Source organism: Caretta caretta, chromosome 1 (assembly GCF_965140235.1).
Source record: "Caretta caretta isolate rCarCar2 chromosome 1, rCarCar1.hap1, whole genome shotgun sequence".
NCBI classification, from domain to species: Eukaryota; Metazoa; Chordata; order Testudines; family Cheloniidae; genus Caretta; species Caretta caretta.
Genome location: NC_134206.1, coordinates 89,296,697 through 89,440,875, shown reverse-complemented (window position 1 = coordinate 89,440,875; position 144,179 = coordinate 89,296,697). Strand labels below are relative to the sequence as shown.

Genomic DNA, 144,179 nt, shown 5'->3' with positions numbered 1-144,179 from the left:
ACTGTAGCAAAGAAGAAGCCATTACAGTTTGGGGCTATGTATCTGGAATTATTATGCTATGGGACGAGGAAGGAACAGTGTCTCTTTATGGCTTGTCTACACTGCAGCTTGGGGTGTGATTGCACCACAGGTTGGCATTCCCATGCTAGCTTTAATCTAACTTGCATGGATAAAAATAGCAGTGAAGATGCAGTGGAATGGGCTTTGGCTTGGGCTCACAATGTGAGTATATATCCAGGGTCCCCAGCATGCTCATATAGCCCATGTCACCATGTTTTTGCTGCTATTTTTAGTCTTCATAGCTAGAGTAAAGCTAGTGCAGGCACGCCAGACTGGACTGTTAATCACATTTCTGATTGCAGTATAGACATACTTGCAATATTGTGTTCAGTTCTGGGCACCATGTTATCAGGAAGATAAAAGTTCAGATTTGAATGAATATTTGAAAAGAATAGAAGACCAGATAATTTGGAGGCTAGAGAAAATGCTTTATTAGGAAATATTAAAAGAACCAAATATGTTCATTTTGGATGAGTGACAACTAATAAAGGACATCATCAAATATTTGAAGAGTGTGAACACCAAGGAAAGCGAGTGATCTATTAGCAAAGTAATGAGAGATATAACTAGGTGTAATAGGCTGAAACTGAATAGTAACTTCTTTAGGAGGAGTAGCAGGACAGCTTCATGACGGGGGATAGATAAGTCTGTGGCATGGTCTTCCAATGGAAACTGACAGAAGCACCATCACCTTTAGAATTTAAAATTAGACTGGACAAAACAGTAGTATATAATCAGTAGGCAGCAACTCTGCATTACCAAGGAGATAAACTAGCTGATTTAGTAGGACTTTTCCATTGCGAGTGATATGATTCTTTTGAACTGTACAATATTTCATAAACTTCTCTAAGTGAAAATTGGTTTGAGAAAAGGTCAGAAAAGGGTTTGTATGTGCTTGTAAGGGGTAAATTAACAATAACATCTCAGAGTAAGATGAGCTAAGTATTGTTGTTAGTTATGAACATTTTGGACCAGTTGCTCTATTCTCTTACTCTGTAGTTATGTATCATTTTTTTAAAAGATGAAGGCACCTAGACAGAATCATTAAACTTTAGCCTCTGTTTTTTAAAAAAATGTTATGCTATGTGTTAATGGTTGAGATTATGTCAACAATATTCTGCTAGATTCACATCTATTGTTGCAATATTATTTCTATGCCAAAGGTAAAGTGAGATAGTTCCATTAAAATGTTAATCCCAGAAGGCTGTTCTGTTACAAATTGTCTTGCCAATTGTTGTTGTATATTTTTTATTCTATTACTGCAGATACAGTCATGAAGGGCCAGATCCTTGGCTGTTGTAAATTGACATAACTCTGGTGACTTTAGTCTGTTGACTGTGTGATTTACACCAGTTGAGGATCTGGCTCAGTCCTAAAATTTCTTCTTTCTCACAGGAAGTTAGTGACTTTCCCATGCAAACAAATGTTATTCAGTGGAGCTCAGCTTGCAGGGCAGGAGTGCCGCTTTGGGACAGGAAAAATACTAAGACTTCAGGTCTGTATACATGTTTGAAAATTTGGTTTTTCCCACTACAGCCACCTTTTTAGCCTGCATATCAGATACGGGCCCTATTATCCCCTTCTTCTGAAGAGCCAAAGTGGATGAAATCCAGTCAGATGTCAGTGGGAAGATCAGGAAGGGTGAAGTGGCATTCTTTTCACTCAATTCCACCAACTCCAAAGAAGCTCCTCTATGGGTGTCCTGTGGGATTTTGGCTTCCATATGTACAGAAGGGTTGGACCAGCAAAAGATTGGAGATATGGCTTGTTCTTTATCTCTTTTGCATCATCCCACTCCCCTCCAAACAAATCTCCTGAGGTCCCTTCCAATCTTGATATTCTATGATTATCTAAAATGAGACTCCTTTGCCATAGACTCCTCCACAGAGTGGACTCTCCCTATGAGGGAGATTTTGGAGCCAGCAGCCTGGGAGTTAGAGGACAATTCACAGACAGCATGATTCCTGCTGGAACCACAGGGACCAAGAGCCCGGATGAAAGACAGTGTGAATTTCAGGGGCTCCCTTGGGTTTGGAGAATTAACCTATTATTTCTTTTGTAACGGGGCAAACCTCCCCTCTATCCAATGGCAAAAATTATAAAGAAACTGTAATTTGTGGAGTTTCCATTCCCTGGGAGTATCCTGTTTCAAGGACAGTAGGGCCCATAGTTTGGGGTTTACAACTTCACAACTGTTACAATCAAAACAATTGGAAAATGACTGAATGCTGACAGTAGACTAAATTCTGCCTTCATTTATGCAGGTAAAATTCCTAAGGATATGTGAGAGTTCCACCTGTGTAAGTTAGAGCAGATGTAGCCTTTTCAGTATTCTGTAAGATCAAGCAGAAAGAGCAGGTAGGTTATGAAAGAGGAAATGCTTGATTATCCAGCAAATATAGGTAATGATTACAAAAGTGACAAGGGAATATCATCATCGGTTCATGAATACCAGAAATAAGAATTCAAATGAAAAGTGCAGGGAAAATAGGCTTTAAAGAAACAAAAACATTGAAATGGGAATGTCCTCTTTAAATGCTTTGACATGTCTTCCTTTTATTTGTTTATACTACATTTTATCCAACAACAAAGACTTAGCTTATGTTAGTGCTCACTGAACAGGAACATATAATTTACATGGCATGATGCCTTACCAGAATCTGCTTATGCTGACTATTAAAGTTTCCCTGAAAGCTGTTTCCTTCACATCCTCTGTTGACAGTGACAGGGAGTCCTTCTTGGGAAATGGGGTCTAGGGTTTATTATGACTTGTCAAAATAAATAATACTTATTTTGATCTTCTGAACAAGGAAATAAGCCAAAAATACATAACTATGTTTTCAGAGCAGTGCTTCCCAAACTTCTTCCGCGGCTTGTGCAGGGAAAGCCCCTGCCACTCCCATTGGCCTGTAGCAACGAACCGCGGCCACTGGGAGCCGCGACTGGCTGAACTTGCGGACACGGCAAGGAAACAAATTGCCCAGCCCGCCGGAGGCTTTCCCTGCCCAAGCGTCAGAACGAGTTTGGGAACCACTGTTTTAGAGAAAACTAGAGATCTACAAGAGGGAATGCAGGGAGAAAAAAAGCCTTGGAAAGAGACTGTGACCCAGATCCACAAACAGAGCATGGAAATGACTTGATAGCCTGCTGTTTAGGACACCCACATTGGAGTCTGGAGACCCAGCATATACTCTCCATGCTCCAAAGAGTCTTTAGTTATTTATACACTGTGGACCAGCTTCCTGAAGAGAGCTTGACGGAGACCCAAATTAGAACATCTGATAGGTTAGAGAACTTCCTTGAGAGTTGGGATTTAAACAGGAGAATTGAACCCAGCTCTGCCACCTCCCAGGTTAGCGTGCTAACCATAGACTACAAGGCAGGTGTTGCTGGTACCAAATTTTGATCCAATAGACAGTATCTCAATGCACCTATCTGATTAGGCCCTACAGATGAGATAGGCTGAGGAACTGCTATCTTCTCCTGGTTCACAGATTGCCCTGGGACTTAGGAGGGATTTAGGCATCTGGGCCTAACTCTGTGGTTTAGGTGCCTAACTACTTTTATGGATTTGGGCCTCTGTAGTCTCATATGCTGTAGGAAATATGGGAATTCAAATACAAAACAGTAAAACTCTCTCTTGTCTCCACAACCACTTCAAATATGCTTGCAAGAAATCAGATGAACAAGAAATGACCGATAGTTTGGGGTTCATATTAACATTATAAAACAGGGCTGCCCATAGACAGAGCTAGCTGCTAAGGCAAAATTAGCCCATAATTAGGGCAAACAGCTGTGACAGATTTCTTGTGCCCCGGAGAGTTAACCCTGTCCCGCAACATACTACCAAAGAGGTAAAAAACCAAACAATTTACAATTAGTCGCTGCGCCTATAAACTGCCACTGAGGATACAATGAGAAAAGGATCTAGGAAGAGTAATTATACTGGAGGAATTGCATTTGATTTTTTAAAAAAAAAAAGATGACAGACTTAATTTGTAGTACGATAAGAGAAATTTCTTAAAGATTGTGATCTCAACGCTATTTCATGCCAACACATTTTTAAACTATATGGACACATTTGGTAGATATAGATGTCGGAGAAATTGTGGGGAAAGAGGATGGTTGACATTTCCAATTATTAATGAGTATTAGGGTGCAGTTCATGTCCCAGTTTTCCCCACTTTTGGACCTTGATCACCAAATGATCTGTTGGTAAACCTTTGGGGGCTTCCTAGTGGAAATAGCCTCACTCTGAGAAATAAAGAATTTATTTTCTTATCTGATATTAGTTACCAGGCTTGTGGTAACTTTAAATTGGGAAAGAAGAAAATTTCTCCAAATTGGAGGAATGTTACCAAAATTATTGGGAAGTCATTGTTGAGGCAAAATGAATGACTGTATACCAGTTATGTGCACAGTGAAATAGGCAAAGGACCAAGTGTAATGTAAGTAGCAATGAATAAGTTCTCAGTGCTACAATTGTCTACACATGGCTGGAGCTTTTTCCTTGTGTTGAACCCCACTCTGACTTTAATGAATCTGTAGTTCCTATACCAGGAATGCAAGACAGCAGTACCACAAAGACAGATAGATAGATAGATTTAATTAGATATACATACACAATATGGATCATGTTGATTTAAATTGCTTGCATTATTTTATAAAAAGACACATAAGTGGCTGAATATCTCTGATTTTGCCTTATTAGCTTAAAAGAAATCATGTTTTCTGATGTGATTTCTCATGAAAGTACTGTACAAAACAACTTTATAGGTTGAGAAACGGACAATAAAAGTTACTTGTCACATAATATGACATTTAATACCAAGCAATAAAACAGATTCATTTCAAGATTCAGCACCTGCTAAAAGCAATCTATAATTTTATATAATCTTGGTCCAGTCATCAGTCATTGCACATTTCCTGTTGCTGCAGTGCTCCTCTCAGAAAGATCCTGAGCATCCAGATTTCGACATATACAATACCTGCTTCCTAATATATAGTGCAGCAGTCAGAACTTAATGGTCCAAGAACTAAAAAAAAAGATCTGTGTGCCATCAGTTTATGGAAAATAAAATGACACTGGATTAAAAATATGATTTGCATTTGCTGCTTCTGCAAACCTTTTTTGCTTTTTTCTCAGTTAAGTAAACTCGAAAACTCTGAGTCTTGAGAAACTTGAAATGCTTTTCGCCAGTGAGCTCTGTGCTGCTTCTAGAAATCAGAGGAAACACAGATGATTTTTAAGCTGGAAGTGTATTTCACTAGTCTTTAACAGAAGAAATGGGTGATAAGTATTTTCATACCTGCAAAACTAGAGATTATATTGTGGAGGTGCTGTGTCATAACTTTGTTCATTTGCCATTAAACTTTTATTTCAGAAACTTGCTGAAGTACAGGCTACTGTATTTTTAGTTTGGATGATATAAAAATGGCCTTGTAGGCTTCTTTATGAACTGTCACTCTTGAGGTACAAGATTTCACTTGGAAAGAGTCTGTTAGTTAAAAAGAAAGTGCCACAGCTAATTTTTCATATCAAGTGAGATGAAAGTGTTTTTTTTTCCCCTCTGGGGACATTTTCCTCTGCCTATTTCACATATGGTGGATGGATACTGGCTCATCTCACAATGAGTGTGTCTCTAAAAATTAGCTATGCACCCTCTCAACATACTGCATTATCTGCCCATACATATTAGAGCTTAACAAGCTATCCTGTAACACAAATTATGTATTGTACCTTGAATGCCTGAAACAGAATTCAGGATTTTGAGTACATTTGGGATTTTGAGGGTTTTCTTTAATGCCTTGACACAAAACCCACTGAAGTTGATGGAACGACTCCTCTTTACTTCAATAGATTTTGGCTCATGCCCTAAACTGTGATTTTTGAGAAGGGTGGGGATCCCTTAAATGAGACTGAAGATGCAGCTGCTCAGAACCAATCAGGATCACACCGTATATTTAAAAAGTTCATGGTGTTTCCATATCCATCATTCCCAAATCCCTATGACAAGTTTATGCAAACTAACTATATAACTGGAGACAAATTACATTGACGCAAATGGAAGTTAGACCACAAAAGGCTTACAGGACTGAGCTAGCACTTACAAGAAAAGACAAAAAACAATAAATTTTGAGCTTCACTGACTGTCAGTCTGTCGCCACAAGAAGTGAGACAATAAGGAATAAATGAACAATAATAAACCTAGTCATTAGTGTCACCTCTGTATTTCCCAGTAATGCTGCATCTATATCGTTGTCTTTTAGTCTGGATCTTTTAAGCTTCAGGGCAATGACTGTTTGCACGACTTGTAATCTGATTGTTGTATTCCTATGAGACTGTAAGTCTAAGTTTGGTTGAGTTTAAGAGCTGACAGCCTTGAGTATACACAGAGATCACAAACTAGTTTGGATGATGGAAAAGAAGCTGTGTGATGAGATAAGGCTGTGGAAAAGGCTCATAGTTACAGAAAATGTGTTTCCTGTGGTGCTGCTGGAAGTTATGCTAAACTTGCTCTTGACCACTGAGGATCTGAGTATTTTGTCCGGATTTCGGATACATTTTTGAAACCTCTCATTTTCCTCAATCTAGTCTACCAGTTTGACTCTTTACTGGATTGACTGAACTAGTGAATTGTTACTAAACTCTGACCTGTATTTTGGATATCTTCTAATGTCTGATGTCTTTTCCCCAAGTGATAATTTGGGGGTGGAGAGAGCCATGTTGGCTGAGAAGACCAATTTATAATGTTGAGTTTATTAAACCATATTTCTTAATTCCTTTTCTGCTCTTCACAGCAATCGAATGGGTCCCAGTTGCCGATCATTAAAGGTCACAGTAAGGACATGATCCTGCATAGTCACTTGACAATATTTTTACAGTATGTATCTGCAAGTATCTTTACAGTAAGTACTTTTACTGATTAAATTGTCCCACTAACTTCAGTCCATTTCAGATCTCTGGGGTGATATGACTCTGCTATGTCAAATGAGGGCCAGATTGTAGATTAGACATTTCACCCTAAATACCTTGCTCAAGGCCACATATAGTGTCAGATACGTGGGCCGGTTAGAAATTGACAAATTCCTAGCTGTGCTCTAGCCACTTTTTCATTATTCTCTCTCTTTTGTTAGCTAGATAAAAAAAAGTTGTTGGCTTTTTTTTATTGTTTATTTGTTTTCTTTTAAATAGAGATACATATTCAGAACTTCAAAGCTTAGGAACAAGAATTTCAAATGCAGTCAGTGATTTCAGGTGCCTCATTTTTGGGCATCCAAGCTAAGACAACTTACAGGGGGCCTGGATCTCATACTGTGGGTTTTCAAAACTTACTGAAAACAGGGCTCCTCTAAGGTGTCTCAAGTTGGACCCCAAAAATTTGATCACCCAAATCATGGGTCACTTCTGAAAGTTGTTGGCCTAAATCAGTAATCGAAGAAATTTTCAAAGAAGAAAGAAATGGAAAAAAAAATCCTATATGAAAAAAGTTTACATTTTTATACAATTTTGAAACCTTCTTTCCTATGTTATTATATTATAATAAATGAAAACAAGTTGGAGTAAGTGGGTTATTCTAGTGTTTTTTTTTCTATTATATTGTCATAATCTTTTAGAGTTTATTTTTCCTACACTGTATTCCCTCTGAAAACCTGTCTATATGCATATTTTGCTGCATTCTGGTAGCTGCACATTGAACTAGTCTTCTAAAACTAAAAAAAAGAGATGCAGTTTATCTGGATTTATCACAGATTAGGATTTCCTGTCCATTTTCACTCCTTGGACTAAAAATGAGACAAATAGCGGATAAAGGAAGAAATCAAAATAATGGAGAGTGCTTGGGTATTAGAGGTCAAATGATTAGGGAAATAAGCAATGCAAAGAGAAACTGAATTCATTACTGATTAATGAAAATGATTTTTTTTCTAATTGAATAAATACATATATTATGAAAATGGCAAATAAGTGATTCAGATTCTATAATTTCCATTTAGAAGCGGGGGCAGATCCAGCAACATTTAATTGGGACTTCAGTGCCAAATCAAGGAAAAATTTCTCACCAATGATTTGTTATGATACTCAAGCAAAAATCTTTACTGCTGGTGGAGTTCTGATAAATTGTTAAATGTGAATGTGTTGTGAATTTATTCTCTAATGGCATTGCTGATTGCTTAGGACAGGACTATACCACAAACTTTTTTCCAGCATAGCTTTGTTGGTTGGGAGTATGATGAGGTGTTATCAATATTCAAGGAACTGGCACATGAAATTGCAAGCCCAGTAGCATGGATCTTTAATGAATCTATAAACTCAGGGGATATACCCTCTGACTGGAGAATTGCTAATATTGTACCTATGTAAGTTTAGTGCCCTCGTGGCCAAGATGGAGTCTGCTCTGCAGACAGCTCTGGCCAAGAGACGGTGCGCGCAGGAATGCAGCAGGAAAATTTCCCTCCATCCCACGGGCACCTGTTCCAAACCCCTCAGAGTGAACACACCCACCCACAGGACAAGTACAATGGATATAACAAAGGGAGATATTTATTTACAGAGGGACAAGAGGAGAAAAACAACAAGGGGAAGTATAGGGGAAGCAGTAGAACGGGGTTGCATCCAAACCAAGGCCCCACAGGCCCAGTGGTACCACAGTCTGAAAGGGCAGACACTGAGCAGTGTGTCTGCACACAGAGTTCAGGAGTCCTGAGCAGAGTTCCAGTTCAATGGTGAGTCTTGGGTACTCCTGGTCATCTTCGGCACCAGTGAACTTTCCCCAACAAACTCCTCCGGTGACCTCTTCTGCCGCTCTCTGCAAAGCCACACAGAGTGACCACCTCCCCACTTAACTAGCTACAGCCTCCCTCCTTATTCCCAATGCAGAGTCACAAGCCCCAGTACTCACAACCCCATGCAGCTCTTTGCAGCAGTGATACTGGGTCCAGCTCCAGCCTGTTCTTCTCCGGTGATTCCTTCCTGGTAAAGTGCTCCTCCTGGCTCCTGTCCTGGGTTGTCCCCGATCAGCTGCCCTGTCCTTTCCAGGCTTCAGGCAGGTTCTCTCTCCTTCATTTTTTGTCCAGTGCCTCCTGACTGCAGCCTTTCTCTCCCCGGGTCTCCAGAGCCACACCCCCAAGTTTCCTTCCTTTCTCTCACTGCTCCCCCTCCTCCTAGGAAAAAGATTTAAAGTGGCCATGCTCTCCAAACCCCAAGGGGTTACACCTATTTTTAAGGAAGCAAAAAAAAAAGTGATCTAGGAAACTACAGGCCTGTTACTTTGTACTCAATTGTATTCAAGGTCTTGGAACAAATTTTGAAAGAGAAAGTAATTAAGGACATAGAGGAACATGATAATTGGAAACAAATACAACATGGTTACACAAAAGGTAAATCATGCCAGACCAACCTGATCTCCTTCTTTGAGAAGGTAACTGATTTTTTAGAGAAAAGAAATGGAGTCAGTCTAATCCTGCTGGATTTCAGTAAGGCATTTGATATAGTTCCACATGGGAAATTGGAGAATCTGGCGATTCCTATGAAAATTGAAATGTGGATAAGGAGTTGGTTAAAGAGGAGACTACAGTGGGTCATATTGAAAGGTGATCTGTAAGGCTAGAGGAAGGTTACTCGTGGAGTCCCTCAGGGATTGGTCTTGGGACCAATCTTATTTACCATTTTCATTCATAACCTTGGCATATAAAGTGGGAGTGTACAAATAAAATTTGTGGATGACACAAATTTGGGAGGTATTGCGAATACAGAGGAGGACCAGAATATCAGAGGAGGACCAGAATACAAGAAGATCTGGATGACCTTGAAAACTGAAGTAATAGAAATAGGATGAAACTTAATAGTGCAAAGTGCAAGGTCATGCACTTAGGGACTGACAACAAAAATGTTTGCTATAATGTGGAGACTTATCAGTTGGAGGAGATAGAGGAGGAGAAAGACTTTGGTGTATTGGTTGATCACAGAATGACAGTGAACTGTCAATGTGATGTGGCTGTGAAAAAGGCTAATGCAATTCAAGGATGCGTCAGGCGAGGTATTTCCAGTAGAGTTAGGTAAGTGTTAGTACCGTTCTACAAAGCACTGGTGAGACCTCATCTGGAATACTGTATGCAGTTCTGGTCTCCCATGTTTAAGAAAGATTAATTTGAACTGAAACAGGTACCAGAGAAGGGCTACAAGGATGATTAGAGGAATGGAAAACCTAGCTTGTGAGAGGAGACTCAAAGAGCTTGGCTTGTTTAGCCTACGCAAAAGAAGGCTGAGGGGAGATATGATTGCTCTTTATAAATACATCAGAGGGATAAATACCTGGACACAAGAAAAAATGGATATAAACTGGCCATCAACCAGTTTAGGCTTCAATATAGATGGAGGTTTCTAACCATCAAAGGAGTATAGTTCTGGAACAGCCTTCCAAAGAGAGCAGTGGGGGCAAAAAAAAAAAAAAAAGACTTCATGACTGCCAGTATATTGATACTGCTATACTGCTGGCAAAGCACTCCCACTATGGATCCCACTTATAATGAAAGACCTGAAATCTTCCATGGGGAGGGTAGAACCTTTTTTCTGACCAGCTTTATTAAATAAAAAGTAGAACAGGTCAGTTATATTGAGTGTACTGGAATGGTTGGCAAACTGGGTGGAGTCAAACACATGCACATTAATACACAAGGCAAGGTCACACATTAGCAACAAACAATGTAGGCTCTATTTACAGGGTAAAATAAAGTGACACTGGAAAGCATGGCTCTGAAGAGGACTTAGTGGCATGTTTCATTGTGGATAATGAAACAAACTCCCAATGTGCAATAGTTGACATTATTTCTGTAAAGAACATTGATGAGACTCCTACAGAAATACTGTGTTAGTTCAGAGTCCACACTTTGAACAGAATGTTGAAAAATTGGAGATGGCTCAGAGAAGACATAGGTGAATGATTTGCGGTCTGGAAAACATGCCTTACCATGGGAGAATAAAGCAGTCCAACCTATTTAATTAGCAAAGAGAAGTTTAGCAGGCAACTTAATCACAGTCTGTGATTACCTATCCAGAAAGAAGACCATCAGAGATTAGAGAAGTCTTTAATCTAGAAGACAAAGGTGTAACAAGATCCAATAGCTAGAAGTAGAAGTCAGCAAAGTTCAAACTGAAATTTGTGTCGAATTTTTCTTAGGGGTGAAAGCATTAACCATTGGAACAGATAACCGAAGGAAGTGAAAAATTCTCCAACGCTTGGTGGTTTTATGTGAAGATTATATATCTTTCTAAAAATGTGTTCTAGTGCAATACAAGTTGTTGGGCTGCATGCAGGAATAACTGTGTAAACTTCAGTGGAATGTGTCATATAGGAGATAGGAACAGAAGATCATGGTCCCTTCAGGTGTTAACATCCATCAGTAAAATCTGGGAGTTTTGCCATTATTTTGATTGGGTCCAGGATTTCACCCTATGAGTCAGTGAAAATGGCTTTCCTCTTAGGCTATATCTACAGTAAAAAGAAAAGGAGTACTTGTGGCACCTTAGAGACTAACCAATTTATTTGAGCATGAGCTTTCGTGAGCTACAGCTCACTTCATCGGATGCATACTGTGGAAACTGAAGAAGACATTATATACACAGAGACCATGAAACAATACCTCTTCCCACCCCGCTCTCCTGCTGGTAATAGATTATCTAAAGTGATTACTCTCCTTACAATGTGCATGATAATCAAAATGGGCCATTTCCAGCACAAATCCAGGTTTTCTCACCCCCCACCCCCATACACACACAAACTCACTCTCCTGCTGGTAATAGTTCATCCAAAGTGACCACTCTCCCTACAATGTGTATGATAATCAAGGTGGGCCATTTCCAGCACAAATCCAGGTTTTCTCACCCCCCAACCCCCCGCCTTTTTTCCAAAAACCACACACACAAACTCACTCTCTTGCTGGTAATAGCTTATCCAAAGTGACCACTCTCCCTACAATGTGCATGATAATCAAGGTGGGCCATTTCCAGCACAAATCCAGGTTTTCTCACCCCACCCCCACCCCACAAGCTCACTCTACTGCTGGCAATAGCTCATACAAACTGACCACTCTTCTTACAATGTGTATGATAATCAAGGTTGGCCATTTCCAGCATAAATCCAAGTTTAACCAGAACGTCGGGGGAGGGGGGAGGAAAAAACAAGGGGATATAGGCTACCTTGCATAATGACTTAGCCACTCCCAGTCTCTGTTTAAGCCTAAATTAATAGTATCCAATTTGCAAATGAATTCCAATTCAGCAGTTTCTCGCTGGAGTCTGGATTTGTAGTTTTTTTTGTTTTAAGATAGCGACCTTCATGTCTGTAATTGCGTGACCAGAGCGATTGAAGTGTTCTCCGAGTGGTTTATGAATGTTATAATTCTTGACATCTGATTTGTGTCCATTTATTCTTTTACGTAGAGACTGTCCAGTTTGACCAATGTACATGGCAGATGGGCATTGCTGGCACATGATGGCATATATCACATTGGTGGCTGTGCAGGTGAACGAGCCTCTGATAGTGTGGCTGATGTTATTAGGCCCTGTGATGGTGTCCCCTGAATAGATATGTGGGCACAGTTGGCAACGAGCTTTGTTGCAAGGATAGGTTCCTGAGTTAATGGTTCTGTTGTGTGGTATGTGGTTGTTGGTGAGTATTTGCTTCAGGTTGGGGGGCTGTCTGTAGGCAAGGACTGGCCTGTCTCCCAAGATTTGTGAGAGTGTTGGGTCATCCTTTAGGATAGGTTGTAGATCCTTAATAATGCGTTGGAGGTGTTTTAGTTGGGACCTGAAGGTGATGGCTAGTGGCGTTCTGTTATTTTCTTTGTTAGGCCTGTCCTGTGGTAGGTGACTTCTGGGAACTCTTCTGGCTCTATCAATCTGTTTCTTCACTTCCGCAGGTGGGTATTGTAGTTGGAAGAATGCTTGATAGAGATCTTGTAGGTGTTTGTCTCTGTCTGAGGGGTTGGAGCAAATGCGGTTGTATCGCAGAGCTTGGCTGTAGACGATGGATCGTGTGGTGTGGTCAGGGTGAAAGCTGGAGGCATGTAGGTAGGAATAGCGGTCAGTAGGTTTCCGGTATAGGGTGGTGTTTATGTGACCATTGTTTATTAGCACTGTAGTGTCCAGGAAGTGGATCTCTTGTGTGGACTGGACCAGGCTGAGGTTGATGGTGGGATGGAAATTGTTGAAATCATGGTGGAATTCCTCAAGTGCTTCTTTTCCATTGGTCCAGATGATGAAGATGTCATCAATATAGTGCAAGTAGAGTAGGGGCGTTAGGGGACGAGAGCTGAAGAAGCGTTGTTCTAAATCAGCCATAAAAATGTTGGCATACTGTGGGGCCATGCGCGTACCCATAGCAGTGCCGCTGATCTGAAGGTATACATTGTCCCCAAATGTAAAATAGTTATGGGTAAGGACAAAGTCACAAAGTTCAGCCACCAGGTTAGCCGTGACATTATCGGGGATAGTGTTCTTGATGGCTTGTAGTCCATCTTTGTGTGGAATGTTGGTGTATAGGTCGGAATATGAACAAGAGGCTGCTCGGCAGCTCTCCAACACCACTTTCTACAAGCCATTACCCTATGATTCCACTGAGAGTTACCAAAAGCAACTACAGCATTTGCTCAAGAAACTTCCTGAAAAAGCACAAGATCAAATCCGCACAGACACACCCCTGGAATCCCGACCTGGGATATTCTATCTACTACCTGAGATCCATAAACCTGGAAATCCTGGGCACCCCATCATCTCAGGCATTGGCACCCTGACAGCAGGATTGTCTGGCTATGTAGACTCCCTCCTCAGAACCTACGCTACCAGTACTCCCAGCTACCTTCGAGACACCACTGACTTCCTGAGGAAACTACAATCCATAGGTGATCTTCCTGATAACACCATCCTGGCCACTATGGATGTAGAAGCCCTCTACACCAACACGTACGTAAAAGAATAAATGGACACAAATCCGATGTCAAGAATTATAACATTCATAAACCAGTCGGAGAACACTTCCATCTCTCTGGTCACGCAATTACAGACATGAAGGTCGCTATCTTAAAACAAAAAAACTTCAAATCCAGACTCCAGTGAGAAACTGCTGAATTGGAATTCATTTGCAAATTGGATACTATTAATTTAGGCTTAAATAGAGACTGGGAGTGGCTAAGTCATTATGCAAGGTAGCCTATTTCCCCTTGTTTTTTCCTCCCCCCCTCCCCCCGATGTTCTGGTTAAACTTGGATTTATGCTGGAAATGGCCCACCATGATTATCATACACATTGTAAGGAGAGTGGTCAGTTTGGATGAGCTATTGCCAGCAGGAGAGTGAGTTTGTGGAGGGGGGGGAGGAGAAAACCTGGATTTATGCTGGAAATGGCCCACCTTGATTATCATGCACATTGTAGGGAGAGTGGTCACTTTGGATGAACTATTACCAGCAGGAGAGTGAGTTTGTGTGTTTGTGGGGGGGCGGGGGTGAGAAAACCTGGATTTGTGCTGGAAATGACCCACCTTGATTTTCATACACATTGTAAGGAGAGTGGTCACTTTGGATAAGCTGTTACCAGCAGGAGAGTGAGTTTGTGTGTGTGGTTTTTTGGAAAAAAGGCGGGGGGTTGGGGGGTGAGAAAACCTGGATTTGTGCTTGAAATGCCCCACCTTGATTATCATACACATTGTAAAGAGAGTGGTCACTTTGGATGGGCTATTACCAGCAGGAGAGTGAGTTTGTGCGGGGGGCGGGGGTGTGGAGGGTGAGAAAACCTGGATTTGTGCTGGAAATGGCCCAACTTGATTATCATACACATTGTAAGGAGAGTGATCACTTTAGATAATCTATTACCAGCAGGAGAGTGGGGTGGGAGGAGGTATTGTTTCATGGTCTCTGTGTATATAATATCTTCTGCAGTTTCCACAGTATGCATCCGATGAAGTGAGCTGTAGCTCACGAAAGCTTACACTCAACTAAATTGGTTAGTCTCTAAGGTTCCACAAGTACTCCTTTTCTTTTTGCGAATACAGACTAACACGGCTGTTACTCTGAAACCTATATCTACAGTGGCGCACATACCCAAATACTGGATCATATTCATGCTCATGCATGTTCCCCATGCCCACACTCTACAGTGCACCTATGCTGAGCTGGACACAGGTATGATGCTGTGTACACATGTATGCCCTCATCCACACTGCCACATTTGCATTGTGACATTAGTGCTACCTTTCAGGTGTAGTATTCCAGGGGTTTGTGCATCACAGAGAGACACTCTAGGAATCACTTTGGTTTGTGTTGCTGGTACTGTCCCACATATTCACACATTTGCTGATGGTAGTTTTGGATTATGTCTCCTCTCACTTTTATTCTCTGAAAAACTGGGTTGAAGAAATGGAGAAACGAGTTGATTAATTGGTTTAGCTCTTGCTCCCTATTGTGGGACCTGTGTATCTGAGTTTGGTGCTGGAAGGAATTTGGACAGCATTTTCTGACACATCAAAGATGTCTGGCCTTGAGGGTCATTGACAACTCATTCATGTCACACTGGACAGATTATTGTGAATGTTGGTGTAGCCATGGTATTGTCTCAAGCAGAGAGAACCCATTACAGAGTGAGAGAGCACAGCTGACCGCAGCTGCCAAGGTAATGAGAGTTTGGCTGCAATGAGAGTTGCAGGTAGCGGTGTCTGAGGGATATAACAAGTAGAAAAGTATCAATTCCCCAAGAAAAGTAACTGACAGAATAACCAAATCCCAATACACCTAACAAAATACTCTAAACTGAGGTAATGGGGGGAAAAGGAGTAAAAGGGCAAGCTGCAGACTAGCAGCATGAGGAGGGGGGTTGCTCAGTTTATTGTCCTGACTGCAACATATATAATGACCTGCCTCATGGGCAGGTGGCATATGTGTGGATTTGGTGCAAGCAACTTGCTGTTGTCAGACAAAGTATAGGCTCTTGAGGCCAGGATGACTGAACTGGAAGAGCAAAGAAAGACAGAGGTACATAGATGAGACTTTCAGGGACATAGCAGAGCAGTCCCATTTCTGTTTGGCAGCATCTGTGATGTTAAGGTGGCTGAAAGTCTCAAAACAGGAGATCATCAAGCTGGATCAGAGAGGAAAGATCCCATAGTTGGGACCCATCTTCCAGCTGATGTCATGATATCCTCTTGCACTCACCTGTTGGGGAGGGAACCCCAGTTAATAGGAAGAGACAGGCAATGGTCATGGGATATTCAATTATTAGAAATACAGATTGCTGTGTTTGTCATTACCTGGAGAACCACATGATGAATTGCCTGCTGGGTGCAAAGGTTGTTAATCTCACGAGACATCCAGACAAACTTATGGGAAGTGCTGAGGAAGAGCTGGTGGTCATGGTACAAGTAGGTACCAGTGACATAGAGAAAGGTAGGACAGAGGTTTAGGCTCTTAGATAAGAGAATAAAGTCCAGGACCTCCATGGTACAATTCTCTGAAATCCTCCAGTTCTTCTGGCAGAGCCACTAAGACTAGCAGAACTACAAGGTGTCAATGTGTGGATGAGGTGATGAAATAGAGAGCAGAGTTTTATGTTTACTAGGAACTGGGGTTGCTTTTGGGAAAGGAGTGGCCTATACAGGAGAGATGGCTTCCATCTGCACTAAAGTGGAACCAGACTTCTGACACATAAAATTAAAAAGGTTGTAGAAGATTTTTTTAAATTAAGGGCTGGGGGAAAGCCAACAGGTGTGAAAGAGCACACAGTTTGAGCAGAGACAAACCTTAGGTATGAAATTGCTAAGTGGGAAACTATATCTTAGTAAAGAGGATAGGAATGAAGTTGGCAAAGTACAGGTGATAAATAGTCAAATGAAATAGTCAATTTAACCATAACACATGGAGGTAAGCAACTGCATATTGACAAAATGTACAAGTGCTTATATACAAATTGTAGAAGTCCAAAATATTAAGACGGGTGAATTAGAGTGCCTGGCATTACAGAGAATATTGATATAATAGGTATCACAGAAACTTGGTGGAATAAAGATAATCAATGGGACACCATAAAACCAGGGTATAAAATATATAGGACTGTCAGAGTTGGTTGCGCTGGTGGGGGAGTGGCATTATATGTTAAACAAAGAATAGAGTCTAACAAGGTAAAATCTTTCAAGAGACAAACTGTACCATGCAAAATCTATGAATAGAAAATCCATGCTTGAATAAAAAGAGTATATACTGACCAGCATGGTGACAGTGATTGAGTATTCCTAAAGGAGTTTAGAGAGGCTTCAAAAGCAGAAAGCAAATAATAGTGGGTGAGTTCAACTATTCTCAGGGCATGATGCAGACATAAAATTTCTAAACACCATAAGTAAGTGCCTCTTGAAGTAGCTAGTCCTGGAACCCATAAGGGGAAGGGAAAATCTTGATTTAGTCCTAAATTGAGCACAGATTTGGATCCAAGAGATAACTATTGCTGAACCACTGGATAATATTGATAAGAATGTAAGTAAATTTCACATTCTTTTAGGAGGAAACATACAAAAAAAAATAATAAAATCCATCACAGTAACATTTTACTTTAAAAAGGGGAAATACACAAGAATGAGAATGCCTATTACATGGTAATTAAAAGGAGCTATCATAAAGATTAAATGCCTGAAAACAGCAAGGGGACTATTTAAAACTCCATGATAGAGCCTCAAACTAAATGTGTACCCCAAATCAGAGAAGACAATAAGAGGACCTAAAGAATGCCACCCTGGCTAAACAGAAGAGACACAGGAAAAAACACTTCCTCCAAATTTGGAAGGCAAATCCTATGAAGGATAGTATAAAGGGGCCCAAACTCTTGAAGGATAACTATAATAAGGCAGGCCAAGAAAGGTTTTATGTCTTGAGTAACTTTTCTCTCATATATATATTTTCTCTCATATATATATTTTAAAGTGCATTAGAAGAAGGAAGCCTGCCAAACAGTCAGTAGAGCTGCTAAGCAACCAAGGTGTTAAAGGAGCACTCAAGAAAGGCCAGGACCTTGCAGAAAAGCTAAATGATTTTTTTGCATTGGTCTTCACAGCAAAGGATGTAGGGGAGATACCCACATCATAACTATCCATTTTGGACAACAAACCTGAAGTATTATCCCACACAGATGTGTTAATAGAACAAGTTTTAGAACAAATTGATAAATTAAACAATAAGTCACTAGAATTAGATGGTATTCACCCAAGAGTTCTGAAGGAACTCATATATGAAGTTGCAGAACTAACTGTAGTATGTAACTTCTCACTGAAACAAGCCTCTGTATCAGGTGACTGGAAGGTAGAGAATGTAACACTGATTTTTTAAAAATGGCTCCAGAGGTGATATTGGCAATTACAGTCTCATGAGCCTAACTTCAATATCAGGAAAATTGGTAGAAACTAATAAAGAATAGAATTGTCAGACATATGGGAAGAATCAACACGGCTATTGTAAAAGGAAGTCATGCCTCACCAATCTGTTAGAATTCTTTCCAGGTTTTAACAAGCATGTGGATAAGGATGATCCAGTCAATATGGTGTACTTGGATTTTCAAAAATTCTTTAACAAGATCATTCATCCAAGGCTCTTGGATGAAGGACTAAGTAGTGCTGGGATAATAGGGAAGGTTCTCCCCTGGTTCAGTTACCGGCTGAAAGATATAAAACAAAGGGTAGAGTAAATGATCAGTTTTCACAATGGAGAGGTAAACAGTGGCATCCTCCAAGGATATGTACTGGTGTTCTATCGGGTTCTATCAGATACTAAGGTGCTCAACATATGCATTAATGATCTGGAAAAGGGAGCAATCAGTGAAGTGGCAAAGTTTGCAGATGATACACAATCATTCAAGATAGTTAAGTGCAAAACTGAAAGTGAAGAGTTATAATGGGATCTCAAAAAACTGGATGACTGGGCAACAAAATTCAGTGTTGACAAATGCAAAGTAATGCATGTTGGAAAAAATAGTACCCCGATAATGTCACAGCAAACCTGGTGGCTGAACTTTGTGACTTTGTCCTCACCAACAACTATTTCACTTTTGGAGACAATGTATACCATCAAGTCAGCAGCACTGCTATGGGTACCCGCATGGCCCCACAGTATGCCAACATCTTTATGGCTGACTTAGAACAACGCTTCCTCAGCTCTCGTCCCCTAATGCCCCTACTCTACTTGCTCTACATTGATGACATCTTCATCATCTGGACCCATGGAAAAGAACCCCTTGAGAAATTCCACCATGATTTCAACAATTTCCATCCCACCATCAACCTCAGCCTGGACTAGTCCACGCAAGAGATCCACTTCCTGGACACTACAGTGCTAATAAACGATGGTCACATAAACACCACCCTATACTGGAAACCTACTGACCGCTATACTTACTTACATGCCTCCACCTTTCATCCAGACCACACCACACAATCCATTGTCTACAGCCAAGCTCTAAGATACAGCCATACTTGCTCCAACCCCTCAGAGACAAACACCTACAAGATCTCTATCAAGCATTCTTACAACTACAATTCTCACCTGCGGAAGTGAAGAAACAGATTGACAGAGCCAGAAGAGTACCCAGAAGTCACCTACTACAGGACAGGCCCAACAAAGAAAGTAACAGAACGCCACTAGCCATCACCTTCAGCCCCCAACTAAAACCTCTCCAGCGCATCATCAAGGATCTACAACCTATCCTGAAGGACGATCCCTCACTCTCACAGATCTTGGGAGACAGACCAGTCCTCACTTACAGACAGCCTCCCAACCTGGAGCAAATACTGACCAGCAACCACACACCACACAACAAAAACACTAACTCAGGAACCTATCCTTGCAACAAAGCCAATTGCCAACTCTGTCCTCCTATCTATTCAAGAGACACCATCATAGGACCTTATCACATCAGCCACACTATCAAAGTCTCGTTCACCTGCACATCCATCAATGTGATATATGCCATCATGTGCCAGCAATGCCTCTCTGGCATGTACATTGGCCAAACCAGACAGTCTCTATGAAAAAGAATAAATGGACACAAATCAGACGTCAAGAATTATAACATTCATAAACCAGTTGGAGAACACTTCATCCTCCCTGGACACTCAGTTACACACCTAAAAGTAGCAATTATTCAACAAAAAAACTTCAAAAACAGACTCCAACGAGAAACAGCAGAACTGGAATTAATCTGCAAACTGGACACCATTAAATTGGGCTTGAATAAAGACTGGGAGTGGATGACTCATTACACTAACTAAAAACTATTTTCCCATGCTAATGTTCCCCCTACTGTTACTCACACCTTCTTGTCACCTGTTTGAAATGGGCCATCCTGATTATCACTACAAAAGTTGTTTTGTTTGTTTGTTTTCCGTCCTGCTGATAAAAGCCCACCTTAATCAATTGGTCTTGTTAGAGCTGGTATGGCAACCCCCATTTTTTCATGTTCTCTGTGTATATATATCTATATCTATCTTCCTACTGTATTTTCCACTTCATGCATCTGATGAAGTAGGCTTTAGCCCATGAAAGCATATGCTCAAATAAATTTGTTAGTCTCTAAGGTGCCACAAGTACTCGTCATTCTTTCTGATTACATGGAGAGATTTCTTAGGATCCTTCAAAGGAGAAATGAAACATAATGTTAGCCTTGTATTTGACTTGCTAGGACATTCCAGTGCCAACAGGGAACTTGTTCTGACAGGAAGGCAGGAGCAGCACTGCAGAGGTAGCAAAGGAAGACACTGAAGGATTCAGGAGGACTGACTGTTGGCTTAGGTAGAAGGAGTCAGGAGCAGATGGACTTTCTTAAGGCAAGGGAGGATTGGATTCTTGGGCAGGATGAGAAATTCCTGCTAATGGAGAGGCAACACAGGGAATGGGGGCATGCCCACAGGAAATGGGAGCATGCACAGAAGGAATGGGATCACACACTCATGCAGTACCTAGCCCAACAAGTGACAGAACAGTTTGGGGGTCTGCCTGCTGCCATGTCCTCTACTTTTGTTCAGGAATAGGCAACACCTCCTTTTCCTTTACCTGACCTCCCAGGCTGCTGCTGAGGCAGTGAATCCCAGCTCCTACCTCGTGGGGAGAAGCATGCTAACCACCTGGCACCACATCCTCCTTAGTCATCCGAAACCCCTGTCCGGGAATCCACCAGAGCTTTCAGGAGGGTAATGCTAAGCCTGATCCACTCCCTGTAGCCTAGCAGGTGTTTGGTCTCCAGCCCTCATGCAGGACACATCCACATTTGTTCCTCCCACCCCAAAATATTCTGTAGCCGTTCCCTCCCCCACCTTGTAACAAACTGTTTAATTCTTTTCAATGTATGCTTGTAAATAAAAGCTACTGTACCCTTTACCCTTCACTTGGGTATGCACATTGTTTTCTGACTATGATCAGTGTGATAATTCCCAGAGGTTTAGGATGAGGAACCAGGATCCACAGCACATGACTGTAATTTCTTTAAAAGTCTCATGCCATGGAAATGCAAACAATGCTATGCCTCCCCAAACCCTTGCCCCTAGCCATGAATTTGCTATTTTTTTTTTTAAATAAAGTGGGGTTGCTGACATGAACAAATCTGTGAAATAACAGTTGCTAACTAAAAGACCACAATGAAAAACAAGAACATTGTACTAGAATTCCTCCGTTAATAATGTAAGTGACAATACAGGCAAATAAAACCACTAAACTTACAATAAAGGTATCTGACATGAAACGGTGGTTTTACTACCACTTGTCCTCCGCCATGGCCCAACTGCTACCACTGGCAATGATGGGAGTACTCATGCATAGAACCTGTTAAGCACTATGAGCACCAGTATTAGAAAACATCATGAAGAAAGAATGTGTTAAGTCCCTTCCAAAACCTTATAGAACTTTTAAAAAGTACTTTAATGAACTTAAGTGCTCCCCATAAATCAACCCAAACCAATTCAGTTAACATGACAAAACATTGGTCAATGGTGGCATTCACAATGCATTATCACTTGCCCTAGAAATAAACCTCAGCCAAGGGTGTTAACCTTGAGGGCCCATCCCTATTTTCTGCTTTCAGTTAGCATATTAATGTTGGCTGCAGGGGACTGAAATCCACTGGGTATCTCACAACAGAACTATGTGTCAATGCTTTATTGAGCTTTTCCAGCAACACAGTTGCATCACAATAGTATCCTATAGCACAGTCCCAAGTCACCTAATGTCCTCCGGCTGTTCTTCAATGTATGAACATTCAGCATCACGAATTTCCCTCTCCAGTCAAGAACCAGGAGCTGTGTGCACATGGGTGGGATCTGTATGGCTTTGAAAAACAGAGCTATCCTGTGCTCATTCACTGTGGCAGTATACTTCTTTAGCCTCACATACACTGTACAAGGCACAGCAAGTCATGATAATCTGAACCATGATGGCCACATTGGTGTCCAGACAGGAATTGTCAGTGGGCTTTCAGCCACCCAAAGGGACACTCCACCATAATTCTGCTGCTACTCATTCCCTTTTTCTCGAGTTGTGGTATGTTAAGGTATGGCTTAATAAGCCAATTAAGAGGCAGGTATGCAGGGTCCCCCAAAATAAATGTCATAAAACCACTTTACATAACCACATAGTTTCTGGGAAATAAGATCTATTCCTGCCCCCTGTGGTACAACCTCGATCTCTTGAACACTCTGGTGTCATGGACCTTTCCCATGTTTCCAACATTCATGTTCATGAACCTACATCTGTGGTCCACTAAGCCTTGTAGAATGAGTGATTTTTTTTTCCATTCACATATTCACTGGCCGCTTTTGTTGGGCAAAATATTGGGATGCGTGTTCCATCTGCAGCCCCACCACACTTTGGAAAACCTATCCTCTGAAATCCCACTATAATTGCAGGAAATTGGATAATGACAACTACCTGTGGGTAGATCACAGTATTGATAGCCTGGTAGACGTGTACAACCAACAGTCCCAACCTATCAGTAGCTGTCAGATGTTGCGAGCTTGCAAAGTGTGATCGCTTCTGCACTGGTGTGGGTTTCCGAAATTGAGTGGTCTGGTGCTGGATGGTTGATGCAAGCTGTCATAAATATAAAGGGAAGGGTAAACCCCTTTAAAATCCCTCCTGGCCAGAGGAAAACTCCTCTTACCTGTAAAGGGTTAAGAAGCTAAAGGTAACCTCACTGGCACCTGACCAAAATGACCAATGAGGAGACAAGATACTTTCAAAAGCTGGGAGGAAGGAGAGAAACAAAGGGTCTGTGGGTCTGTCTTTATGCTGCCTTTGCCGGGGATAGACCAGGAATGGAGTCTTAGAACTTTTAGTAAGTAATCTAGCTAGGTACGTGTTAGATTATGATTTCTTTAAATGGCTGACAAAAGAATTGTGCTGAATAGAATAAATATTTCTGTCTGTGTATCTTTTTTGTAAGTTAAGTTTTTGCCTAGAGGGATTCTCTATGTTTTGAATCTAATTACCCTGTAAGGTATCTACCATCCTGATTTTACAGAGGTGATTTTTTTTACTTCTATTTACTTCTATTTCTATTAAAAAAGTCTTCTTGTAAGAAAACTGAATGCTTTTTCATTGTTCTCAGATCCAAAGGTTTGGGTCTGTGGTCACCTATGCAAATTGGTGAGGCTTTTTATCCAACATTTCCCAGGAAGGGGGGGGGGGTGCAAGTGTTGGGAGGATTGTTCATTGTTCTTAAGATCCAAGGGTCTGGGTCTGTAGTCACCTAGGCAAATTGGTGAGGCTTTTTACCAAACCTTGTCCAGGAAGTGGGGTGCAAGGTTTTGGGAAGTATTTGGGGGGAAAGATGTTTCCAAACAGCTCTTCCCCAGTAACCAGTATTTGTTTGGTGGTGGTAGCGGCCAATCCAAGGACAAAGGGTGGAATATTTTGTACCTTGGGGAAGTTTTGACCTAAGCTGGTAAAGATAAGCTTAGGAGGTTTTCATGCAGGTCCCCACATCTGTACCCTAGCGTTCAGAGTGGGGGAGGAACCTTGACACAAACTCCTCTCACAACTTGCTGGAGTTCTGCTTCCTCATTCTAAAGTTCTACAGCCACTGGTCATCATCCCAGATTTCCAAGACGATGTGGTCCCACCACACTGTGCTGGTCTATGACCTGAAGTGGACTTCCAGTCATGGGCATACTGTTGCAATCCTGGCATTCAACACCTGTTCCATGGGACCCAGGTATACTTTCATTCCCCCTTTGGGTCAGCCATCTTCACTGTTTGAAATCTCTCTGGACTGATGCCATCCAGTAGCTGGTACTGTACTTTGTGAGTAGTAGCTGGAGCAGAACTATATCATTATAGACTTGCTCAATGTCTCCAATGCAATTTGACTGAAGGGAAAGATTATGGGAAACTGCTATTGTCACATGCATGAAGGCGACATACAGTTCTGGAAACATGAAGCAAGGTGATTTGTAGAGTGTCTCCTGAGATGCAGAGGTCTCTGGGATGCCACCCCTGAAATGGTTGTGCTAACACTGTTTACCAAAAAAGAGCAGTATGGATGAGGGTATAAGCCTGTGCCCAGCATATACCTGTGTCCACTACAAAATACGTGGACACTTGGCGAGGATACAGGATACACACTCTAGCAGTACATGGGCAAGTAACTGTGTACACTTGCAAGTGTAGACGTAGACTCAGTGAAAACTTGGACCGTCTCCAGTGAGAGGTTTCAGGGCCTAGTACATGGTGCTATTCCAGGACTCCTGCAGGCTCGGTGTTCTTCTCATGGGTAGTCAAGGGTAGAGTAATTGCAAAAGGATCCACAGACTGAACAGCACCTGGGGCGCAGCTGGAGGAGGCAGAGGCAGCAAAAGCCCTGGCTGTGGACCTTGGCAGCACGCAGATGCTGCGCTCTTTCAGCCACCAGTTCGATTAGTCCCTCTGTGATAAATGAAAGAGGATGTTAGGGAGATTCCCAAACCTGAGCCATCATTTGTAGGTGACAAATCTGAGGAATTGTCAGAAACTGAAGTGTCACTAGAAGAGGTTTTGGAATTAATTGATAAACTTAACAATAACAAGTCACCGAGACCAGATTGCATTCACCCAAGAGTTCTGAAAGAACTCAAATGTGAACTTGCAGAACTATTAACTATGGTTGTAAACTGTCCTTTAAATCAGCTTCTGTACCTAATGACTGGAAGATAGCTAATGTAACGCCAATATTTAAAAAGGGCTCTAGAGGTGATCCCAGTAATTACAGAACGGTAAGTCTAATGTCAGTGCCGGGTAAATTAGTTGAAACAATAGTTAAGAATAAAATTGTCAGACACATAAAAGAACATAAATTGTTGCACAAAAGTGAACATGGTTTCTGTAAAGGAAATCATGTGTTACTAATCTATTAGAGTTTTTTGAAGGGGTCAACAAACATGTGGACAAGGGGAAATCAAGTGGACATAATGTACTTAAATTTCCAGAAAGTCTTTGACAAGGTCGTCAAAGGCTCTTACATAAATTAAGTTGTCATGGGATAAGAGGGAAGATCTTTTCATGTATTGAGAACTGGTTAAAAGATAGGGAACAAAGGGTAGGAATAAATGGTAAGTTATTATGGTAATTATGGTAAAATGGTAATTTTCAGAATGGGGAGGGGTAACTTGTGATGTTCCCCAAGGGTCAGTCCTAGGACCAATCCTATTCAACTTTTTCATAAATGATCTGGAGAAAGGGGTAAACAGTGAGGTGGCAAAGTTTGCAGAGGATACTAAACTGCTCAAGATAGTTAAGACAAAAGCAGACTGTGAAGAACTTCAAAAAGATCTGACAAAACTAAGTGATTGGGCAACAAAATGGCAAATTAAATTTAATGTGGATAAATGTAAAGTAATTCACATTGGAAAAAATAACCCCAACTATACATACAATACGATGGGGGCTAATTTAGCTACAACTAATCAGGAAAGAGATCTTGGAGTCAACGTGGATAGTTCTCTGAAGATGTGTTCAGCGGCAGTCAAAAAAGCAAACAGGATGTTAGGAATTATTAAAAAAGGTATAGAGAATAAGATGGATAATATCTTATTGCTGTTATATAAATCCATGGTATGCCCACATCCTGAATATTGCATATAGATGTGGTCTCTTCATCTCAAAAAAGATGTACTGGCATTAGAAAAGGTTCAGAGAAGGGCAACTAAAATGAGTAGGGGTTTGGAACGGGTCCCACATGAGGAGAGATTAAAGAGGCTAGGATTTTTCAGCTTGGAAAAGAGGAGACTAAGGGGGGGATATGATAGAGGTATATAAAATCATGAGTGGTGTGGAGAAAGTGAATAAGGAAAAGTTATTTACTTGTTTCCATAATATAAGAACTAGGGGCCACCAAAAGAAATTAGTGGGCAGCAGGTTTAAAACAAATAAAAGGAAGTTCTTCACACAGTGCACAGTCAACCTGTGGAACTCCTTGCCTGAGGAGGTTGTGAAGGCTAGGACTTTAACAGGTTTTTAAAGAGAACTAGATAAATTCATGGAGGTTAAGTCCATTAATGGCTATTAGCCAGATGGGTAAGGAATGATGTCCCTAGCCTTTGTTTGTCAGAGGGTGGAGATGGATGGCAGGAAAGAGATCACTTGATCATTACCTTTTAGGTTCACTCTCTCTGGGGCACCTGGCATTGGATCCTATCGGTAGACAGGATAATGGGGAGGATGGACCTTTGGTCTGACCTGGTATGGCCATTCTTATGTTCTTATGAGTAGCTCCCTTTTATAGACACTCAGCCAGCCAGTTAGCTACAAAATCCCTTTTAGTAGCTGTTCTCTACATGATTTACCTGAAAGGGTTAAAAAGTCTGACTGAATGCTTAGGAAAAAGGAAGTGAGTGGGCATCCAGCCAAAAGAGTCAATGGGAAGGCTAGAACTTTTGAAAATTGAAAGAAGACCTCCCTTTTCTGTCTGTCTGTGGTTGTTCTCTCCAGAGAGGAGACACAGAGCAGCAATGCTGTAAGAAGCTTGTGCCAGGTATGAAAAATCATCAAATCATACTTCAAAACTACTCATTTGAAACCCCAGACATGTAAGTAGTTCAGGAAATGTCTAGGAAGATGCAATTAGGTTTATCTCTTTTATTTCTGTAAGGCTTTTGGACTCCTCTGTGCTAACCCCAGGTGCTTTTGTTTTGCTTGTAACCTTTAAGCTGGACCTCAAGACAGTTATTTTTATGCTTAATCCTTATAAGTGGTTCTTTTTAAAATCTAGCAATAGTGTGGGGTTTTAGATGTATTTTCTTTCTTTTTGTTTTTAATAAAATTTACCGTTTTTAAGAACAGGATTGGATTTTTGTGTCCTAAAAGTATTGTACACATGTTGTTTAATTAACTGGTGGCAACTACTGATTTTCTTTGTTTTCTTTCTCAGCTTGTCCTTGGGGGGTGGAGTGGGGGTGGTGAAGGGGCTGGAGGGTACTTCCTGGGTTCTCAAAGGGGGATATTTTGCATTTGGGTGGTGACAACATCTACCCATCCAAGGTCAGTGAAAACTGTATCCTTGGAAATTTAATACAAGCCTGGAGTGGCCACTATTAATTTTTAGAATCCTTGTGGGCCCCCACCTTCTGCACTCAAAGTGCCCGGGGAGGGAGGGATAGCTCAGTGGTTTGAACATTGGCCTGCTAAATCCAGGGTTGTGATTTCAATCTTTTAGGGGGGCATTTAGGGATCTGGGGCAAAAATTGGGGATTGGTCCTACTTTGAGCAGGGGGTTAGACTAGATGACCTCCTGGAGGTCCCTTCCAACCCTGATATTTTATGATTCTTTGAATCAGCATTGGCACCCTCCATTGTGGAATGCTCCCGTTCCCTGTGCATAGTCTCCACCTTCAGCAATGGGTTCATAAGTGTTGCTTCTCCCGTGCACTGAGGAATTCCACTTCTCCTGGACAGGGATGGACAGGTTTATCCTGTCCACCCCTATGAACAGGTCCTCCTCCACCTCCCTTGACTTCTCTGGATGCTGCTCCTGCCATCCTAGTAACATGGTTTCTGTCTTGGGAGATGAAGATCCTGCCAACAAAAAGAGAAGGATAGAAGTATAATTTTGGTCTTTGAAAAAAGCTGAGAAATCCTCCCACATATAACAATAGAAGACCACAATTTAGTTACTTTTCAGCATTCCAGAAATGTAACTACCTCACTATTCTTGGTTCTTAGAAAAAAATTGCAGCCCATGAAGAAGGATAAGTAAGAAAACAATACTAGTGTTTTTAACAATTTAAAATGTTCATACCGTCTCATTGGAGTGGGGGTAATTCCTTCAAGGACAATTTACTAGTTAATTTTTTTTTTTCCTTTAAGGCTGGCCAACATTTGGAGAATACAGAGGTTTTCAAAGTATCAGAATGGAAAAAGAGAAGAGGCTTTTCCATCCTGTGCAGGACATCCAGCAATCTATGCCAGAGAGTGATATTTATCTAATGATCACCCATCCACATATTGCTGAATGGAGGGGTTTGGTCAGCTGTAAGCCTATTTTCACTGCTAGTGAATCTGAAGAATCAGCTGGAGTGCCTGCTGAAACAGAAATGTGCTGAAATATGCTTACACGATAAAGAGGCAAGTATTATGATAATATTATGAGCTAGGATATAGAGATTTTATGCAAAAGGAGATCTCTTCCCCACCCACCCACTCCAAAGGCTTTACCAAAAATGGTAACTGAATAACAATGGTGAAATGGACAGGCAAAGAAAGAGACACACCAAAGCTTTATTAGCTTTCTTGAAGATTGATCTTAACACTGCAACCCTCTGCCTCAGACAACTAGAAAGGGCCAGTGCACTGTTTTCTTCTGAATGGGAGACTGGAACCTTCTCCCACCCCTGTTCCCCTTGTCTTGTGCACCGTGACTTGGTGCAGGGAGAGGGCACACACCAGTAACAGTGACTGTACAGACTTTGTAATCTTCCAAGGGAGACAAGACCACAGGAACTAACTTTTCCTTAGACAACCAACTGTAAGTATTCTACAACTGCATTCAGTTACCTATCCCAAGAGGCACCCTCCCTCCCCTTCATCTCTCTTCCACATGGCTCTGATTTGTATGGGAAAGGGAAGATTAGGGGGTTGGGAGAAGCATTGAAAGTATGTAAACTTCCAAGGGAGAAAAGAATGCTCTCAGTAACTGTTCCTTAGGTAACCAACTGTAAGTTTTCTAGAGCTGTGTTCCCATCTCCAACTGTTACCTTTCCACCATGCCTCCTGGACACATGTAGTTGCTAGTGTTGACATACCCTCACTCAGTCTACATGCCTAGGTTTTCATATATATATATATATATATATATATATATATATATATATATATATATATATATATATAATGAAATCTAGGTCAGAGGAGAGGGACAATTAGGGCTCTGTGATCATTATATATAATGATCATTATATATAATGATCACAGAGCTCTAAATGTCCCTCTCCTCTGACCTAGATTTCATTATGCCTTCTTTTAATTCCTTTAGAATTTTAGATCCCCTTCTGAGTTCTGTCTGAGTCAGAATTTTCTGAGTGATGCATTCAAAGGAAGAGGGAAAACCACAGGGCAGATATTACCTCACTATTTGCTCCTGGTGTTGGCAGGATATTTAATGGCTCCCAGTGGAGCAGATTAGTCACACCAGTGAAAAAGGTCCACAGTAATTAACTTGCATACACTGCAGTTTATTTGAGAAGGAATTACACAAACAGTAAAGGGTTACATTAAACACATAACTCCTATGTTAGACATTAAAGAATGATACAATTTAATTGGGGATTGGTCCTGCTTTGAGCAGGGGGTTGGACTAGATGACCTCCTGAGGTCCCTTCCAACCTTGATATTCTATGATTCTATGATACATTAAAAGCTATACATTCCTCTTAGTGAGCCTCTCTTTCACAAACAAGACAAACAGGCCCTGTGCTAGCCTCACACAGTTCCTGTTTGGCAAATAGAGAAGGTGGTTACCAAATTCTATGAACGACTTCTTCTCTCCAGGTCTGGTCCCCTCAGCCCTCTGGTCTGCCTCGGATTCCTTTGAGGCAAGGCCTTGGCTGCTTGGAAACCCCTCTGGCTCACAGTCCTACTCGAACCCATGGAGTAGAGTTTTGGCTGCTCTGTCTAGCCATGTCTTCAAGTGTCAATTAAGGAATTCCCCAACAGTAATTTAATTTGCTTGATTTTTATACTCTTTTTCCTCAAAGGAGTCACATGTCTTAAAAGCATGCCCAATGGGCATGTGGCTACTAATTTTTACCTATTTAATACTTTAGGAGGAGACTGCAGAGTGGTACCAACTGAACGTTATCCCACATTCACTCCCTTATCAATCATTCACTTCAGCCCCCTCTGTGATGTCCTTCAGCAGTGTCGAGATGCCTGGTCACCCCATACTCCACTCAGGATGTTCTATATATGTTGTTTGCTTTCAAGTGGACATATTTGCTGACTCAAAGATCGGTACTGATCATACACGCAGCATGGAGGCAGTCAGTTTCACCTCTGGCATCTGCCTGATGCTAACAGAAGGATTCTGCTCCCACGTCAGTCATATCAAGCCATGTTCTCACCATTCATTCAGTATGGCCAAACCAATTTGGCACAATCCCAACACCTGGTAGGTGACATTCTCAGCTGATATAAAGCAGTGTAACTCTGTTGGCATAAACGGATATATTGATTTATGGTAGCTGAGGGTCTTGTCCTTTATCCCTATTTTGAAAACATTTAATTGGAATTCATTTTTATAGCTTGCTGTAGTTCCTGAAGCTGTCTAAACTCTTTACTTAGAAGCTTTTAGAAGTATCCAAATTTATGCTAATGAAACTTTCTACCATTAGTTTCCAAACACTTTTGTGGAGGGGTGGTGCCCCACCCCCAGGCCAGATTGGGCTACAGCAGGCCAGAGTGGCTGCGCAGACAGGCAGCCAATCAGAGAGGAACTGCAGGGAATCAATCAGGGCTGAGCAAGAGGCAGCCAATCAGGGCCAGGCTAGGCCCTAAATAAAGGCTACCCAGGCTAGAGGCAGGCAGTCTTTTCCAGGCCTTCAGAGCATGAAGGTCTGTCTCCTGCATGAGGAGACTAGCACCAGGGACAGTGCAGTACTGGGCAGGCAGCGGGAGCAGAAGGGAACTTCAGCCTGGTACCTGCTAGGCTGCGGGCCCTGAAAAAAGTGCCTAGCCGGTGCAAAGGAGCCGAAGGGGAAACAGCCCAGGGAGAGAAACAGAGAAGGGGAGAGAAGAAGGGCAGGCAGGAAGGCTGCTGCCAAAGGGTCCCTGGGTTGGGACCCAGAGTAGACAGCAGGCCTGGGTCCCCCACTTTGCTGACAGATGGCAAGAGACGGATGGGCCACTACTGGGAGAGGGTGCTCTGCAATGGACAGAGCTAATTCCCAGATGTGCCAGTGGGAGGCACAGCGGTGGTGAATCCCAACCCCATCACAACTTTATTTAGTCTTTCACTGGATTAATTCTGTTTACATGAACAGGCTGTTTGTACCCTCAAAGTTCTTAAATGGTTTCCTTTATGAAAGGGCATTAATTTTATTGACCTTTTTTCATTGTACACTTCCTAGATTGATGATTTTTCATTATGCATCTTTTAGCAACCATTTCTAATTTATTAAAATTCAGATATATACACACACCTATAATCAAAGTACAAACACTATCTGGGCAATTTATTTCAAATAGATTTTGCAATTAATGCCTGTTGGGCATCTTTAAGCCCTGCTTAATACTGAAACCACCAGATATGTTTATGCCGACTATGTCTCATGTAAGCTTTCAGTGCAAAAGCAGTTAGATAAATAACAGTATGAATAAAAAGGTTCCTGTCTATTAAAATGCCATCAGACTCACCAAAGATGCTTAGACTGTTCATACTCATTTTTCAGGATGTAGATAAACTAAAGGCAATATTTACATAACATGAATACTGGAAATGAAGGTATATGCCTTATAAACAGCTTAAATGATTATTTTGGTTGGGAGTATGTTCATAGCTTCTGAAAGCTTTATTTTAGAGTATGAGGCCTCTGGAGCAGACATTATCTTTATATTGTTTGTACAGAGTCTGCCACAATGAGTCCCTGATCCCTCATTAGGTTCCTGAGACACTACCTCAATAGAAATAAAGGATAATTTATAAGTCTGAAGCACTAGGAATGTTCTTGATAGAGAAATTAGTTGACTTGAACTTAGGCTACTCTATTCTACTCTTATTCACAATACATACACTTATGAAGAGAAGCACTAAATGTCAAATACCAAGTGAAACTTATACATCATTTGGTTTATTGGATTTGTATTCTCTTTCTGGTTATTTTCTGGTTTTCAGGAGCAGAATTATTGCTGGTTTAAAATTTTTTGTTCATGATTTTATTTTGATGGCAGGGCAAAAGTACTTACAACCTAACATAGATGGGTATTTTTACAAATCTACTATCAAAATAAAGAAGTAAATACCAACTATACCACTATATATAGCACTTGAACCAACTCTGAATTGAAGTCAATAGAAAGACTAATTGATTTCAATGGGAATTCAGTGTGGTCCTTGTCATAAATATAAAGGGAAGGGTAACCATCTTTCTATACACAGAACTATAAAACCCCTCCTGGCCAGAGGCAAAACCCTTTCACCTGTAAAGGGTTAAGAAGCTAAGATGACCTTGCTGGCACCTAACCAAAATGACCAATGAGGAGACAAGTTACTTTCCAAGCTGGGGGGGAACAAAGGCTCTGTCTGAGTGATGCTTTTGCCAGGAACAGATCAGGAATGCTCTTCAGAACTCCTGTAAAAAGTTAGTAAATCTAGCTAGAAATGCATTAGATTTCCGTTTGTTAAATGCCTGGTAAAGTAGGTTGTGCTGAATGAAATGTATATTCCTGTTTTTGTGTCTTTTTGTAACTTAAGGTTTTGCCTAGAGGGATTCTCTGTTTTGAATCTGATTACCCTGTAAGGTATTTACCATCCTGATTTTACAGAGGTGATTCTTTTACTTTTTCTTTGATTAAAATTCTCCTTTTAAGGTCCTGACTGCTTTTTCATTGTTCTTAAGATCCAAGGGTTTGGTCTGTGTTCACCTATGCAGATTGAGGATTTTTATCAAGCCTTCCCCAGGAAAGGGGGTGTAAGGCTTGGGGGGATATTTTGAGGGGGTAAGACGTCTCCAAGTGGTCTCTTTCCCTGTTCTTTGTTTAACACTCTTGGTGGTGGCAGCATAGGGTTCAAGGACAAGGCAAAGTCTGTACCCTGGGGAAGTTTTTAATCTAAACTGGTAAGAATAAGCTTAGAGGGTCTTTCATGCAGGTCCCCACATCTGTACCCTAGACTTCAAAGTGGGGAAGGAACCTTGACAACCCTTATAAAACTAAAGAAATTGAGTTATTTGTTCAAACCCCCAGGCAGTCTGAGATCCACAGCTTTTTCTCATGTGACATGAGTAACAACTGTGACAAGAAAGAGTTGGTTAGCATCAGCCAGGACTGTCAGCTATATCCAGTATAGTTCTTGTAATCCATCAATACATAACGGGAGGATCAGCTACCTGGCAAGACCCCCTAACTTCCTGTGAGAAGGGGTTACTTGGCCCTGACATACCAGGAACTGGAGAGAAGTAGAGGCTGTTGGCCGCCAAGGCCCCTGTACAGTCCTGAAGATTCCAAGGATGAGGGTCATTCTAGAGCCTAAAGTGAGATAAAGTGGCAGCTGTTGAGAGGGATAGGAGGTTAGTGGAAAGTAAGGGGAAGGGAAAGTGAAGGGACAGAGGTTGAAGTGAACTTGCAATGGTTAAGACACTATGTGAATACAGCCTGTAGTTTTAGAGTCACATAACCCATTTTGACATGAAATGTAGAGTTTTTGTACAGCTCTGATATTAACCCATCACAGACACTTTCCTGACCATAACACTTTAAAGAAGCTTACCTGTTCATCACTAGAAATTAAGATGATGATTATTTAATACTACTTCAGCTGTTTTTGTTGGGCTGTTTCCACTTGTTGGCTACAGTGAGCTCATAATGATAAACAACAAATTAGTATAGAATTCCTCTTCATATCTCCTCTATATGGAAACAAATATAAAATACAGATCTGTGTAGTCTGTTTCTCTTCTCTAAACAATTATAAAATGAAGAATATAGAATTAAATATACTCAGCCACGATGTCCCCCAAAATAACAAAAAATATTTGATGCTTTGCAAAACATAAAGGCATGGTCCCATCTCAGACAGCTTAGTCTAATGCTAAACAAAATACTGTAAAAAGGGGAATAACTAACAGTGGGAAGATAGTTGGGAGATGGAGTATGAAGGTTACAGCAATAAGAGATGATGGATACTCAGTCTGGCATGTCAGTTTAATGTGGTTCAATTACAAGATTTTTATTATTCATATATATTATTGGCTATTATTATCTCATGTATTGTGGAAGTCAGAAAATAAATGTGTCTGAAGGAAGGAATTGGAAAAACTGGGATCTGAGACCCACAAACCTTTCTTTGGTCAATAAAGCTTTTGTAGGACTCTGAAATCAAAGTGTCTTTTAGAAAGAAGTCTGAAGACGTTCTAGGGTGGTCTAAAATGTCAAAAAACTTACTTTTTCCCCCAGCAGGACACTCTTATGTGCTGCTAAGATATATCCCTACTTCAAAGACAATGTCAGCTACAAAAAAATAAGGAATTAATTGCTTTAGAATACAACCGAGGCAAATATATTATCATTCTGAACAGCACACTATGCCAACATAAAAATAAAAAGAAAAGACCATTTTACAATATATATGCATTTTCAGTGAACTATCAGTTAGCAACATGATTGTAACCCAGTATACTAAAGAATTGGCTTTGACAACCAACAGTTGAAGGAAATGTGGAAATGGGCAGCAAATGCCTTTATAATTTTAGCACCATTGCAAGAGATTTGGTAGAAACAGCTAGAGTTTTTTGTTATTTGGTTTATTTCTCCTCAAGACAAAATCTGATAACCATTAGACATGCAAATACTGTAATTTATCAGTCCTTCCAATCCTTTGTGCTGTCTTTTCACTGTGTGCGTAGACAAGTGTGCTTGAAGCAATTTTGTTCCAAACAGCATAGTTTCAGAAACAAAGTTTGCTTCTGCAAGCTGTTACAGAGGTACAGGTTAAATGTTCTATATGCAATTGAAATGGTGTATAATAGTGTTTGTTGATAGCAGTAAAAATGACTAATGGCTTTTGAATGTTTAGACCATTATAAGTATCTTGATTATGGTCCGAAGTGTTACATACTAGTAACTTTAACTTTATGAAAGTGATTTGTAGTAAGTGCAATGAAATATTCTTGATTTTCAACATATGGCAACCATAGTTTTTTAATTAGAATAAGCATTTTTATTTTATAAAGCAGCATTTGTATTTATTCCTTTAACAAATTACAAGTTTGGTTGGGAAAATTCTGCATGGCATTACTTCCAAAGAGCAAAGAATCAAGCAGTATTATCAGGTACAAGAGTGCTTGATAACATAATCAAGAATCTCCATAATTCATGCTGATCTCTTTATCCAGGAAGATGTAATGATAGCATGCAGTAGGGAGATAAATTATAGAAAATTGTCTGCTTAAAACTTCATACATATTTAAAAGATACAGATTATTTTGCTGATAAACCAAGCTCTGCATCACTAAATCGTCTTTGCCTGGTGTCATGATGCTCCTGCTGTTTCTGGTCAACTTAACTTTTCTTTTTTCTTAATTCCCTTACGAGCAAGTAACTTTATGAATGACTTTATTTCCAATGCAGGTACCACATGTATGCAAAAGACCATATATAATTAGCGAGATCCAAGGCAATGTGGGCTTAGTCCTGTAACTTCAGTGGGAATTGAGAGCTCTCAACCGCACTTTGCAGGAGAACCTCAATCTTGCAGGAACAGGCTCTACATTAGTGACTGTTACTGTAGGCACAGTACTGAGATGTTAGAAGTTTTTTAGAATGTTTTAGCTTCCTTGTGGCTTTTTTTGAATCACTGTTGACATCATTAACAATAAGTTCCTTTTTAATAAGTTCCAAGGACAAGCATCACATAAATCCACATCTTGGATCTTTTATATTTATTCTGAAATAAAGTTTTATTTTATTACTGTTCTAATATGTCAGTCTTTCCTTTCTCTTAGGGCTATTCCTTTAAAACCTCTCCAGCATGCCCAAACATATCACACTGTCAGTGGGACTTTGCAAAACTTTTGCCAATACCAACACTGTCTGTTCAGAGATAGCTGTGAGCTAGCTGGTTATTATCTTGATGACTCAGTTCTAATGTGAGGTATACACATGCTTTACATCAAAAACTCTACCTATGTTCGGTATAAAGTGATTAACATGAGCATACGACCAAAACCATAGCACAATGTGGGATAATGTTCTTTCTCCCCCTTTCACTCCAATAGACACATCAGGGCACATGCAGACATCTAAGGAATCTTGGCTTGAAGGTCAAAAGAAAAGGATACATATGGCTTTGTTTAAAATGAGAGATTTAGCCTTGTATGGCACTTATTTACATAACCATATTTGAAATTATAACATCGACCATATTAGAATATGTTCCTGTATTTTCTGGAAAAATCAATGCACATAAGAGACAATGCTGTCAAGTAGATTAAGAATGGGATTGAGAACTGAGTTCCAAAGAGTTCTAATCATTGATGCTGAGTAAAGTTTTCAAAAGTGCCTAAAAGTCAGATTTTTAAAGGTATTTAGGCACCTCAACTTTAACTCCCATTGGAGTTGTGTATGCATACACTTTTGAAAATCCCCCTTTAGGTGCTTAAATACCTTTTGTAAATCTGGCTCTGGGTGTCTAAATCACTAGATAGATTGTATGTTACAGTGAAAAGAAATGATACTTTGGTTCCTAAATAACCTTTGTCTTGTTGAATGACAGCTTTCAGAGTAACAGCCGTGTTAGTCTGTATTCGCAAAAAGAAAAGGAGTACTTGTGGCACCTTAGAGACTAAAATTTATTTGAGCTCAAATAAACTTGTTAGTCTCTAAGGTGCCACGAGTACTCCTTTTCTTTTTGTCTTGTTGATTCACCAAGGGAAAATCACTTAGTCTTTTTGTGGAACAACTTCAGCAGTGACATAAGCAGGAACAATCCCCCATAAGTCAATGGAAGTCGTACCTACAAATGCTATGACTGAATTTGTCCTGGGGTTCATTTTCTCCATATCTGAAATATGGATAATGCTTACGATCACAGAGGAATGCAGTGAGAACCAATCAATGACTATGAAGCACTTTGTAGATACTAAGAGCTTTAACAGCTTAAGGCATATTTATTTGGACTGTATGTGCTTCTATCAGAGGACTATGTGAGTGCCCAGTGCAACCTGAGTATTATAAAAGCAGTGAAAAACAATGTACTCGTTCATACTCAGCATGATCCACTCTTCCCCTTGCAACTCTTGTAGAATGGGGATTAGATACCTTTCTAAGGAGGTATGCCAAATCTAATGAAGTTTGATGTGGAGCACATATCACTGAGATGTATCAGACTGAACTCTACCACCACAACTACTCTCCTTCAGGCAGAACCCTTCCAGACAAAAGCATGGGAACAATGAGGAACTGTGGAAGATCAGGGAAGCCAAAGTATGGTGTTCCAAGCTATGTAGCAATGGAAAGAGATGTACCATGAGACAATACATGTTATTTTGATGAATAGAATGTATTGATATAGGGGAGACCAGTACATAGAAACTTATTTCCTGTGCTTCACAGAAGCGTTTACAGAACCAATGTTTCTTAGTCAGTTGCTCTAAAAACCAATCTAAATATCACCTTACAACTGAAGATTAACTCAGATTAATTTCCGCTTTGGGAATTTATGAGCAACCAGCTGGACCAATGCTAGGATAAGAATGGTGATATGGTCCCAAAATTGAAAATCTCCTTTACTTAAGCTATTGATTATTGGTCACTGCTGTCAAACTCCAATGAGTCCTATTTTCTTTTTAGCCTTTCTCGTTTAAAGGGAATTTTGTTTCTTTTATTTTTAGCTAAAGCATTTGATTACAGGTCTCAGATGGGAAAACTAAAGATGGTAGGCCAGATTCTGCTACCCTTACTCATAACAAATACTACCATATATGCAAGAAGCTCAATTAAAATAATTAAGTCCGTGTCTGTATGCATATGCCCACATAGTGTAAGGATGGAAGTTATATAAGAACACAGGTAAATATTTTTGGGACTCCATGAAATAGTTTACAATTCAAATCACTTGATGGACACACATAGATTATGGGTTTTCCAAGCCGTGCATTTGCCTAAACAGAAAACTTCTGAGTGGATTAAGTGAAGTGAACCTGTGGCTCCAGAGCACATGCAGCACAATAGTTTCTTGAAAATTGCTGTTATCTCTATGTGGTTTAATCAGTGTGATTAAGAGTCATAGAATCATTAAATGTCAGGATTAGAAGGGACCTCAGGAGGTCATCAAGTCCAACCCCCCTGCTCAAAGCAGGACCAGTCCCCAATTTTTACCCAAGATCCCTAAATGGCCCCCTCAAGGACTGAACTCACAACCCTGGGTTTAGCAAGCCAATGCTCAAACCACTGAGCTATCCCTCCATCCCTCCCTTGAAAGACTGAGGCCCATATATGATCAGTCCCTTAAATTAAGGGAAAAAAAAAGATGTTTCTCATGTCCATAATAAATTTTGTAACTATGGCCACTTCTTCCTATACATACAGCACCATGGGCTCATATTTCTAAGTTGTCTTAGAGTCAGAGTTTAAAAGCAGAAGGGACCACCAGATCATCTAGGCCTGATCTACACCAGATGGTTGGGTCAACATAACCTGCCTTGTTTCAACCGAGCTGTGAAAGTGTCTTCACTTAAATTTGGCTCCTGCCGATGTAATTGCCTCTTTATGCCGATTTAGTAATACCACTTCCCTGAGCGGCATAGAGTCGTGGTCAATGTCATAAGGTCAACGCAGTGTCAGTGTAGACACCGTGTTGCTTACATTGACTGTTATTGGCCTTTAGGAGCCATCCCACAATGCCCCATACTGACAATACAACTGATACAAGTGTTCTCACTGAGGACACATACCACCAACATAAGGAGCCACGTGTGCACCCACCCAAGTGATTTAATAATTGTGATGGCTGTATGCTGATGTAAATTACATTGACATAATTTTGTAGTGTAGACATGACCCTAGTCTGACCTCCTGTCTATCACAGGCCATGAACATCACCCAGAATACACACACTAAATCCAACAACCATTAAATATTCGTATATGGGCATCACTAGAGACGTGCATGGATACAAAAATGTGGACCTGCATCCGATCTGCATGGATACAAAAATGTGGACCTGCATCCGATCTGCATCCACAAGAAGCAACTTGTATCCAACCCGCAATCCACACTGTCTTTTATCTCAAGCCGCATCCACACTGCACCCTCAGCAGCACGCTATCTCACAGTGCTTCTTGGGAGGAGGGTCTGTGTGCATGCATTTGTACTGTATATAGAATCTCAAAGGCAGAGAAGTAGCTATCTGCATCTCATAACCTATGAGGATGCTTCCGTGCCTTTGAGATCCTTTATTCCCTCTCCCGCAGTATACATAAAAAGGGGAGGTGATAGATCAAGACAAGCAACAAAATCTCGCATGATCCTATCACCACAGTTTAAGCAGCCAAGCAATTTAGGAAACCTTTCTTGACTTTATTATTGCCATATCAGGATAGTTGGAGAGGGAGACAGCTGCTTCTGCAGGGTAAGTCAGTCTGGCTTCCTGACTTACTTTACAGAAGCAGTTGCCTCCCTCTCCAGCTGACCTGATACAGCAATGAAGTCAGGAGAGGTTTCTGAAATTGCTTGACCGCTTAAACTGCAGCAATAGGACCATGGGGGATTTTGCTGCCTGTCTTGATTTATCACCTCCCCTTTCTTTCTATGGGGGAAGAAATATAGGGTTGGGGGAAGGGAATATAAGGTCTTGAAGGTGGGGAAGCAGCCTCATAGGCTATGAGCTGCCTTTGAGGTCTTACATTTAGAGCCCTGCACTGATACAAAATTTTTATCCACATCCAATCCACAATCTGCAAAAATTGTCTGCAGATATCCACAGATATAAAGCAGATATCCAAGGATTTGCAGGTTTCTAGGCATCACATCAAGGTTTGGGAGAAACTTAACAATGACTGTCTTTTTTTTTCTTTTTTCTAAAAGTTGTTCCATTTGTTTGTTCCATTCCATTATTAACACACCCAAAAATTCTAATGAATTTGTCAGGCAGCTCTTAATTCATTGTATGTGCAAATTTATTTTTATGTATCAAACAATAAAAATAAATGAACCACCAGCCAAACACCAAATCCACCACTCTAATCATGAGTCAAGCATCTGACATGACAGATCAGGTTAATTGTCAGTTGCACATCAGGAGAATCAAATGGTTAACTAAGAATTATAATAAAAGCCTTTCCTAACAATATTGTTAAAATTAAGTCAGGGTGACAGACTGTAACTCTGAAAGGATAGAAAAGGGATCTGGAAATTGGTAACTGTGAAATATTAAAATGGACAGCGAATGAGTTTATTTCAATCACCTCATGAAAAACTTGGAAATCTTTGCCAGAAAAGGAGAGATTAAAATATATATTTGATTTTTAATCAAACTTCAGTAGGGTATCATTGTAATATAGTTTACTTTAATAAGTATTAATAATTTCTTTAAATTACTAAATACTTATACTTCCTCCATTAATTTAGACAATCTTTACCTTGCATCCAAATTTCATTGTATCTATAAAAGCACAGTTTGTTACTTAATTTATCAAGTAAGGAATGAGTTTTTTTGTATTTACCATATTTCTATTTTTTTTTTACTAACCCCTCCCCACCCCGAACACATAATTTGCTCTTTCAGAACAATGAGGCATTTTAATGACTGTTGGTTTAAGAGAGAAACACAATGCTTTAAAATTATATTAGTCATTTTTAGTTACAAGGAAAGGTTTAACTTCTTAATGTGTATGTAATGAATGACTTCTTACTTATTTCTAAAAGCTCAATTAAATACAGAGGGCTTGATTCCACACTTCCTTGCACTTTGCATACTCATTTCCTCCTGTGCACACTAAGTACTTTCTGCTTTAGTACCATTTTTACACCCACTTTTCACTTCCTTCCTTGGTATAAATGATAGCACATGGTGCAAAAGAGTGAAACAGCAGGCCAAGGAAGAGGGAAAAAAACATTAAAAAAACCAACAACACCACAATTCTTCTTTGCCGGATGATTTACAGCAACATTTGAGGTCCAGTGTTATTTCTTTCTGATTTAATGGTACAGTTAATTGCTGTTGATTCCTAGTAACTGCATATGAATATCCAAAGGCTGATTTGTGGAACATTAGCCACATTATGCCAATTAATACTAATAGGCTTTATGCGCTTGATTAATATACGGTGCCACTAGCATTAATATTATCACAAATCAGAAATGTACAAATTTTCAGAATGTATCCATTTAGGAGCAAATTCTCTGTCTAACACTTGGCTGAGGCAGCTGAACTGAGTGCTTGGAAAAGCACAGAAGTGGTAGGGGATAAAATGTTACATGATTTTGACACAAATAAAATTTAGCTCAAAAACTTCATGAAAATGTTTACGAACTTTATCAGACTACATTAACACATATAACGAAACCAGAAGATTTGCTTTTGTTTGTGGGGGGTTGTTGGAAATTAGGGGACAAGTTATTATTAAGACATCTCATTATTTGTATTACACTTGTGCTCAGAGGATCCAGATCATAAGGATTGGGGCCCCATAGTACTATCTACTGTATGAAAAAGCAGTAAACAGCGGTCCCTGCCCTGATGAACATACAATCTAATTTAAGATGGAATGCAACAAGTGGGTGTAACAAACAATGAGGACGAAAAAGAGAGGAAGAAAGATACAGTGAAGGAAACATAATTACACAGAATAGCTGTGCATACAGCTAGATAGTTTCATGTCTATTAAAGAGTGGGATTTTCAATAACACTCAACCTTAGCCTAACTCTGGTTCTAGTGAAGTCAGTGGGAGCTTTACCATTGACATCACTGGGAGAGCAGAGTTAGACCTGCCTTATTCAGTGTACTTCCAAATTCTGCAACAATTGATCCAGCAAAGCACTCATGCATGTGCTAAATTTTTAGCATATGAGCATTCCCAATGACTTCCTGGGACTACTCGGTGCTTTAAGTTAAACATGTGCATAAGTGTTTTGATGGATCAGGACCCAAATGAGACAACCGTACTACTGACCACATTAATGTGTTAATTCAATACAAACCATAATTCATCCTCTGAGCACCATCTATCTAGTGAACTGAATGAGGCAGGGATCCTGTGGTAATAAATAGTATGTGATCATGTAATTAATATCAATTACCATAATATATATGCACTAGGGGGCTATGTTACGATTGTCCAGGAAACCCTAATTATGACATTTCCTAATTGTTGAGTGCTTGACTTTACAAACATTTTTATTTTATTGTATTTTGGGGGGAGGGCATTGTATGTAATATGATGTTATACTGTTTAAACTGAGAAATAGTATGTGATCATCATGCAAGTAAAGACTTTTGGGAATCATGTGTACAAGGAGTCAGACTTAAGCTTGCAAGAGTAGTCTTAATGTCAGCATTTCCTATGTTGTAAGAGCTTAAATGAAAAACCTTAATGTTCCCTAATATTGTTTTTGATGGAATTATTCATTTTCAAGATTAAATTTATGTGAAGTACTAAAGTACTTTTTAAATGTAATTGTATAGCATTTTATAACAAGGAAATGAAGCAAATTTTATTAATTACTAGTTATTAAATGTATTTTAAAACCTTATCTGAAAATATTACCATTTTAAAAGGAAGTACTATTCATAAAGTTATATATTATAAAAAGCCTTTAATGAGTTAATAACATTGTCAGTTCTATCCAGAAGAAATTTTTCTTAAAATAATATATTCAGCAGAAGATAACATTTAGAGTCTTACTGCAATGAAACCTTGTCAGATATAGCTGCATAGACATACAGTTTATTTCAGTCTCTTGTTTACACATTGGAACAGTTTGGTTTTCATGACATCCGAAGAGAAAACTACATATTAAATAGCTTTTCTAAAGTTCTAATTATAGAAGAAATCATACAGCATAAAAAAATCAAGACCACTCTTTAAAAAACAAGACAGTGGGGATTTAACGTTCTCTGTACACTTCATTTCTTGTAGAAAGAAGTTCAGAGTACTAATAATGTCATGGAGTTTAAAAAAAAATCTTTAAAAGAATAATATCAAATTATTTTCCATAACATGCTTAACAAAACATACTGGGCCTGATTTTTCCACTGCTTTACACTTGATGTAGACATGCGGACAGTGACTGATACCAAATCAGGATACTCATTAAAGGGATGCAGTGAAAGATATCCCATCAAAATACTAAAAGAGAAGGGGGAGGTTCATAGTACTAATTTCCTGTATGTTATTTATCCAGGCACATTCAGGATTCTTCTGTGGTGTGTTTTCAATACTCCTTGGAAGAACATTAGCTAATTCTTTTTAATGTCCTTATTTAAAGAGCAAAGATATTGGTCTATAGCATGTTCTGTAACTCTGTCTCATCAAGCACAGTTATGCATGTCTCCGTCATAAAAAGGAGAAGTAATGTTGCACAAAATCCATGGAGGGGATTTAGACATTGCACGGCTCAACATTGCAATATCTAACTCCTACATACCCTACTGCCCAGAGGAATTCACAGCCCCAAGTTAGGTGCCCAGGCTACCCATGCATTGAATCTCTTTCCTATGATAGAACAGAGAATCCTCCCCACACACACACACTATAGACAGTAGCCCAATTGTTAGGGCATCCACCATGGATGTGGGAGACCTGCTTTCAAGTTCCCACTATGCCTAGATTGGAGGAAGGAGTTGACCTTAAACCTCCCACATTCCAGGTGAGTGCCCTAACCACCAGGCTTGTGGTATTATGGGATGGTATTATCTCTCCTGTTTAAGCTGTTGCATTTTCTATACTATAAATAATTAAATATTCATTGGGGCAGAGAGAGATTAACCCTACAGCCCAGTGGGGATTTGAACCTGAATCATTGCCAGTCACTGCTCTAACTATTGAGATGGGGGAAAGGCATCATCTCTTCTTCTTTCTGTTTGTGTGGGCCTGATCCATTGGGTAGACTGAAAACAGCTACTGGATCTGGTCATATAGGTGAGATAGGCAGGGGGATGCCTTGTTTCAAGATCCTCTTGGGACTCAGGTGCTGAGGAGATTGGCAGAAGTGTCAGAACTTAGCTGTGCACACACCTATCAACACAGGTTCTTTGCTGGCAGAAACTTTTAAGGAGAGGGAATCTAGGGGCCCTACAGAGTTAGATGGGAGGTGAGCAGAGGTTTTGAGGATCTGAATGACTCCTAAATGTTGGATTTAGGTGCCTAAAATAGCAGGTAGGTGCCTAAAATCCCCTTGTGGATCTAGTCCTTCACCATCAAGAACTTACTATACAAATGAGCCAATAGGGGGTTAATATTAATGAAACAATTTTATAGAAGTTCTGTGGTGTAACTGTTTGAGTCCCAGGACTGGTTTGCTTGAAGATCCTTATAGGTATTAACAAAGAAAATACTTGGGTTGAGGGACAGTCAGGGATAATTGATATTAATTTATATTGTGACAGGTTTGGTCACCAAAACTCCCTCAAGACTGGAGTGTGCTGGGATACCACTGAGAACAACCCCCCTGCCATAGATGGCTTCCCTACACTCCCATCTTGCTGAGCTAGACGCACCAGTCGGCTACAGCACAGACCAAGAGGTTGGGCCACGCACCCCTGCAGTTCACAGAAACTAAGATTCACTTAACCCAGGGGCTTCTCACTTAACAGGGACTTTCCCAGCACCCAGTATTCAGTCTTTCGGGGAGCCTAAACCCCAAATGAATCTGTTTTACTCTGTATAAAGCTTATACAGGGTAAACTCATAAATTATCTTCCCTCTATAACACCAATAGCGAGATATGCACAGCTCTTTGCTCCCCCTGGTATTAGTTACTTACTCTGGGTTAATTAATAAGCAAAAGTGGTTTTATTAAGTATAAAGGTAGGATTTAAGTGGTTCCAAGTAGTAACAGACAGAACAAAGTAAGTTATCAAGCAAAATAAAACAAATCACACAAGTCGAAGACTAATACAATCAGAAATTGAATAAAGGTAAATCTCACCCTCAGAGATGTTCCAATAAGCTTCTTTCACAGACTATACTCCTTTCTAGTCTGGGCCCAATCCTTTTCAGACCAACATTGTGGTTTATGGCCTGAGTCCAGCAATCACTTACACCTCGTAGTTACAGTCCTTTGTTCCAGTTTCTTTCAGGCATCTCTTTGGGGTGGGGAGGCCATCTCTTGAGAAAGATGAAGACAAAATGGAGAGGCTTCCAGGGTCTTTTATATTCTCTCTCTTGTGGCAGAAACCCCTTTGTTTTTCTGTGCAAAATCACAGCAACAAGATGGAGTTTGTAACCACCGGGGCAAGTCACACATCCATGAATGATTCAGCTTTTCACAGGCCCATGCTATTGTTTACTTGTTAGTTTGAACATCTCCCAAAGTCCATTGTCAGCTAAGTGTTTCTTGATTGGGCACTTAGTCAGAATAGTCCTCTCTCAGGAAGCTGACCAAATGCTTCACTGATGCTACTTAGAATCAAACACATTGAGATACAAGTACATGGCCAATATTCATAACTTCAAATACAAAAATGATACACACATACAGACAGCATAATCATAAATAGCAAATTGCAACCTTTCCATAGGCTACTTACCTGACCTCCTTTGTACAAGATTTGGTGCAACTATAGGACCTACCTTCGTTGCAACAATGATCTATAAAGTCACAGTTCATGTCAATAAGATCACATATAGAGATATTAAAATCCAGTTAAATATATTTTAAATAAGATATATTTAACTGTAACATTGTCATTGCACTTTTTTTTTCCTTAGACTATGAGCTTCTCAGGGCAGGAACTATATCTTACTATGGGCTCGTTCAAACTCTAGAACAATGGGGCTAATTTGGAACATAATTATAAGTTACTTTAAAGTAAAGATTGCTGCCACTGTATGTACGTATACATGAAAACATCAAAAAATATTTACAAATATTTACAAATTTAAATATTTGTAATTTAAAATATTTTAAATTTTAAAATTAATTTACATGAAAACATCAAAAAAATATTTACAAATATTTACAAATTTAAATATTTGTAATTTAAAATTTAAAATATTTACAAATATTTACAAATATATCTCGTGATTAGAGAAAGGAAGGAAGTAGATATTCAAATATACTTATTGGGCTAGATCCTCCACCACTGGTGTAAATCAATAGCTCCATTGATTCTCTACATCATGTACACTACCAGAATGGGGTACAAACCCTCACTCAGACTCGGTTGCAGACCACCCTGCATGGCCTGGATTTAAGAAAGCATGCCTATACATGAAGGGCACTTAAGCATGTGCTTATCTTTAAGCAAGGGTTTAAGTGCCATTGAAGTTAATGGGATTTCAAGTCAATCACACGCATAAGTGCTTTCCTGAATTGTGCTCAATATGTGGAATATGTAATTTTCAAAATAAAGCATTTATAACATTTGGAAAATATATTCCAATTTGTATATCGATGGTGATGATGACGTTATTTGTCATCTGCCAGACACAAGCAGAAATCTGTGTGGGACTTTGAGCAAATCAATTTGTTAAAAAATATTTGGTGTAGTCTTAAAGATTATCTGGAACAATTATTTTAAAAGCATAAACACAGAGGCAGCTGGTGAATGTGAGCTCTCATATGCATAGTTTTCAAGAAAGCAAAAGTAAAAAACTGCCATTTTATCCTGGGGAGATTAAAAGTATCATGTGCCACTGAAAAAAAGAAAGACAGAATGTGGTTGGGGAGGAAGAAGTGAAGAAAAGATTCAGTGAGTTATCCAGGGCATATATGAGAATAATTGCTGATCCAAACATGTGAGAAGAGAATATGACAGTTTAAAAGGTTAGAAAGAGCAAGAAATTATCTTTTTTAATCTAATAAAAAGAATCAGGGGAGTATAAGGTTAATGTAGTATAGGGTGCTTGAAATTGCAGTAGGGAAGATCTGGATGGAGGTTGTAAGGATGCCTGAGGAGCTAAATAACCTTCTCTGAGGTATTCCCATTGGAATTGGATTTTGTTCAAATAAACACTTACTGGGAAGCTCTGCATATGACACATCATCTCTCAAAATTAATTTTTCAATTTTATCCGTAGCTTTTCTACACTGTTAGCTGTGCCATTACTGCTAGCCCTGATGCTGCTGACAGGTAAGGGTTCTTTTAAGATGCCAGACTTTGGCATCAGATGTGGTCATGTCCACATCACTCAAATGATGGCAGTTCCTACTGTGCTGCCATACACAGAGGAAATACTTGTCTTTTGACCAGAGCTATGTCACTATTTTTTTTTTCTTCTCCTCTCCAAAGCTACCCTCCGCTTCCACAATCAGTGAGTAGCAGAACCTAGGGGATGAATGGGGGACTGCAAAAGTGGTGAGTAACAGCTATGTGACATGATCCCTTTTTGAATGTTCTGTGAGGTCCTTCTCCACACTTTGGAGGGGGAAGATGATAGTTGGAAGATACAACAGTGGTGGGGATGGGTGGTGGGGAGGAAGATGTGCTTTCAGCTACACTGGGAGACAGGACTTTCACTGAAGCTGCCACTGTATGTACGTATACATGAAAACATCAAAAAATATTTACAAATATGGACGTGATTAGAGAAAGGAAGGAAGTAGATATTCAAATATACTTATTGGGCTAGATCCTCCACTGGTGTAAATCAATAGCTCCACTGATTCTCTACATCATGTACACTACCAGAATGGGGTACAAACCCTCACTCAGACTCGGTTGCAGACCACCCTGCATGGCCTGGATTTAAGAAAGCATGCCTATACATGCCTATGAAAATCAGTCCCTTGGCATACAGTCCCTGATATGCCACTGACATGCTGAGTAGTCTGTGGCAAGTCATTTAACTTCTCTTTCCCTCAGTGTCCCTGTCTATACAATGGAATAAAACACATTATGTTTACCTGCAAATCTATCCACAATGATGCTGAGAGAACTCGTTAATTCTTGTAAATCATTTTGCACATGTACAGCTCTAGGTGCAAAATATAATTATTACTGTTCCCTCCTAAACTCCCGCTCAGAAAATCCCAGTGAGAGTTAGTACTGACAGTGTGGTAACTTGTGCATGCTCTCTCACCACAGATAAGCCCAAAAGGGTGACTATGGGGGTGGGGAGAACGGCACATACTGGTTGCAGAACCTCTAGAACCACTCAGGATTACTGTTGCCTGTGGGCTGAATCCCCTGCAATGTTAGCCAGGGAAGGGGGAAGGGGCACAGGATGAAAAAGAATAGATTCCCAACAAAAGAATTCCTTCAAAATCAACAATTCCAAATCTAAGAGTTTCCTTGGCCAGTGGTGGGATTAGCCTATGTACAAAAGCACTAGTCCTAACTTCAGTGAGAGATGACATCAGGACCCTAGGGAATTATATAGGATTTGCTACTAAAATTGTGTTTCATTGATTGCATTTAATTCCTTCAACCCTATGGGAAACCCCTTTATCCTCTCTTACCTGCCCCCACTCACCCTCAAAAAACAAACAAACAAAAAAAAAACCCCACAATACAAAATTCTATAGCAATAGTCCAAAACATTCAAGAATGTAGGGGAGAATAAGGACTATCCTGGAATGACTTTGCATGTGCTTTTGCTGTTCTTCAGAAATGGCTTGTGCCTATTACGCCCTTCTAACTCTCTTCTCTTCACAGGCGAGTTAAGGGTATGTCTACGCTGGAACTGGAGGTGTCATTCCAGCTGGGGTAGACATATCTGTGTTAACTCTGATTGAGTTAGTTGCAACTGCAGGGGCGGCCGGCGAGGCCAGCTGCCCTGAGTACAATATACCCTCTGAAGCCACTGGTACAGAGCTGGGGCAGTAGTGGGTCCTACTGCCCGTGCAGCTGTGGTTAAACTGCTGTTTTTAGCATGCTAGCTAGACAAACGGGAGGATTGGGCCAGAAGAAATCGAATGAGCTTCAACAAAACCCTGGCTAGGATGATTTAGTTGGTGTTGGTCCTGCTTTGAGCAGGGGTTGGACTTCACTAGATGACCTCCGGAGGTCTCTTCCAATCCTAATCTTCTATTATTCTATCATTCTATTATGACAGTTAGCATGGGTATGTCTACTTGAGAAATGACACCTCCAGCTCCAGTGTGGACATATATTATGTCTCATTGGATCCTGCACTGTTGGCTCAATCTGGCCACTGACCTGGTTTAAGGAGGATAACCTCACTATGAGTGTGATCCTCCAGTGCCAATGAGTTTTCACAGGGGTCCTAACATCCCCCATTCAGAATGCTGCCGACATAAAAGGAAAGGGGATGTGGCTAGAGCAAAGTTGATATCCAGTATGCCACTCTGCCAATTATCTGTGGCAGTTATGCCCTTTGGAACTGTTTGAAGTCAGCTAAAATTAGAAGAGCCTGCAAGTTCAGGGAAATGGTCATACAGCAGCCCCAGGATGAGAGAAATGCAAAGGTAAGCTTTACACCTCCTTTGCACCCACTTTGTATTTCCTTGACTTGCACTATGTGCAGTTAGTCTGCAATCCAGGACCTCACCCCTTGATTTTTGTCTAGTAATCACGCAAACTAATTAATCTTCCTCCCTCAACTAGCCTGAATTGTAGTCCCATGAAATACACCTTTTATTGGAGCCAGGGAAAAAAAATTCTTTTTAATTTGTCAAGAATCTCTTTTGTGCAAACACGAGCTGTTATAGGGTGGGTTTTTTTTTAAATGTGTTTAAATTCAGTTATTAAATAAAGGTGGGATTATTAACATCAGCTATTCCAGTCTTGAGACTGTTGAGTAGAAATAGCAATTATGAGTGCCAAATTCTGTGGTGTATTGGAGATGTTGACAAATGTCCCATAGAGAGAGACAAACATTAGGGTGCATTTATGGATTTACTTTAAAACTAGAGAGACTTAAAATGAATTGTGTGCTTGCTGTTAAATCTTTTGCTTGGTTAGCAGCCATGTCCTGTAGGCTATGTTTTGGAGTTTTTTTTTTAATGCACCAGGAAATGAAACATATTTTTCATGCAAAAGAATTGACGTGGAGGAGTTGTACTGGAAACGGTGTGTGTACTACAGTTAGCAGATTCTCTAAAAGAAACCCTTTAAAATTTAATAAATGGGCTTATAGCTTGATGAATGTTGTATCCAATTAAACACTTCACTTCAGACATTACTGCAGTCTTCTGAGAAACTAAAGCATATACGTCAATACTAAGGTATTACTGTAGTTTCAGCAGTCTGTATAAGTAATTCCTTGATATTCCCAAAGCAAGATTGCATGTTTCACATATATATGATAAATAATGGAATATTTCTGGATGCTTTGTTCCCATTAGCATTAATGTGCTTTTGCGACTGCAATGGTTACATTTAATTGGTATGAAAAAATAAGCGTTTCCCAAAACAGACTGTTGTGGGTTGTAGCCCCTGGAATATAAGGGATAGAAAGGGGAACCTTATTTGATAGCTTTGGCTATGAACCAAGAGCTACTGCAGTGTAATCAGTTGTGTTAGTGCATTATAATAACCTGAATGGTACATAAGCAATTGCCACTATTAATATTAATAATAAAGTAGCAAATAGTAAAATACATTGAGAATGCTATTGATCAGTTATGATTAAAGAAAAGCAAAGGGTCACATGCCATTCAGCTTCTAGCAAACTGCATAAATTGCTAGCATGTGTTCTGAGATTATAGAGAGATTATATCATGGACCAACTGCCCTCCCATGGGTAACTGAATAAGATCCCAGTGGCAACTGTGGCAATAACACAGGTTATAGAACTTCCCCAAAATAATTCCTAAAGCATGTCTTTTAGGGAAAAAAACCATACAATTCTGATTTAAAAATTGCCAGCCATGCAGAATCTATCCCATCTCTATTCTTGCTTGAGATGACCCTGTTTATGTAGCCAACAATTGCATTAGCCTTTGTAGCCACAGTGTCACGCTGTGAGCTCATGTTCAGCTGATTATGTACCATGACCCCAAATCTTTTTCAGAGTCACTGCTTCCCAGGATAGAGTCCCCCATCCTGTAAGCATGGCTACATTTTTTTGTTTCTAAATGTATACATTTAGCCATATTAAAATGCATATTATTTGGTTGCACTCAGCTTACCCAACAATCCTACTCTGTATTAGTAATCTTTCCTCTTTATTATTTATCACTCCTCCAATGTATGTGTCATCTGCAAACTTTATCGATAATGATTTTATATTTTCTTCCACCTCATTGATAAGTGTTAAATGGCATATGGCCAAAAACAGATGCCTGAAGGACCCCACTAGAAACAAATCATTTGGGTGATGATTTCCTGTTTACAGTGAAATTTTGAGACCTATCAGTTAGCGGCTAGCTTCTAATCTATTTAATGTGTGCCATGTTAATTTGATATCATTCTACCTTTTTAATCAAGATGCTGTGTGGTACCTAGTCAAGGTAGGTACCTTTCAGAAGTCTAAGTATATTACTTTAACATCATTACCTCTATCAACCAAACTTGTCATCTCATAAAAAAAGTTAGTCTGACTGGGTCTGTGTTCCATAAACCCATATTGATTGGCAATATTCCTCTGATTGTTTATTAATCAAGTCCTATATCAGCAACCCCAGTATCTTGCCTGGCATCAATGTCAGGCTGACAGGCCTATAATTACCTGAGCCATCCCATTTATCCTTTCTAATTATTGGCACATTAGTTTTCCTCCATCAGGTGGAACTTCCGAAGTGTCCCAAGAGTTACTGAAAATCAACATTAATGGTCCAGTGAGCTACACAATCATGACTTTTAAAACTATCTGGACTTGCTGATTTAAAAATGTAGTAGCTATTGTTTAATATCTTCCCCTGATACTAGTGGAATGGAGTGTTATCATCATAGGATATGACTACATCATCTGTTTTTCTCCCAGATACAGAACAGTAATATTTATTGAACAGTTCTGCCTTTTACCAAGTGATTTCGACATAAAGATCATAACATCTAGTTAAGATAGTATATATATTTTAAAAGCTGGTAGATTTAGTTGACAGGCTTCAGCTGTTGGCAAATCACACCATCTCTAGTCTAATTTGTTCCAATAGTTAATTGCCCTCCCTGTGTGTTTACAAAAAAAAGTGTGCCTTATTTCTAGTCTGATATTGTATTTTAGCTTCTACCCAATGGAAATCATTATGTCTTTCTCTACTAGACTAAAAAGCCCTTTGCTATCAGAAATCCTCCTTCTTTGGAGATACTTATAAACTGACCAAATCTTATTTTAACCTTCTCATTTTATACTTTTTAGACAGAGCTTCTTTAATCTTTCTCTGTAAAGCACAAAGGTCCCATAATGCTCACTCTACCACCATGTTGCCCAAGGATTAGACCCTCCCCTCCCAGAGCCTGGACTCCAACCTGAGCCTCAGTGTCTACATCACAATTAAACAGACCCATAACCTGAGCCCCATGATCCTGAGTAAGTTGACACAGGTGAGCCATGGGTGTTTAATTACAGTGTAGACATCTCCTAAGTAAGAATCCTTAGGCTACCAGATTACAACTGTGACCTGAAATGAGGTTGATCTATTATACAAATGCTCAGATCTGTGTAATCCATAGACAGTTTTATGACTATATGAGGACAAGCAGGAGGGGCAAGGCAGTGCCAGATTTTGCAGGATTGCCTGCTGTCCATCCTATTTTGCAGGTCCCCTCAGTCTCTGGATTTCTAGATTCTCTGCATATTGCCCATCTCTTATTGTGTAGTGTAGGATGTGGCCTCACTCATAGTCACCGACTCCATGGATGCTCCGGGGCTGGAGCACCCACAGGGAAAAAATGGTGGGTGCTGAGCACCCACTGGCAGCCCCCCATCAGCACCTCTCCCTCCCCGACATTGGGCTCCACCTATCAGTGCCACCCCTTCCCTCCCACCCACCACAATCAGCTGTTTCACGGCATGCAGGATGCTGGGGCAGGAGGGAGGAAGAAGCAAGGATGTGGCACACCCGGGGGAGGTGGCAGAACTAGGGGGAAGAGGCGGGGTGGGGGTGAAGTAGGGGCAGGAAGAGGTGGGGGCGAAGGTGGAGCCATGGGGGAAGGGGTGGAGTGGGTGGGTATGTGTAGCACTTTGGAAAATCGGTGCCTGTGGCCTCTCTGCAGTGAATTAGAATTACATCAAAGGCTCCCTTGGAGACAATTGGGCTAATGGCCATTTGAACTGTAGACTAGGCCAGTTTAAAAGTGTACCCTCGATATGTTGATTTATTGGGCCCTTCTCTGAAGCAATCATTGGAACAGAATTCCTTATGGGCTGCTTAGCTTTCTTATTCTTGACAAGCACTAGCTGATACAGGGGACACACAAAATCTGGCACTGTCTTGCCCCTTTTCTAGTCATAATATTGTCTTCAGATTACACAGATCTGAGCTTTTGTATAATAGAGCAACCTCATTTGAGGCATACTTGCCAAAGTGATTGAGGTGAGCATGACCACATGAACTCAATCACTTTGGAAAGTATGCCAGTCTCCTCATTACTGTATTGTTATGCTGAGTGGTATCGGTCGCTGCATGAATCACAAACGTCTTTGAGATGGATTGTGAATGCACCTTTCAGTTAACATATCTCAGAGGATGAGTTATTCAGAAGCCCGCTCCCAAGACAAAAGGAGTTTGTGAATTGCCATGGAGTTTGGACTCTGTGGGCAGAGGGGGCTTTTTTGCTGAGGGGTGGGAGTGGGTGTGTGTAGAGTACACACAGAAACTGCGGAAAGACAAAAACAGAGAGAGAGGCAGAGGGAAAAAGAAAGAAAACCAGTAGCTGGTGAACACAGTTTGACCCTGGGAAAAGCTAGAGAGTTTTTAGGTCTGTTGGATATTTAAGCTATTTAAGAGGCTTGGGTCTGTAAACTGAGAAACTGCTCCATTTGTTCTTGGTTCCTCATGCATTCAGAAAGCAGGATTTTCTATATTCCTTGTAAATAAACAAGACTGTATCAACACCAGACTCCATCAGTTTCTACACCCAACTGGAAAATCCCTAGGGCCCCAAACGTTGACTAGCCATGTGGGTCAAAAAAATTAGTTTACATAAACATGCTTAAGGTCAGAATGTCCTTCTGCAGTTTTATTTGGCTCACTTTTATGATGATGAAAATATTACAGTGATGATTAGTACGTGCTGGTGTAGCAAAGTGTTTGAAGATATAATAAATGGTCATTTATCATAGTGTCTGCTGTTCTGTAAGTGCATTCACTTTTGTTTCAGTTCTGTCTTCTGTAACAGCTTTCCCTTTGTCTTTAAGGCCTTAGTTTAAATTCCTAAACAGTGTGGTTTGCCTCGCAACAGAATTACATTTAAACACAGATAACTGCAAAAATTAATAGAAATTTCACAGCAGATAAAAAGAAGAGATGGTAAAATACAAAAAACAATTACTAGTTTGTAGAATAGGTTTCAGTTTGTTGAAATGTAGCTCATACTTCAAAAACATTCATGAATGTCACAGTGCTACATATATATTTTTCCCCACAGCAATTTCATGAAGAATTTTAGCCAGATTTTAGGTCCAGAACCAAGGCCTATTGAAAAAACAATGAAAAGTCTCTTATCAATGTCAATGGATTTTGGATAAGTTCTAATTGTCACAGTCATGCAGAGAAGAAATCAAAATAGCCTTTATGCTTTGGCATTTGTGATATTGTGACCCTAGACTTCCTAGAGGATAAAGTGGAAAGGTAAAATTAAAAGTCAAGAGCTAAAAGACTCTGAATAAAAATGAGTGCTTATGACTCCAAAATACAATCAATGGTGAATCATACACTCTTAGAAAGAAATTCATTGGATACTTATAGTTTTTGTTTATGCAGTCTTTGTGCCAAGGAAACCAGTGAGAAGCCATTGTGCTAGCAGTGACTAAATGGAAAAGACAACATGGTCCATGACCTGTAGCAGTTGCTATCTAATTTAAGACAACATGTAACAAGAAAGTATATCAAACAACAGAGAGAAGGAGGACAAAGGTAATAATAACAACAATGCATATGTATATAGTAATTGCTGAGATTTATCTAATCTCTATTAGCCCTCTACATTGCCATTAATAAATTTCCTGCAGTTGTCACAGTTGAAATGAGTCTCAAGAAAGGATTTGAAGGAAGAGATGGCAGTGACCATAGAGGAATAGTTTAGACAGCACATTTTCTATTCAAGTGGCAGTGTGGAAGGAAGTGTGAAGATTCTTGCAGGAGAAACGGATTAAGTAGTTGACCAAGGCTGGTACTGTCAGGAGAGTGAGTTTGTGTGTGTATGGGGGTGGGGGGGATGTGAGAAAACCTGGATTTGTGCAGAAAATAGCCCAACTTGATTGTCATGCACATTTTGTAAAGAGTTGTCATCTTTGGATGGGCTATCACCAGCAGGAGAGTGAATTTGTGTGGGGGGGTGGAGGGTGAGAAAACCTGGATTTGTGCTGGAAATGGCCCACCTGATGATCACTTTAGATAAGCTATTACCAGCAGGACAGTGGGGTGGGAGGAGGTATTGTTTCATATTCTCTGTGTATATATAAAGTCTGCTGCAGTTTCCACGGTATGCATCTGATGAAGTGAGCTGTAGCTCACGAAAGCTTATGTTCAAATAAATTGGTTAGTCTCTAAGGTGCCACAAGTACTCCTTTTCTTTTTGAGGGTGACACAGTAACCCATAAGCTGGTAATAGGGTGACCAGATAGTAAGTATGAAAAATCAGGACAAGGGGTAGAGGGCTAATAGGCACCTATATAAGACAAAGCCCCTAATATTGGGATTGTGCTTATAAAATTGGGACATCTGGTAACCCTAGCTGGTAAGCAGGGATGGGCAGAACAGTTGAAGGTCTTAAAGGTGAAGAAAAGAATCAATTTGATGTGGTTCAGCAGAAAAGCTAGTGGAAGGATTAAAAGAAGGGGATAACTGAGAGAATGATAGGAAAAGCAGATGTTCTTAGCAGCTGCACTTCATAGGAAAGGAGCTGATGTGAGTATCACAGAGGCTATTGAAGAAGATATCATGTAAAGTTGCATGGTTGCCTATTCTTACCAATACTGTAGGTATCAGTGGGGCTGAATCCAGATGTTCAACACATCTGATGTCAGTACTGTCCAGAGCTGAGAAGGTGTCCCTACTCAATTGCCTCCTTTTTCATGCAACAGTCAGTCTCCAATCCACATAAACAGCTCATACTATCCAGAACTTCAGCCATCATCAGGGCTGGTGATGATGATGATAATGAAAGGGGGAGGTTGCTCGGAAAACATGACCCTTAAGTCCTGTCTCTGCACCATAAAGGCTCAGCTAGTGCTAAGATACCTGCAGTTGCAACTGATGAGTTTACACCTGTGATTTATAGAGATCATTAAGGATTTTCTGTAGTTTCTGTCTAGGGAACCCTAGAAACTGATATTCGACTATTTCAGTGACAGAGGGATATAGCAAACTTATTGGAGAGGAGCTCCTGAGTTAAAGGGAAGTTATAAATAATAGAAAAGGAGTTTGTTGGCTGATTCCTGAAGAAGCTAGAACTCAATACTGTATATACGTTGGTAACCAGAGAGGGAAGGTAGACCTCCCAAAACAGCCTGGAGGAGTGCAGATGCTGTTCTGCATACCACAGTGAATAATGATGAAACCTGACCTGAGGAAAGAGTGCAAGGAATCCACTAATCATCTATCCTCTACCATATCTTGTCAATTGTTAACCATCTGTCACTAACCTAAGCTTAATATTCAGATACTTATCACCAGAAACAAGATAAAAGCAGCTGCAAATTGACAGTGTCCCCAGTAATCCTTTGAAAAAAGAATGGAAGACCAAGCCCTTGGCTGAAGTCTCCCAAAACATTGTAGCAGTGTCAATGGCTGTTTGGGAGAGGGACTTGCAGGGAGATAATCATTAGAAATGATTGCTTAAATCTTTGAGTCCAAATTTACTTATCGATCATCAGAGATTCCTACTTAGTATTATTTACCGATAGATGTTTATCTTGCTGTTTATATCGTATCTTACAGCTACAGTATTTTTGAGACAACTAAATTCTCTCCTGAATTCTTAAAGATCTCCATACTATAACTTGATATCTAGATAGTAAAATATCGTTAAGTATCAATTTACATATTATACTATGTAGCTGCAATTTATATTCATCCATATTTAGGAAGCTGTACATCTTTATAGTTTTCTTGGAAGTGTGAGTTGGCTATAACATTGACTGAATATATGCTGTACTGCAAAGGCTAACAAATCTATTTTTCTTTCAAGGCTGAACTGTGCTATTGATTACTCTATTAATTGTCTGATGGTTTATTCAATCTGTTCATTAAATCCAGAACCATTAACCAGAATCACACAGTCCGAGATTTCTATTTCTTCATAAAGACCAGTAGCAATTTGAGTTTTTCCCTATCACAAGTCTTCTGATGTTTTTAAATGATTTTAACTCAAATTATGGTTATGTCAATTAACCCATTACATTGGAAATCAGGATTTAATAAGTCCTGAACTTCATAACCAGTGTCCATGGAAAAATTGAAAATTATATTTATATATACATAGCTTCAGTGGCATTCTAGGTGCAATAGACAATGTATCTGTCTGAAAAAGCTTACCATTTTATTACAATACAAATTTCTATCAGCCTTTGCAGATATTACTCATGAAAATGGAAAGAGGAATATTAAACTGTCATTAACTGAAACAAATTATATTAAAAGAAATGATCTGACACAATATAATGATATTTGCCTATGCTTTTCATTTTCAAAGTACAGTGCAAACATTCGCTAATTAATTCTTACCCCACCCCTGTTTAGTATGGGTATTTTCTTCCATATTTAAAGATTGGAAAACTGAGGTTCAGAGAAGTTAAATGACATTTTCAAGGCTGAATCTAAATTAGAAGATGCAGGACTTTCTGGCTTCTATACCAAACTTTATGCTACAACACTAAACAGTTTTCCTAGAATAGAAACAGATTTCTAAAAAGAAATCAGAAATTGAATTGGAAATAATACAATTGGCCCACCGTAACACACACACACAAAGTGTAAGAAGTAGCATTAAAAATAGAGAGCCACTTAAAGAGATACTGTTGTGCTATGGCTTATGGGCACAAGCTCTTCCTGACTGCTCTATAAATGATGACAGGCAGGATACTGAAATTTAGGAGTCGCTTGCTCTCCAAGATCAAGTCTTCTAGCTGTCAATACCCTGCTTGCTCACAAGTATGGAACTGAGAAGTACTGCAGAGCACATCATAGAATAACAGAGTGCATGTTCATAAAGGGTCTATGGCAGGGGCGGGCAAACGTTTTGGCCTGAGGGCCACATTGGATTTCCAAAATTGTATGGAGGGCCGTTTATGGGAGGCTGTGCCTCCCCAAACAGCCAGGCATGGCCCGGCCCCCAACCCCTATCCGACCCCCCCCTACTTCTCACCCCCTGACAGCCCCCAGGACTCCTGCCCCATCCAGCACCCCCTGCTCCCTGTCCCCTGACCGCCCCCAGACCCCCCACCCCGACTGCCCCCCACCACCCCATCCAACCCCTCCTCTTATTCCTGACTGCCCCCTGGGGACCCCTGCCCCATCCAACCACCCCTTCTCCCTGTCCCCTGACCGCCCTCGGAACCCCTGCACCTAACTGCCCCCTGCTGCCCCATCCAACCCCTCCTCTCCTTTCTGACTCCCCCCGGGGACCCCTGCCCCCATTCAACCCCCTCTTTCCCGCCTTCTGACCGCCCTGACCCCTATCCACACCCCAGGCCCCTGACCACCACCCCAAACTCCCCTGCCCTCTATTCAAACCACGCCCTTCCCCCCGCTCCCTGCCCCTTACCACACTGCCTGGAGCACCAGTGGCTGGCGGTGCTATAGCCGCCCTGCTGTGCCCCTCAGAGCATTGGGTCAGGACAGGCTCTGCAGCTGCACTACCCCAGGAGCTCACAGCCCCCCTGCCCAGAGCATTGCGCTGGTGGTGCAATGAGCTGAGGCTACACAGGAAGGGGAACAGTGGGGGAGAGGTTGGGGGCTAGCCTCCAGGGGCCAGGAGCTCAGGGGCTGGGCAAAACGGTCCTGCGGGCCAGATGAGACCCACGGGCCGTAGTTTGCCCACCTCTGGTCTATGGAAGTCTTACCATTGAATTTAATGGGAGTTGCATCATGCCCTAAAGCAGGGGGTTTTCAACCTTTTGCGCTCCCCTCCCCTTCCAACATGCTATAAAAACTCCACAGCTCACCTGTGCCACAACTGTTTTTCTGCATATCCAGTAGACTAAAAGCTGTTTTAAAGTGATAGTCATACAGTTAAGCACACATGCATATATATTATAAAAAAGAAAAGAATGGTATAGGTACAAAAATATCTGAATATTATTTTGTTTAACAACAGTGGGAAACTTGTTGCCGGTGCTGATCAACAATTCGGTCAAGACATTGGGGTATCGTTGGCAAGCACACACCCGTATCAGGGTCAATGTTCATCCTGGTTTGGTACTTTGTTTTCATGGATATCATGGCTGAAAATTTGGCTTCACATAAGTAGGGGATACTAAACAGGATCAGCATTGCAGAAGAAGCAGTGATGTATTCGTCAGAACACTCACACCAAAATGTCTCCAGTGGCATTTCATTAAACCTGGTTCTAAGGGAGCTATCTGATGAAATGTCAATGAGTGCTTCTAACAGTTTCAATGGGACAGCGGATGGAAGTTTAGCTTCAGTGTTCTCACTTAAGCAGACCAGACAGATGTGCTGCTAGCTGAGGTTTAATTATGTCAAAGTCAATGTTTCGTTCCTGAATGAAAGAATGTAAGAGCTCAAACATATCAGTAGTGCCCCCACAGACAACAACTTTCCGGTATTGTAGTTTTCTTTTGAATGCTGCAACTCTTTCATGCTGGGTAACAAAATTAGTGCTCCCACCCTGCATAGTTTTATTCAGCTTATTCATTTCACTGATTATGTCTGTGAGGTAACCCAGTTTTGCCAGTCACACATCATCTTTAAGCACTTCAAGTGTGGGTTTCTTATTGGCTAAGTATGTATATAACTATTCCTTGAGATTAAATATACGGTTAAGCATGAGCAAGGAATGATGCTCTTTACCCACTTCCTCACAAAGTGCAGCAAAACACCTAGAGAGTGCTGCTCTGCATTTAATAAAATTAACGACTGTTACCACTGTGTTCAATATATTTCACAGCAAGCACCTCTCGGTGTAAAAAGCAGTGTGTCCAAATAACTCAAGGTGCAATAACTTTTACTTTTTGCACAACACCAGAATACTGCGGCTCCAACAGTGCAGACCCTGATGCAATTAGTCCAGGTGATTTCTGCTGAAATCATAAAATCATCTAACAGTGGTTCTCAGACTTATTTGTTCGCACCCCCCTTCTTTGTGTCTTTAGTAGTTTACGCCCCCACCTTGGGCACCCAGCCAAATAGCCACTGATCTCCGGCCACCCAGCTCCGAAGCAGAGCAGAGAGTGGGGACTGCTGGATGGCTGCTCAGCTCAGAAGACAGTGTGCCACCACCAGCAGCAGTGGAGTCTGGAGAAGTAAGGGTGCCATGGCTTGGTATTGCCACCCTTACTTCTCCTCTGCTGCTGGCAGCAGCGCTGCCTTCAGAGCTGGGTGGCCAGCCAGCAGCCACCTCTTTCCAGTCGCACAGGTCTGAATATGCATATTAGGGTCCCGTCCCGTCCCCGCCCAAGTTTGAGAATCTCTGATCTAACAGTTTAAAAACATCATCTGACTTTGATGTTGTCTTGAGGTCTTTGCAAAGCAAAGTCTTCCTTTATTTCCTTATTCCGCATACCTCACATAGGCAAGTACATGGGATATTTTCAAAATGTCTCTGGATTCATCTAGTTGCATAGCAAAATCATTGTCACACAGCCAATCAATATACTGTGAAATTATATCTTCTGACATAGAAGTGACCCATCATTTGACAATGGTATTTTTCCCGTACCTTGGCCTTCTCCTCTCCAAACATTTCCTTTGCAATTTCAATAGCATGTGGCATTATTAAAGTCTCAGCAACTGTATGCATTTTTTTTGGCTTTAGGAGTTTTCTCTGGCACTACGTAGGATGACCTTACCAGCTTTTTCTCCTCAGTAGTTGTGGATTTCATGACTACTTTAATACGAAGCAGTTCCTTGTCCTTTCTCTCAACAAATGAACATTGCTTGTCCTTATGGATTTCATGTTTTGTAATTAAATGTCTCTGTAATTTGGAGGCTTTCAAACAGTCATTGGACAGTACTTGTGCACAAATTATACACAGTGGTTGAGGTCTATCTCCTCTTCCAGAACAAATAAAACAGAAATTCAAGTAACTGTCTTTGTATTTCCTAAATTTTGCGAGGTTAATAATGGCTTTATGTATCTTACTCATACTACCTCCTCAGTGTTCTTCAGTTTGTTGAAGGAAGTTTGATATCATTACTCTCTGGGTTTTGTTGTTTTGAAGCTCATCATCAAATTAAAAATGTATCCATATCTAATATCTATTGTTTGTGTTTACAATTATTTTCCCTGTGCCATGAAACTTGTGTTCCTCTTGCTGAAATAGCTCCTTTACACCTTACATAAATAGAGAACATGCTATGCAACATGAGGGCTGGCATTAGACTCGTTAGGGCCCAGGGCAGAAACTAAGGTGTGGCTGCCGGTTTGTGTGACGATCTTTGTGGGTGGAGCCAGCGCGGGCACAAAGACATTAACACTGACCACAGGTTGGGTGGTCCACTGAGGTGAGTCAGGGGGTGGAGGTGGTGCTCACTCCCTGATCCCTACTGCCTAGAGCTGCAACCTAAGCCCTGCCACCGCGGCTGAAGCCTGAGACACAGTGCCCAGGGCTGACATCTGAGCCTGAGCCTCACCACGCAGGGCTGATGCCTGGTTTATTTTGGAAGACCCCATGAAACCTATTTGCAGCCCTCAGGGGGCCATGGACCTCCAGTTGAGAACCAGTGCCCTAAAACCAACTAAGTCCCTAGTTGCTACTTAGGAGTCTGGAATCAGAATATCCTGCATTTTTATATTTTTTGACTTTGTTTGATGAGAATTAGATGATTCTCCAAGGTCTTGTAAAATTGTGTCACGAAAATGTAATGCCTATAATATATATTTTGGGTCTTTTAGTCTTCATAGTATCCTTTTAAGGTACACTGGGAAAATGAATAGTGTGAATGAAATGGAATTTTAAATGACGAAGTTTTAATGCACTGGCAGACTGGAATTTGGCTTAATTCACAAATGAGCACTACGGTTTCAGTTTTGATTTGAAATGTTTTTCTAAATTACAAAACATTTATAGAGTTTGGCAGCTTCTCAGGAGCAGTCATTTAAAAGTGGTGGAAGCTCAGAATTTAAGGCTGCTTTATAATACTTCAGGTGACTTTTGGGCCACACTACAAGTTTGAGAAGAAATCGCGTGACTTCATGTGTTGTTGCAAAGATTTCACACAGCTTCTTTCATGACCTCTTTTGTCTCATCTGAAAGCAAGCATTTCCAGAACACCTAATCCTTTATTATGTAATAAGCAGTTCAATACTGATTCAGAGAGGACCAAATCAAATACCCCTCCTTGATACATCCGTAAAAATCCTTGCAAGTAGTGACCTGGCTTGCTCTTGCCTAATTTATGAAATCTGATGAGATGACAGCTTGAGGAACTTTGACTGCAAACACTAAAATAGTGCTTTTAAGAAAAAAGCTATTTGGAGTTAAAACATGCAGTTGAAGACTCATAAATAGAAGGTCCTTCAACCAGACCAAGCCGGATTAAGGAACCAAATTAATAACCATTAAATTAAGGAAACCGGCTGAAGACGCAAGATAAGGAACCAAAAATGTCCAGAAGCAGGACACAGCGAAAAAGACAAATAAATAAAAATATATCTCACAATGGCATGGAAATTACAGAACATAATTTATGATTTTAGGAGTGATCTTTTTTTTCTGCTTGACTAAAATTATAAATAACAGCTGCAGAAACATAAGGGTATCTACTCTAGTGTGCTGCATCATGACAAGGGGACTAAAATTGCAGGAAACCTACATAAAGCCAGTTAAGGAAGGAATAGGTCTCTATGGGGTAGTATTCTCACATATTGCATATAAGTGTTATGTGTTAACTCAACTGGGGATGGGAGAGAGTGTCTGCAGTTTTGACACTGCTGGATATTCTCACCCCTGTGCTGATTGGCGATTTGCTCCAACGCCCTCATAGCCTTTTCACCTCAGTCTCACTCCACCTGTCGCCCTTTCTCTCATTTTCCCTTCTATCCTCTCCTTCCAACATCCAATGTCCCTTTGTTTTTCTATTTAGCCAATCCCTTCCTTATGAAAAAAAAGTGGGGGGAGGGGAGAAGAAGAAGAATCATGGCATACCATGTTGTTTGCTGCCATCACATTTTTCACTCCCCTTGTATTTGTAACCCTTTCCCGTACCCCTAGCCCCAGCCCCCTTGTCTATATTCAAGCTTGGCTGAATTTGATTTTCATTTTCTTTTTAATTGCAACTTTAATATTGATGTTTATTTTTAAGGGTTTTTTTCTCAATTTTTAACCATTTTTATTGTTACTGTTTCTGGAAATTAAGGGGGAGGAAGGGCAGTAGAATTGTGATAAGGGAAAAGTCAATGCTGACAGCAGGGCTGCAGGGTTTTCCCAGAACTCACAGTGGGGATACACCGGGCTCCCTGCATGGCTGAGGGGACCAAGACACCAGGGCACTAGCTGCAGGGAAGACTGCAGTCCTTGCACTGCAGAGCAAAGCTTCCCTAGCCAAGAGTGCAAGGAGGAGTATGAGTCCCTGGTCTTGTGGTGCTGCTAAACAGTTCCTGCCCAGGGATGCCTCCCACATTTCTTGATGGTGAGTGAATGAATGGGGCCATGATTGTGGAACTGTACAGGGCTCCCTGCATGGTTGTGAGGCCAGTAACACCTGAACTTTGCAGACACAAGGTATGGAGAAGGCTGCAGTCCTGTCAGGGAAGAGCAGAGACCATTGGCCCAGGTTGCAAGGAAGAGGACTCTGTTCCTAGCCATGCAGGAGACCATTCTGCTGCTGAATGACTCCTGCCCAGGGACTGAGCCATTCAGCAATGCGGTGTCCTCCCCTGAAGACAGGGGCTTATCCTACTCCTCACCGTCCTGGCTGGGGGTCTCTGCTCTGGTGGGCCAAGACTGCAGCCTTCTCCACCTCTGGTGTCTGTAGGGGTCAGTTGTTACAAGCCCTGGGATCATGCAGGAAGCCCTCTTCCACCCCATTTTATTGAGCATGCATGGGTGAGTAGATTGCATTGGGTTGGCAACTACAAGGACGGCAGGGGATGTAATGGTAGCCATGTTTCCTTTGCTGCCGGCAGATTGTGGGACACAGTTGATATCCACAGGATTTGGGATTAATATTCCTGTGCTTTCAATAAGATGTTGCTTTCTGCTCTGCCAACAGCTCCTACCCCAACAGACCATCATGTAATGGAATTCTAGCCCATAGGCCACCCATCACTTATAGTCGCTCCTCTTGTTCTATGTCTTTGAATGTGAAAAAGTGTCAATATGGGTCATAAAGCAAAATTCTGATCTCATTTTCTCCAGTGTCTCATCCAAGAACCAAATCTGGCCCATAGTGTATTAACACTGTGTAAAATGGGAACACACGTAAGTTAATAAATAGTACATTGTTTAGAGCAGCAGAAAACTGGTTTTCCTAAAAGCTACTTGAGAATTAAAAGATGCCTATCAAATTAATTATGCTTCAGGCAAGCAGAAAATGAAATGAATTATAAATAAAGGAGATAATACCAAAGCATCTTCTCACTTTTTAATTTTAAAGTACTAATTGCAAAATATTCTGGAGATGCGGAAGCAAAACAATTGATACTCTGCTGTTCCTCTGCATCAGGTTCTTAAAGCATTTACTTACAGAATAGAAAATGCCCCTTTCCAAAAGTGTCATGGGGCCTAAATAAATTAACTTATATTACTTGCTTTTGATTGGTTTCATATATCTGTACAATGTTTATGGTTGGCTAGAACTGCTTTCATTTGCATTTATTACATCCATTAGTTGTTTGTTTTTTTAAAAAGCCATTGCCTCACTCATTTTGACTTTTGATGAAAATCCAAGGGGGTGGTGGACAGAATACTAGATTATGTGTAGAACTGAGGAATAGCAAAAAAAAAAAAAAAAAAAAAGACATTTTTACAACAGCTTACCAACTGAGTGTCAGAGTTTCCAATTCACTGTGGTCGCACAAAGCTGCCATAAATGCATGTAACTGACCAGTTACACTTGGAACACTGAGTCAGAGACAGGAAGATGGCAGACAGCTGAGTACAGCTCAACAGCACACCCGACTCTAGTCCGCAGTTTAAGTATCATCAGTTTTATAGGCAATGAGATGGCACTCTACCTTGCACTCAAGAAAGTTGAAGTGAGTGCAAAGATTGTGATGTTGCTTGGGATTTTGCTTGGGAAAAGGAAAAGCAACCCACACAAGATTGAGCACAAGCCCTTGGCCTTCTCTTTTCTTGATTTCCCACAATTATGTTGCTATTTCACATAGGTTGCTGCATATGTTACGAATTCTTCACATACCCTTCTTCCTCTGAGCTAAATAGTGAGTCAATTCTCTGATAAACTCCCCTTCAAACAATCTTTTTGTCCTGCAGTTTATGACCACTTACACCTCTATGTATGACGTCTTCGTGATTCACATGCCTATGGAATTCACAGGCCATATCATGCCATTGATTTTTAAGCTAAGCTTTTTAGAGAAATCAATAGGTGCTATTGCTTTAAAATAGATGGCGTGATATGGCCTCATGGTATAAATTGCCTAGAAAATAGTTTCCAGTTGTTGCTTCTCTAAAACTTGTCTCATGCCAGCCAAATTTCTTCAGAGAAAACAATCTGCTACCCCTGCACAGGCAACAAATGCCAGCTAGATTCATTTCAACATTCTGCACTGTATCCTATCCGCAAGGAAAGAAAAGACAGTGAAAGATTATTTTATGAAGCAAATGAGAACCATCATGCTTTAACCCTTATTAAAATCAGAAGAAAAAAATTCAGAGGAATAGAATTCCATCAACTAGTGCCATTTAAGCACTATGGGCAATATGTACTGCCTCCACCGTTCTTGTAAAAAAGGGCTAAAAGTATTAAAAGCTGCAAACAGCTATTGCAAGAATGAGCAATATAAGTTCATACATGGTGTGCAAAGAAAATGTTAGTAGTAATTGGAGATTCTGTAGATACAATAGGTCTGATTCTCTATTACATTGACCCTTCAGACGTCATTAATGCCCGTGCAAAATGTCACTATTTTGATTTGAGTGCACTATGAAAGGACAGCAAAAGAGGGAAGAAGTGGAGAATAAGGCACTGTTCTTGGGAAGATGGGAGCACTGCCACATACATAGCAGAATTTGGAATAGGAAGCTATCATTTCTGGAAATGTGCAACCCCCTTTTTGAACATTTTACAGTCTGAGGAGAAAGCTACCTGTCTTGTCCCCAAACACTGTTTGCATCCAGCCCTGTCCTGGACATCCAGTGAATCATTTATATTTTGTGACATTGGAATGCATGTTTGTGTGGACAGCAGACTGATGTTATTGAGATCAGGAGAAATTTATCCATTTTCTGTCATAAAATTATGTTGTTTTCCTGGGGTAACATATGTAGCATGGTATTTTGGTCTTGCCCTAAGTCCTGTAATGTTTAAATAATTAACACATCCCCAATTTTGGAGTTTACAGATCTTTTGGATATCTTTTGTCTGGGACTGTAGAAGGTGAACAACTGCCAACAGTGTCCGGCAGGGGTTGTCAGGTCATCTCCCCATTGGAAACATAGTCCTGTCTGTCAGCACTTCCTCTCCAGCTGTTTCCAGTCCTCCCCTTTAGCACAGGGGCTTTGTGGTCTTGGCCCTGGAACAGTCGAGGTCTTTTCCAGCAGGATTCTCACCCAAGGTGAAGGCTCCTGTGTAGTAATGTCCTCTCAGAGTAAGCAGTGGAGAGTGGGCCCACCTTCTCCACCAGCTCTAGGCCAGGCCCCAATGGCTGCATCTTGGCACAATAAGCAGACACCTCCCCCCCCCCCCCCCCAACCACTTCCTACCCCAGTGTCCTTTAACTTCACAGAGTAAATCACAGAATCTTCAGTCTAGTCTTTGACCTGCAAATTCAGGCACCTGCCTCACCATTGTGCACAAGTCTGCATTTTCAGGTCTTAGGCAATGAGCTCTTGGCCAGAACAGCCATCTGCTTCCTTCCACTGCCTGCCTCTCTCTGACCTGTCTGTTTCCCTTTTTAAGCTGTGCATCTAGCTTGTGAAGGCTTTGCCGATGTGGTGGGGACACCTGGACACAGAGCTGTCCTTGAACAACCTTACTCTCCAGGGTGGGGATCACTGATGATGACGTATATCCCACCAGAGGGACCATTTTTTGTGGCTGCTATGGAAGTATACCACATAGCAGGTTTTTGGTTAAGCACAGAATTTTGGGGCACGTTTTGTAGTAAGTTGCTAATGGTTTCAGTTCACAAAGATTATCCCTAATGCGGCAAAAGTATCTGCCTGAATGTGCCCTTGAATCTACCCAAGAGTATGGCAGCTACAAGGCCCAGCACCCTATTGCCATATTTTAATAACATAATTATTTGTATTGTGATAGCATCTAGGAACCCCAGTCATTGACCAGGCCTCCATTGTGCTAGGTGCTGTACAAACACAGAACAAAAAGATGATTCCTGCCCCAAAGAACTTACCACCTAAGTTTAGGACAGAAGACAATAGGTAGATAAACAGATAGGGGAAAACAAGAGAATAATGAGACAATACTAGTAAACATGATAGGCTTTATGAACAGGGGATGTTTTATGAATGTATCCAGGGAGTTTCCCCATGTGTGAGGGGCATCATGGGAAAAAGCACAAAGAAGCTTGCTTGAAAATACAAGAATCTTTTTAAAGCCCTGAATATTAGCTATACTCACCATTCAGGCTTAAAGTTTTCCAGATGACACAAATTCATACAAAGATTTAAAAAAATACTGAATGCATTTCTCAGACCAATTGTCTCATGACTTCTTCTTTTTGTTTTCACAGACAGGTATTTTTGAGTTTCAGAACAAAGCTATGAGCAATAATTTAATTTTCATAGCATCTTTCATCCTTGATCCCCACAATTAATTATTAAATCCTCCTTTTTCCCCTTTAAAAGGCATACAAGGGAAGGACAGTCACAAGCCTCTCTGCTGCATTACCCCTTCTGAATCTGGGAAGGTGAGTGGCTTGCAACAGTTCTGGGGGTTGGGCTACACAGAGAACAACCTCATAGAACTTTGGATTTCTGTTTGCCCAAACCCTTGCTCCATGACTCTCCTATACTCCCCACCTCAAGTCACACAAATGACTCATGCTTCTCTTGGCTCTTCTCAGCTTTAACTGCTTCTAGGGTAGATATAGGAGATGTAGGGATAGTTTTTGTTTCCTCAAATGTCAGTCACTTATAATGCTAACTGCATTTTACTGGCGGTCAAGGGGACCATTCATGTTTTGTAGTAAGTTGCTAAAGGATCTTCCTCAAACTATTTGATTTATTTAGATTTATAAATGCACAAAAAAGTACCTATCCTGGACTCCTAATATTTGACATACATACCTATATACATAGTCACAGGAAAAGACCGAGCCAGAAAATATTAATCATTCTTAAATCAGAAATTAACCAACCATTTTGGCAGAGAAATTGTGTTATTTTATGCTGTAAAATATGTGCACACAAAAATGCACTGTTAGTTTTCCTTTTCAAACAATAACAAATGAGATATGAATTTTACTGAATGCTTAAAGATGCAGAGCCAGATTCTGAGCTCATATCAACTCATGCAGCTCTGTTGAAGTCAATTAGAGATACAATTATTTCTGCGAGCTGGGGATCTTGTGTTCTGATTTTTTATACCAGTGGATATTCCCTCTCTCTCTCACAACCCCACACCCACCCCCCCCCTTGACTATAAAGTTATTTAGAAACAACAAATGATAAAGGTGTTTCTTAATTGTGCTTTATGTTGGTTTGTGTTAGAGATAGGCTAGGGAATATTTTCTGTTTTCAATGACAAACAACTAAATACTTTAATGGTCAGGTTGACAAGTTTTGATAGGTGAGTGCATACATTTTTAGTTGCTACAATACCTTGTTTAGTTAGGGTGTAGCCTCTGTGGCATTATTTTGTTTTTCAGTTGCTATCAGTCCTAAGAACGTTAGCTCTGTGTAGCCACTGCATGAGTAATTAAAATGAAAGGCCCCACACTGCAAGTAGTTTACCACTGACACAAAAGTGCTAAAGAAAAAAAGTGGCACTGCCATCAATCAAAAGGTGTGTTGGGACATGCCTAAATCAAACCTGGGCCTGCCTTTTGTTTATTAATAATCATGTCTTACATTTTAATAGCTAATTTCACCAAGTAGCTTGGGAAAGAACAGTTATGCAGAGAAGTAAAAACTAAGCACACGGATAAAGAGTGAGGAAAATTGGTGCTATCGCTCTTTCATCGTGGTCTTCTTATTTAATAGCATTTCACAGTCTTTTATGTTTTTGACATTTATGGTACAACCACAGTTACCCCAACGTCACTTATCCAAAGCTTCCTTTGATCTGAAAATGCACCAGTTGTCATCTGACTTGTCCTTGGGGTCTAACCTTGTTTCAGACAACACAACGGTTCAGACATAAGTGATGGGGAGATAGACTGATCAGACAAAAACTATGGATCTACTAGATATATGCTGAACATCACTGCTCATTTAGTCACATGCTTTGTGCCCTTCCATTCCTCATTATTTGTCTATTTTGTTTTGTATTTTAAATTTCTCAAGATAGGGACTCTGACTCCTTTGGTGAGGAATCTAGCACATTTTGAGTACTATATAACTGCAAGATTAATAATGGAAAGATAATCTGGTAGAATAAATTATTTAAACTTTTTTAAAAGTGGTGGGATATGCTGGGCTATAATAAAATATGGAAAATAAAGTAACTTTCAAACAATATCTCTGCTCTGTAGTTATACTTTGTGGATTCAAGACAAAATGATACAACACCCCATTACAAGAGATTTATAAATCGTATGGCAAAGTTTCAAAACTGGTCTCTTTATTATAAATACATACCTTTCCCCTCTTACCAAACTAACTGGAGTCAGAAGGACACACACTCAACTGTAGAGAGATGCATTTGCTTCCATCACCTGTTGCATTTTAATCATAATGGAAGCAGTAGACCAGATCACCACCAAAGTCAATATAAATGGATTGATATGCTAATCTACCACGACTTGTTGCATTTGATTGAATTTACAATGGAAAAATGCTAATATGCATTACCTCGGTATATCATCAGTGGAAACATACAACTGACTATAGTATTGAACTGAAGGACATTTCTTTCTAAGTATTATATGGAAAATTTAGTGTCATGGTAGTGACTTGAGCTATGTTAGAAAAAGAATTAGCAATACAATCTATATGGGATATGACTGCATGATGAGAATGTAGTGTTACCCTGACAATCAAGATGTTACCCAGACAACCTAAATATTGGAAATGTATTGTTTTCAGAGAAAATCAATAAGATCTGCTATGATTTCCCCCACAATTCATGATTGTCCCCCTTCTCCTTCAAAATCCCTCTCCACTGGATCTTCTATTAAGTTTCCTCCCCACTCTTCTGTTCTGAACCCTCCACTTGCCTCAGTGACCCCTATTCTCTCCCAGCTTCTCCTAACACTCATTAGGCATTCCATCTGCCTGTCCTTTGGCTTCTTCCCTTCTAAATATATTTGTGCTTTAGTCCCCTAACCTGATTCTCAGAAAAGGTCCCTTGATGCCACTTGCTTCTCCAATACCCTCACCTCCCTTCACCTCCTTCATACCTTAGCCATAGTGAATGTCAAGTTTACAATTGTTGCTTCCAGTTACTCTCCTCCAACACCATCTGGATCCCCTCCAATAACGGTTTCTTCACTCAATCCATCAAGATCTCTAATAACTTTTCCTAGCCAAATCTCAGGGCCCCGGCTCTATCCATCCTTATCTTCCTTGGCTTTTGATATTGTTTAATCACACCCATCTTAATATCTTGGCCACCTGGACAAGTTTGTGCTTATTTTGTCTGCATCATTAATACAATGGCATGCACAAGTTGGAGATTTAACTACGCAAATAGTCAGATACCTTATTGGCCATTTGTGCATAGAAACCCATGCACAGTTGCCATAATTACATGTACAAAATAGGCACACAGTTACACATGCACTTTTGCATGAACTCTTGGATTTTTGAAAATTTGGGGTATACATTTAAGTTGAGCCTCTATTATGGTATCTTTAAAAAGTTTCCATGCAGTTTGCAGGGATTTCACTTTTTGCGTTGTACCTTTTAATTTCTGTTTCACTAACTTCCTCATTTTTGTGTTGTCCCCCTTTCTGAAATTAAATGCTACAGTGTTTGGCTGCTGTGGTGATTTCCCCACCACAGGGATGTTAAATTTAATTATACTATGGTCACTATTGCCAAGCGCTCCAGCTATATTCACCTCTTGGACCAGATCCTGTGCTCCACTTAGGACTAAATCAAGAATTTCCTCTCCTCTTTTTGTGGGTTCCAGGACTAGCTGCTCCAAGAAGCAGTCATTGAAGTTGTCAAGAAACATTATCCCTGCATCCTGTCCTGAGGTTACATGTACTCAGTCAATATGGGGATAGTTGAAATCCCCCATTATTATTGAGTATTTTTTATTTTAATAACCTCTCTAATCTCTCTGAGCATTTCACAGTCACTATCACCATCCTGGTCAGGTGGTCAGTAATATATCCCTGCTGCTATATTCTTCTTATTAGAGCATGGAATTACTATCCCTAGAGATTTTATGGTACTGTTTGGTTCATTTAAGATTATTACTTCATTTGATTCTACAATTTCTTTCACATATAGTGCCACTCCCACACCAGCACGACCTGTTCTGTCCTCCTGATATATTTTATACCATGGTATTACTGTGTCCTGTTGATTATGCTCATTCCACCAAGTTTCTGTGATACGTATTATGTCAATATCCTCATTTAATAGGAGGCGCTCTAGTTCAACCACCTTATTATTTAGACTTCTAGCATTGGTATATAAGTACTTTAAAAACTTGTCAATGTTTAGCTGTCTGCCGTTACATGATGTAACTGAATGGGACTTTTTTTCATTTGACTGCTTCTCATCAGATCCTACCTCTAGTTTACCATCATCCATCCTCTCCTCCTTATGAGGACATAGAGAATCTCCATTAATAAATCCTCCCCTAAGGGATATCTCTGTCCGAACTACTTGCTTCTCCGCACCTGTTGGCTTTCTCCCAGTCCCAGTCCTGGGGTAGATCATCTGCTGGAGCTTCCTGTAAAAGGAAAAGATCTCTACTGCACTGAACATTGTCTGAGGCTTCGTGGCCCAGAATAGTTCTTGCTGAAGGTCAGCCCCTGGCCATTTCCAAGGATATAGCACCAAAGCACCTGGCACTGAAATCTGGAAACTCAGGAAAGACTCTGGCACTAACTCTTTTGGCACTTGAACCAAGCCAATCAGGGCAAGGCACTGTCACTGTAGCAGAGATTGCTATACTGCCCTAAGAAAACCCAGTTCCCACACACCTGATGGCCATAATGTATGTGTTGGTACATGGGCATGGACTTGTAACACTGTTTTCTAACAAACTTAGGGGTTGCATAAATGTCATGGAACTACTTGAACGTACTTCAAGCCTCCTCAGTAGGGAAGATAGTCTTGCCTGTTAACAAAGCTATCTGGTGTTGGTCAAAACTTTGTGGTAGATGCCTGCATCAGGACAATCTTCATGCCACAAGAGAGACAAAAAATATCATGTGCTTCCTAAGGGTGCAGAATTCTTTTACACACATCATTTCCCATCCTCCTTTGTGACTGCTGTAAATGAAAACGGAAAACACTTCAGGTCTACACCAAAGGAAAGAGCCAAAAAGACTAGATGTATTTGGCTGAGAAGCCTACTCCTTAATGAGCCTACAGTTCCATGTGGCCAATTACCAGGCCAAGTTAGACAGATTTGACTTCCACATGCATGAAAGACTGCTTGCCTTTGCGGACAACCTGCCCAACAACACTCCTGAGGACTTTACACAATTAGCTAATGAGAACCAGCATGTAGCCAGGACAAGTCTCCAAGCATTTCTTGATGTGTCGGGTATGGCTGTCAATGCCAGATCAGTGGAAATAGTTGTAATGTGTAGGACATCATGGCTTCAGGGAATGAGATTCCCCAGAGAAGCCCAAATATTGATGGAGGACTTGCCTTTCGAAGGAGCCAAATTGTTCAGCTCAAAGACTAACCAGGCCTTCCACATGCTAAAGGACTCATGAACCACCTTGCATTCCCTCAGAGTCTACATGACATCTCCAAAGAAGAAACAAATAAAACAACAGTATCTCTCACCTGCCTAGTGGAATTTTCAGCCTCAACCTAGTCACCCAGCTCCCCATGCAATTCATGGGGAGAGTTATGCATGCCCACACATATGGCAGTGTGTAAAGTATAGGCACTACAAGCGTAGGTATACAACATAGTGAAAGGCAGTCTGAGTCCCTACTTGTCACTAACGTGGGTAGCTACATGCTGCAGTGAAAGGCTCCAGCAGCAGCAAGGCAGCAGGGAAAGGCTCTAGCATGAGGTAAGCAGCAGAAAGCTGCCGGAACCTTTTCCCTCTGCCTCTGCTTACTGCAGCCTTTTCCCACTACTGGAGATGTTCACTGCAGCGGGGAGAGGCTTTGGCAAGAGGGGAGTAGCAATAAACTGCACTGCTAAAAATAGCAAGGTAGACATGGGAGGGAATGCTTGGGCAAGCAGAGAGCCATATAGGGTATATACACAGGGGATTCACGTGTGCAGGGCACTCTATTTGCCCAACCCATGTTTCAGTGTCCACACTGATATTTATCCATGCTAGCTGGCCTGCAGTGTCTGTACTCTGCATGTCACCATATGTGTAAATGTATCAGTAGACACCTAAGGAAGGGATCTTCAGACACTAGCCATCTTAGCAGGGAGACATCTAAGCTAGCCAAGAGTGAAATGCTGAGGAGAGGAGCAGGAAAGGAGCTCAGGCATTGAAGTGGCTGACCTAGCGTGCCTAAGTGACAGGCCAGAGATAGGCCTCCCTCTATCAGGATCCTCAGCCATGAACCCTTGAGTTAAGCTTTCCTGCTGTGCGGTCTTGCAATTATCAGTTTTTAAGCCTGCTTTGAGGATACCTAGAGGATTGGGCCCTTCTGGTGAGATAGGAGTTGCCCTGCCTAGTTTAAGAATCCCAATTTGGGGCCTCCAGGTCTTTGGTTTCAGCTAGGGCTTCAAGCAGCTCATTAGCTGTGGGACAGTGTCAACATGAAGGCTGTTTTGCAAATGTTACCAGGTAGAAATTTAGGCATCTATGGGGTTAAGTGGCAGCAGAGCATCAGCTTTGAAAGTTTCAGTGGCTTCTAAATGGTGGATTTAAGCACCTAAAATCCTAAGTGGCTAATGTGTCTAAGTATCTCTAAGAATCTCAAGCTAAGTGCCTACCACTTTTGAAAATAGTCATAGGCCCCTAAGTCACTTCGGCTCTTTCAAAAATGTTGCCTGGTGGCTTTGAAGAAGGGATACTAGATTTACAAGACAGCACATTTGCTTTCTTCCAGGCTATATCCTTATCACAACTTAGAAAAGAAAAGAAGACAAATGAAGATACTTAAAAGCAAGCTTCTCTGAGCTCTTTTCACCCTTACACAGAGGATCATGATATAGACAGACACCGCTGAGCAAGGAAGGCATCATTCCACAGTAAGATTTCATGTGACACTGCTAAGTTTTTGTCTTGTTGAGATGTGGTTGTCAGCAATAGCACTGTACCCACCACACCTGTATGCCTGTTGATTATTTACCATCATGAATGCTTTGCATTCTATTTTTGTAGATGTATCAAGAAATCTTGGACATTATAAAAGTGAGAATCTTAGTACTGATTTTCTTGACAGAACAAGGAGTAATGGTCTCAAGTTGCAGTGGGGGAGATTTAGGTTGGATATTAGGAAAAACTTTTTCACGACGAGGGTGATGAAACACTGGAATGCGTTACCTAGGGAGGTGGTGGAATCTCCTTCCCTAGAAGTTTTTAAGGTCAGGCTTGACAAAGCCCTGGCAGGGATGATTTAATCAGGGATCGGTCCTGCTTTGAGCAGGGGGTTGGACTAGATGACCTCCTGAGGTCCCTTCCAACCCTGATATTCTATGATTCTATGATTGTTTCTAGCCACAACTGGAACATTATCTGAAAATGTATAGGCGTATTATGGTGTTTTTGTGAGGCCTTTATTCATTTGTTTTACATTCCAGTTGTGCGAGTATTGAGAGCCATTACACAAAGAATTCTATAGCGCTTCAATCATTCCATTACCTCAGTAATGTAGATGATACAGAGTTTCTCTTCAGTTTTGACTTTCTGCATCCTCAGAAACTTGATTGTTTTTTTTTCCATCTTGTGCATGGATCCAATCACACTGGAGACAATATAAAAATAGATCTGATATGCTCCTTTATGATGTGTCCATCCTCAGAGAAAACTCATTTATAATATTGAGTTTGTCCACCGATAAGGATGAGGACTGATGCTATTTTAGGATCCAGTGCTTGCTTCCCAGCCACTCAGGGAACACCTACACAGCAGCTAGGAGGTATGATTCCCAGATCGGATAGATGTACACACACTAACTCTAAAAACAGCAGTATGGATATGGCTGCATAGGTGACCACTTGAGCTAGCCCCCAGAGTACAATCCCACCCAACCCCCTATGTATGTACTTAGGTGGCTGGCCTGCGCCACATCTTTGTTGCCCTGCCCACACTGTTATTTTAGACACTAGCTCGAGCAGAACTAACACACATATGTCTACATAAACTGGGATTTACACCTCTCAGCTGCCAGGTAGATATACCCTCACACCCCTCAGACAAAGGTCTTCTCAGTTTTCTCTGCTATAGGCCCTGTGCTATTGCTCACTACTTCCATAGTTTTCTTTCTCCTGTCAGAACAGTTTTGCATTTTTCTTCATTTTTTGTTCTACCTGGTTATCCTACATCTAGAAATCAGAAAGAAGTTTAATAAGGGATGGCCCAGATTCTAATGGCTAATGCGCAGGACTGCAAAATCAGGAGACATGGGTTCTTTTCCCTGCTGTCCATCAGATGGCTGTCTGACCTTGGCCAAGACCCTTAAAATCTGTGCTTCTTCAACTAACTTATCTGTAAAATGGAAATTGTAATACCTTCCCTCTTCACAGGTTTCCTGTGCCGCTTTAATTAATTCAGTGCAAAGCATTTAGTAAATAATAGTAATAATAAATATAAAAACTCCTTTGGGTTGGATTGTGTAGCCTATAATTTGAAGATATATTTTAGCAATTCACAAGATGGCAAATACAAAAACCCCTTAAATCTTACTTCACTTGAGACTTGATTTTTGACCTTTAGCCCTCTTTATCTTTCTTTTAAAGCTACAAATCTCTCTACTGGAGTTTTGAACTAATTTACCACAGAGTTTCTCAGTCTTATCCTTCCAAGCATCCCCATGGAAAATTCACAATGAAGTAAATGGGAGTTCTATGCACAGAGGGCTTGCAAAATTACTTTGGAAGATATCAGAAGTAATAACAGACAGAAGGCTCCTAAATCAGACTTTGGTTTCCTATCTGCTAGAAAAGAACGCTAAGGTGTTTTAACATTTTTTTTCTTTAAAGAGTAGCTGGTTTAGAGTTTGAGTCTGTCTAGAATTTACATACTCTTGCAAAGAGTAGAATAATTCAATTTAGGGAAGATTTGAATTAATCTACATCTTCAAAAGGATTTGATCCCATTCACAAGCTAGTTTGCTCTCCTGAGTTTATTTCTGTGGGTTTAAATTTGTTACAATGAAATCCAAGTATCACTATGTTTAATTTTTTAATTTTATTTTAAAGTAAATTCTAGACATCTCAGTTTCTGAGGCATGCATCATATTGATGTAAACTGCTGCTGATGTGCTGTCAAATTCATGGTATTAATGTGATAACTCAGAATGGTATTTGGGGAAAGCTTAATTGCTACTCTGGAGATATATATATATATATATATATATATACAATTGCAAAGAAAGTTTACAGCTGAAATGTTACACATAGAAATATTTACAGATTCAAAGTTCTAGAATATCTAATAGGTGATTTTTTTTTTCCGAAATACACCAATCAACACACGCAACCTATAAACATGCTATTGACCTTCTGTTTGGTTTCTGTTGACAATAAAATGCATTACAGAACAAGTTCCTCCCCCGCAACTCCTCTTGTGCATTGAAGAGCTAAAGTTAGATCTCTATTTTTCATTATAACAACTTGAATGCACATTATCACTACCATGAATTCAATTTATGTCTGAAGCGTCCAGAAACAATAGTCACACAAATCAAACTTAAGCAGGCTTCTGCTCTGGCTGCTGTTCTACTCCAATACATTCCAAGTGATTAACACCACCTGTGGCACTCCTAATTCACAGCAGCAGACAATTATTTCCCTTGGATACCCATTACTAGTAATTATTCCCAAGACAGACTATTAGATATGGGTTGTGAACATTTCAGCTGTAAACTTTCTTTGCAATTGTATTTTGATTCTGATATTACCATTGTGAGACATATTTCAGTGAAAAATCAGAGGGTTCCACTAACACTATCTTTGCAACAATCAAAGGATTCATTTTTGTTGCTGGAGATGCAGTAAGACTCATTATTTAAATATCTGCTTACAGAAGATCTTAGGTATTTGCCATTACAAGATTGTTTTATTTTATTCCTTTAAAACTAAGACAATAACAAATTGTGCTATCAAAGTGACACTGGCAGCAGTTTGAAACCAATTTTGTTTTAAAGACTCTGCTTTTCTTACCAAAATCTGGGCTAAATGTGCAAACATGATTTAGTATGAGTATGTAGAGGAATTCTTAGCATGAAGAGGTCTAATTCAGTGTCACAAATTAATAAAACACTATTGTTGCTGATATTTCATTTTATTTTAAATACCTACCTTAATTATGAAATAAAAGGTTTTAATACCATCACATTTCTATTTAATTTCCTTTCAAAATAAGATATAATCTTATGTGGAAAATATACAGGCCCTGATTCTGAATGACCTAACATCAGTGTAAAAATCAGGCCAGATTCCACTGACATTGAGGGAGTTAAGAAACTGTAAATTATAGAATTATAAGACTGCAAGGGACCTCAAGATAGACTTCTGGTCCATGCTCCTTTGCTGAGATAGCATTAAATTTATAGAGAACCACACCAACTGTTTAATATAAACACAGACCTGTGAGACAAATATAAAGAGCTGAAACATCTACATTATGCTAAAAGATTAAGTATGAACAAAAGGGGGGAAATATTGCATTTGTACAGCATTTTTACAAAGAAAAAAAGAGAAAAAAATATTTCTAATGTATTATATATATGTGTAAATGAGAAGACAAAATAAATGGATATTATGGATGTACCAGTTGTGGCTCCAGGCTGAGTTGGGTTGAAAGCAGAGATTCAACCTCTTTGTTATGTATGAAAAATACAGCATATGCTTTAACACACAGTGACAGACCTTTTTTATTACGATTTTTGTCCCAAATGAACTTAATAATGGAATAATGCAGACTATTCAAACTTTAAATCTCACTAAAATCTTGTACATAGGATACATCTGAAGAATGTAACAACTTAAAAGAACATCTTCCCTGATGGCTTCTTCATTCTTGGCTTTACTCCCACTGGAAAGAGTGGGAGGCAGTGTTTATTTCAAAATAGGGCAATTCTCCTGGGAAGTTTTTTATTCTTCAGTCTCTGCTGAGAGATAAATTCAGTTTTTTAAAATGACAAAAGTTTACCCTTAATTCTAAATATGTCTTTTCCAAATCTACCCATCGCACCAGATCCATTTAATTGTGGGGAGGCAGGAGAGAGGGGAAAACTGAAGTGTGTATAAAGGAAGCAAACTTGGGGATTTGTGTGAAAGGGATTTTGGAGGGCAAGCAGGAGAGGAAAATTGGGGTGCATGTGAGCAGGGAAATGTAGGGATCATGAGGTAGAAGGAAACTTGGGGGAGCTGTGTATACAGTAATTTGGATTGCAAGAGGTAGGAGGAAACTAGGGCATACATTCAATTGCTTTGTTCTGCTTTGGCAATGCAAAACTGCTGTTAACCCAATTTGAATGGTCAACATACTCCGGCTGCTTTGCAATGCTCTAGAGCAGTGGTTCCCAACCAGGGGTACACGTACCCTTGGGGGTATGCACAGGTCTTCCAGGGTGTATGTCAACTCATCTAGATCAGTGTTTCTCAACCAGGAAGTCGTGATTCCCGGGGGGGGGGGGGGGGGGGGTTGCAGGATAGACTAAAGGGAGTCACAGGTGCATGGCCAGTGTTAAGAGGTGGGAACCAGGGCAATTGCCCGGGGCCCCATGCAACAGGGGGCCACACAAAGCTAAGTTACATGCTTCAGCCTGGGTGCCGTGGCTTCGGCTTCAGAGGTAGAGTAGTCTGGAAAAGTTGAGAAACACTTCTCTAGAGCAGTGTCAGGCATCAAGAGCATCCTGGTGGATCTGGCCTAAAAAGCTAAAATTTAGAAAACAATTTAAGGTTGACACTGCATATCTTCAAATTGTAACTAATATTGTATACTAACATTCTCTTTGAGTTTAGTGTCCATCTATAACATTTTAAATAATATTTAAAAAAATAAAATTCCATGACAAATTTGCATTACGAGGAAGTTAAGGTTGAGAGTACATGAGTAATTTAGTGTAAAAAAACATTACAGGGACCTTGTCATTATCTGAATATAAGGTAGAGGGATGGAGTTAACAAAAGCAGAGATTGGCTGGAAGGATAGGGTAGTAGTTAGGACACTAGCCTAGGCCTTGGAAAATCCAGGTTAAATTCTCTCCTCTGAAACAGTCTTCCTCTGTGATCTTGGACTAGTTATTTTGGGCCAGATTTTTAAAGGCATTTAGGTGTCCAAACTTTCTGAAAAATCCACTAGGTCATCATCTGCATCTTTAGGCACCTAAACACCTTTAAAATCTGTCCCTTAGTCTCTCTGTGCTTCAGTTACCAAACTGTAAATCACGGACCTCCTTACCTCACAGGAATGTTGTGAGGAGACAGCCAGACACTCAGATACTGCAGTGGGGTGCGGGGCTTTAGGGGTGTAAGAAATTTGGGGGCAGGGGCTGCCTTTTTGTTCTTTGTTTGTACAGAACCTAGAACAAAGTGGTCCAAGTTCTTGATTGGAGCTGTTAGGTACTATGGTAACACAAAATAAATAATAAATAATAATAATAATTAATAATTAATTAAAAACTTTAGATAAAAACAAACAACCAAATTAAAAAAACAAAAACAAAAACCAAGCACTAGAAACTCAGGAGATTCAGACTTAAGTTTAAACGTAAAACAAAGTATAGGAATAAATGGACAGTTTTCAGAATGGAGAGAGGTAAATAGTAGTGTTCCCCAGGGGTCTGTATGGGGCCCAGTCCTATTCAACATATTCATAAATGATCTGGCAAAAGAGGTAAACAGTGCAGTGGTAAAATTTGCAGATGATACAATGCTGCTCAAGATAGTTAAATCCCAGGCAGAAGAGCTAAAAAAGGATCTCTCAAAACTAGGTGACTGGGCAACAAAATGGCAGATGAAATTCAATGTTGATAAATGCAAAGTAATGTACATTGGAAAATATAATCCCAACTATACATATAAAATGATAGGGTCTAAATTAGCTGTTAGCTGTTAATATGCAGTAGGTTTAAAACAAACAAGAGGAAGTATTTTTTTCACACAACGCATGGTCAACCTGTGGAACTCCTTGCCAGAGGATGTTGTGAAGGCCAAGACTATAACAGGGTTAAAAAAATAACTATATCAATTCATGGAGGATAGGTCCATCAATGGCTATTAACCAGGATGAGCAGTGATGGTGTCTATAGCTTCTGTTTGCCAGAAGCTGGGAATGGGTGGCAAGGAATGGATCACTTGATGATTAACTGTTCTGTTCATTCCCTCTGGGGCACCTGGCATTGGCCACTGTCTGAAGACAAGATGCTGGGATAGATGGACCTTTGGTCTGACCCAGTACAGCTGTTCTCATGTTCTTATGTTTTTTAAATGCATTATCCCCACTTGGGAATGCTGCATAAGGAATTTCATCTGTTTTTTTTTTGCTAGGAATTCCAAATAATAATCACATGGGGCACCTGAATTCCCTCTCTTCCATCTATCCACCCACACAGCTCCTCTCTTCCACCCTGGCTTAATACCTACTGGCTGGGAAGAGCCTGGACCCCAGGAAGTGGGTGAGAGGGGACATGTGTGGAACATACACTGACCACTGACTACTTTTCAATTTCATAAATGAAACACACAGTTTTAATAATAGGACAATGGGGGAATTAGTGACACAAGGAGTGTCCCCACATAACTGTATCTTCATGGGACACTGGATGTGCTTGACATTCTGTCCCTATCTGTTGTTTTGCATGGGATTATGCAAGCCTGAAACCTTTCTAACTAATGTCAAGGAAATCTGAGGATTCCAGAAACTATATGGCCATAATCCTTTCTATTCCCCACCCCACCCCACCTCCCCAAAAAGGGAAACTTGGACACAGATCAGTAGTTAGCAAGATTTTCAAGGTTTCTGGAGCAGATCCTTTGCAACAACTTCCATAATGCAATCAGGCACCTGAACTCTCAGGACTCAACCAATAATGTGCTCAATACTTTTCTGCTGGTTTTCAGCGATTGGGAGGGACATGGGTCCAACACACAGGCTACAACCAGTTTAGAGCTCCTCCATAATCTCATGGAATGACACCAGCTAAAACCAAAGTGGAGAAGATTTAGCAGTTGTCTGCTCAAGATATTTCTCTGGCATCAAGTAAGCACACAGCACAATCTGGATCTGTGGAATTTTATCCACAAAATGACACAAAATATTCACTTTAAGGAAAATCTCCACTCTGTAGGTGAGATGAGGTAGCTTTCAGTAACCTGGTTCTCCACCTATACCAGTTCAGTGTGCAAGACCACGCTGAGTCTAGGGTGGAGGCAAAGAAATATTTCTTCATCTTCTGTACCGTAATAAGAAATACAACTTAAAATACTATTTGCTGAATTTAGTCAGACTCAGACAAGACTTCTTTGGCCAACAATATTCTACAAAATCCTGACACTCTTCTCACTTCATCCAACACAGGTCATATGGTAAATTCTTGGGGCTCATAACAGCATGGTAGATTGAGAGCCCATTTGAGGATTACTGAATTAATGGTTATGGGAAAAAATATTCTGAACTTCAACAGTCCCATCAGTAGAATGGTCTGCCAGCAGAACAGCATTCTCCCTTGGAGTCTTCTGGAAACTTTTAGGTCCTATTAACCTCCAAGGGCATCCACATCCACATGTACATCAACGGCAGCCAATTGTGCTAAATATTTATTACTGAAACACTGATAAACAGTCTCATTGCTTCAGCTGTGCTCAGCTTCAAAATTATACTTTAATATACTTAACTAGATGTTATTTTATGGCTTTATGTTTTGAGATATTGTGGGATTTTTTTTCCCCAAAATGAACTTTTTTAAAATTGTGTAGTATGAGCCTCTTGCTCCGTTAATCACAGCAAGTCTTTATGGAATCTTGAACTGACCTTTCTTGACATGCACAATGTACTGTCATTCTCATTTGAAATGTGGCAGTGTTGGTAATCTATTTATTTTCTTGTCTGTAAACAGTCACGTTTTTAAGAAAAGGACAAAACTTGTGGAGCTTGAGTTAACACTCTTCCGAATGGTTAGAAGCTGTGCAGACTCCTTTTCACACTCCTCATTCTTTTACAGAAAAAAACTCCTTTTCACCTTCAAGCTTCATTCCAACTGTGTTTATAAAAGAATGAAACAATGCCATCTGTCAGTCATTTCCTTCAACTGTTGAAGTGACTCCCTATTAAGAGTAGTATGTTTGAAAAAAGGACTGCAACGAGAATGTCTTTTATATCAGTTAATAAAAAGAACTCTCATTATTATTTATGCCCACACCATTAAATACTTTAAGTATTGGTGTAATATATAATAAAGTAATAGTAAAGAATCTAAGTTATATCTTCTATGTATGTGTTCACATATATAGTCCTTAAAACAGCCATTTGCTCCACTAAGATAACAGATTTTTTTTGTAGCCATTGTACATAATTTAATGATGAAAGACTATTTTAGAACTTTGATCAATTTATAGAATCATAAAAAGGTTGTCAAATTCAGCCCACTCAGCTGAGGCAGGACCAAGTCAAACTACAGTATCCCTGACAGGTGAACTACCCTTTTCATTAGAAAGTTTTTACCCAATATCTAACCTAAATCTTTCTTGCCACAGATTAAACCAATTGCTTCTTCAGTGGATCACAGTTTTCTTTACAACAGCCCTTAACATATCTGAAGACTGTTATCAGGTCTCCCTTCAGGCTTCTTTTCTTAAGACTTTTCTGTGGTATTACCACTTAGCCAAGTGCAAAGTATTACACTTAGGAAGGAAAAATAAAATGCACAACTACAAAATGGGGAATAAGTGGCTAGGCGGTAGTACTGCTGAAAAGGATCTGGGCGTTACAGTGGATCTCAAATTGAATATGAGTCAACAACATGATGTAGATGCAAACAAAGTCTAATATCATTTGGGGGTGTATTAATAGAAGTGTCATATATAAGACGCAGGAGGTCCCACTGTACTCTGCACTGGTGAGATGTCAGCTGGAGTACTGTGTCCAGTTCTGTGCACCACACTTTAAGAAAGATGTGGATAAACTGGAGGAAGTCCAGACGAGAGCAACAAAAATGATAAAAGGTTTAGAACAGGGGTTCTCAAACTGGGGGTCGGGACCCCTCAGGGGGTCACAATGCTATTACATGGGGGGTCACAAGCTGTCAGCCTCCACCGCAAACCCCGCTATGCCTCCAGCATTTATAACGGCGTTAAATATATTTTAAAGTGGTTTTAATTTATATGGGGGGGGGTTACACTCAGAGGCTTGCTATGTGAAAGGGGTCACTAGTACAAAATTTTGAGAACCACTGATTTGAAAACCTGATCTATTTGGAAAAAAATACAAAAATTGGACACGTTTAGGCTTCAGAAAAGAAGACTGAGTAGGGACCCGATGATAGCCTTCAAATATGTTAAGGGTTGTTATCAAAAGACAGTGATCAATTGTTCTTTATGTCCAGTGAAGGTAGGACAATAAGTAAGGTGCTTAAGGGAGATTTAGGCTAGATACTAATAAAAACATTCTAACTATAAGGGTAGTTAAGCTCTGGAGTAGGTTTCCATGGGAGGTTGTGGCATCCCCATCATTGCAGGTTTTTAACAAGTTGGACAAACACCTGTCAGGAATGGTCTAGGTTTACTTGGTCCTTCCTCAGCTCAGGGGGCTGAACTTGAAGATCTCTCAAGGTCTCTTTGAGCCCTACATTTGTATGATTTTATGATTATCAGCAGTCTGTCTCCCCAGAACAACATCCCATGATCAAAGAAGCCAAAGCCCTCACATTGACACCATGAATATAAAAAGGCGAAAATTATTATATTACACATGTATGTAAGAAATACTGTCAACCTGTTTAGGTTTCCACATCTGTGTATCATTTGGAGAAAGATGACTCACTTACAGCATAGATTTTTTTTTTCATTTTATTTATTACCAGTATAAAATATTTTGGCTTTTGTAGCTTAAAAGATATTTAAAGATTCCTCAGAATTCCTGGTGCTTCCAAAGCTGACCCATTCTCTTCCAATTAACCAGAGAAATAGCATTTGGTGATTGGATTTGAAATATCCTCTTGAACTTAAAAAAGCTTCCTGCTTTTAACTCCAGCTCTGTCTTGAGAAAAATTGCTACACACCACAAATTATCTGTAATAGTCCTTAAGGAGTACACTTCTGAAAAATCCAGTTCAAGCATTCCATAGCATGAAAAAGCTTCTTTAACAACTACTCCTAGGATATTTAACAGCCAACATTTTCACAAAAAACTGCCAAAGTTCAATAGTAGCAAAGGTCTGGATCCACCAGATACCACTCTTCATTATTCCTTTTACCACATGAAAGATATTTTGAGATATGTGTGTGTGTGTGTGTGATTATCCTTGGGGAAAAAGAGTTCACTGCTCTGTATTGCAGTGTCTGTCCTGTTCCTTTTTCTAAGTAACAAGTCCCACTCTTTATTATGGCTTAATTCTGTCATTCACATTCCAGTTGAGTACTATGTTGCTGCATAAAATGTCCTATTTGAGTAAGAGTAGCAGAGCCTGAACCACAGAATCTGCAGATTGAAAAATCCTTTTATGGCTCTAATCCATCACCCAGCAAATGCAAGATTATTCAGTGTTGTACATTTATTCATGTTTTAATCCATCCTATATTAAAAAAATTACAAAGCACTAGGGTCTCCTGTACTTCCTTTAGGTAATTTTTCCACAACCTAATAGAGCTAAATGACATAAAGTTGTCCCTGATATGTATTTTTTCTTTCTTGATTTCATCCCATTACTCCAATTATCCCTTTTATTATGTTAAATAATTCTCCCTCTTTGGCACTCAGATACTACAGTGATGCGTTGTATAGAAATTACTATAAATAAATTAAGCCAAACTATGTCCTACCTTAGCAAAGCCATTCAGATTTAGACCTTTTTAATTTTTCATTGTAGATCAGGTCTTTATTAGGGGTCTTTTAAGACCCCTAATAATTTCTCTTGTTCTTCTCTAAACTTCCTTTCCTCTATCAATAACTTTCTGGTCATGCGGAGCCCAGGAATTGAACAAAATATTCCATTTTCAGTCAAAATGAAGCAAAAAGAGAGGAACTATTCCATCTTTGTCTCATGTCATGAAGGACGTGATTCTGATCTCACTCACACCCCAGTAAATTCAGGACAGGCTCAGTAGAGTAGCACAGGTTTGAAAACAATCTAAGTCGGATCAAAATCAAATATAGAGACTTTATAAATTCCGCCCAAAATGTCATTGGATTTTTTTGACTGCTATTACATACCATAAAAATGTATAGGTGATATAAACCATCTGCTTCAGATCAGAACACAATTGTGAAGCCCCTGGGGTTAGAATAAACTTCCCCTATCAGCACGCTGTTTACATATCTGTCCATTACAGGTTTCCTTGCACCTTAGTTTGAAGCATCTTGAACAAGCCATTACCAGAGATAGGATACTAGATTATGTAGACCACAGATCTGGTATGTTTCTATGTTCTATATCACATCCCACAGTTATTATTTATTATTTGCATTACTATAATGCCTAGTCATGGACCCCATTGTGCTAGGCATTGTACATTGTACAAACACAGAACAAAAAGACAGTCCCTGCCACAGGGAGCTTACAAACTAAGTTTAAGAAGCAACAAATTGATACAGACAGATGATGGAGAACAAATAAATAATAAAACAATATTGATCAACATGATAGGCAGTGGTCTCTGTCACGTCTGTCATTGCCATGTCTAATTTGCTGTACAATTTCACCCCTACAACCTATGAGATATTAATCCTTTCCAGAAGTGTCAATCACATTACATATCTGTATTTCATACTGCACTTTGCTCCACAGTGCATGCTAGCTTTCATTTTCCAAAGCTGAATATAATTTTTTTATTCCCTGCCCAAATTTCTAATGTCTCTTGTCCCTTTTCTACTTTCTTTTCTGTCCTTACTGGTGTTCAAACTGTTCCTAATTAATATTATCTGTGCATTTGTTAATGTGTTGTTTACTTCAGCTTGCCAAGGACTAATGAAAATCTGAAACGGACTAGACCTCACCTGGACTAGACCTCATGTTTGGTACTCCCTAAACATACCCTATCAATTTAATGACTTTGTCATTTTTTACTTCCTTTTACTTATGATCTCCCCATCATTTTCAGTTCACATGACAGTGTTCATATGCAACTTAACATGAATTATTTTTTCATGTAAAACATGAGATATCATCACTACCTTTTTCAAATACAGCTACCTCATATTTATTATATTAAAATATTATATTAAAAATAAGAGAGCAGTTTGATTTAATTGAAAGTGAGTCAGGCGATCTGAGTTCTGTTCCTGACTATGCCCCTAACCTGTTGTGTGACCTTGGGCAAGAATCTCTACCTCTAATTCACCCTTAATGTATCTTCTCTATTTAGATTTTCAGCTCTTTAGAGCAAGTACTGTCTTTTACTAAGTGTTTCTGCAATGAAGCATGATAGGGCTTCAATCTTGGTGAAGGTGTCTAGATGCTAATGGAATATACATAAATTGCTATTCAAGTCTCTCTTATCCTCTAGAGCACAGGTAATGTAGCAATGGTGAAAGTGTCCATGTAAACAAGGTTGATGACTGCAATATTTCAAGTATCATGTTGTGTATGCCTGTTCTGAGAAGGATTAGATGATCTAGTGCTTAAAATGCCCCAAAGATCTTATATCTAATATCTTTCTGTCTCCCTTCATTCACTCCATTTTCACTCAGTCGTTCTACTTTCCTCTCTCTTATCCGATATTCAAGCACCCATTTACGCATTCCACAGTCACTTCAAGGTCTGGGGTTATTTCCCTTTCAGTACACCGGCTGTTTATGGCTATGGATTCATCTGTAACAAGGTAATATCAGGACCTTAGCTTTGACTCACAGTCCAAAGTTAAAAATAAAAACTAAAATAAAAATAAAACCATAACAGCAGAAGAAGAGAGAGTAATTAAATGTTATAGACAACAAAGAAAATACAGGTTTTCAAAAGAGATTTGAAAATGAATAATCGATGAGGTGGAGAGAAGCAAAGTGTAAAAAATGTGCTTTCCTTAAAGAAAGGAAAATTCCCTGTTTCACTCATGATGGCAGTTGATCATATATCTACAGTATCTATTAACCCTTTTTCAGGACTTATCATTGTTCAAGGAAAGTATATCTTGGGGGTCCTGAAGTAGTGATAGCTTCTTCTTTCGAGTTTCAAATTAAATATAAGTCCAAAATATATTAATATATCCATAAGCTACAAAATACAAATCTCTATTTTGGTTCAATTATATGAAAACTACTGACAGGCTAGACAAAGTCACAAAATATTGAATGTTTCTGCATGCATGTGTCCCCCATAGAAGAAACAGTTCTTTTCCTGGGTCATTGTGCAATCTACTATCCCTGTCGGTGCTCCACAATAACAGAGCAAAGTGTTCCAGCTAAATGGTGCACTGTCTAATTTTGCAGTCTCAGTGGGGATAAATGTTTGAAATGCAATCTTCCTTGCTGTGTTCTGTGCTAGAATCATGCTGCTACATTTTCATGAATGTGTTGGGTTTCTTAACTATGCTGATAGTGTCAGGTAGAAAAAGCCTTTCTCTTGATTTTGTGAGGATCTGCAAAATATATGTCATTAGAAAATTCTACTAAGTCTTATGTGAAAGCTGATTCTGTGTTATAAAAATAGAACAGCATATTTATTTCCCAACTCCCTTCTATTCTCCCTGGTTCCTTTGAGGCTAGAAGCAATAAAGAAGTAGCTATTCAACCCATAGTAGGAAGGAGAGTGTCTTGTATCACTCAGGAACAGAATATTCTTTTACAACATCACTTAATTAGCAGACTGTTTAATGCAGAGTACTTAGAGGAAAGCAGGACCAATGGTTAGGGAACTAACCTGTGATTTCAGAGACCTGAGTTCCATTCCCTGCTCCACTATATATTTCTTGTGTTTTGAAATGCAAATCACTTAATCTGTCTGTGCCTCCATTCCTTATCTGTAAAAATGAGAAGAACGGTACTTCCCTACTTTATAGGGGTGTTGTGAAGATAAATACTTCAAAGATTCTGAAGCACACAGGTACTATGGGTAATGGGGTCTGTAAAAGTTATCTAGATATATAGTCCTTGCTGCAAAAGATGATAGTTATAATGTGAAATCCAGAGTATGGAGATAAGGAAAAATTAGGTGATCCTCAGATCTCTGAGAAGGGCATAGCTTGGAGTGCTTTATTAAATAGCTTCTATGTTTGTTCCCAGAGGAAGCTCCACTTCAGTGGTGGGCCAAGTGACTCCTATGTATAGGTATCAAACTCATGAGTTCCTGAGGACCTACTGATCGATGCTGTTCACCCTAACTCCTAGTGAAGTCCTATATTTTTAGGGATGCCCCTAATAGTGCTAAAGCACCTAGTGGGTATGTCTCCAATTCAGCTGAGAACATGCTTCCTCCCAAGGGTAGATAGACATGCCCTAGCTCATCTCCAGCTAGCATGCTAAAATAGCAGTGTGTCTGCAGCACCAAGAGCAATGGCATGGGCTAGCCACCTCAGAATTGGATCCAGGGGGTGGGGTAGCTTGTACTTGGGAGGCTCTGCTATGCTGCTGTGGCCACCCTCCTATTTCTAGCTTGCTAGCTCAAGCACAGTTAGTGCATGTCTGCCCATGTTGGGAAGTATGGTCCTAGATGCAATTTAGACATACCCTGCATTTGTCTTTTTTTGTGAAGCATACAGGAAGCGGGCCAAAGATTTTTCACGGAGTCCTGTTGTCTATTGCAGATCTGAAGGGTTGAACAGACTGGGAGCAAGTGACCTAAGGAGCAGACCACAGCAATGTCATTAATTAAAGTTGGGGTAAAAAATGAAACAATGTTAGCTTGTTTGGAGATGTGGGTAGCGTATAAGGGAAAAAGAAACGGATAGTATGTGATGGGGATATAAGGCTTTTCTTTGACAGCTACTTTGGTGGATAGGAGGAGTGTGGTAGACATAATATACCTGTTTTTTGACACAGTCGCACATGACATTCTGATAAGTAAGCTGGAGAAATGCTGGGTTGGCAGAACTACCATTAAGTAGATTCATAATTGGTTAAACAATCACAAACAAAGAGTAACTATTAATGGAATGATATCAAATTGGAAGGAGGTCTCAAGTGGAGCTCCACAGGGATCAGTTTTGGGTTCCGTGTTATTTAACATCTTTATTAATGACCTAGATGTAGGTATAGAAAGCATATTGGTCAAATTTGATGATGACACAAAGTTAGAGAGGGTTGCAGACACTTTGGAGGATAGAGCTAAGATTCAGAGGGATTTTGATAAATTGGAGAACTGGGCTATAGACAACAAAATGAAACTCAACAAAGACAAATTGTAGGTGCTATGCTTAGGGAAGAAAAAACAAATTCAGAATGGAGAATAAGTGGCTTGGCAGCAGCGCTGCTAAGAAGGAGCTGGGGTTTGTGATGTATCACAACCTCAGCATGAGTCAACAATGTGATGCTATTTCAAAAAAAGCAAATGCAATTTTGGGTTGCATTAAGAGAGGCATAGCATGCAAGTCATGGTAAGTGATAGTACTGCTCTACTCAGCGCTGGCTAGGCTTCAGCTGGAATACTGTGTCCAATTTTGATCACCAATGCATAGAAAGGATGTAGAGAAACTGGAAAGGATCCAGAGGCAAGCAACAAAGATGGTCAAAGGGATAGAAAGCAAGCCATAAGAGCAAAGGCTGAAGAAACTGGGTATGTTTAGTTTTGAAAATAAGAAGTTAATGGGGGACATGATAGCAGTCTTCAAATACTTGAAAGGCTGCCATAAAAAAGATGGAGAAAGTTGTTCTCTCTTGCTACAGAAGGCAGGACAAGAGACAATGGATTCAAACTACAGCATAGCAGAATTAGATTAAATCTTAGGAAAAACTTCCTAACTCTTAGAACTGTAGGACAATGGAATAGACTGCCTATGGAGGTTGTGGAAGTTCCTTCACTGGAAGTTTTCAAAAGGAGGCTGGATAGCACTCTGTCTTGGATAGTTTAGCTAGAACAAATCCCGAATCATGACAGGGGGTTAGACTAGATGACGCTTGCATCCCCTTCTAACCCTATGATTGTATAATATGTGAGGGAGCAGAAGAGTGGCCAACTGCCACTATTTTATCATGAGTCTCACAACTTTTTTAAAGGGTTCTCATTAATTTCTGATTTTTTTTGTCTTCAGTCTTGTGACATTTTGCCCTTATCCAAAATGACAGCCATCTCCCATTACTGTCAGTGGGAATGAAGCAATAGCTTGACCTTCACAAGATGGTTGCCACAACCTTTTAACTTTTGAGGTAAACATGAGGGCACCATCTAACATTGTTACCAGTAGGGTTGAAGCTAGGTTGTTCTCAAGGAAGATGGTGCCCCTGTGTCACCATATCAGGGCCAGTTCAGGTGACAAGATAATGGGAGTTGTGAGTTAAAAGTTTAAACCTTTTAACCTTGCTACTTCCTTATCATCAGTCTTTCCCCATTCATAACCTCAACATGTGCAGGAAGTGTTGGGATATTTTTTGGAAAGAAACTGAAGCCAACTGTTTTCAAAGCAAAGCAAACCCATTGCATTTCTATTCCTTTTTCATGACAGAGCTATACATTATGTTCAAGTTGCCAGTGGGTCGGTTATTGATATTTGATGAGAACAATGCTTTAACTAAGAGCTTTTGGGTAATGGTAAATGTACACTACTTAAGGAATTAAAGTCCTTTTGAAAAGAAACTTGTAGTTTGAAGTAACTGACATACATACAAAATGATCCTAAATATGCTACAAAGAATTGGGGTGGTTGCAATGAATAAAGTTGTGTGCAGGCTTCCATTTATGTGTTAATAAATTAGAGTGCAAATACATTACTGTATGAGCAATGTATCAGCAATAGTTTTCTTTTTCCAGAATAGGTGTTCTAATGGTCTCTATGGCAGCCATTATGTAATAGAGAGATGAACACTAAAAGCTGTTTTTATATGAATATATGAACATAAGTTTACAAGCTGCTTTCAGATAGCAGTTCATGTGATGAGCTGACTATATATCCATGATCTTGTGTTGCCCTCATGCTGTCATTAATTCAATTGCACTGCTTCTTTATAAATCTCCAGATTTACCCTAATAGTAATTCATACAGAGTATTCCTAGAGATATATGGGAAGTGCATAACTTAAATTACCTTATAATCAGGAATGGTTACCTCTTTAGTGTTTTGAAAGGGCTTACAGAGTCTCTTACTGGACTGTATCATCATGTCTTATTGGGCAAATGTTAAAGAAATATTATTGTGGATGTACCTTTTTTATATATTAGAGATTTTTTTTTTCATATAAAGGTTGATGCTTATCCCAAGCTATCGTATTTCTTTGTTTCAAATTTCTCTGGGCAGAAAGAGGTTATATTAATAATTCCTGGAAAAATGTAGTAAAATTTAGTGCTTTTTTTGGTACAGCTTTTCAGGGAGGAATCATTCTGAACGGAACATGGTGTATTGTAAACTATTTTAACAGAAGTATAACAAGTATACTCTTTTATTGATAACTTTTTTTGAAAATGGACTACATTACAAATCTTATGTTGATAAATTACAGTAGATGCATAAGGTCTGTTACTGTTGAGAGTTATGCCTGTTTTTATTTTCCCTTTGCTGAAAGCTGACCTGAGAATATTTTACATAGCTACTACCAAAGGACTATATTCTCTCACAAGATGACATATAAAAAACTAGTATCCAACACACATGAGAAGAGCTTTTGGCCTAATCCTGCAAGATTCTGAGAACCTTCCATTGCCATCGGCTTCTTTGGGAACTGAGGTGTTCCGGGCTTTTTTAATAGTATCATTCTACTGTAATTTTTTCACTTGGGTGTTGTGAGGATGAATTCATTAAGGTTTCTACAGTTCTTTGTAGATTTTAAACACCAAGAGTAATTTAATAGTTCACTTAGGGCTAATTTCTATAATGTTGACCTATGTCACTCATTACTCCTCACTGGATTAAGTACGTTGACTTCAGTGGAATTACTTGCCTGAGAAAAGGCTACAGAACTGAGCTGTTTAAGTAGTCTGGGTTGCTCTTCAAAGAGGACTAAGAGAGTTAGGTACTCAATTTCCAGTGACTTTCAAAGACAATTGAATTCCTAATTCATTTTTGCACTTTCAAAGTGCTTAGTTCAGCCTAGACTGATCCTGACAGACATTAGTCACACAACATATTCCACTGAAGTCTGTGGAGCAACTTACATGAGTGAAGGATATTTGTGTGAATAAGGGATTGCAAGACAGGACCCCTATATATTAATCACACACAAACAAACAACAAAAAATGTTAAAAGGCTGTTGTTAAGGTTGCAAAGTGTCAGAGGACAGCCTGCAGCTGAGCCAGTCTCCTGGAAACCTGACAGAAACTGGCAGATTGACACACTCCCTGACTGGCTGCAGGAGTTTTCATAACAGAAATGTTATTTGGTACTATTTTGCATGGAAAATATGACAGGCAGCAGGAACCAGTAGACTGGGCACTGGAGTAGGAATCAAGAGACTTTGATTCTGCTGCTAGCTCTGCCACTGACTTCCTGTGTTACCTTTCACAGATTTCTTAGGTCTCTCTGTGCCTCAGTTTCCCCAGCAATTAAAATGAGGATAATAATTTGTGCCTGCCTTTTTAAAGCATTTTGAGACCAATGGGTGAAAAGTGTAATATATAAATATTAGAGAAAGTTCTGAATGAGGACTGCACTTTGTCCTACGAATGAATATGACTCACAACATGTTTCATTAGTTATTTGAGTCCTTTAAGAATAATCTAATATGTAGACATATTTAAATTGTCATTTTTAAAAAAGAAAATGGACCTCATCTTAACCCCAACGGAAAGTTTGCCACAGACTTCAATGGGGACAAAATCAGGCTCAAATCTGGTACTGAAATATTTGTATATGAAGTTCAAAATTACTTTAATTTTTGTTCAGTAGTCAGAGTAAATACCACAATTTCTTAGTTTTCTTGGATATTGTTTTTGCAACATATTTAATAAGTTAAAATATATTATGATCAGTGAGTGTAAGTGGAACACAGTCAATATAAATTAATGCTGTAATGAATGCTAACTATAAAATACCATTGAAACTCTGCTGCAAAGGGAGAGTTTGTCAGTAATCATAACGTCCACATTTCCTAAAAAGTCCACTGATCTTTCAAGGCACAACTTGAGGCACTTACAAGTTTCTGGAGTTAGGCATCCAAAAATGGAAGCACCCAAATTTAGTGGACACTTTGGAAAATATTGGCTGAAATGTGTAATTATGGCGTGATCATTTCTATTTAATAACCATAGTTATAATAAGTTCCCTCCAAGAAGCATATTTATGTAGGATATTACACTTTCTGGTCTAATGAAGACAATTTGCACACCATTACACACCAAAGGTGTACAATACTTCCCCTGAACAGCATTGAGTTGTTGGTTAGTGTATACTGACCACATTATAAATAAAGTAATATAAAAGAGGAAGTATTCATTTTAGAGAAAAATTCCCCAGTGTAGGATAAAACAAGTGGAAACAAAAGAAGACAATATATACTTTCATGTTAGGTGCTTGTTGTTGGAGTAGAGGAGATAGCTGGAGTAAATAAACAGTGACCTGGGTGCATTATTTTCAGAGCTAAGACAATTTTTCATCAATATTGTCATTCTAAAAAAGAAAAGATTGTTTGAAGATAGTTTATTTAGAAATGCCAAGTAATGCTGCTATGGATAAAGGACTGTCCGTTATTTTACAATTGTTACCTTTTATCTTTATAGGCATTTATAATTTGCTTATTTCAAATCACATAATGCTTCAGACTGAAACTTTATACTCACTAAATATATCTTAAAAAATATGGCTGCTTTATTCACAGTTATATTCAAATGAGTTACCTTTTTATAATTTACAAAAAAATGATATTTTTCCATATTTCATAGCTAGGTCTGACCCGAAACAAGTATTATTTTCACAAAACATATGTTAAGGTTTTTAAATTTGTTTTTGTTCCACATCAAAGCTGAGACCTTTTAAAAATTTTCACAGTAAAACCCCAGACACATAAGCAACAGAACTTAGGATAGCCCAGTGACTGAGGCCCTTACTGAGCTGTAAGAAGTCCCTCCTCTGCCTGTTTCAGACTCCCTGCTTCTACATCCCAGGTGAGTGCCCTACTGGGGGGGCATGGATCAGCATTCACGTCACACTCTCCATCAGTATCCGGCCCGACCAGTGGAAGCTAATGATACAACCAGTGGACCAAATTCGATGATGAATCCTGGTCATGTGCCACTTGCGGCATGTTGCACATATGCTAAGAAGTTCTCTACTTGCAGAGGGATGTGGGTCTCTGTCCACAGGGATTTCATGTGGTGCTTGAGAAACCTTCAAAACTGGTAGGTTTTCATGAAAAGTTTTAGTTTTGATAAATCAGTGTTTTCTGACAAAAAGACGCATCCCAAGCCCACTGACGTCCATGGAAACCCTTCTACAATGGTTAGAGTGCTGGTGGGCTCAGACCACTGCCTGCCATGCTGAGTATTGTCTCATTGTTTCCTTGTGCTCTCCCATCTGTTTACCCCAAAGAGCTTACAACATAAATATAAGACAAGAGACAACAGATAGATACAGAGACTGTCTTTTTATTCTGTGTTTATACTTTGGGGTCCTGGTCCGTGACTGGGGCTCCTAGGTGCTTTGGTATTACAAATAATAATCACAGTAATGAATCAGGGCCTCAGGCTCTAACGCTGCAAACACTTACACCTTAGTCAATTTTCAGCATAGCAGCCATTAGTCTGTATCCACAAAAAGAAAAGGAGGACTTGTGGCACCTTAGAGACAAACAAATTTATTTGAGCGTAAGCTTTTGTGAGCTACAGCATCCGATGCATCCGATGAAGTAAGCTGTAGCTCACGAAAGCTTATGCTCAAATAAATTTGTTTGTCTTTAAGGTGCCACAAGTACTCCTTCTCTTTTCACATTAGTCAATGAAATTACTCGTGCTTAAAGGTAAGCAGGTTCAGTGTTTGTGAAATTGGGACCTAATTTACTGCATTATAACCTGCTATTGTAGCACATATGCTGCCCTGGTATAAAGTCACCCAGTATTCTTAAGTGCAATGGAACACTGTAGAAACAGATTGGCCTACTTCCTTGCTTTTTTTAAGGTTAAGTCAGACCCTTATAATTATGTTAACCAGAATTGTTACAAACATAGAATTTTCCCTACAGTACCAGTTAAGACTAACTCTCCATCAAGCACGTCACTCTTACGTACAGAAGGTGACAGCTTCCCATAAGACACTTTGAAAATTGAGCTGTTTTGTGCATATAGTGGAAGGGCCAGGCATACGCTGTTGATCCCTGTGGTGATCAGCTAACAACCTGAAACAGGACATTTGTTTACTTCTACTTTAGCATATTCAGTATAACTACATGTATCATTATTAGTCATAAAATTGTGCAGACAGTTTTAAAATTCAATTACGGTATTGCATTATTATTTTTTTACCTGTTACCCAAATAGGATTTTATTAGGGGTTTGTAACTAGAATCTTCAGGTAGATAAACTAGAGTTAGGTAGACTCATAATTACAGTCCTATATTTTCAGGTATAAACACATTTCAAGAGTAATCTGGTATACACACACACCGGCACACAGTATTAAATTTGGTGAATGAAACTAATTATACCAGAATTAGGATGTCCATTGACACAATAACAGTGGACAAAAATCATACAGAATGTGTGTTCCCCTTCACATTTCAACTTTATATCTTGCTAAGTAGCAGAGGACCTAGACAAGATAAATTGATTGTGTACTATGGTTGAAATAGTCAGCTACTGAACTGTCCAAATAATTTCTGCTAAGGAATTTCAGCATATACCCAGTACTTAAATCACAATTGCAGCTAAATGAAGTATTTGTCACTATCTCTTTTTTCCACTCCTCTGTAGGGTTTCTGCAGTTTTTACAATGACCTTTTCATTTATTCTAATTTTCATGTTAACCTAGGGGGGCTTATTTTACTATGTCAGGTTCAAAATGTCTCTCTCTTTGCCTTTCGGGGCAATTGGATGCGCTACTTGCATGGATTTTTTTAACAGCTATGGCACATTTTTGGAATGAAGAAGAGCCATTTAATTACTCACCTGAGATCCAAACCTTTTTTCTTTCATTTGTGACCAGTCAGAGCTGGTAAACTCAAGTACAGTTTTAATCAGATTACATCTTTCTAAATCATAAAGTAGCATCATTTATTTCACCCCACTACTGTTGACAGATTTTGGTCTCATTTTCCTCTCCTACTCACATACAGTCAGCATTCTCTGATACAGTCTCATTGCATGTTAGTAATTGAATGATTCTAATCGTGCACTGAGGAAAAATTAATGTCAGCATTTGTCCATCTTTATGATAGCCATTAAAAGAGCCACATTGTTGACCAGTTTCATTGTGCGTTAAATATAATTTCAGGCAGGTTTTAGAGTTAGCAGATTTCATTAAAATTAAAGATGGTCAGATCAGACTCTGTCCCTTTGTAATAATGTCTTACTCTTGTTTGATGCACAGGCTCTCTTTGCTCTTATGTATACTATGCAAATATGTCACTGCCCTGTTTTTAAATTCCATTCATGTTAAATTCAGAACTATAATAATTTTAGAGTGTTTCCCAGCTATCTCCAAGAGCTGCCAACAAAAGTTTCCCTTAGGAAACTTATATTCTCACAGACTTCAAATATATCAGGATGGAGAAGAGACCAAACATGTACAAGCTGGTAAATGACCGATAGCAGTACCACATTACAACATTAGGTGTTAATAACCCTGATAATCCTGATATCCTACTATGATGTGGGTTTGCAGATTTTAGAGAATGAGATGAGTGTACAGTGTGATACTGTATAAAAGGGAAGGTGACCACCTACACAAATATTGTCACACTGTTACACAATTGCAATAAATCATGTACAAAGTATGCCTTGTAAGGTATCATTAGAAAACTTGTAATCTACGGAACAATGCTATCTCAATGAAATGTGTGTATGAAGGTATGAATGTGGGTATGAATGTATGAATTTTTACTATATGCTTCTTACTAAACATGTGGGGTTCTTGAATAACACACACAAGACAGATTAACATCAAGACTAATCAGCCATGTGTTGATGGGCCATTAAGGAGAATCATCTCTTCTAGTGGGCCCCTCTTGAGGATGCCTCAGAAAGGATGTGGACAATGGATTCATGACTCAGCAAGGCACGAAGAATATGTAATGCATGGCTCCATATTTCAGCCAGTACTTTTCCAGGCTCATGGACTGAAGCTATAAATTGGAGATGGTGACATTATCTTGCTTCCTCATTCCTGACCCACATCTGTGGACTGTGATTTCTAACCAGGGGAGCTTTGGACAGTGGACTGAGGACCCCAGTGTTTTGGTTGGCCCAGAGAAGCTTACTGAAAGCTACCAGATTTAACATCACTGTTATTACACTGATCTACAGACTCTGAAATCAGCTGTAATGTATATCATTCACCTTAACCTTTTAATAATTCTCCCCTTCTCTTTTTATTAATAAATCTATAGTTAGTTTACAAAGGATTGGCTTCAGTGTGATTTTTGGGTAAGATCTGAAGTATATTCTGACCTGGGTGAGTGGCTGGTTCTTTGGAACTGGAAGAACCTAGTAAATGTGATTTCTGGTTCTAATTATTATTTAACACAGAAGTCCAGTTTGTCTGGGTGGTAATAGCGGCTGGAGTGCCTGAGGGAGACTTTTTGTGGCTCCATATTAAGCTAGTGTTAGCAATACAGGAGTACACATGTGTTGCAGGTTTGGTTAAATCTAATTATAGAATATATATCATGGGTTTATGTGTCTGCCCTTTTTCTGACAGTCTGTCCTGCTTTTGGCAATCTCAGCTGTGACCCACCTCAGTGCTGGGGAAGCACTATTTCAGTTAATGACAAACACTGATATGATGCAAGTTATGTCCCTATAAATAAAAAAAAATGTAGGAAACTTATTCTATCATCAGCCTTTCCTGAAAGTGCTCAGTCCTGGCATTGCTAGCAAAGACATCTGAAAATAAATATTTTCACATAAGAAGATATTTTTATTATGATTAAAGAGACAATCTGCATAGAATCTCAGTAAAGTAATAACTAAAAATGGGTTGCAGTGAAGAAAGAACACAGTGCTTGGCTAAATGATTATTATGTCAACAGCAATAGGAGTGATAACTGCTGCTGAGCCAGAGGGAGACTCAAGTCACAGGAGAGCATGTCATGTGTGACAACATGCCATTTAGGAACACTGCCCAGATGCTATCTGCAGGGAAGGTTCCATTTGGCTCTAGTGGCTTAAGGGCATCTAGAGAAATACAGATTACAAATTGAACAACCCATAGCCATATTATATTTATGTGTAGGTGTTTTACTTATATGTGTAATGCTATATTTATCATTGTCTGTTGAAGATTTTTATTTTATTATTGTGCAATAATACAATAATTGCCAATTGAGAAAATTACAATAAAATTATATTCTGTGCATCACAGTAACAATTAAATTGGAGCTACACTTCATGCCTCTGGCATATATGAGCAAACAAACCCCTCCAACTCACAAACTTGCTGTCATTTTTTCTGTTGTGCTCACTCTATATCATCAACAGCCTTAAAGCATCCCACAGTACTGAGATGATGAGGGAGCATTAATCATGCCAATGAGAGGGATACTTGATACTTTTACAAGCATGCTAAACAGCAGATTGGAAAACACTGGGATCTTATTCTCATCTAACTACATTTTTGTACTGGAGTGTAGCAAGTAACTCAAGCTGCTAGTTTTGTCAGGGACTGAAACAAAACATTGGGGAGGGGAAGTATAGAAAAAAATCTTCCTGTGAAGTAAATATTAGCACTCTCGTTTTACAAATTGGGAAACTGGGTGACTTTCCTAAAGCCCCCCATGGAAACTGTGGCATGGCAGGAATAGAACAGGGGGTTCCTGATTTCCCTCCCTCTCCGCTTATCCTTAAGACTGTGCTTTCCTGCACAGGGATATTAGGCATTGTGATAACAGATATTGAGTTTGGGGACTGGAGAAGATCCACATAGAGTTCACAATGAGACTACTGACAACAAAGGAACACAGATAATTAGCAAAATGATCTTGCCTAGAAGCAGACAATACCTTTAAGAGGGCTGAAATCTATATTAACAGATCTATTTCTTCTCATTTCCATTTACACTACAGTACCAAGTAAGCTTTTGGCTAGCCCTTACCTGGGATCCCTGAAGATGCAAGAAATCAGTCACATCACATATTTATACAATGGATCTTCTGAAAGTGAGTAGCAAATTTACATTCCCCTTACCTTGGATTACCTGCAGAAATGTTCCTTTTAGGAAATGTGTGTGTGCACTAAGTAGAAAATGGTTCAAAGAGGTTAATTTGTACTCTGTTTTAAAATCTAAGATACAGTTACTTTATGTAAGTTTATACATGTCAGAGTAGGTCTAGCCCAGGGGTTGGAAGGCTGTACTGACTTACAACCCATGCAACTCCAAAGACTATATATATGCCCTAGAAAGGCAAAAGGAAGAATGAGAAGTTTACACTTGACAGGCTAGACCTGGCGCAAAGGCCAAAGGGTCCAATGATTGTGCTTTTCTCAAATAAAGGAATTTGGAGCTCAGTTAAATGTTGGTGCTATGTTACTGATGATATTCAGACATTTACTGGTATGAGCCGTACATGGAGCCGCATCCTAGATCCCAAAGCCCCAAATTCTTGTATAATCAATAGAAAAGTGCATTTGTTACTGTGCTCACCAGAACCTATTGCACCTTTAATTTTCCAGGTTTTTTTCCCCTTGGTTTCTGTGATTTTTCTTTTAGAAGTAATCCAGCATTTCAAAAATTGTCCCAGTCAGAGGGTGGAATACTGACAGCATAATCTGTGTCTATTTAATATCAATAATACATCTATATTTATTTAATATATTCTGTTGCCATATAGCCAATAAAGATTCAGTCACCACGTGTTCACCTACAGAAAAAATGTGAAGAGTCTACTAAAAGAAATGTTTAGTGGTGTCTATTCTCTATTGCCTCTTCGGTGAACTTGTTGAAATCAGACTATTGCTGGGAGGATGAGGCAGCTCAGAGGTCCATCATATGACCCATGGGCATGGCAGTGGAAGAAAGCCATATCTCCACCATCCTCCAAGCAGCACATGGACAACAAACATCTTCTTCTAAAGTCTTTTTCAGAGTCCAGGAGTGCCTGCAGGGGACCTTCTCACTTCTCTGCTCACAAGTGCCAAAATTCACAATCTTAGATGCCTAAAAGATAGAGTCCTACAATCCTACATCCATATTTACAAACACACACACACACACACCACAAGCTCTGCTCTGTGCTCCTTGGCCATAGCCAAAGATTCATGCAGTAGAGTCCATCACTCAAGAGAAAGTGCTGTGTGTCATCATTCAGCATGCTGGGGAGGGCGAGTGGGGTGGATCAGTGTTCACATCACACTCCCCATCAGTACTCGGGCTGGGCCAGGGAAGCTAATGATTCAACCAGCAGACCAAATATGGTGATTAATCCTGGTCTCGTGCCAACTGAGGCACTTTGTGCATACACTCAGAAGAAGCTTGTTGAGATACAATATAAAACACAGTTCAAAATTCCAGCACCACTCATGCTCACCTTTGAACTTTTCTCCCATTTCCAAAGCGTCCAAAACTGAGTGCTCAAGTTCCCTGCAGCAGTCCAAGTTTAAACATTTCTCTGCTAATATTAATTTAAGACCAGACTCTGATTTTTACTTATACTGGTTTGCCCACTAGTAACTCCATGGATTTGAGTCTAATTAGTCCTGATTAACCCTAGTGTGAGTGAGATCAGAATCAGGCACATGCCTTTTATCTGGATAAAAATATGGATGTTTAAGCTTGTAGCTAGGGCTGTAGAAAGAAGGAGCTTTCTGCTCCATTTATTAGTGAATCAGAGGAAGAGACAAAATGAGCAGACCTCATTTGTGTAAGTGACACTTCCCATGCTGGTATTAACATTTTTGGCCATTTTGGTTAAAATTATGATGTTGTAGTAATCAACTGTTATTATCCTTATTGTATGACTAAAGGGCATAAGAACTGTATTGAATGTGCCCTGAGCGAGGGATCCCCCAAACCAAGACCTCAGTCTTGAATCACTGAATTGTGAGGTGAAATGGTGAGGAATCTGATTAAGGATCCTAAATGCCATTTGAATCCTCTTCCATACCATTCCTTGCTGGGGCCTCAGAGTGTAATAGCAGATGTGAATAGACTCCACTGAGCACCCTTCTCCTCCTACCCAGTAACCAATAGACCTGAAACCACTGGGCTAGACATCAGAGCCTCAGGACCCAGGCTTGGCATTGTGGCTGATAACAGCATGGCAGTGAGAGACAATACAGGAGATTCAGCAACAACAAGGCACTCCAGACACAGAAACCTAAGAGCTGTAATCACTCATAGCTGGGCTAGGTGGTTGTGGCTTCTTGTGACTGGACTAGATGAGGAAGAGTGGTAGCAGCAGCAAAAAAAAAAAGAGAGAGAGAGAGAGAGAGATGGCAATGGAGAAGCAGCAAGGTATCTTCACGGAAGATGTGGGGCTGGAGGTGAATGTGACTGATTGCATCCCGAAACTTTGGCATTTTGCTACTCTGTCGCAACAACCTGTGAGTGAGGTGCAGCAGAGAAAAGGGGCTTTCATGTTAAAGACACACTTATTGATTGGATGCTCACCCCAGCAGGTGGGGAAAATGAGGTGCAGGATACTGCCAAAAGATACTGTGTGGGTGGGTGTTTTACTTATTTTTTGAAGGCTGTTGTGTTATTGCTGCAGTGTTTTCCCAAATTGGTGCCGTGTCTCCTTTTCCCTTAATAACACTTTTCTTATGTTATATGTTAATTCAATATCCATGAGTTATATGTTAACTCAGTATCCATGAAGGGAAAATGTTGCCTGTTAAAGGTGCCCATGAGAGGTATTTAAATTTCCCATCTTTTGGGTGGGCTCAAGATATTTTGTTTTACAATGTAAAGAGGAACCCCTAGATAGTGAATCATTCCTTTCTTGCCTCAAACAACACAAGGTGGAAAGGTTACAGATGGAATCTCTACTTTCTTAGGGCATGGCTATACTGGAAACTTCAAAGCACTGTCATGGGAGCCTCCCAGTGCTGGGAGTCTGTCCACACTAGCGTTTAAACCGCTCTCACTTGCTGCGCTCAGGAGGGTGATTTTTCACGCCCCTGAGCCAGCAAGTTAGAGCACTATAAAATGTAAGTGTAGCCAAGCCCTTTTTCTCTGCTACAGACAGTCAATATTTTTCTAACAAAATGTTTTTCCATTGGACAATGCCGTTTTACGGAAATCCAAACTTTCTGCAGGAAAGTGTTGATTTCAACAAAATTTCATTTTGAAATGAAAAATCAAAAGGAAGCATTCTGTTAATGTTAACAATTCTGTTTGACAGTTTTAAATAGCGCATTTTGATTTTTTGTTTCAAAATGACTTTCAAAATGTTTATTTCATATTATTAAAAAAAGGTACAGCAAAACATAATGGTTCAGTTTTTCCCCCCAAATGAAACATCCTGATTGACCCTAAGCAAAACAAAATTGAAAATTTGTTTTGCAGGAATATTTAAAATTCGATGTTATTCTGAATGAAAACAAATTTTAAAATTGTGGAATTTTCCATGAAATAGAAATTCCAGTTTCCAGACAGCTCCAGTGTCCACTGTTTTATGCATTTTCTCATTTTGCGTAAACAAAACAAACAAACATCAAAAAACAACAAAAGCAACCTATCATTCTAATTACACACACATTTTTAATGTGCTATTAATCTGGAGTTGAATTTTACTTTTCAAATAATAAACCCCATTTTATCCCTTTAAAATCTGATAAAGTATGTAACTTAATGTTTTGAGTGAATGTTTTGACTTTATATTTCTTGAGAAAGAGTTGTGTACTAATTATCAGCAACATTTCTTCCCTTACTCAGCACTTGTGCGTACTATAGCTATGCCTTTATATTACCTAATGTCTAATTGATTATTAGTTAAGAGATCCTAATTCAGCAAAATGAAAGAATGGCACAAAGACTAGCCAGTGGGGTCATGCTCTTCTAATAACCAACTCATTTCCAGCTGTTCAAGCAATAAAATAGAAGGAAATTGTAACTGCTTTAAAAGTGCCTTTGGGCAAAATTCATTTTCCAGATTATGCATTTGCTGTATAAATTCTTCTTGAAGCATAACATTATTAGATTATAAAATGTATTTTCCTTACATTTACACTTTACCCTAAACTTAAGAGTGGACTTTCTGTTTATAGATATACCACATATTAGTAAGCAAGTATGGAATAAAGTTTAAAAAGCACATTAAAATGTATGTAAAGCAACAAACAACAAAGTCATTATAGCTATTTTCATTCGGTTGAATATTATAAAATGCCTTCATAATACAAATGAACATTACAGTACAGCCAAGAATTTGAATACAGTTGTTACTGCAATTGGCATTAAAGAAGTGCAGTGACTATGAGAAAGATGCTTCTTTAAGCTCCATGTAATTAAAAAAAAATACCCCTCTCTAAAACATTTTTAAAATAGTTTCCTTTTATTTATTCCTTTTATTCGATTTTATTAACCGAGAGTTAGTGTAATACCTGGGGGAGCAAACAGCTGTGCATATCTCTCTAACAGTGTTATAGAGGGCAGACAATTTATGAGTTTACCCTGTATAAGCTTTATATAGAGTAAAACAGATTTATTTGGGGTTTGGATCCCATTGAGAATTGGGTGTCTGGGTGCTGGAAATAGGTGACTTGCTGAGCAGTTTTTGGTTAAAGTCTGCAGTTTTGGGGGTATGGACCAGACATGGGTCTGTGTTGCAGCAGACTAGCATGTCTGGCTCAACAAGTGTTCTGGAGTCCCAAGCTGACAGGGAAAACGGGCTCAGAGATACTTTCAGCACATCAGGTGACAGTCCCAAAGGGTCTCTGTGACTGAACCTGTCACACAAGCTACCAAGTTAGGGCCCAACCAACCAACCAACCAGTCACCTCTTTTAGCTACCATATGAAGATAATAATGAGGAATTCTCACACATAAATAATTCCTTAGTCAACTGGATGTAAAACTATAAAAACACTAAAATGTAACAATTCTGTACTTTTCAACATGCACCAGCACCAGCCACTAGTAGTGGTTTGTTTATATAATCAGCTGATCTGAGAGGACATGTTCATCACGGTCTAATCTTGTGCCATCAGAACTGATATATTTTTATTAATATTTATGAACTTTGTTTTAACTTTTTAATATGACAAAATCTATATCGGTTAACAAAAAAAAAAAAAAAGACTAAATCTCCTTTACCAAATCACATCTCTTATTTGCTTAAATTTTCAGCTCTAAGCTGAGAAAGTGTGTCACATTTTGGTCCGATAGTGTTGCGCTTAAAAACAAGTTGCAAAATTTATCAAATGCCAAAAAATTAACAACTGTCTAAATTTGAAGCTCCCTTTGAGCTTGAGGCCCAGGCCAAATGGACCTCGTCTCCCCTGCCCCTGTCTGATTGGCCCTGGTCCCGTCCTTCTGCTGGGATTTCCATTCTGCAACCCTGTATGGGATTGCTGCCAATGATGTTGTTAGAAGTAAAGATATCTGCCTCTAACTTAAGGGTAGAGCTAATCAATTTTGATGACTTGTTGATGGCCATGATTCAGTTTCCAGACATAGCCTGTTTTCTGCGACAAAAATGGAAGTTAAATCCACGCTGAAGGTTACAAGTAAAAGCTATAAAACAGAGGAATTCATATTTGGACACAGACATGTTCCCCAAACTGTCACAGTGCATGATCTTTGAGCTTCTTTAAAACACTGCTTTTTAGTATTTATTTAGTAGTGTTCAGAATATTTCATACCATACTAAGTAATTAAATTATATACCAATAAAAAAATACAAATGTCCATTAATAACATGTTGTAGGATCACATTTTGTATTTTGGCCCTCATGAAGATACAAACAAGACAAAGTATAGCTCTCCAAGATTGGCTGGCAGCATGGGGCTGGGACTGGGGCTGGGGCAGGGGAGAGGTGGGCGAGCAGGCAGCTTCTCAGCTCAGGGGAAGGGACCTAGGGGGAGGCGGTGGAGTGCGGGCAGAAAGAGGTGGAATGGGGGTGGGGCTTAGGAGAAAGAGGGGCAGTACCTCAGGGGAGGGGGTGGAGCCAGAATAGGGCACCCTCTGCCAAAACCAAAAGTCAGCACCTATGGACTTCAGTGTACAAATGTAAGTTGGTGTCTCAGTCATATACATTCATGTTAATTTCAGCAAGTGTGCCTACTTATAAGTTGATCTGTCCATGACATCTCAATAAAGGTGCTGAGGAATGATGACTTTAGATAGGTAATCTACATAACACTTCAAGAACTACCCTTTATTTTCTGAATACAAATCTCACTGCAGTGGCAATGCTGCCATATCAGTGGTACATATCTTTTTACTGAATGATAATTTTGACATTTATATTCCAAAAAATGTGCAGTGAATAAGGAGGAAGGCAAAGTATTTGCAGGCAATTGTGGTTGCCAAAAAGGTTGCATTTCAGCTGGTGCATGTGAAACCTAATAAGACTGCACAGTGCATCAAAATGGAATTCAGTGAGTGACTGCAGCTGAATTGTGTGAGAGCATGTCCCTAGAAGGAAGGGAGCAAGTTAAAACTAAAATACTATTATGAGCTGGGTGAAACATTGTTATAGGTTGGATTAAAATCCCATTGAAGTTGGTATGCGTGAACTCACTCTTTGATTAACATAACTGTAAACATGAACATCACTTAAGAAAAAACGTGTGTGTGTGAACCCATCAAGGAGCTTTGGGGTTGGGTATTATTTTGGATAGCTGAATGTGGATGTGTGAGAGAACACACAAAAACTGAGGACATGGACAAGAACAGAGAAGGGCAAAGGGGAAAAAAGCAAGAAAGCCTCTGAGGACAGTTTGACTCTGGAAAAAGCTAAAGAGCAAACTTTTGGATCTGTTTTCTCCAGAGACTTGCAGCTACCAGCTTAGAAACTTTTCCTTTTATTCTTGGTTCTGTCTGTATGCAGAGGCATAGACTTTGTACATTCTTTGCAAATAAACAAAAAAGGATCATAGAAAAATATCAGATTCCATCAATTTCTACTTCCAGCAGGAACATTCCCAGGACCTTGAAATCTGACTGACCATTTAGGTCAACTGTGCAACAACACATTAATTTAGGAGACTGCAGAATGCACTCTTCCAGAGGTGCTGTATATGACCCATATTGATTTATTTGAATGCATGTAATTCAGTTTCATGTTGGGCATAACAATAAAACAGGTTGTTGGACAATTTGGTATAATTTAGTAAATACTCCCAAATGCAAGGGATATCCGAGAGACTACAATTTAACACTTGGTTTCACTAAAATCCAGATAAGCCCTTTTCTCATTCACTGCACACCTTGCACAATTTTCCAAATGTAGGTAAGCTAGCCATGCAGAAAGTAGTGTTGTCAATGTTTGCTTAAACTTGTAACATCCACAGCTATCATTTAAAAAATACTGCTCATTTTCGGAATCCCATATTCATAATTAAGTCAAATCAAAATCAGTTTCCACCAGAACATTCAAATACACATCTCCCTAATGAACTCCCTTACACTCCCAAATTTCACTATACTGACTGCACTAGAGCTAGTCACAAACATTTTGCACTAGAGCTAGTCACAAACAGCCACAAGATTTTTGTATAGTGAACAAAGAGGTTTTTTAAAATCTCCTCAGACTCACAACATGGATTATTATTGTCTAAAACAGAAAAGAACATATTTTTGTCAGAGACCAAGTTTAGAAAATTTTAGCACAGATGGTCAAAGTTTCAGATTATTTGTAACTGAGAACAATGGATTAGAATGGAAGCTATTATGTAACCTTAAACACTGGCCCTCATTACAGCTCCTGTTATAATACAGATATAGATGGGCAGCATGATTCTGTGTAATATTTTGGGAGATTTCTGAGATTCTGTGTGCCATAAAACAGATCTGAAGAGTATTTGAGCTTTTTCAGTGAACTTTAGACTCCATAATAATAAAGCCAATCAACAGGGCAACTGGCCCAAGAACAAAACCTCAGAACTCTGTTTAGTGATTAAATCCTTTGTTTATTGTTGTTACATCATCAGCTCACCAAAAGCCTTTCTCCTTTAAATGATCAAGCCTGTAAGTTATTTTGTGACCAAATGAAGTTTTTCAACTTTGAAGAGAAAATGTTCTCATAGTATTCATTCAACCAATTTAGGAAGGCTTGATGCACTAATTAAATAACATTTCTTTTCTATTTTCCTGGTAAATAACCTGTAAAGGTTTTCCAATTGCTCATTAAAACATTTGATGTCTGCTAATGCTTCTTGAAGGAGTTTTGCACACCACTTGCATGGTGCAATAAATTTTAAACTGAAAATAAGGAAGCATGTATGCAAACACTCTTAAGAAACAATCTAAATATGTTTCTTTGTGTGTGTGTGTGCATGTGTGCACAGTAGCAGTACAACTTCTGGCAAAGAAGTTTTTGTTTTTAAATGCAGAAAAACTGCCATAGCAGAGCAGCAATAATTTGAATTTTTAAAACTAGAAAGGTCACACTGGTCACTATAATGAGACTACAGAGGTACATCAGAGACCTAAAAGTGTTAGAAAACATATATGAACTAATTTATAATTGGGGTTGTTACTTCAGCTCCGGAGCTATTGGGCCTGGTTCTGCTCTCATTATCACTTCATTCGTTTAACTCAGGAATAACTCCATTGAAGTCTATTAAGTTATAGTGCTGGAACACTATAATGAATGAAACATATTAATGAATGAAAAAGTCAGAGCTATTCCCCCATAGGCTTGACTTTATGATCTACCCTGAGTAAGGAACAGTGCATAGCTCTTCTGTGCAGAGCAGACCAGGAAATTATTTGTGATTTAGAGTCACAATTCCTCCTCTGCTTCTACCTTGCTTTGTGGGTGGAATAAGTAATTTAATCTCTTTTCATGAACCAGCTTATTGCCCCTTACTCCTGTTTGCCAAACTACTACGCTTGCTAGTGACTAGAGGGCAAATCCAAGACTTCTCCAACTACACACCTTTTTCACTTCCTCCCTACATACTTACATATAGGGTAGGATTACCAAGTGATGGAGCTTACTTGTCAGACAGAAGTCACAACCTGTGCAGGCCCTTGCAGGGTACTTCTGCACAGGGTCAGTTTTATGCATGTAACTACTTCCATTACCTGTATGAATAGTTCCATTAAAGTCAAAGTTAAGCAAGTGTATAAGTGTTTGCAGGGCCAAAATCTTTTCTGTTCAGGTTTAGAGCTAGTTTTGGAAGAAATGCAATATGTCATTCAAGGAGATGGACTCCACTTTATTTCCATGTGTCTTTTATTATTATTCAACCAGTTTGGTCCCCATAGTACTGGGCAATGTACAAACACATAATAAATGACAGTCTCACCTCCAAAGACCTCACAGTTTGAAAACACAAACATTCTTCAAAGCAGCGTGTGCTTGTGTAACCCCCGAATTTACATTTCCTGCATGTAACCTCAGGACTTGACAGTACTGCAATACTGTCCACGGCTGACTAAAAACCAAATACCACATAGCTAGGAATAATCTTAGGCCCTCAGAGGCAAGGCCATGCAACTGCCTGTTTGCAGTTTGCTAATCAGAATGGGAGGATTAGACAGGGACTTAATGTTCCATGGGAATGGAAGGAATGTTTGGACAAATCAGCCTTGGTTAAATGCCCTGATATACAAGTTTTATTGTTGTCATGACTAGAAATACTAGAATAATAAGAGATAATGAGTAGATATACTAGAATAATAAGAGATAACGAGTAGTGTGCTGATATTAGGAGTATTGGTGACCCACTAGGAGTCACTATGAGTTATGTGCTTTGTTTAAGGTATCTATAAAAGATTAGGCAAAAGGATACACTTTGGAGCAGTCCGAGAAAACTTTTCTTTGGGCAAGGAGCTGACACCCCAAACTCCCTAGTGGGAAGGCAATTGACCATCGACGATCTGCTGTCACTTATTTGAAAACATTTCAGACTATGGTAATTATGTCTTGAAATGCTCTGACCCTATTCCGATAATATAGATGTGTGTGTGTGTGCACTTGAGAGTAATAAAAAGTAGTTTTAGGTAAAAACACCCTGATTTGTATCAATCATATATCAGATGGAGAAGCTGTGTACCCATTGATTTATTCCTGATACCGCCTGGAGAGAAAAAGTAAAGTTACTACTGCTTTTGATTCTGAAACCCTGCATAACACTGTATAGTACTTTTTTTTGCTTTCTTTTTGTCTTTTTAAAAGAAAGTTTACATTGCACAAGTCATTTAGTAATAAATAAAAAACAAATATATTGCTCCACTAATTGCCACTCACACTGAGTAAGAGGTTTTGGTTTTAATGTCTAGCTGTGAAATGTCTGGATGATGGTAGGCTGTGAACATTTCTAATGTCAAGTCAGACTTTTGTTTTACATTGTTTATTAATTCATTTGTTTCCATAATATGATTAAGTATACTGTTCTGCAATATGCGCAATACACATTCCAATGGGCAAAATTGGTAGAGAAGCCGTCTGAGCCTCAGGCACAGAATGAGTAAGATTTCTTGAGTCTCCTCCTTGCACTTTCTTTAAACAGCCCAAAGAAAAGGGAATGGGTGGCAGTCTCTTTTCTAATGAATTCCAATTCAACAGTTTCTTGCTGGAGAGAAATTGGAATTCATTTGCAAATTGGATACAATTAACTTAGGCTTGAATAGAGACTGGGAGTGGCTAAGTCATTATGCAAGGTAGCCTATTTCCCCTTGTTTTTTCCTAACCCCCTCCCCCCGCCTCCTCAGATGTTCTTGTTAAACCCTAGATTTGTGCTTGAAAAGGCCCACCTTGATTATCATACACATTGTAAGGAGAGTGATCACTTTAGATAAGCTATTACCAGCAGGAGAGTGGGGTGGGGGAGGTATTTTTTTCATGCTTTGTGTGTATAAAAAGATCTTCTACACTTTCCACAGTATGCATCTGATGAAGTGAGCTGTAGCTTACGAAAGCTTATGCTCAAATAAATTGGTTAGTCTCTAAGGTGCCACAAGTACTCCTTTTCTTTTTGCGAATACAAACTAACACGGCTGTTACTCTGAAACCTAGTTTTTAAATGTTCATAGTCAGTCTTAGTCTTTGGTTTGCTTATAAACGTAACCAGAGGTAGCAAAAGCTCTTTGACATATAATTTCACTCTCATAGTAGACATTTGCCAAACAGTGCCAAGATAATTCAGTCCTCATTTAAGAGTGTAAGTGCTATACCTTCCAACCTATGGAAGGCATTTATTATCCTACATGCCTCGCTTCCACCTATTTGAAATAATGGAAAGTGATGGGTATATGCCAGTTTCTTCTCATATTGTTGGAATGAGGGCCTGCAGTTGTGCCTGCCCAGTCATCAGACAGCCAAGGAATACAGCTGGGACACAGAAGAACCAACTGATTGGATAAGGCTGACAGGTGGCTTGCTATTAAGCCTAGCAACTGCAGAGTATCAGTGGTTGTTCAATGCACATGTCTCTGTGTTATCAGCATCCTTATGCCTGCATCACTCCAAGTCCTGTTCCTGCCCTGTGTCCAGCCTCATTCTATCCCTGCTTCTGCCTCATTCCAGCCCTGCTCCTGCCTTGGAACCATCCCTGCTCTTGTCTAATCTGATCTAGGGTTTCCAACCCGCCAGGATTGTCCTGGAGTCTCCAGAAATTAAGATTAATCTTTAATTAAAGATTATATCATGTGATGAAACTCCAGGAATATGTCCAACCCTCCAGGAATATGTCCAATGCAAAATTGGCAACCCCATCTCTGGCTCCAGATTACTCAGCTCTGACACTAGACTCTGATTCCTGGCTCCAACTCTGTCTTGATCTGTGGCTCTGGCATTCAGACTCTGACTTTGGTTTTGACCTTCAGCTCTGACCCCTGGCTCTGACTTTGTCTTGATCTTAGGCTTTGGAATTTGGACTCTGACCACTAGGCCTGACCACCTATGAGCCAGTCTCCTTGCACATACACAGTTATCCAGATTGTTAAAGAAGAAATGCTGGGCCAGGGGACAAATCAGAAACTGGTGGGATATTTTACGGGCTATGTACTGATCAGTAATCTTATCCTTCCGCTTGAGGAAATGATAGCCTGCCTTTTTTGTTTTAAAGGAACAGTAGTAATAAATGCAAACTCTACACTAAATGAAACATTTGATAGCAAAGAATGTGAGAGTTGGATTGTGAGATTGAAAGCAAAATTGAAATAATTATTTTGATAGAGTAGAGAGATTGCAGGGTCTTTAAAAGTGTATTTATGAAAAAAAAAACAAAGCACTGCAGGCTATCTACTAGGACAAGTAAATCTCAGCAAAAGAGATTTCTGAATTTGTGTTCTCATAAGTTTCAGGAAATAAATCCCTGCCATAACCTTCTAAATGGCAACTGGGTACCCAAAGCAGCAGAGTCAACAACTACAAAAAGCACATGGAAATTGTGAGGCATCCATGAGTCGAGGGAACATGGATATGATTCACACTGGGGTCTACTCTATATTTAAGTTATTTCATTTAATTAAAACATGATTTTTAATCTCAGGTTAAAGTACATTCAAATATATGTAATTATCAAGAAAAACAGAATGGCTTTGCCAGTTTCTTCTACCATCCTGACTCTCCATAATGGAAAAGATGGTTATGAGCACAAGATATGTTCCCCTAAACAACTCCACACTCTATGTAGATACAGACGTGTGCACACAAGGTATAAACCAGGTCCCATGGAAGTCAATAGGAGTTTTGCCATTGACTTCAGTGGGGCCAGGATTTCAGCCTAATGCTTTTCTTTGGCTGGCTATGGGCCTGCTTGAAGGCATGGAATCCTTTCAGATACATTTATTCTTTATCCCTGTTCTGTTCCTCCTGCCATATCTCCTCCTGAAAGATGATGCTACGGCACTTCACCATATCATGTCAACATCACCTAGAATTCCTGAGCTTCCCTCTTACTCTTATTTACTTTATCCATTAAGTTTATGATTAAAAAATAATGAATAGGTTCCTGCATGGCTGCAGGGAGTATACAAATGGTGTCCTGCCATAAATAGATAATCTTAGCAACAGCTTTGCCCTTTATATGAGAAAACAATGAGCTTTCAGTTGATTTCTTTCAAGGTCAGTAGTACTCAAAGTGGTTAGTATTCTGTGAAAACACATTTCATCATGATCTAATGTCCCTTTTTCTCTCCGTAGATAACCAGGAACAGCATATAAAATCAGGGTATTCACTGAATATGTGCAATCAAATGGGTAAGGACTCAAAGTGGAGTTTTGTATACATTTCCTTTCCATACCGGTATTGACTGATCATTTCTTGTCCAAAACTGTGGGTAATTGACATGCAATTTTGACCACCAGACTCCTGACTAGAGCTGGTCAGAAAATAGCTTCCCCATCCTTCTATATAAATATAAAATCAAACCGTTCATTTGGATAATATCAAAGTGTTTCTTTTTAGTTTTGACCATTTTTATTTACCCAAAAAACATAAATTAACCTAAATTTTGGAACAAAAAGTTGTTCTGAACCAAAACATTGAACTCATCATTGAGAAAATGTTGAAATGGGAAGCTGACAATTTTGAAACTCTTTAAAATTCAAAATAGAAAAATTGTCAAAACGGGCCCATTCCTGTCAATAGCTTTGTTTTTGACAAATCAGCATTTGATGAAGAAAAAAAAATGTTTCATGGAAAAATTCCTTGCCAGCTCTGCTCTGACCTTATTTTCAGAGAACTGATATGAAACAATCACTGACACTACTCCAGAATCCAGGTGAAACTAATAAAATGAGCAGATAGCCGCAAATGATGTAAATAGAGTCTGGATGAGCTTACCCCTGGCATCTAGTGATGAGCTGTGGAAAAAGACCTCAGAAGCTGATCTTGTTTTCATGGATACACCCACCCTGCCTAGGTGCTCAGCATGATGGGATTGTTTTCCCAAATGATCACTTGTGGCTGGTGTTGGATCCCCAGTCTCCTTGTTATTGGGGCAAGAGTAATAAAGTGTTTTTATCCTTGTTGTGTGAACCGAGGGCAGCACAACTGTACCTGGCATACCCCAGTGGAGGGACTCACCCTCAACTGAACCACACTTGTTAGGCAGGGGACATGGGTTCCAAAGCTCAATGTGTGTAGAGAGGGTGGGGACAGGGACTTGTACCTGATGTTGTAGGTCCTAGACACTGTTTAACCCTTCCTCTCTTCATGGTATAATAAATGAGCTCATTTGACCAAATTGAGAGTCTTGTTACATGCTGCAGAGCTGAAATCACTGATGCCTAGGTCTAAGTATTAGACCTACTTTGGGACAGTGTTTCTATTGCAAAAGGCTGCCCCACTAACAGCTGAAATCACTGACAGCTGTGTTAAGTGTGTGGGGGAGGGGCTGAAGACATCTTGGCAAGTGGCTACCAGGGTGGCTGGTAGAGAGGCATGGCAAGCAGCTAGCAGAGATGCTGGAGGAGAGGTGTGGCCAGCAGGATGGCTGGTGGAGAGGTATGGCAAGCAGCCAGCAGAGAAGCTGGTGGAGAGGGCCAGAGCAGAGCTCCGCAGAGTCGTGGCAATCAGCCGTTGGAGCAACGATCAACTGCCTGAGTAGTGCAGCATCTAAGGTGCCTCCTTACCCCGCCCTCCAGCCTTCCACACAGGGTGAGAGGTGAACTCTGCAGATGAACCTCTGAACTCTGGGGCTGCACTGGCTGAGGACAGCAACTGTGAGTTGGGTACAGAGAAGGGACAGGCACGTTAAAGGGACATTTGGGTTGCTGGACTTAAGATCCTGAGAGAAAAAGGACACTGCCCAAATTACTTGCAGGTGGGTCTTTTGCTCATGGTTTGTGTTTATGAATCCTAGTTGCAGTGTTTTCCCAAATTAATGCTAAATTAATTCACTCCTTTTATTAAAAGTTTTTGTTACACTCAGACTCTGTGCTTGTGAGAGAGGAGGTATTGTCTCTTAGAGGCACCCAGCAGGTGGTGTGTAATTGTCCCAGGTCACTTGAGCCAGTTTTGTGTTGTATTGTTGAAAAAGAACCCCTAGATACTGCACCCAGCCCTTGTTGCTGCTGACTCCACCTTGCAGAAGGGTTACATATCAATATGAAATATTGACTCTGGAAAAACATAAACAAATACATTTTGCTAAACAACTTAGGGTTGTGATTGAAAACTGAAGAAAACCAGATGTAAGAAGGCCCTGAGCCTAACGAGAGGTATGTTTTGGTGGCTCCCACAATGAGAGATGGCAAAAGTACAGGATGGACTGGGTCCCATGAGATTTCCAGCCCCCACAGGACTTCTGGGTAGGTGTGACAGGATTCCTGAGGTGCAACCTGGGACTGTGGGACTGCTGTGCCCCCTTTACTCACTGTTCTGGGTTGTCTCTCACAATGCCTTACTGATGATAAGCAGCAAACCCCTCCAGGTGCTGTTACCACTCAGCATAACAGTATGAGGGGGGCAATACCCAGCTAGATTGCATGAATGCTCCCAGAGCCACTCATGAATCATGCAGAGAAAGGCACCAGCCCAATCCCCCCAGCTCCCAGTCTTGCACCCTAGGAATATACCATATTACACTGCTCAAGACCCTTTCCTGGGTAATGTGAGTTTATTAATTGCTTCACCACTTCATCAATGGAAAGTGGATATGAACCAGTGTTTTTTGACTTGAGCACATTTTATAAGCACTACAGGTATATTCACCGGTAAAGAATGTTAGGATATAGATATTCAGGCCTGTCTGCAAAGGCCTGTACTTTAAGAATTTAGGTGTATTCTTATCGCTTAGCTAGTTCTAGAGGTATAAAAGAAAGAAATCACTGTCTGCCGGTGTAAGGGCCTTCTCTTACTGTGACAGATTGAGGCCCTGTTCTTAGGCTAAGGCCTTTGGCTAAGCAGCAGAGGCAGCCATAAACTGGGAAGCAAACAATCACATCCTCACATTCCAAACTAGTCACACTGAAATAAGGTGCTATTCGGCTGTTAGGAATACAATCCTGTCCTAATAGTTCCTATCACCTCCAGAGAAAGGGAAGTGCCTAGAAAATGTAAAAGGAAACTTAGTTTGATAGCATCCTGTCTGGCAAGAACTCACTTATCAACAGCTGGGATGTGAAATCCTCACTTCTGTATTGTCTTGTCATTATAGTTCCCACTTTGCTATTGTTTGTCTGTATAATCTCTTTCTGGTTCTGTGATTGTTCCTGTCTGCTGTATAATTAATTTTGCTGGGTGTAAACTAATTAAGGTGGTGGGATATAATTGGTTACATAATCATGTTACAATATGTTAGGATTGGTTAGTTAAATTTCATGAAAATGATTGGTTAATGTATAGCTAAGCAGAACTCAAGTTTTACTATATAATCTGTAGTCAATGAGGAAGTGACCGGGTGTGGGTGGGGGTGGGCATGTGGGTGTGTGAGATGGGAATGGGGGTAAGAACATTGGAATCATGTTTTGCTAAAGGGGGAGATGGGAACAGGGAATGGGGGTAAGAAAATTGGAATCATGTTTTGCTAAAGGGGGAGATGGGAACAGGGAATGGGAGTAAGGAAGTTGGAATCATGTTTGGCTAAGGGTAGGAATGGGAACAGGGACACAGGTGTAAGGCTCTGTGGTGTCAGAGCTGGGAAGGAGGATACTAAGGAAGGAAACTGGAATCATGCTTGCTGGAAGTTCAACCCAATAAACACCGAATTGTTTGCACCTTTGGACTTCGGGTATTGTTGCTCTCTGTTCATGTGAGAAGGACCAGGGAAGTAAGTGGGTGAAGGAATAAGCCCTCTTGATTACGAAAGATAGATTTTAAGTGATTATAAGTGATAGGCAAAAAGTCAGAGTAGTTATCAAACAAACACACAAAACAAGCACACAATCTAAATCTTAAAACCGTAAGACTCTAGGCAGTATTTAGATCAAGCAGTTTTCTCACCCCACTGGATATTAAAGTTCATAATACACAGGTTTCACCCTTGAAACCTGAGCCAGTGTCCTCTGTTGGAGTCGTCAGTCTTCTGAGTGTTCTTGTTGCTTGCAGTGTAGGTCGGGGGAGGAGAAAAGGCCAAGATGGAGCCCCTGTGTTATATACCCTTAGTCCATGTGCTTGGAGAACATAAGGCATGTCTGGTGGGCATTGCTGAGTCACTAGGCAAGGCTGAGCAATTCCCCTGGTGTGGCCTTGTGCAAGTGAGCCATGGAAATGTAACTCCCTTGCTGGACAATGGCTGTTAATTATTGTTCAACATCCACCCTTGTTCTTGTTTCTGGGGATCTAATATTTGGGTGATTCCCCAACTAACAGCATATTTTAATGAAAACTATACAACGATCTCATAACTTCATATGCACTAATGATATACATATTTAGCAAAAAGAAAAGGAGTACTTGTGGCACCTTAGAGACTAACCAATTTATTTGAGCATGAGCTTTCGTGAGCTACAGCTCACTTCATCGGATGCAAGTGAGCTGTAGCTCATGAAAGCTCATGCTCAAATAAATTGGTTAGTCTCTAAGGTGCCACAAGTACTCCTTTTCTTTTTGCGAATACAGACTAACACGGCTGTTACTCTGAAACCATACATATTTAGATAGAACCATAGCTTTAAGCAGATCATAACCTTTCCCCTTATACCTCACATATGAAATATCATAATTATATATAAATGAAGAATATGGGGTTTACATGGTGCTCCCCTGAGGAATAGACTGTCACAGTACGCTTAGGTCTTGCAAGATTTGGCCTGTAATTTGTAGCCATAAGGTCTCATAGGATTCAGCACAAGGTTTGGAGCCATGATAAGAGCCATGTGCTCAGAGCCACTTCCTGTTTGCTGGTTTCCAGCAGTCAACCCACCATCCTCCTCTGCTAATTTTGTCAATTTTGGTTGGACATATTCCTGAAGGTTTCATGATAGGACATAATCGTTAAGTAAAGATTAGCCTTTAATTCCTGGAGACTTCAGGACCATCCTGGAGTATTGGAAACCCTATCCTCTGCCCACACAGATGGGGCTGCAGCTGGGAAGCCTCCCTGGGCTCTTCCTCCTGCTGCAGGTAGGCCAGCAGCTGTGCAAGCCAATGTGACTATGACTGACTATCTTTACCAGAAAGTTATTCTCTTTTGTTGTGCCACATGCAGAGATGCTCAGGGGCCAGTCAGGGGCCTAGGTAAGGGATGTCTCCCCTCCTCTGTGGGGCTCAGTGTGCTGGGGGTTAGGGGTTTGCATGCTTATATAGTTGCATTAGGGCAAATTCACTTAATATAGTTACAACCTTAGACTGCAGAGACTGTATCATTTCGGTCCCATCCCAAAGAGTCCTTTCCATTGCTAAGTATTCTGTGTTCATAACTTTCCACTGTCTTCTGGTGAATTTAGCTGTCAGTGCCCATAAATCTCACTGTCCCTACCACACTTTTATAGGGTAGAGATTATAAAAACTTTTTAGACCACCCACACCCAAAACAGTAATGGACATGTCTCCTCTTTATCTCTGCTCCTCTCCTTGGAGTCTTTGTCCATGAGAATGCACCATAGGTGCTGACTCCATGGGTGCTCTGGGGCTTGAGCACCCATGGAAAAAAAATAGTGGGTACTCAGCATCAACCAGCCACAGCTGTTCAGTGGGGCCCCACCAATCAACTATTCTGCAGGGCCCTGCCCTAACAGCTGATCCGGGGGGGGGGGGCACCAATCAGCTGTTTGGCAGCTGGGGGATGGGACTTGGGGGAGAGTGGAGAGCAGCCAGTGGCGAGCAGGGTCCTCAGGGAGAGGGTGGAGCAGGGGCAGGAAGAGGTGGAGGGAGGGTGGGGCCTCAGGAGACGGGGCAGAGTGGGGCCTTGGGGTTGAAGCTCCCCCTAGGGAAAATCAAAGTCAGCACCTATAGAATTCAGCCTTTTAATGTACAGTACAAGACAGGGGAGGTAGCTTATATTGCATATTACAATACTGAAAATGGAAGGCAAATTAGTACTTCCACACCTTGCTGAGCCCTGCACCTCCCAAGGGAAGCCAAAACAATGGGGGAGTGAATAGAAAATTAGAGAAAGGTGCTTGTGTTAACTGGGTTTTTTTAGAACCCCCAACAGGGTTAACTTAACTATTTCACTCCAGGCAGTGTCAGGAATAAATCAATAGGAAAACAAAAAGAAAAGGAGTACTTGTGGCACCTTAGAGACTAACCAATTTATTTGAGCATGAGCTTTCGTGAGCTACAGCTCACTTCATCAGATGCATACCGTGGAAACTGCAGCAGACTTTATATATACATAGAGAATATGAAAAAATACCTCCTCCCACCCCACTGTCCTGCTGGTAACAGCTTATTTAAAGTGATCAACAGGTGGGCCATTTCCAGCACAAATCCAGGTTCTCACCCTCCACCCCCCCACACAAATTCACTCTCCTGCTGGTGCTAGCCCATCCAAAGTGACAACTCTTTACATAATCAAGTCGGGCTAGCACCAGCAGGAGAGTGAATTTGTGTGGGGGGGTGGAGGGTGAGAAAACCTGGATTTGTGCTGGAAATGGCCCACCTGTTGATCACTTTAGATAAGCTGTTACCAGCAGGACAGTGGGGTGGGAGGAGGTATTTTTTCATATTCTCTGTGTATATATAAAGTCTGCTGCAGTTTCCACGGTATGCATCTGATGAAGTGAGCTGTAGCTCACGAAAGCTCATGCTCAAATAAATTGGTTAGTCTCTAAGGTGCCACAAGTACTCCTTTTCTTTTTGTGAATACAGACTAACACGGCTGTTCCTCTGAAACCTGTCAATAGGAAAACAGCAATTCTGTTTGATCAAGGATTAAATGCAAATAAGAGTGGCCTTGTCTAACACTGCAGTTTTAGATTTAGGCACACACAAACATAAGGAATAGTTTTAGAACATCCCAAATATTTACCAAACATCAGGAATTATATCGAGTAATTAAGAGCCAGTTCGCAGTGGCCAGTTTCTACTGCCAGGGAGAAAAGGTGTCAGGAAAAATGTCTTTCAAATGGATTTAGAGGACTGCTCCAAATTAACTCTGTATTATCTAATCTTTTATAACTAACTTCTGCAAAACACAAAGGTCATAATGACCCCTACAAAATCATCATTTTTCCTAACTTTCAATAAATGTCTAATAACAGAGGTGCTCAGTTTCAAGGTCTTCCATCCACTTATCTTCTTTCAGTCTCAGTTGTTGACTTGTCTTTCCCCTCCTCCCATTCTGATTAGCAGAAACTGTAGCTAGTTTTGATCTTGCTTCTGAAAACCTGTCTTCAAAATAACCCTTAACTATGTGGTGTTCTATTTAATTAATAAATAAATAGTGGCTGAGTGCAAATAATATGATTGCAGTTAGCGTAATGATATTCTGAGTTACACACACCCCTCAAATCCAGGGCAACAACAGTAAAAACCTGTGCTATCCATTGTGACAAAGTTCCCCCTCTGCCTTGGTGGGTCCTACACTTATTGGCGGATTTGCTTGCCTCAGAGATTCATGGCAGCCTTCAGTTTGGCCACTTTTCTTAGTGGCTCAAACCTGCTGTCCACTCTGCTAACCTCATCACTGGCCAGCATGGAGGAAACAGAGATCAATCCCCGCAGTCTCTGTGTCCCACCTAGTGGGTCGGGGACAGATCAGATCCCTTTCAAATTTAGTCCTTCCCTTCTGGTGTTTTTCACAGACCAGGTCAACTCCTCCTGTGTCCAATCAGGAGTTGGGGAGATGAGGGGAACACAGGCCCACCCTCTATACCAGGTTCCAGCCCAGGGCCTTGTTAGGATATAGATATTCAGGCCTGCCTGTAAAGGACCATACTTTAAGAATGTAGGTATATGTTTATCATTTAGCTAGTTATACAGGTATAAAAGAAAGAATCTGTGTAAGGGCCTTCTCTCACTGTGACAGTCTGAGGCCCTGTCCTTAGGCCAATGCCTTTGGCTGAATAGGAGGGGCAGCCATAAACTCGGAAGCAAACGGTCACATCCTCACATTCCAAACAAGGCAATCTGGGGCTGTTAGGAAGGTGATCTGATCTATCACCTCCAGAGAAAGGGAAGAGCCTAGAAGATGTAAAAGGAAATTTAGTTTGATAGTTTTCTGTCTGGTAAGAACTCACTTATCAATAGACACAGCGGGGAAACACTCATGTCTTTATAGATGTAGTTGTGAAATCCTCACTTCTGTATTTTTTTGTCATCATAGTTCCCCCTCTGCTGTTGTTTATTTGCATGGTCTCTGTCTGGTTCTGTGATTGTTTCTGTCTGCTGTATAATTAATTTTGGAGGGTGTAAACTAATTAAGGCAGTGGGATATAATTGGTTAGCTAATCATGTTACAGTATGTTAGGATTGGTTAGGTAAATTTTAGTAGAATGATTGGTTAAGGTATAGCTAAGAATATTACTATATAAATGAGGGGCAAACAGGAAGTAAGATGGGATTTGAAAATAAGGAAAAAGGAACTTAGATTTAACTTGCTGGAAGTTCACCCCAATAAACATTGAATTGTTTGTACCTTCAGACTTTGGGTATTGTTGCTCTCTGTTGATGTAAGAAGGACCAGGGAAGTGGGAGAGTGAAGGAATAAGTTATCCAACAGGCCCTGTGGATAGCAGCTGTCTACAATGTTCCCTGTATCAGCTGCATGACAGCTACAACTCCCTGGGCTACTTCCCCATGGCCTTCCCCGAGCACCTTCTTTATCCTTACTGCAGGATCTTCCTCCTGAAGCCTGATCACACTTGAACTCTTCAGTCCTCCAGCAGCACACCTTCTCACTCCCTGCTCCTTGCGCACTCCCCTACTAACCACTGGGAAGTCCTTTTTAAACCAGGTATCCAGATTAGCCTGCCTGCCATAATTGATTCTAAAAAGTTCGTAATTGGTTCCAGGTGTCTTGTTGGGAGGGATAGCTCAGTGGTTTGAGCATTGGCCTGCTAAACCCAGGGTTGTGAGTTCAATCCTTGAGGGGGCCATTTAGGGATCTGGGGCAAAAATTGGGGATTGGTCCTGCTTTGAGCAGGGGGTTGGACTAGGTGACCTCCTCAGGTCCCTTCCAACCCTGATATTCTATGATTAGCTTCTCTGTCTTAATGGTTCTAGCAAGTTCCTGATTGCTTTAGGGCAGCCCCTGCTCTGGTCACTCAGGGAACAGAAAACTGTTTATCCAGTGGCCAGTATATTTGCCTTCGACCAGCCTCCTGTACCCCACTGATCTGGGTCTGTCACACCATAATTTGGGCAAACAGTGGTAGGAGATGCAGGAAAGGGTTTGTACGTGAGACTGTGCAGAACTGATCTGGCTGCTAGTTTATTTTGGCTATGTAATGTCTCAACAGAAATATTCCCCGCGAATGAACCCTCGCTTAGAATCTCTGCAATGCTGGGGATATGGATAAATGTGGCAACCCCTGATGTACCTCTGTCTCTCAGACCTCATGAGACTGAACCATGTCCCCAAACTTAATGCAGTCTTCAGCTTTGCAGGGTTGCAGTCTGGTCTGTTAAATGGGAGAATCCGAAGGCAGCTCCCCTGAGATCCATGTCCTGACTGGGGCGGAAAGGCATTGGTGTAGGTGGGAGTTTAACCCCTCTCTCTAGCCATTGTCTGGATTATTAGACTATCCTTCAAATGTCTTTCAGTGGGTACACCTCTGTCCTTCATATCAGTCCTGCTCAAGCACACCAGCCAATGCCAGTGAAGAATTTTTACAGTCAGCTGGGTCTTTCATGGATCCACAGACTGGCTACAGTGTAAGTGCACCAGTCTCTCACTGGAACATTCATTACCAGATTCCTGAAAAGAAGAAATGGCTCATCTTTGGAATTTCTTCCATATCTCTCCTTGTGTGCCCTAAAGCGGGCATGCAGAGAGCAGATCAGGTGCTGAGATGAGCAGAGATACCTCTGAGATGGAATCCTACTTGCCCCACATGGTCCACACTCTGTGATAAGTGCACATTGTGCTATGAACAGAGGTTTTTCTGTCTCCTCTGCCCACCCTGACAGGAACTGGAATGCACTTAAATAATTCCATCAAGAGTTGAGTTAAGAGCAGGACATCAGGGCTTATTCTAACTCATGTCTCTCCCCCTGCCATGTGGAAGAGAGATGTCCCTTCCTAGCACAGGGCACAGCAGCTCTTCACAAGGAGGGGAAGGAGTGATTCCACCTGCATAGAATTCTTAATGCAAATAAGGCTCTCAGAGCACTCTCTTTTATCTAGAGATGTTTAACAATTAACACTTCCAAACAGAAATGTGCATGCAATATTTATTTTACTGCCAACATGTGTATGGGCTTAATATAGTTGATGTTCTCTCAGTTGAAGGTCAACAGATTCAGAGCATTAGCACCAGAAGCCAAGGAAGTGCCAGAACAGATGCTGGCAGTGCTATGACATCTTGGTTGCTTAAAAAGAGTATCTGCGGCCAGTGGAGCACTCACACAACAATGTTTGAGAAGTTTCAGGGAGGCTGAAGGTCTACGTAGGGTCTGACCTATACTAGAACTCCAAATTTGGTGATTCACGGTCTTGCTATAGCTAACAAGTTATCTGGGGTGGCCTTTTATTGCAGATATGGGGGTCATCTGGTCTCTATCAGGGATCCATGATCTGCCAGATGTCAGAGGATTGGACCTAGGCTGCTGGAACATGGAGCAATGTCAGGAATACAGTGACCTTGCAGGCCCCTAGACAATTAGTTGAGGTTCTTCCTCATGTCTAACATTCGGGGGTAAGACTGTACTCTTCAAGGCATCATTTCCATTGGCTTTTGGGGGGCCTTCTGGGTCAGTGAGTTATTTCCTTTAGCCAAGGAAGACTTTTCAGGGCAGGCTTTCTAACAAAGGACATGCAATTGAAAGGTGACTCTCTACAGGTGAAGGACCACAGATCAAAAAATGAACAAATTGAGGTGGGTGAAATTGTTGCTGCTCTGGTGAGAGAGACTTGTGTCCTGTATGGGCACTGCGGGCCTCCCTGGGAGGATCCCCTGTTCCTGCAAATCAAATGCTAGTTTGTGGGAGTGTATACGATGAGGCTGCCATTCTTGGGCTTTCCACCATGACAGTATGGCTCCCATTTGTTCTGTATACGGACCATAACAGTAGCTACACAGTTGGGCTTGGGGGTGGAGTGTGGGGGGAAAATCAGAAGTCTAGGCTTTAGGGCTTGGGTGATGCAAGGCCTATAAGTCCTACGTGTGGCTGTTTGAAGAGAGGCAGATGCAGGTGGTGGGCCATAAGCACCACAGGTTTTAACCATGTGTGCTTCCTTCTCCATGTCTATCATATAGAATGTATTGGAGCAAGCCTATGGCTGGGGATATGGATTTGTTGGCACACCTTTGTGTACCATTCTATGCATCCGATGAAATGGGCTGTAGCCCATGAAAGCTTATGCTGTAATAAAGTTGTTAGTCTCTAAGGTGCCACAAGTACTCCTGTTCTTTGTACAGTAGGCTTACAAGAGCATGTAATTCAAGAAGGTGTTTGCAGTTGGCCTCTGGCTGGATGTAACTTTTTTCTTGGCACTGCAGACAGGGCATGTGCTGGGACTAGCTCATGCCTGTTTTGCATGGACTAGTGCCCCATGGAACACTCTAGACATCATTGTTATCCACCTCTGGGTGAACAACCAAGGAACATGACACCAGGTCCAACGGATATGAAAGGCCAAGTGGGATATTGGACTGCTGATGGACATTTTTCCCAGTGGGGAGATGGTATGGTTGGAGATACTAGCCTGCAGCCTTTCGCAGACTGCAATAAACCCACAAAAAAGGTGGATAGGACCTGGAGAAAGGCCAAATGGCAAGTATTGGCAGGTCTGTAGTCCTGAGATGGCTCTGTTGTTCAGCTACACTCTGGGCTGATTTTATCAGGAGGACGGAGTACACCTCTCTGATATAGGTGTCGATTTGTTCCTGGATTATCTTGGTATCAGGCTTGCTTAACTTCTAGATAGCTCATGAAGGGTGGGGTGGAGGCAACCAACCTGATGTTTGCACCTCCTTGTGCCAGGTACCTAGTTCAGGAATTTGCTGATTTAGACTGGAAATCCAAAAAAGTAACAGTGAGCATCTTGTGGATATCTCCTTACTAGATGGGATTGTCATATTTAACCCCATGGTGTAAATGCTGGAGCACTAGCCTAGGGGGGCTGCCCACCAATGTACTTGGTGGTAGTGGTGGCTAAGAGTCAAGGTCCCCTCTTCCCTTACCCCCAAAAAGGGGAGGTATGCTAGCAAGTGAGTGAAAAGGCCCAGAGACCCTCCTAGTGTGGCAACTGGCTCCCCCTGTAGTGGGAGCTCCCAAGAATTGGCAAAAGAACAATGGGATGCAAGTGACTGAGCTGGGCTGTACCCCAACAGGAACCTTGGATGTAAACTGCAAAGTTAGGTCAGTTTAATTACATCCTTCACAGTTGTGAAAAATGTCACAGCCTGTGTGATTGTAAATAATTTGACCTAAACCTTGATTTAGACACCACTAGGTCAATGGAAGAATTATTCCGTTGACCTAGCTGCTGCCTCTTGGAGAAGTGAATGTACTGTAGCGATGGAAGAATCCCTTCTGTCACTGTATTAAGTGTATACAGTACAGCAGCACAGCTGTGTTGCTGCAGTGTTTCCAATGTAGACATATCCTTAGTAACTGGGCATATTTTAGCATTTGCAACAATCGCGCAGAAGAAAGATGGGGATATCATTTTGTTATCCGTATTCCTAATGCAAAAAATTCAGGCTATTGCTATTTATTGTTCCCTATCATATCAATGTATGATCTTAAATTTGCAGTGCAATATTTAAGAAACTGAAAAGCTGATGGAAGAGGAAAGAGCTAGATAGGCACAGAAATTATTTTGCATGCCTTGTGGTATAGCAAGTCAATACCGTGGCAAAATAATCTGTCAGAAAATATGTTGAATACCTCACTCAGACAAATGCTGTTGCTATGCTACCCCCTGCCCCCATTTTGATTTATAATTTGTAAAACAAAGAAGTGATCAAAATATGGACAAGATTTTAATAATAGCTCTAAGTAGAGTGTATAGGACAAAGTGTTTAAGATTCTCACTCAAATTCTCTAGCCTTGCTGCTGAAAGTATAAATAACTGTGGTTACAAATAACAAATAACATCTGCAGTTATACCGACTAGGATAAAATTACAAGGCCTATCAATCTTCATGCTTTAGGGCCTAAGCTGATCACCAGCTGTGATCTACAAGCAATTTCCTTCCATGGTGTTATATTACACAGCTAGGTAGATTATGAGTTTTTATGCCTTCTTCTGAAGCATCCAACATTGACCAATGTCAGAGATAAGGTATAAGACTAAATGGGCCATTGATCTGCTGTAGTATGACAACTCCTATATTTGTTATCTTATCTTTATATATAAAACCCCTCTGTCAGATGATGTTTGCAGTAACAAAGGTTGAGCTCAATATCTAGACATTCCTCTTAATGTTACAAAATAGAGCTGGTTTGAGCCCCCACCCAGATTTCTGAGTGAACGAAAAGCGACCCCCTGGACATCTGTAAGAGACAATACTTCCCCATTTGCATGCACTGAATCTGTGTATAACAAAAGAACATTCTTTATTAAAAGGAAAGGGAGCTCCGCATTAATTTGGTAAATCTGCAACAAAGATTCAGAAGCTTGGAAGCCATAACATAAGTCCCATAGTATGCAGGCCAGTGTCCTTTGTCTCACTTTCCCATCTTGAAGCATGAAAGTATGACAGACAAATGTTGCTTTAACACACCACACCCCTTTCCCTTTGCTACACTCCACTCAGTTTGCTGTCTGAAGTCATCATTTATAGTGTGTTCAAGTGGGTCCAATTTGCACCCTGGGGGGAGTGGGTCAATCAATGCCGCCCCTTCTGTTGCCATCACTGCTGTCACTGTTATCTTTGTCTCTGCTTGCCACTTGTGCCACCTTTGCTGCTGCTCACCATTACCTCTGCCCCCCTTTCGTTTTGCTGCTGCCTCTGCTTCTAGCTCTAATGCTGTGTTCTGAGGTTCTGCCATTTAAAACAGTTCCTTTGTACCCTATTCAGCTAATGTCACAAAGCAGAAGTTAATATGAAGTTCTTTAATATTATATATGTAATTCCCCAACCCTAAAAAGTAATATGTTACATGTGTGATTGTGAATCATGATGTATTAATTAGGTCACTGTTCCTCAAACTACTTATCATCCAACCCTTTTTTTATCAAAGGAAAGAAACTATAAAACTAGGAGAGAAGAGTCAAGACAGTAATAGTGGAACTGCCATTCATTTTCTATATTAGGGATAAGGAGAGGGTAAATTGATTGACTATCTGAGGAGCCAGGGAGAGGTGTGTATTTTTGCATGCATTTAAAGGTTGAGTTTTTAACCTCAAATTCTCTCTTTCTCTAACACACACACGCACACACACACACACACACACACACGGGCAGAGGAGTAGAGGGAAGTCAAAAAGCCAACAGATAGACTAAAAAGCATAATTGGCTAGGCTTATTTGGGGGGCCAAGTCATGATTTTTGGTGGTTGATCTCTTGAGATTGATAATACTGCAGTGACGTGTGAAAGGTGAAAGTATTCTACAGTTCCAGTCCCTTCCTTACATTTATACTTCACACTCAAGGGTGGCGGGTATAATATGTCAGGATAGGCTAAGCCAGATGCTGGTTGTGGGTTTGATGGGGGAAGTTTGTGTTTATTATTATGCTCCATGCAGGTTCTGGGGAGGCTGAGGAGGCAGTACTGGCTATTCAGCTTCCTGGGTTCATCAGTAATCTCCCTGGACCCCAGAATATCAAATGCTGAGGTTCTTCTCCCAGATGAGAAGAAACAAGAGCTTTTCTGCTGTGTGGCTCCAGCTGGCCCAGGGCTCCTCTGGCTGCAGGGGAAGGGGGATCTTGGGGTTCCTCCAGCCGAGGGAGGGCAGGGGGTCTCAGGGCTCTGGCTGGGGGGGGGCGGTCTCGGGGGTCTGGCCACGGGGGGGGGCACTGGTGAAAGGGGCGGAGCTGGGGGCTAGTGTCCCCAAAGGGGGGCTCCACTCGCCACTCATGTTCACATTTACTGTACTGTGGTGGTGTGACACTGTATGGAATCTGGGGATATTATGAATACCAATATTGTAAAATGGGAGTGAGTTCTACCAGATATGCTGTGTGAAGTATCTGCAAAAGTTTTATAATTTGTTTATATGTTTGTATCACCTTGTATTATGAGTTATAGATATAGGATATATCTGTATTTCAAACTTCTGTTGTGCATCTGGGTGACATCCTCTGACAGATTGGCATCAGCACTGTCTGGCCTGCTTGGTGACCCATCAAGGGACATCAGCTGTACAATGAACCCATTGAAAGAGTCAGGGATACATCATATGACTCAGCAAGGCATGCAGACATTGTGAGACTTTGCACTAAAGAAGAAGGGACAGGTTCCACCACACTAAGTCCTCTATGTTTCTCTGCCTGTTTTGAGATAATTGTTTCTCTTGTCTTTTTTTTTCTACCCCATGTTGTGTTAGCGGTGTACAAGTGAGCCATATTTAGCAACAATTTCCTAAGCAAATAAATACTGTTATGAGAAATAAGGGCTTCTCTACATGTGTACTAATGTAGGTGTGAGTTTTAAAGCACACTACTCCATACTAACTTGTGCACATTAAGGGCTTGTCCTCACTACTGCAGCATCTGGAAGATGCGCTATGTTGACTGAAGAGCTCTCTCCCATGGATGTAATTACTCCATCTCAACAAGAGGTGGAAGCTATGTTGGCAGGAGAGTGTCTCCTGCCATCATAGAATGGTATAGATAACGGTTTAAGTCAATGTAACCTATGTTGCTCAGAGGGGGTGATTTTGTAAGCTATGTAAGTTACATTGACTTAAGCAGTAGTGTAGACAAGCCCTAAGTGTCTTCAGGTGATTTAGCTTAGTATTCTTCCAAAGTGTAGCTAATGCACAAAAAGGCACTTTACAGGGTTTACACAGCCCTGCAGTTCAGATTATTGGGGTGTGACCTGCAGCATCGCTCTAGAATGCTGTGGTGTAACTCCCTATGTAAATGCCATGGGGATGAACTAAAAGGTATCTAGATCATATTAACGTAGTCCTGTTTAAAGAGGATTATTTTAACTCTAAACTAGGCACCTTTTATTTCGCATCATTAGCTAGTGACAAATCTTGGGAAGCCTACATGTGTAGGGATCTTAGCAGATAAAGCCCCAATTAGCATTTAAAGCTTCCCTCCCCGGCACAGAACAAAATGTGCTGCTGCCATCTCTCTCTTCCCTGGAGTGACTCATTGCTCAAGTGCAACTCTTGCCACAGATGTGGGGGTGCAAACTGCATTCACTTGCAGAGGTTCTTCAAGTGCAACATCAGTGAGCACTATGTTGTGCAATAATGGAGAAAGTGATCTCTTTCTAGCTAGCCCAGTTACTTTATGTGGCCCAGGGTGGGTCTATAGCCAATACTTCATTAGGGTGAGAAATAGTCAGGCTTAAGGTCAGGCTTGACAAAGCCCTGGCTGGGATGATTTAACTGGGAATTGGTCCTGCTTTGAGCAGGGGGTTGGACTAGATGACCTTCTGGGGTCCCTTCCAACCCTTATATTCTATGATTCTATGATTCTATGATAGTCACAAGACAGAGGACCCAGAGCCCATGCCCTAATACCAGACAAAAGGAGAGTTTAAAAAGATATGTATTTACAATATTTCAGAAGTATATGTATTTGTTCTTTTCTTCTGCTCACACACTCAGGTGAACACCAAGTCCTTGTCCTTGTCCCTGTCTTGACAAAATTTAAAAAAATACAACCTTTTATTTTTGCCCTGATAGCTAAAACACTTGTCCATGTATCGCTGTTCCCAGGCTAACTGCACCTCTGTCCGTTCTCAGAGCCTCACGGACCTAACCATGACAGGTGTCAGGTTTCAGGCCTTCTCTCCTGGGGAGGAATGCTCACTCTTAGATCAGCAGCTGGGTTACAGCTCCCTGGGTAACAATCATGACTATTTCAGCAGGTCCAACTGGGGTTTGGACACTGCAGGAGTTTCCTTTCAGGAACCTGCAACAGTAGCTGATTAAAGTGACTCAAAAATAACTTCAACATGATCTGTGCTGGATGGTTTAGACACAACAAATCCTGCATCTGGGCAGGGAGTTATATTAGATGACTCTTGCATTCCCTTTTAACCCTATGATTCTATGAAACATTTTTTTTCACCCAAATATACAAAGCAGACTGGGCCAAGATATAGAACAAAAGAGTCCCACACACACATTTCATTACCTAAGCTTAACCTCTCTAGCTATAGCAGGCCTGGCTTGTTCCACATCTCTGAGTTCAGAGAAACATCCTGCACTGCTTACAGCATGCTGTCTCTGAGTCTTCCCAACCTGTCAGCTTTATCACGTATACACCCTATGCTGCCTCTGGCAGCTCACCAAAAACATACAAACAATCTCTCTTTTCTACAGGCTAGCCTCTATAAGGGTAAAACGTCTTAGCCTAGAGCAGCCAGCTGTTGTTATTTTAACTCCTTTGCAGATATGTAGTCCTTTCTTGCTCACTTCTTTAATGACCCCCTTGCAGAGTCCTCTGATTCAATTCTATGCATTCAGGCAGACAGCAATATAAAACTAAATGGGGAAACCAAGTCACCCTTATTTTTCATAAAAATAATACAGATAGGATAACTCCCAGTTTCTCACACATGCCTGCTCTGGTCATTTCCCACTTCACATGCTGCAATCTCCTCCTCTCTGCCCTCCCTAAAACTCCTGCTGATCTCCTTCAGCCCAGCCAAAATGCAGTTAAAAGTATCATTCTCCCACTCCCCTCTTTGAAACCTTACAAGGGCCCCCTCTTACAATATTAGTGGTTGTCATAAAAATAAAGGGAAAGGAACCACCTTTCTGTATACAGTGCTATAAAATCCCTCCTGGCCAGAGGCAAAATCCTTTCACCTGTAAAGGGTTAAGAAGCTAAGGTAACCTCGCTGGCACCTGACCCAAAATGACCAATGAGGGAACAAGATTCTTTCAAATCTGGGGGGCGGGGTTTGTCTGTCTATGTGATACCTTTGCTAGGAACAGATCAAGGATGCAAGCCTTCTAACTCCTGTAAAGTTAGTAAGTAATCTAGCTAGAAAATGCGTTAGATTTTCTTTTGTTTAATGGCTTGTAAAATTCGCTGTGCTGGAGGGAATGTGTATTCCTGTTTTTGTGTCTTTTTGTAACTTAAGGTTTTGTCTAAAGGGATTTTCTATGTTTTGAATCTGATTACCCTGTAAAGTATTTACCATCCTGATTTTACAGAGGTGATTCTTTTATCTTTTCTTTAAATAATTTTTTTCTTTTAAGAACCTGATTGATTTTTATTGTTCTTAAGATCCAAGGGTTTGGGTCTATGTTCACCTGTACCAATTGGTGAGGATATTATATCAAGCCTTCCCCAGGAAAGGGGGTGTAGGGCTTGGGGGGATATTTTTTGGGAAGACCTCTCCAAGTGGTCTCTTTCCCTGTTCTTTGTTTAAATTGCTTGGTGGTGGCAGCATGCTGTTCAAGGACAAGGCAAAGTTTGTACCTTGGGGAAGTTTTTAACCTAAGCTGTTAAGAATAAGCTTAGGGGGTCTTTCATTCACGTCCCCACATCTGTACCCTAGAGTTCAGAGTGGGGAAGGAACCACGACAGTCGTAATGTTTTTTGTATTGGGGAAGCACTTAGAGACCCCAGTCAGGGATTTGGGCCTCACTGAGCAAGGCATTCTATGCAGATATAACAATATATGGTGCATACCCCAGAATGTTGCAACTTAAGAGATAAAGCCCTTGATAATTGTGGACCAAATTAGCTCAGTTTATGCTTCACCATCTGCTTATCCAGGGCTTGGAAACTATAGGTGCCAACTCTATGGGTAAATACCGGGTGCTCAGCTCCCACTGGTGGCCCCACCAATCAGCTCCTCCCCCACCCTCCCACAATCAGCTGTTCAGCAGTATGCAGGAAGCACTGGAGGAGGGGGCAGAGCGAGGGCAGGGCATGCTGTGGGGAGGGGGCATAACAGGTCAGTAAGAGGTGGGGCAGGGGCGGGAAGAGGCGGGATGGGGTGGGACATAGCAGGCTTTGAGAACACCAGGGAAATGACAAAGTCAGCACATGTGTTGGAAACTAAAAAAGTCCAGAGGGAGTACACTGGGAGTTGAAACAGGACATTTCTAATCTGACCACCTTCAGAGGTGCGAACAGTGTCCATTGTTGATTGTTGTATTCCTCTCCCTTTTAAGATAAATATAAATCAGGACCTAGACATTACAGTAATCAGCACTCTAAAATACAGTAGTTACAGACTGATAAATAAGATTATGGATGAAAAAGATTGTTCCTAAGAAATTAATGAGCCGGATTGTTGCACATCATGTATTGCTATCATCAGCCAGTTTGTGTAAAGACAAATTTAACTTTTCCTGACCCAGAAAGGAATAATCGTTATACACTGCTTTATCTTCTGGAAAATGAGGGAACAAAACTGAACTGAGAAAGGAATTTGCCTTTTATAGCATGTTCTAGACCTCAGAAACTCATTGCATTTAGGAAAAGTCACCTCAAGGTTCTCTTCTCTTTCAGCAGAAAATAAGACATCTTAAGATGCTTTTAAAGAAAATTAGCTTAAAGGTTTTTTTTGCTTTATTTCATGCTAAATACACTTTCAGATAGCAATAGAAGAAATAGAATGGCATAAGTGTTTTCTCTTTTTGTCTTTGTTAGTAGATTTGCACAGATCTTGCAAATGGTTCTTCCCATTTTTATTAGAACAGTCCTCATTCTGAGGACTTCCAACCCTAGGAGCTTTTCTTTCTTAATCCAATCTTGTGTCAGCTATTGGTTTTCCTTTCAGTCTGTCACTAAGCTAGATTTTGTTGAGATAGGATCTGTAGGAGGCTATAATATCTTCTAAAATACACATGTTAACAGCTTTCTAAAAAAGCATGTAGCCATTATATGATGCAAAAAGATGGAATACAATCATCACGCTCAAATACCCATAAATATTCCCTTTCTAACAAACAGTACTAATTAAGATTGAACTAAAGGGAACCATTTCCTATTTTAAAAAGGCTAAATAGAGAATTAAACCCAAACAAATCATATTCCCAAGATACAAACATTTCATGCTTCAGAATGCAGCAAATGCAGCCTCTGAGAATTTTAAGCATTGCCATTCTCAAGGCATTTGTAACTAAACAGGAACATACCACCATTTGGTAATGATTTGCTGATAGAAACACCTGTATTTTTGTAGTCAGTATTGCATTCTCGTATGTAGTCCTGGGTGTTGGTCTGTCTTTCTAATCTACATTGGAAAAGTATTGACATTGTGTCAGTTTGAACAGGTCTTAAAACCAGTTTGGTGCAAGTGACAAGTATATACAGTTCTGCTAAAGACATTCTGTGTAAATAATGTTTCAGTCTTGCAGTCAGTTCTCTGGCAAAACTCCTATTTACTTCATTGGAAACTTTGCTTGAGTAAAGTCGAGGACCAGGGCTTGATTCAGCTGCCATAGAAATTAATAGGACTTTTCTTCCTAGCTTTATTTATTTGTTGGATCAGGTAATAAATTGACAAAATAATAGATATGATTAATCTTGCTCTATATAATAAACCTTTTTTGTAATCATTATATATTATTTGTACTATTGTAGGACCTAGAAGCAAACACAGAAAAAAAAAAAAAAGACTGTCCCCGTTCCATACTTTTGCTTAGGCTCAATGCCAGATTCTGAATTCAGTTATGCTGATGTAAATCTGAAAGAATGCCACTGACTTCAATTGAGATCTTTTAGATTTACACAATGTAAATTAGATCAGAACCTGAACCCTCAGAGGACAAGGTCCAACATTGTTAAAAAAAAAATCTGTTTCCATTTAGCTGTCTGAAATCACTGGTGACTGATGTGGTTCTCAAACTAGGGCAGCCGCTTGTTCAGGGAAAGCCCCTGGTGGGCCGGGCCAGTTTATTTATCTGCCACGTCCCCAGGTTTGGCCGATATAAGCTCTCACTGGCCACGTCTCACGGTTCGCCGCTCCAGGCCAATGGGGGCTGCGGGAAGCGGCACAGGCCGAGGGATGTGCTGGCCACCCTTCCTGCAATCCCCATTGGCCCGGAGCAGCAAACTGCGGCCAGTGGGAGCCACAATCAGCCGAACCTGCGGACGCAGCAGGTAAATAAACCAGCCCGGACCGCAAGGGGCTTTCCCTGAACAAGCGGCGGCCCTAGTTTGAGAACCACGGATTCATACCATGTCACTTTGAATGGTCTTTTGAATATGTGTTAATGACTTAATGCTAAACAATCTGTTTCATTTTGTATTTATTTGTGACACTCTGGGTAAGTTTCCCAGTCCTGAAGAAGAGCTTGAAAGCTCATCTCTCTCACCAACAGAAATTGGTCCAGTAAAAGATATTACCTCAGCCACTTGTCTCTCTAATATCCTGAAACTGACAGGGCTCCAACAACACTGCAAACATCTCTACACAATAGCATCCAACAACTAGGTTGAGGTTTGACTGGTCTAAAAGTTAGTGTTTCTAACTCTTTTATGAGTTGAGATAGAAACTGGGCAGAATGTTCATAGAAGAGGAGAGTCACTGGTGTAGCAAGTTCAACTCTTCTTGTGCCTCCTGCCAACAGAAGCTCCAGTCCTTCAGTGATCTGCCTTGTCTTGTGACTCACCCTCCAGCCAGGTCACTTCTGAGGTAAACAAAGAGTCCAATAAACTAAACTCGAACATAACTCTTCATCCCTACCCAGCCTCTACAGACTCTTCACTTCTTTGTGGGCTTTGCAGATTTTTCCTTCTCTTGTGTAGAGAGATGCCTTGCAGGGTTTTCTCCCTGGAGACCTGGTTCCAAACTCAAAGTCCTTCTCTCTTTTGTGTCAGGGAGTTTCTGCAACACCTTTCTCAATGGCTTGTAGGGCAACACAGGCCCCCTTTATTTTCTGGGTTCCTCTCTGCATCCCTGGACTTCTTCCTGCCTTGGCCTTCCTTCAGGCACCTTTCCACAGCCTATTTCTGTGCTTACTCTACTTTTGCCTCTCTCCAGGCCTTTCCTCTACTCTCCAGCAACTAGAGAGGGACCGTGGGGTTCTTTCCATCTCTTCTTGCAATCTCCTTCTCATCTGGGCTTCTTCCCACAGCTGGGCCTGGCCCACTCCCCAGGTGCGCTAACTGCACTTTCTCCAGTTAACTTTTTGTTATGCATCACAGTTCTTTAATAGTTGTCCAGTGGAGCTACATAGGTATTAAAATACTGAATCTGTCTTGGTTTTGCAGTGGTGTCTTTTGCTCATTCTCTGCAATTGCTGGTTGACCTTTCACATTCTCTCCCATAATTTTTCTACCAACTCTATGTATACCACTTCAAAAGTTAATGAATTAATAGATATGCTAGATTGTCTTACTAGCATATCTATGATGCAATATTAAATGAGAAGGTTGGAGAAATCTTTGATGACTCTCCAGCGTATTTCACTAAAAACAGATTAATGGAGTTGATTAAAATTGTGGGGGAGAGTTTTAGATTTTTTTTTCATTTTTATTCTGTTAACATTCAATTTTTCCAACAGTTTCTTTGAAAAAGAAACATTCAAAAGTTTTTGATTAGTTCTAGTGATGAGGACAATGAATCTTTACTAGCTACACAGATAAAAATAGCTAGCATTTGGTGAAATAAAAGGAAGGAAGAAAAACCCTACAAAGTAAATAAGTCACTACAGTGAGAGAAGTCTCTTACAGAATGCACAGAACATTTCAATGCATGCTGAAAAACTTGCATTACCTACATTGAAGGACTAGATCTACAGTTTATTGCTAATGAAGCACCTGAATAGAAGAAAGTGCTCACCCTGCTTAGCTTAATAGTGGGCGGAAATAGACAATTACTCCAAGAAATAATAGAACCAGAGAAACCTACTGATAAGACATTTAAATTTGAAGATACTTTGTAAAACCACTTAGGTTTGAAGCCTTTGGAAATGGCAGACTCAGATTTCATAAGCATCTCCTAGATTTCCTAGAAAGGAGAGAGCAGCAGCACTTACATAGCAGAGATAAGGAAGTTCACAGAATACTGTGATTTAATAGATACTTTATAGGACTCTTTTTGTGAGATAGATTTGTTTGTGGCTTATGGAATGGATATAACTGAAAAAGGTTGCTGTCAGAAGCTTAGCTCACTTTAACAAAACATAAGAGAGTGAGGTAGGAATGATTGTTGTCACTACAAATACACTGAAACTATTGGGCAGATCCCAGACAATTGACCATTCTTCTTCCAAATAAATAAATAAATAAATAAACATATAGAAGCTTTGTGGTACAGACAGAAGTTACAGATGCAACAATATGTTATATAAATAAGTGCTCAGATACCAAACTGATGAATTGAGAGAGAGCGAGAGAATCTGTCTCTGTGTTAGGACAGAATCTGTGTTAGGACGGAAGTGTGCCACAAATAAAATAGGCCTGGAACATTCAGGAAGCCATAAGAAAGGGGGAAAATAGTGTGAAAAAGGTAATACTGATGATACCTAGCTCTTATATAGCACTTTTCATCAATAGATCTGAAAGCAGTTGACAAAGGATGTCAGCTTCATTAGCAAATTTGATATATTGTTCTGTGAGGCAAAACAAGTCATGCAAGGCCAGATTCTAGCCAGACCCTAATTCAAAGAAGGAAGGATACATGTGGGTTTCCTTCTTGGAGACCTTACACAGAGGCTATCCAGAGTACCATTAAGGAAAGCATCAGGAGCACCTTATGGGTGCTAGCTTTGTGAAAGGTGGCCTGGAAGGGTGGTATGAAGACATAGCCATGATCCTGCCTCCCCTCCTCATTGGTCAGGTGAAGTGGGGAACACACTGTATTCTCTGCAATGATGACAATCCTACCGCTCTGGTTTCCATGCTCCAGGAGCTCCCCATACCTTGACAATTTCATCAAAGAGAAAATGAATACAATCCAACATGTGCTTCCACCACCCCATCCTTATCCTCACCATCTCCCACCTGCCATGCTGTCTCTCTGCCTTTGATGTGTGCCACCCGCTAACTCCTTCATGTTTGCTATGTTGATTGATGGACCTTCCTAGACCCCCCTGTTTGGGGTTGACTCTGACCAGCTAACATGTTTTTAAAGGTGTTAAACCCTGTGTACACTATTTTATGAAAAATTGCTAGTTAAAAGTCATTAGCTAATGTTTTTAAGCGTGCCTTAAGTTAGAGCCTAATTAGGGCCAATGTGAGTAAGGGTATGTCAGCCTATACCTTTCATAGATTTCCAAGGCCAGAAGGGACCATTGTGATAATCTAGTCTGACCTCCTCCTTAAAACAGGCCATAGAATTTCCCCAAAATAATTCCCAGAGAATATCTTTTAGAAAAAAAAATCTAATCTCAATTTAAAAATTGTCTGTGTTGGACAATCCACTATGATCCTTGATAAATTGTTCCAAGGGTTAATTATTCTCACTGTTCAAAGTGTATAACTTATTTCCAGTCTGAATTTGTCTAGCATAACTTCCAGCCATTAAATTGTGCCATTTCTCTGCCACATTGAAGAGTCCACTATAATATATTTTTCCCAATGTAGTTGTGACGTTATCTGATTAAAACATGACCATCTTGATCATTGTTGCAACCACTGTTACATATTTGCAACAAATCTTGTGCAAAGGTTGTCAAGGGAGATGTCTGTGAAAAGGTTATGACTCGCTGAATATAATTCTGCTATTTGCATGCATGTACCATTTTTGCATTTGAAGTTATGAGTATTGGCTGTATACCTGGATTTCAAATACTTGCTCCTGGAGTAATGCCCACAAGGTAGATAGCTAGCACATCTTGGAGGGACTATTCAAACTGAGTGCCCCCTCAAAAGAACATTTGACTGACAATGGACCATGGGAGACCCCATCTACATTTAATGGAATTTCCTGCTGTGACTAGGTGAAATGCATGGATATGTGACTTGTCCATGTGATTCCAACCACCATCTTGTTACTGTCCTTTTCCACAGTAAGAACAACGGGATTCCCTCCACATGGCAGAAGATATAAAAGGCCCTGGAAACACCTCCATTTTGCCTCTATCCTGCTCCAGCCTCTGGACTATACTAATGGGAGGATCCTAACCAATGGACTGAGGACCTTCCAATGATTTGGAAGCAGACAAAGACTTGACTTAAGCCAGCAGTTTATTCCATCACTGCTACAAGCCTAAACCAAGAACTTTGCAATTACTATATGTATCTGATTCCTTAAACCAGTTTTAACTCTCACCTCTCTTTCTTTTTATGAATAAATATTTAGATACTAAAGGATTGGCATCAGTGGTTTTTTGGGTCACATCTAAGTTATATATTGACCTGGGTGTGTAGCTGGACCTTTGGGATCAGAAGAACCTTTTATTTCATGAGACTGGTTATAAAGAACCACCACCTTTAAATCCAGTGTTTTCGGTGGTAATACAAGGACTGGGATGCCCAAGGAAACTGCTTTTATGACTTCTTGTTAGCCAGTGTGGTGAAACAGAGGTTTGCTTTTGTTGCTGATTTGGTATATCCTATGGGTCTTAGCCACCAGTCTTGGGGTGTATCTTCCCTATTTCTCAGCAGTTTGTCCTGAATTTGCATCCTAAGTTGTGACCCACTGAGGCACAGTTACAGTAGGTACTTATAGATTATACTGAAATCACCACTTTATTTTAAACAAAGATAAGGTTAAAAGATTGAACTCCTTGGATCTGTCACTAAGGCATGTTGTCTAATCCTATAATCATTCTCATGCCTCCTCTCTGAACCCTTTCCCATTTATCAGCATGCTTTTGAATTGTAGACATCAGAATTAGGACACAATATTCCAGAAGAAGTAAAGAACTGCAGTAAACTGCAGAAGAAGTAAAGAACTGCAAATACAGAAGTAAAATAACCTCTAGATGACCCTGTTTATACATCCATGGATTGCATTAGTCCTTTTGGCCACAGTTTCAGACTGGGGCTGATCTACCCTGAAAAGTTACATTGTCATAGCTATGGACAGCACTAGGTGGATGGAAGAATTCTTCCATCAACCTAACATCTGCCTCTCAGGGAGGTGGATTAACTACAGGCATGGCAGAACTCCTCTCATCTGATCCCACTGAAAACATACCTATTTGATGGTTACTCCGTTTACAATCATATTTTGAGAGTTATACATTATCCAGCTTTTAGTCCATGTAATGTGTGCCATGTCAATTTTATACCTTCCTGGTTTTTTAATCAAAATGTCATGCAGCACCAAGTCAAATGCTTTATACAAGTCTAAGTACAGCAGATTCTGCCTGTGACCACCCCTCGATTGCCAGCAAAAAGCTGCCATTATCTGGCAGTTGCCAATAAATGGAGGGCAGGGTTGTGAGCAAGGGAAGGAAGATCTGGAATGTTTCTTCCCTGGTTGCAGCCTTACAAACCTGCCTGTAAACAGGGGAGCAGCAGGGAGGTAGGATGCAGCCAAAATGCTGGGGCTTGCTATGGGAAGTGGGGTTGCTGGGGGCTCACAGATCTGCATAATACCTCTCTCTGCACTCACTTCAGACCTCAGCATGTGGCTGTGCTTCCCTTCCCCAGCAGGGCACAGCCCAGATTGTGCAAGGAAAGGCACCCAGTACTGCCAACCCCAAAACTTAAAATCAAGAAATTATATAACAATAAAAGATTTGGTGTTCTTTTCATTTGCCTTCTGCTTTTTGAGTCTTTAGGGTTCACTGGGGTCACATTTTGAAGCTTTCTCCACAGCTACAAAAGTTAGAAACTTACTTTTTCTTTAAGAATGAAGACTGAAATAATCACATATTCATTTGACTCCAGGAGCTGGTGGTTTAAGGAAACCAATAATTATCATGATAGTCATGAAAAAATCATGAGAAATGGCAACACTGTTACCACACAGTTCCAGCATTCATGTTGCTGCCCTTTCCCCACTGTTGCCCTGCCCACAGCCTCCGGTCCTATGTGGTCCCTGTGCACAGGTAGATTTGTGGGGCTGCAGCCCCAGAAGGAAGTGCTAGAAACACACTGAACACCAACCGCACGCAAGTTTTCAGGGCTGCTTCCAAGGAAAAAACACCCCAGCACTTGCTTTCCTGTCTGCAGCCTTGCAAACCTGCCTATAGCTGGGGCTTTTCTTCCAAAAAAAATTCTTAATAAGTGTCATGTCATTGCCAGAATCCAAATCCCACTAACATTAAAGTCAATGGAATGGGACTGGTTCCTGCCAAAATATTTGTATTAACAGGAACTTGTTAATATCCAGGTTGCTATTAAGCATAATCTATTGTACATTACATCAACACTATTCATTGGGTCAGAGTCCTATCTTCTGTATGTTTTCTAGGAAGTCCATAGCACACTTCGCAAAAAGAAAAGGAGTACTTGTGGCACCTTAGAGACTAACCAATTTATTTGAGCATGAGCTTTCGTGAGCTACAGCTCACTTCATCAGATGTTTACCGTGGAAACTGCAGCAGACTTTATATACACACAGAAATCATAAAACAATACCTCCTCCCACCCCACTGTCCTGCTGGTAATAGCTTATCTAAAGTGATCAACAGGTGGGCCATTTCCAGCACAAATCCAGGTTTTCTCACCCTCCACCCCCCCACACAAATTCACTCTCCTGCTGGTGCTAGCCCATCCAAAGTGACAACTCTTTACATAATCAAGTCGGGCTATTTCCTGCATAGATCAAGGTTTTCTCACATCCCCCCCACCCCCATACACACACAAACTCACTCTCCTGCTGGTAATAGCTCATCTAAACTGACCATTCTCCAGGTTTAAATCCAAGTTAAACCAGAACATCTGGGGGGGGGGTAGGAAAAAACAAGAGGAAACAGGCTACCTTGCATAATGACTTAGCCACTCCCAGTCTCTATTTAAGCCTAAATTAATAGTATCCAATTTGCAAATGAATTCCAATTCAGCAGTTTCTCGCTGGAGTCTGGATTTGAAGTTTTTTTGTTTTAAGATAGCGACCTTCATGTCTGTGATTGCGTGACCAGAGAGATTGAAGTGTTCTCCGACTGGTTTATGAATGTTAGAATTCTTGACATCTGATTTGTGTCCATTTATTCTTTTACGTAGAGACTGTCCAGTTTGACCAATGTACATGGCAGAGGGGCATTGCTGGCACATGATGGCATATATCACATTGGTGGATGTGCAGGTGAACGAGCCTCTGATAGTGTGGCTGATGTTATTAGGCCCTGTGATGGTGTCCCCTGAATAGATATGTGGGCACAATTGGCAACGGGCTTTGTTGCAAGGATAAGTTCCTGGGTTAGTGGTTCTGTTGTGTGGTATGTGGTTGTTGGTGAGTATTTGCTTCAGGTTGCGGGGCTGTCTGTAGGCAAGGACTGGCCTGTCTCCCAAGACTTGTGAGAGTGTTGGGTCATCCTTTAGGATAGGTTGTAGATCCTTAATAATGCGTTGGAGGGGTTTTAGTTGGGGGCTGAAGGTGACGGCTAGTGGAGTTCTGTTATTTTCTTTGTTAGGCCTGTCCTGTAGTAGGTAACTTCTGGGAACTCTTCTGGCTCTATCAATCTGTTTCTTTACTTCTGCAGGTGGGTATTGTAGTTGTAAGAAAGCTTGACAGAGATCTTGTAGGTGTTTGTCTCTGTCTGAGGGGTTGGAGCAAATGCGGTTGTATCGCAGAGCTTGGCTGTAGACGATGGATCGTGTGGTGTGGTTAGGGTGAAAGCTGGAGGCATGCAGGTAGGAATAGCGGTCAGTAGGTTTCCGGTATAGGGTGGTGTTTATGTGGCCATTGTTTATTAGCACTGTAGTGTCCAGGAAGTGGATCTCTTGTGTGGACTGGACCAGGCTGAGGTTGGTGGTGGGATGGAAATTGTTGAAATCATGGTGGAATTCCTCAAGGGCTTCTTTTCCATGGGTCCAGATGATGAAGATGTCATCAATATAGCGCAAGTAGAGTAGGGGCTTTAGGGGACGAGAGCTGAGGAAGCGTTGTTCTAAATCAGCCATAAAAATGTTGGCATACTGTGGGGCCATGCGGGTACCCATAGCAGTGCCGCTGATCTGAAGGTATACATTGTCCCCAAATGTGAAATAGTTATGGGTAAGGACAAAGTCACAAAGTTCAGCCACCAGGTTAGCCGTGACATTATCGGGGATAGTGTTCTTGACGGCTTGTAGTCCATCTTTGTGTGGAATGTTGGTGTAGAGGGCTTCTACATCCATAGTAGCCAGGATGGTGTTATCAGGAAGATCACCGATGGATTGAAGTTTCCTCAGGAAGACAGTGGTGCCTCGAAGGTAGCTGGGAGTGCTGGTAGCGTAGGGCCTGAGGAGGGAGTCTACATAGCCAGACAATCCTGCTGTCAGGGTGCCAATGCCTGAGATGATGGGGCGCCCAGGATTTCCAGGTTTATGGATCTTGGGTAGTAGATAGAATATCCCAGGTCGGGGTTCCAGGGGTGTGTCTGTGCGGATTTGATCTTGTGCTTTTTCAGGAAGTTTCTTGAGCAAATGCTGTAGTTGCTTTTGGTAACTCTCAGTGGGATCATAGGGTAATGGCTTGTAGAAACTCGTGTTGGAGAGCTGCCGAGCAGCCTCTTGTTCATATTCCGACCTATTCATGATGACAACAGCACCTCCTTTGTCAGCCTTTTTGATTATGATGTCAGAGTTGTTTCTGAGGCTGTGGATGGCATTGCGTTCCGCATGGCTGAGGTTATGGGGCAAGTGATGCTGCTTTTCCACAATTTCAGCCCGTGCACGTCGGCGGAAGCACTCTATGTAGAAGTCCAGTCTGCTGTTTCGACCTTCAGGAGGAGTCCATCTAGAATCCCTCTTTCTGTAGTGTTGGCAGGGAGACCTCTGTGGATTAGTATGTTGTTCAGAGGTATTTTGGAAATATTCCTTGAGACGGAGACGTCGAAAATAGGATTCTAGGTCACCACAGAACTGTATCATGTTCGTGGGGGTGGAGGGGCAGAAGGAGAGGCCCCGAGATAGAACAGCTGCTTCTGCTGGGCTGAGAGTATAGTTGGATAGGTTAACAATATTGCTAGGTGGGGTGAGGGAACCATTGCTGTGGCCCCTTGTAGCATGTAGTAGTTTAGAAAGTTTAGTGTCTTTTTTCTTTTGTAGAGAAGCAAAGTGTGCGTTGTAAATGGCTTGTCTAGTTTTAGTAAAATCCAGCCACGAGGAAGTTTGTGTGGAAGGTTGGTTCTTTATGAGAGTATCCATTTTTGAGAGCTCATTCTTAAACTTGTGGCCACTATAAAATGTTAAAAATAAATAAGTATTTAATAATGAAATAGTGTTTTCTCTTCCTGTATGA

At 40.5% G+C, this 144,179-nt stretch overlaps 1 long non-coding RNA gene across 1 annotated transcript; it reads left to right on the top strand.

Annotated features, from left to right (window-relative positions):
* Positions 1-49,760: 49,760 nt before the first annotated feature.
* LOC142069755 (uncharacterized) lies at positions 49,761-139,150 on the top strand. Its single transcript, XR_012665709.1, has 3 exons — positions 49,761-49,843; positions 100,750-100,842; positions 138,851-139,150. It is a non-coding gene; the product is annotated as an uncharacterized LOC142069755 (long non-coding RNA).
* Positions 139,151-144,179: the final 5,029 nt, after the last annotated feature.